The sequence below is a fragment of the Erinaceus europaeus genome, chromosome 23, assembly GCF_950295315.1.
Source record: "Erinaceus europaeus chromosome 23, mEriEur2.1, whole genome shotgun sequence".
Lineage (NCBI taxonomy): Eukaryota > Metazoa > Chordata > Mammalia > Eulipotyphla > Erinaceidae > Erinaceus > Erinaceus europaeus.
The window spans coordinates 850,462-958,783 of NC_080184.1; the positions used below are offsets into that span (position 1 = coordinate 850,462).

The 108,322-nt window shown below is 66.7% G+C and overlaps 15 protein-coding genes across 25 annotated transcripts; 7 read left to right on the forward strand and 8 right to left on the reverse strand.

Moving 5' to 3' along the window:
• The first annotated feature begins 317 nt into the window (after positions 1-317).
• IZUMO4 (IZUMO family member 4) lies at positions 318-2,248 on the forward strand. Its single transcript, XM_016188986.2, has 10 exons — positions 318-741; positions 966-1,046; positions 1,135-1,206; positions 1,288-1,314; positions 1,451-1,526; positions 1,602-1,649; positions 1,729-1,743; positions 1,821-1,838; positions 1,981-1,995; positions 2,091-2,248. The coding sequence occupies exons 1-10, from the start codon at positions 528-530 to the stop codon at positions 2,179-2,181; spliced, it is 657 nt and encodes a 218-aa protein (XP_016044472.1). The 5' UTR covers positions 318-527; the 3' UTR covers positions 2,182-2,248.
• A 138-nt stretch (positions 2,249-2,386) lies between these two features.
• Positions 2,387-11,119, reverse strand: AP3D1 (adaptor related protein complex 3 subunit delta 1). 3 transcript variants are annotated; one of them, XM_007524885.3, is made up of 31 exons: positions 10,930-11,117; positions 8,853-8,948; positions 8,686-8,766; positions 8,523-8,603; positions 8,169-8,406; positions 7,950-8,089; positions 7,787-7,860; positions 7,652-7,701; positions 7,513-7,562; positions 7,366-7,414; positions 7,124-7,269; positions 6,880-7,028; positions 6,555-6,785; positions 6,043-6,328; positions 5,800-5,945; positions 5,581-5,722; positions 5,408-5,479; positions 5,257-5,332; positions 4,973-5,169; positions 4,817-4,890; positions 4,581-4,737; positions 4,429-4,494; positions 4,247-4,342; positions 4,027-4,164; positions 3,704-3,751; positions 3,437-3,626; positions 3,249-3,337; positions 3,080-3,165; positions 2,877-2,998; positions 2,715-2,794; positions 2,387-2,571 (listed from the first exon to the last, which is right to left on the reverse strand). In XM_007524885.3, exons 1-31 carry the CDS (start codon positions 11,023-11,025, stop codon positions 2,476-2,478), a joined length of 3,642 nt encoding a protein of 1,213 aa, XP_007524947.2. In that variant the 5' UTR covers positions 11,026-11,117; the 3' UTR covers positions 2,387-2,475. The 3 variants fall into 3 exon arrangements, with proteins under 3 accessions (XP_007524947.2, XP_060037912.1, XP_060037911.1); XM_060181929.1 differs by lacking the exon at positions 4,817-4,890 and having other exon boundaries at positions 4,581-4,703; positions 10,930-11,119; XM_060181928.1 differs by lacking the exon at positions 8,853-8,948 and having other exon boundaries at positions 10,930-11,118.
• Positions 10,847-82,516, reverse strand: TIMM13 (translocase of inner mitochondrial membrane 13). 3 transcript variants are annotated; one of them, XM_060182069.1, is made up of 4 exons: positions 82,354-82,516; positions 82,207-82,275; positions 82,022-82,131; positions 10,847-10,861 (listed from the first exon to the last, which is right to left on the reverse strand). In XM_060182069.1, the coding sequence occupies exons 1-3, from the start codon at positions 82,474-82,476 to the stop codon at positions 82,033-82,035; spliced, it is 291 nt and encodes a 96-aa protein (XP_060038052.1). In that variant the 5' UTR covers positions 82,477-82,516; the 3' UTR covers positions 10,847-10,861; positions 82,022-82,032. The 3 variants fall into 3 exon arrangements, with proteins under 3 accessions (XP_060038052.1, XP_060038051.1, XP_007524869.1); XM_060182068.1 differs by lacking the exon at positions 10,847-10,861 and adding an exon at positions 41,097-41,111; XM_007524807.3 differs by lacking the exon at positions 10,847-10,861 and having other exon boundaries at positions 81,851-82,131; positions 82,354-82,515.
• DOT1L (DOT1 like histone lysine methyltransferase) lies at positions 26,374-36,575 on the forward strand. Of its 2 annotated transcripts, none has more exons than XM_060181919.1 (28): positions 26,374-26,579; positions 27,600-27,643; positions 27,774-27,848; positions 27,952-28,015; positions 28,282-28,510; positions 28,595-28,689; positions 28,776-28,838; positions 30,269-30,324; positions 30,410-30,489; positions 30,682-30,750; positions 30,815-30,921; positions 31,004-31,045; positions 31,208-31,318; positions 31,407-31,626; positions 31,711-31,824; positions 31,905-31,996; positions 32,074-32,175; positions 32,256-32,393; positions 32,577-32,702; positions 32,776-33,155; positions 33,233-33,344; positions 33,423-33,560; positions 33,667-33,754; positions 33,850-34,379; positions 34,452-34,663; positions 34,735-34,799; positions 34,883-35,512; positions 36,117-36,575. In XM_060181919.1, the coding sequence occupies exons 1-28, from the start codon at positions 26,499-26,501 to the stop codon at positions 36,122-36,124; spliced, it is 4,071 nt and encodes a 1,356-aa protein (XP_060037902.1). In that variant the 5' UTR covers positions 26,374-26,498; the 3' UTR covers positions 36,125-36,575. The 2 variants fall into 2 exon arrangements, with proteins under 2 accessions (XP_060037902.1, XP_060037901.1); XM_060181918.1 differs by lacking the exon at positions 36,117-36,575 and adding an exon at positions 35,998-36,023.
• PLEKHJ1 (pleckstrin homology domain containing J1) lies at positions 36,633-40,515 on the reverse strand. 2 transcript variants are annotated; one of them, XM_060182062.1, is made up of 6 exons: positions 40,320-40,515; positions 40,154-40,221; positions 37,225-37,315; positions 37,048-37,138; positions 36,878-36,941; positions 36,633-36,790 (listed from the first exon to the last, which is right to left on the reverse strand). In XM_060182062.1, exons 1-6 carry the CDS (start codon positions 40,411-40,413, stop codon positions 36,725-36,727), a joined length of 474 nt encoding a protein of 157 aa, XP_060038045.1. In that variant the 5' UTR covers positions 40,414-40,515; the 3' UTR covers positions 36,633-36,724. The 2 variants fall into 2 exon arrangements, with proteins under 2 accessions (XP_060038045.1, XP_060038046.1); XM_060182063.1 differs by having other exon boundaries at positions 37,225-37,291; positions 40,320-40,508.
• On the forward strand, positions 40,665-43,594 carry SF3A2 (splicing factor 3a subunit 2). The gene is made up of 9 exons (XM_060182009.1): positions 40,665-41,005; positions 41,377-41,580; positions 41,662-41,733; positions 42,044-42,090; positions 42,176-42,285; positions 42,380-42,429; positions 42,506-42,646; positions 42,725-42,793; positions 42,876-43,594. The coding sequence occupies exons 1-9, from the start codon at positions 40,781-40,783 to the stop codon at positions 43,530-43,532; spliced, it is 1,575 nt and encodes a 524-aa protein (XP_060037992.1). The 5' UTR covers positions 40,665-40,780; the 3' UTR covers positions 43,533-43,594.
• Positions 45,060-47,483, reverse strand: JSRP1 (junctional sarcoplasmic reticulum protein 1). The gene is made up of 7 exons (XM_060182231.1): positions 47,340-47,483; positions 47,070-47,220; positions 46,839-46,876; positions 46,653-46,746; positions 46,380-46,535; positions 45,788-45,843; positions 45,060-45,712 (listed from the first exon to the last, which is right to left on the reverse strand). The coding sequence occupies exons 1-7, from the start codon at positions 47,481-47,483 to the stop codon at positions 45,395-45,397; spliced, it is 957 nt and encodes a 318-aa protein (XP_060038214.1). The 3' UTR covers positions 45,060-45,394.
• OAZ1 (ornithine decarboxylase antizyme 1) lies at positions 50,992-52,437 on the forward strand. Its single transcript, NM_001292065.1, is given in 5 exon segments — positions 50,992-51,171; positions 51,504-51,646; positions 51,729-51,895; positions 52,118-52,203; positions 52,287-52,437. Coding segments are annotated over 5 exon segments (639 nt in total). The 5' UTR covers positions 50,992-51,052; the 3' UTR covers positions 52,412-52,437.
• Positions 52,813-60,076, reverse strand: LINGO3 (leucine rich repeat and Ig domain containing 3). Of its 2 annotated transcripts, XM_060181995.1 has the most exons (3): positions 59,940-60,073; positions 58,465-58,667; positions 52,813-54,748 (listed from the first exon to the last, which is right to left on the reverse strand). In XM_060181995.1, the coding sequence occupies exon 3, from the start codon at positions 54,720-54,722 to the stop codon at positions 52,947-52,949; it is 1,776 nt and encodes a 591-aa protein (XP_060037978.1). In that variant the 5' UTR covers positions 54,723-54,748; positions 58,465-58,667; positions 59,940-60,073; the 3' UTR covers positions 52,813-52,946. The 2 variants fall into 2 exon arrangements, with proteins under 2 accessions (XP_060037978.1, XP_060037977.1); XM_060181994.1 differs by lacking the exon at positions 58,465-58,667 and having other exon boundaries at positions 59,940-60,076.
• LSM7 (LSM7 homolog, U6 small nuclear RNA and mRNA degradation associated) lies at positions 63,338-65,580 on the reverse strand. Its single transcript, XM_060181520.1, has 4 exons — positions 65,386-65,580; positions 65,207-65,297; positions 63,733-63,804; positions 63,338-63,640 (listed from the first exon to the last, which is right to left on the reverse strand). The coding sequence occupies exons 1-4, from the start codon at positions 65,389-65,391 to the stop codon at positions 63,498-63,500; spliced, it is 312 nt and encodes a 103-aa protein (XP_060037503.1). The 5' UTR covers positions 65,392-65,580; the 3' UTR covers positions 63,338-63,497.
• On the forward strand, positions 66,649-75,339 carry LOC132535579 (transmembrane protease serine 9-like). Its single transcript, XM_060182065.1, has 4 exons — positions 66,649-66,722; positions 74,402-74,541; positions 74,641-74,768; positions 75,202-75,339. The coding sequence occupies exons 2-4, from the start codon at positions 74,412-74,414 to the stop codon at positions 75,337-75,339; spliced, it is 396 nt and encodes a 131-aa protein (XP_060038048.1). The 5' UTR covers positions 66,649-66,722; positions 74,402-74,411.
• Positions 75,413-81,765, forward strand: TMPRSS9 (transmembrane serine protease 9). Its single transcript, XM_060181952.1, has 13 exons — positions 75,413-75,867; positions 76,185-76,298; positions 76,662-76,833; positions 77,649-78,213; positions 78,324-78,588; positions 78,732-78,903; positions 79,238-79,509; positions 79,603-79,739; positions 80,162-80,480; positions 80,726-80,894; positions 81,002-81,252; positions 81,341-81,477; positions 81,567-81,765. The coding sequence occupies exons 4-13, from the start codon at positions 77,962-77,964 to the stop codon at positions 81,726-81,728; spliced, it is 2,136 nt and encodes a 711-aa protein (XP_060037935.1). The 5' UTR covers positions 75,413-75,867; positions 76,185-76,298; positions 76,662-76,833; positions 77,649-77,961; the 3' UTR covers positions 81,729-81,765.
• A 292-nt stretch (positions 82,517-82,808) lies between the features above and the next one.
• LMNB2 (lamin B2) lies at positions 82,809-89,920 on the reverse strand. 3 transcript variants are annotated; one of them, XR_009547348.1, is made up of 12 exons: positions 89,684-89,918; positions 87,916-88,052; positions 87,647-87,803; positions 87,346-87,471; positions 86,818-86,982; positions 86,314-86,439; positions 85,856-86,076; positions 84,531-84,894; positions 83,952-84,071; positions 83,768-83,863; positions 83,540-83,671; positions 82,809-82,890 (listed from the first exon to the last, which is right to left on the reverse strand). XR_009547348.1 is itself a non-coding variant. In XM_060181992.1 (11 exons), exons 1-11 carry the CDS (start codon positions 89,906-89,908, stop codon positions 83,630-83,632), a joined length of 1,779 nt encoding a protein of 592 aa, XP_060037975.1. In that variant the 5' UTR covers positions 89,909-89,917; the 3' UTR covers positions 82,809-83,629. The 3 variants fall into 3 exon arrangements, 2 of the variants coding, with proteins under 2 accessions (XP_060037975.1, XP_060037976.1); XM_060181992.1 differs by having other exon boundaries at positions 82,809-83,671; positions 89,684-89,917; XM_060181993.1 differs by lacking the exon at positions 83,952-84,071 and having other exon boundaries at positions 82,809-83,671; positions 89,684-89,920.
• Positions 89,921-93,217: 3,297 nt separating this feature from the next.
• Positions 93,218-96,105, forward strand: GADD45B (growth arrest and DNA damage inducible beta). Of its 2 annotated transcripts, none has more exons than XM_016188989.2 (4): positions 93,218-94,017; positions 94,116-94,217; positions 95,153-95,363; positions 95,633-96,105. In XM_016188989.2, the coding sequence occupies exons 1-4, from the start codon at positions 93,233-93,235 to the stop codon at positions 95,738-95,740; spliced, it is 1,206 nt and encodes a 401-aa protein (XP_016044475.2). In that variant the 5' UTR covers positions 93,218-93,232; the 3' UTR covers positions 95,741-96,105. The 2 variants fall into 2 exon arrangements, with proteins under 2 accessions (XP_016044475.2, XP_007524870.1); XM_007524808.3 differs by having other exon boundaries at positions 93,850-94,036.
• A 3,948-nt stretch (positions 96,106-100,053) lies between these two features.
• GNG7 (G protein subunit gamma 7) lies at positions 100,054-102,144 on the reverse strand. The gene is made up of 3 exons (XM_016188990.2): positions 102,003-102,144; positions 101,292-101,395; positions 100,054-101,146 (listed from the first exon to the last, which is right to left on the reverse strand). Exons 2-3 carry the CDS (start codon positions 101,370-101,372, stop codon positions 101,021-101,023), a joined length of 207 nt encoding a protein of 68 aa, XP_016044476.1. The 5' UTR covers positions 101,373-101,395; positions 102,003-102,144; the 3' UTR covers positions 100,054-101,020.
• Positions 102,145-108,322: the final 6,178 nt, after the last annotated feature.

Here is a 108,322-nt window from a genome sequence, read left to right on the forward strand (position 1 = left end):
GGCTGTGGGGTCTCTCCTCTCTCAGCACCAGGCACAGCACCCAGGGAGCCCAGGAGGGTGAGCAGGGCTGTGGGGTCTCTTGGCCCAGTAGCCACCTTTGCAAATGAAGCTCGTGGACCCCCGCGGGTGGGCGTCTGGATTCGAGTCCGGCTCGGGGGAGCCAGTGAGGAAGTGACAGGGCCCCGACTTGGCGGAGGACTAAAGGAACCCTAAAGGTACCGACCCCTCCAGAGAGGACTCCCTGCCAGGGACCCTCCACCCCGCGATGCCCCCAGGGTGCGCCCCCCCCCAAGGGCCAAGCCTCGGGCCCCGCCCCAGCATCACTTCCGGCTTAGGCCCCGCCCCGAGGCTCTGGGGGACGGCCACACGCTGCGGGGCGGTCGCCTGGCAACAGGCCCCGATGGACGCCATTGGATGGCTGGGCCCCCCGCGCGTCGTGGGCGGGGCCAACGGTGAGGCGGGTCGGTTATGGGCGCGGGGCGGCCGGGGCCGCCGTTGGTTGGCCGCTGCGCGCAGGGGGCGGGGCCATGTCCCCGCTGCTGTGGCTGGGGCTGTCGGCCGCGCTGGCCCGGGGCTGCCTGCATTGCCACGGCAACTTCTCGGACAAGTTCTCCTTCTACCGCCACCACGTCAACCTCAAGTCCTGGTGGGTGGGCGACATCCCGGTGTCGGGCTCGCTGCTCAGCGACTGGAGCCAGGACACCATGAGGGAGCTGCACCTCGCCATCCCCGCCGAGATCAGTGAGGGCGCCGCCGCCCCAAACCCCACTCGGTGCAGTGCCGGTCCGACCTGCTGCGCCCCTAGCCCAGCCCTGACCCCAGTTCGCACCCGGCGCCACTTGCTGGCCCACCCGTCCTCGCCCGGATAGGCGGGTCCCCAGCTCCCAGCCAAGCCCAGTTCTGAGCCAGCAGCCCCCGAGCTGGGACCCCAGACCCAACCACCGCCCACTGTCCTCTGCCCGCAGCCCGGGAGAAGCTGAACCAGGTGGCTGACAGCATCTACCAGAAGATGGACCAGCTGTACCAGGGGAAGATGTACTTCCCGGGTGGGTGGGTGGGCGGGCGGCCTGCGCGGGGGTGGGGGGCGGGGGCGGACACGCAGAGGCGCGGCCTGACCTTGCGGGCGCCCCGCAGGCTACTTCCCCAACGAGCTGCGCTCCATATTCCGGGAGCAGGTGCACCTCCTCCAGAACGCCATCATCCAAAGTGGGTGCCGGGGGGCGGCCGGGCGGGGCGGCGGGCGGGGGCGCCAGGGACCGGGGCTTAAGCGGCGCCTTGTTTGCACAGGCCGCATCGACTGCCAGCGGCACTGCGGTGAGTGAGCAGGGCGTGCGGGGCTGGGGGCCCAGGAGCTGGCGGACCCTCCGCTGCTGCAGGGCATGGGGCTGGGGGCCCTCCGCTGCTGGGGGAGCCCCGGTAGCCGGCTGGCCCTTTCTGCCTGCCCGCGCAGGGATCTTCCAGTATGAGACCATCTCCTGCAGCAACTGCACGGACTCGCACGTCGTCTGCTTCGGCTACAACTGCGAGTAGGCAGGGGAGGAGGCTGGGGAGGGTGGCGGTGCAGCCCCATGGCTCCTGACCCGCCCGCCCCTGCCCTGCAGATCCTCCTCACAGTGGGAGAAGGCTGTCCAGGGCCTCCTGCAGTACATGTGAGTTTGGTGGTATGGGGAGGGCCCCCAGGGCAGCTGGCCACCCCCTGACTGGCCATCTGTCCATCTGTCCTCCCAGAACCAAGTGGAACAAGTAAGTTTCCCTGGAGGGTTGGCCTGGCTGAGGGGCTGGGGGCTCACGCGGGGACTGACGGGGCCCCTGTCTTCCAGCGAGGACAGCAGCACCAGGTGAGCCCGGGCCCCTGGGTGGGGCGGGGAGGGCAGTGGCGGTGGGGCCCTGGGCCCCGTCCCTGGTGCAGCTACAGGGACTTGCCGGACAGTGCTCGGGGCACCGCCTGACGAGTAAACACGAGACCCCTCCCGCGGCCAGGACCACGCCAGCCTTGTGAGTTGCGGGGGTCGGGGTCGGGGTCCGGCAGGCAGGTGGCTGGCAGGTAACGGGAGCGGTGCTGAGGCCCGTGCCCCCCCCCCCCCCCGCAGCCTGGTCTCCCCGAGCTTCACCTGCCTGGAGCCCCCCCACCTGGCCAACCTGACCCTGGAGAACGCGTCCGAGTGCCTGATGCAGCACTGAGGGGCCGACCCGCACGGGGTCCCGCTGGCTCTGGGGCCACGTGCTAATAAAGTTTTCAGGTTTTGCACCCGGAGAGCCTCGTTCCGACGGGCGGGCTGGGCTGCGGGTGGGGGTGGCGGGGCCCAGCTCAAGAGGACGCCCCTCGGTGCGGTCCAGAGCAGTGAGACGCAGGAGCAGCTGACGACCCTTCCGGAACCGCCCGCAGCGGCCCAGGTCTCCTGTTTATTGGTCACAGAATGCGCTCACGAGTGGCGAGGGAACGTGGGGGCCCCAGGGGGGGGGCGGCGGCCGGGCTCAGCAGGCGGACAGGGTGGCCCTGAGCTCGTCCAGCAGGCTGCCCAGGAGGGTGGCGTCTGCACACTTGACGTCCACGGACACTGACTGCTCGGCCTGGGGGGAGGGGAGGGGAGGGGAGGGGAGGGGAGGGGGAGCATCAACCTCAGCCCTGGCCCGGTAGGTTCGCCCTGGAAGGTTCAGGGGAGGGGAGGGCTTGGCCTCAGCCCTGGGCCCAGGCAGGTGCTGGGGGGACTCACCTGTTTCACCAGGAGACACACGTGGTGGCCCTGTATCGAGCGACTGTACATGGAGGCGCATGAGCCCACACGCTCCACCACTGCGGGATGGCATGGTCGGGGTCAGCCAAGCCGGGGGTTGGGGGTCAGAGGTCAGAGGTCAGGGGTCAGGGCAGGCCTCACCGGAGAAGCGGTGGTGGAAGCAGATCTTGGCCAGCACGTTACGGAAGGTCATGGTGATGCCGTCCACCTTGACGCAGCTGCCCGTCAGGTCGCCCGACTCCAGCAGCTTGGCGAAGGCGTCGCTGGGGGCCGGGCAGTAGGGTTGGTAGGGCTGGCGTCGTGAGCAGGTGGGGGCGGGCAGGGGCGGGCGCCGGGGGGGCTACCTGTAGCAGGGTGTGGTGACCAGGTAGGAGCTGCAGGTGAAGGCCAGCTTGAAGTCCAGCTTCTCGTGGGTGGAGCCCTCATCGTTCTGCAAGGTGGGTGGGGCAGGAGGCTGGTGAGCCTGCGCTAGGACCCCCCAGCCCCGCCGGGTCCCCCTGCCCGGCCCCGCACCTTGGCGATGAAGGACAGCGTGCCCTTGAGCTTCTGGGCCGTCAGGACACTCTGAATGCTGAACACGAACTGGGCCTCGTTGGAGACGCCTGCATGTGTGTGTGTGGGGGGTCGTCAACACGGTGCCCGGCTCCCTGCCCCTTGCCCCACCCGGAGGGTGCGGATGGCCCGATTGAGGAGAGCCTCACCTGGGGGCAGCTGGAAGGGCACGGGCACGCCGTCATGGGCAGAGGCGCCGGGCGGCCGGGCGAGCCGCGCGTTGAGCGAGTCCAGCACGCCCAGCTCCAGGCTCTTGAGCACGTGGCTGCTCAGGTTCTCCAGCACCAGCGACACCGTCACCTGGCTGCCCCCCTGCAGGCTGCCGCGCACCTCATAGGTCTGGGGCGGCGGGGCGGGGAGGTCAAGGCCGGCAGAGACAACCCCACGCCCCACATGGGCCCCCCTGGGCGGCTCACCATCCGCACGAAGTCGTTCTCGGCCAGGAGAGCGTAGCTGGACATGGGCTGCGGGACGGCGCGGGAGGGGTCAGGGGCACCGGGCAACCGCAACCCCCCCAGCCTCTCTCGGGAGAATAAAACACCAGAGTAGAACTTCACGACTCCCCGCGTCTTTCTGTGGGACCCCGGGGCCTCGTGGCAGGAACCACGGCACCAGGGGAAGCTCCACGCAGGCTCCCTCCGCGGGGCCGGACTCTCGGGGGGGGGGGGGGGGGGGCGTGACCGGGATGCCCCAACCCCCACCCCACTGCACCCCCGGCCCCGGTAAGTGGAGGCCTCACCGGTAGCGGCTCCTCCTCGGCCTCCTCAAGTGCCCCGGTCCCCAGGGGCGGCCCGTCCTCCGCCCGCTTCTTCCTGCTCTTCTTGTCCCGACCGCTGCGCTCCTTCTCCTGCCGCTGTTTCTTGCGTTTGTGTGGCTTCTGCCAGGGTGCAGAGGAGAGGTGAGGTGCAGGCCCCTGGGGTAGTCCCCAGGCGAGACCCCGACCCCTGCCAGGCACCCACCTTATGGGCCTCCGGCTCCCGGTCCCCCTCGTCCGGGCAGGGCTCTGAGGGCTGCTGCGGGGCCGTGGGAACCTCGGTGTCCAGGCTGGGCGTGCCCTGTGCAGACAGGTGTCAGTCACGGGGCCATGGGACCGCCAGCCCCGCCCCACCCGGCCCCGCCCCGCCCCGGCCCAGGCTCTTACAAGAGCCGTGGACTCCGCAGGCTCCGCGGGCGGGGTGCTGCACAGCCACAAGTCCAGGGCCTGGGCCTGCGGGGCAGAGCGCGAGTTGTGGGGTGTGGGCTGCGGGTTGTGGGTTGCGGCTGGTGCAGCTGGGAGGGTGGCATCCTGCCTACCTTGCGGTCCCGATCCCGATCCCGGCCTCGGCCCTTCTCCTTCTTAGGCTTCTTGCTCTTCCTCTCCTTGGGGGCTGCCGCCTCCTTCTTGGGGGACTTGGGAGGCGCGACGGGGCGGTGTCTCTGCACGGGCAGTTTTTCACTGTCCGCCAGCGGCCTGCGGAGGGAGGGGCAGGACCTCGCACCCTGGACGCGACCCCGAGCCCAGCACCCGCCCGCCCGCCCACCCGCCGCACCTGTCCAGGTCGATGTCCAGCGCCCGGTAGGGGTCGTCAGGGTCCTTGTCGTCCTCGTCGCTGGGCAGCGCGTTCTGGGGGTCGGCTCGTCAACCCCGGGCCGCCCCGCCCCGCCCCACACCCTACCCGGCCCCAGCCCGCGCGCGCGCGGCCCACCTCGGGCATCTCCTCGGTGACGATGTCCACCCGCTGGGCGGGCGCGATGTCCTCATCGCTGTCGGGCAGGGAGCCGCCCCGCCGGCCTCCCCGGCCGGCCTTGTCCTTCTTCCGGTGCTTCCGGCCGCCCTTCTCCGCCCGCTGCCGGTGCCGCCGCTCCTCCTCCAGCTTCACATACTGTTCCGACGCCGGCAGCCCTGGGGCGAGTGGGCCGGGGTATCGGACGGGGCCGGGGAGTCTCGGCTCCAGGGCACCGGGTTGCTCGGCCCGCCAGCCCCGCTCACCTGGCACACGCAGGGGCACGGACAGGTCGATGCAGACCACGGGGATGTGATCCACCCCAGGCGCGTCCTGATACAGCTGCGGGGAGGGGTGGCGTGGGTGCGGGCGGGGGGCGTCTGCGGGGCGGGGTCTGCGGGCAGGGAACCCCCTCACCTTCTGCGGGGAAGGGCAGCTCTTGATGTAGAAGGGATTGTTGGCCTGCTCCTGCCTGCGGGCCTCCCGCCGCTGGGGATGGACAGAAGTGTGTGGGCGTTGGGGTGGGGGGGGGAGTAGGGGTGGGGGGGGTGGGCTTCTGGCGGGGTGAGGCTCAGGTGCGGGGCTCTCACGCGGGCCAGCTCCTCATCGTCGGCCTCCTGCGCCTTGGGCCGGGCATGGCGCGGCTCATCCTCCTGGAACATGGCCCGAGGTCGCTCATCCTCGGCCTCGCTGTCCGACGGCGGCTCGTTGATCCAGGCGTCCAGGTCCAGGCTGCGGGGGCGTGGGGTTACCACGGGTATGCGCAGAGGGGTCCCTGCCCCAGCTCCCCACCCGTCCACCGGGCTCACCCCTCGGGCACCGGGACCTTCTTCTGGGCCTTGGGCGCCACGGGGTTGAGCTCCCCGGCGAAGAGGGCGCTGAGCTCGGCCGCCACCGGCACGCCGCGGGCCTGCAGCTTCTGGGCCTGGCGCACCAGCTGAAGCACGCACGACGCCTGGGGCGGGGACAGCGCAGCGATCGGTCGATCGGTCGGGATCTTAGGGTCATGGGGTCATGTGGGGCCGGGGACCGGGTCCCGTGGCTGTGCTCACCCGCTCCTGGACCTCCAGGTCTGCGCTCTGCACGAACTGCGGCAGGCGCTCGAGCAGCAGCTGGGCGGCCTCCTGCGCGGCCCCTGGGGCGTCGGCAGCATCCGCATCCGCATCCGCATCCGGGGGGGCGTCCTGGGGGTCTGGGGCGGCCTGCTCCTGGCGCTGCAGCACGGCGGTGTACAGCTTGAGCGCGTTCTGCACATACACGGCCTGGATGTGGCCGGGCAGCGCGCTCACCCGCGGCCGCAGCATGGCTGCCAGGGTCTGCTGGGGCTCCTGCAGGTGCCTGGGGGGAGGAGGGCTGAGTCCTGGGGGCCGGCGGCCGGGCGCGGAGCTCTCCACCCGTGGCCATGTCCCCGGCCCGAGGTGCCCTGCCCCCCCCCAGTGGCGGGAAGAGGGGTGTTTCCCCGCCGGCGACTGTGGCCTGGCTGGCTGTTGGGGGACCCCAGGCCGAGGGGCACAGGGTGACCCCGGGGTGTGGAGGGCGGGGGTCCTGGGCACCCCTCACGCACTCGGAGAACTCCCCGCAGATCCAGGCGGCCGCGTAGAGCACTTCACAGATGCCGTTGCGCCGAGCGCCGCTGGCCAGCAGTGGGGCGCTGTCTAGCAGGGCGGCCATCTGGGCCACGGCGAAGGCACGGATGGCCTTGACTCGGATGGCAACGTCCAGCATCTGCGCAGCGATCAGGTGGCCGTGGCGCGTGCCCTCCAGGCGCGTGAGCTCCACCAGGATGCTGATGTACCTGTGGTGGGGCGGGTCAGAGTTCCTGGGGCAGGGGCAGGGCCGGGGCTCGGGGCGGGGACCAGCGGAGCTCGGAGCTCGGAGGGGCCGCGCACCACTGGAAGTTGGTGACGTGCTGGTAGTTGCCCTGGCTGCAGATGGCGATGATCTTGGTGAGCAGCTCGTCGCGGTAGGCGGTGCCCTCGGCCTTGTCCACGTGCTGCAGCAGCTGCTTCACGATCTCCATCAGGTTCTTCTTCGACACCTGGGAGCAGGGCGTGGGGCGCGGTTGGGCAGGAGGGCGGTCACCGAGCCCTCCCCGAGCCCGTGGAGCCCCGCAGCCCCGAAGCCCGCACACACCATGCCGTACAGCAGGTCGAGCGCACGCAGGCGGATGGACTCGTCCTTGTCATCCAGGCACTGCAGCACCAGGTCCTTGTGTGCCTGCACCGACTTGGGGTGTGTGCGCAGGATCTTGGACATGGCCAGCAGCCCCAGGTACTTCACTGCGGGTGGTGGGCGGCAGGCGCGGTCGGGGTGCTGGACCCCAGGCCTGCGGGAAGTGCCCCCCGCCCCGCCCCCACCCCCGCCCCGGTGCTCACGGTTCTGGTCCGAGTCCTCGATGAGGATGCGCAGCTTTTGCACGCAGAGCTGGGGGCAGGGGGTCAGGGGTCATGGGGGGTCACGGGACAAGGGTCGGGACGGGACGGGGACGGGGACGGGGACGGGGACGGGGCCCACCCGGGTACCTGGATGCTGGCGCTGTGGTTAGGCATGCCGGACGACAGCGAGATGAGCACTGCGGGACAGGGCCGTGAGGGGCTGCACCGGGGTGAGGGCACCCGGGGGCGGGGCGGGGCGGGAGACCCCTGGCCAGCTTTCACTCACCTGCGATCACAGTGTTGACGCACTCATACAGCAGAGACATGGCGGACGTGCTGGGGACAGGGACGGGGCAGCAGCGTGAGGATCCCGGAGCGCACCCCAAGGGACGGGAAGGGGGCGGGGTGGGGCGGGGCCTACCTGTGGATGAGGTTGGTGAGGGGCTCGATCAGCTTCTTGCCCAACCTGGGCTCCAGGGGAGTGAGAGCACCGAACTGGGGGGCAGGGGGCGGTCAGGTCAGGGTGGGCGGGGCCGGCGGGGAGGGTGGGCGGGGGCGGGGCCAGGGGCGGGGCGGGCACTCGCCAGCTTGATGATCTTGATGAGCACCCAGTTGTTGGTGGACGAGGTCATGAGCTTGAAGAAGAGGGGAGCCAGCGACAGGTAGTTCTTGGGGTTCCGGCGCGCCAGCTCGCAGATGACGTTGACGGCGGCTGACTGCACGCCTGCGGGCGGGGCGGGAGACCCTCCTTAGCTCCTCAGCCCCGCCCGGGCCCGCCCCCCCCAATCCCCCCGGGGACACACCGGGGTCAGGGTCCTCCAGCTTCTCCTTGAGGCGCGGGAAAGCGGGCCGCAGCGACTCAGGGTACTTGAGAAAGACCTTGTACATGATGAGCACGGCCTTCTTGCGGATGTACGGCTTCGTGTGCGACATCAGGGTCATGATGTCGTTGGCCAGGTCGCGGGCGAGGTCAGGGGTGACGAAGCAGGACAGGCCGGTCAGCGCCACGCCCGTGTCGTACTGGCTGGGGCTGCTCAGGTCCTGGGGGCGGGGGTCAGGGGTCAGGGGAGCTGCTCGGGTGGGGAGGGTAGGGGGTCAGGGGGCTCCTCAGGTGGGGGGGTCGGGGGTCAGGGGGGCTGCTCGGGTCGGGGTGTCACCTTGCGGATCTGGTTGGTGGTCAGCATGATGACGTCCGTGCCCTCGTGGAAGCACTGAGAGGCGGCCAGGTAGCCCACGCGCTGGGGGCACAGGGCGGGTCAGGGGGCGGGGCGGGGTCGGACCGGAGCAGGCGGCGGGGTTCGGGCAGGGCAGGGGGCGGACCTTGAAGGTGAACTTGGAGGCGCTCATGACCTCGATGATGTTGAAGGCAGCCCAGCTGATGTCGTAGCCCAGCATCTGCAGCTGTGGGCCGAAGGGAAGGACAGGGGGCGTCACCCACCCCTCCCCCCCAGAGACAGAGGGACAGGCAGGGCGGGGCAGGGACGCACGTAGGTGAGCTTGCACACGGCGTTGGCCTTGACGGCGAGGCTGTCCTGCCTGAGCTCCTGCTTGATCTCATCGATGCACTGCGAGATGTACTTGGCCTGGGGGGGGTCAGGGGGCTGAGCCGTGGGTGGCCCCGGAGCTGGGGGGGGCGCAGGGCCTTCCACGCGTAATCAGGGCTCTCGGGGGCTGTGTGTGCAGGGCCAGGAGGCATCGGAAGCTCTCTGAATGTTTCCTGAGCCGACAGCGAAAGGGGATCTGCCGCCCCACTGCGGGGGCCGGAATGGGGGCGCCACGATGACCCAGCCCAGCCGGGCGCCGTGTGCTCTGGGGCCGCGCTGCCCGCCAGGCCCCGGCCCTTCTCTGGTGGCGGAGAAACAAGGGAGAGGGACAGCGGGGCCCCAGAGCCGCCCCCGGGGCCGTGGGGCCTCCCAGGAGGTGCTGGGGCGCAGACCTGCTTTGCCTCGACTCCCTTTGAGACTCAGCACCAGCAATCCGGACGCCCGGGGCAGACACCGGCCCCACAGCCAGTCTGACCAGCCCCCCGCTGGTCTCTGCGCCCAGAGACAACGAGGTGGGAGAACGGAGGCACCTGTGCGCTGCCCTTCAGGCTGCCCTGCCAGCTGGGAGCCAGAGAAGCGGGAGTCGCCCACCCCCGCCCATACCCCGCCCATACCCCGCACCCGCTGGACTCAGAAGCCTCCCGGCCCCAGCCGCCGACGCGGTCTCGGTCTCGGGAGCCCAGACACGCCGGGGTCCACCCCAGGGCCGGGCCACGCAGGTGCTCTGCCCCCAGCACCCCGATGAAGGACCCCGGCAGGGTCGCGGCGGCCGCGGGTGACAGCACCCGCCCGAGTCCGGCCTCGGACCCGGGCCCTGCAGCCCACACCTGCAGCCCCATCCCAGATGTGCACCCCGCACCGCAGCCCCGCACCCCGAACCCAGCTCTGCAGCCCAGAACGCCCCGAGGCCCCGCACCCCAGCCCCACACCCCAGCTCTGCAGCCCAGACCCGCACCCCGGCCCCGCAACCCAGCCCCGCAGCCCAGACCCGCACCCCGGCCCCGCAACCCGGCCCCGCAGCCCAGACCCGCACCCAGGCCCCGCACCCCAGCCCTGCAGCCCAGACCCGCACCCCGGCCCCGCACCCCGGCCCTGCAGCCCAGACCCGCACCCCGGCCCCGCACCCCGGCCCTGCAGCCCAGACCCGCACCCCGGCCCTGCAGCCCAGACCCGCACCCAGGCCCCGCACCCCAGCCCTGCAGCCCAGACCCGCACCCCGGCCCCGCACCCCGGCCCTGCAGCCCAGACCCGCACCCCGGCCCCGCACCCCAGCCCTGCAGCCCAGACCCGCACCCCGGCCCCGCAGCCCAGACCCGCACCCCGGCCCCGCAACCCGGCCCCGCAGCCCAGACCCGCACCCAGGCCCCGCACCCCAGCCCTGCAGCCCAGACCCGCACCCCGGCCCCGCACCCCGGCCCTGCAGCCCAGACCCGCACCCCGGCCCCGCACCCCAGCCCTGCAGCCCAGACCCGCACCCCGGCCCCGCAGCCCAGACCCGCACCCCGGCCCTGCAGCCCTGACCCGCACCCAGGCCCCGCACCCCAGCCCTGCAGCCCAGACCCGCACCCCGGCCCCGCAACCCGGCCCTGCAGCCCAGACCCGCACCCCGGTCCCGCAATCCGGCCCTGCAGCCCAGACCCGCACCCCGGCCCCGCAACCCGGCCCTGCAGCCCAGACCCGCACCGCAGCCCCGCACCCCAGCTCTGCAGCCCCGACCCGCACCCCGGCCCCGCACCCCAGACCCGCAGCCCCGACACGCACCCCGGCCCCGCACCCCCTGCCCCACCGCGGGGTCACGGGCGACAGGCGGGGCCGCACACGCAGCTCACCGACCGACCGACGACCGAGCCCCAGCGGAGGCCGCAGAAGGAGGGGGCGCAGCCCGGGATCCCACATAGGTCGGGGTCACGCTGCCTCCCGAGGCGCCCTCGTGGGGGTCGGGGTCAGAGGTCAGGGGTCGCCCCGGGGGTGAACCGAGGCCTCCGGAGCAGGGGAGCGCGGGGTGGGGGGCCGGGCCCACCTCGTCCTCCTTGTGGTTGCGGATGCCGCGCACCAGGTCCTGCAGGTTCTTGTCGAACATGCGGTCGATGCTGCCCTTGACCATCTTGAGGGCCATGGCGCCGGGACCCCGGGACCGCCCCCCCCCTCCCGGCCGCGCCCCGCCGGTCACCGCGCTGCGGCCCAGCCCCGGCTCCGCTCGCGCCGCTGGCAAATGGCGGACAAGATGGCGGCCTGTCAGCTGACGCCGGCGCCGCCGCGGCCCCGGCCGGCCCCCGGAAGTCCCGCCCACCACAATCCCGCCCCGCGCTGCCGGTGGAGGCCGCGCCGTCCAATAAAAGCGCGGACCCGCCCCGGGCCGTAGAGGCTCCGGCCTCTCATTGGGCGGCAGGCCGCTGAGCTCCACCCATCCCGGGGGCCGGGTCAGTGCTCGCCCCCCGCGGGTGCCGGTGGGCGGGGTCGGGTCTGTGCACGCCCCCTGTGGGGGCGGTGGGCGGGGTCGAGGTGGGCGGGGGCCGGGTCAGTGCACGCCCCCCGCGGGTGCCGGTGGAAGGGGTCGGGTCTGTGCACGCCCCCTGTGGGGGCGGTGGGCGGGGTCGGGTGGGCGGGGCCTCGGTCTGTACACGCCCCCTGGGGGCGGTGGGCGGGGTCGGGTCTGTGCACGCCCCCTGTGGGGGCGGTGGGCGGGGTCGGGTGGGCGGGGCCTCGGTCTGTACACGCCCCCTGGGGGCGGTGGGCGGGGTCGGGTCTGTGCACGCCCCCTGTGGGGGCGGTGGGCGGGGTCGGGTGGGCGGGGCCTCGGTCTGTACACGCCCCCCGCGGGGGGCGGTGGGCGGGGTCGGGTCTGTGCACGCCCCCTGTGGGGGCGGTGGGCGGGGTCGGGTGGGCGGGGCCTCGGTCTGTACACGCCCCCTGGGGGCGGTGGGCGGGGTCGGGTCTGTGCACGCCCCCTGTGGGGGCGGTGGGCGGGGCCGGGTCAGTGCACGCCCCCCGCGGGTGCCGGTGGAAGGGGTCGGGTCTGTGCACGCCCCCTGTGGGGGCGGTGGGCGGGGTCGGGTGGGCGGGGCCTCGGTCTGTACACGCCCCCTGGGGGCGGTGGGCGGGGTCGGGTCTGTGCACGCCCCCTGTGGGGGCGGTGGGCGGGGTCGAGGTGGGCGGGGCCGGGTCAGTGCACGCCCCCCGCGGGTGCCGGTGGAAGGGGTCGGGTCTGTGCACGCCCCCTGTGGGGGCGGTGGGCGGGGTCGGGTGGGCGGGGCCTCGGTCTGTACACGCCCCCTGGGGGCGGTGGGCGGGGTCGATGTGGGCGGGGCCGGGTCAGTGCACGCCCCCTGCGGCTGCCGGTGGGCGGGGCTGGCGGGTGGGCGGGCGCTCGAGGGAGGGGCGGCTCCCGTGGGTTCTCCTCCGCCCGGTCGGCTCGGCTCCGCCCTGCGCACCTGCCGGCAGGTGAGGCCCGGGTGCAGCCTGTGCGCACGCGCGCCCTACAGACGGGCTTCCTGGCGCCGGGCATCTCGCGCGTGGCTCTCGTCTTCCTGTCTTCTCTCTAATGTTTCTGTTCTCTTTATTTATTGCGCAGAGACAGCCTGAACTCAAAATCGAAGCGGTGACAGAGAGACAGAGAGACGCCTGCAGTCCTGCTTCACCCTCGCAAACCTTGGCCCCTGCAGGTGGGGACCGGGGGCTCGAACCCTGGTCCTTGCGCATTGTAACATGTGCCATCAACCAGGTGCGCCACCACCTGGCCCCTGTCTTTTTCAAATTTCCCCAGAGTCCTGTTCAGCTTTGTCTAATGGTGGTGCTAGGGATGGAGCCCGGGACCAGGGAAACTCAGGCAGGCAGGAGAGTCTGTTTGCAGAACCTCTGTGATGTCTCCCCAACATTATTATTATTATTATTATTATTATTACTATTATTATTTTCCCCAGAGCATGCTCGGTTCTGGCTGATGATGGTGCTGTGGATGGAACCTGGAACCTCATAGTCTGAGGCAAGAGAGGCTTTTGTTTTTTTTTTTTGTTTATTTCTTGATAAGATAATTTTTTACTTATCTTTATTTATGTACTGGATAGAGACAGCCAGAAATTAAGAGGGGAGGAGGTGATAGGGAGAGAGACGAGAGAGACACCCACAGCCCTGCCTCACCGCTCAGGAAGCTTCTCCCCTGCAGGTGTGAACCAGGGGACTTGAACCCAGATCTTTGCGCACTGTAACATGTGCGCTCAACCAGGTGCGTCACCACCCAGTCCGGAGAGTTCTTTTTCAGATATTTTTATTATTTATTTTGGATAGAGACAGTGAGAAATTGAGAGGGGAGAGGGAAAAGAGAGAAGCAGAGAGACAGGAAAAACCCACAGCCCTGTTTCACTGCTTGTCAAGCTTTCCCCCTGCAGGTGGGCACCAGGGCCTGGAAGCCGGGTCCTTGCAGGTTGTACAGTGTGTACTTAACCAGGCACGCCACCGCCTGGCCCTTCCCTAGCCCTTATTATTATTGTTGTTGCTTTAAACTGGAAGACAGCTAGTGCCTGGCATGTGCTGGTGCCGGGGGATTGATTCTGACGCCTTTTTTTCCAAAGGTTATATTTATTTACTTATTTATGGGAGAGAGAAGAGGGGCAGAGAGAGAGAACCAGAGAAAAGAGTCTCAGACCTGAAGGTCCGAGGTTCCTTAGGCGCACACACTACAGTGTGCAGGCACCTGGGCTCCAGCGCCTGGCCCCCACCTGCAGGAGAAGCTTCACAGGTGGTAAAGCAGGGCTGCAGGGGTCTCTCTGTCTCCCTCCCGTGCTACCTCCCCTCCCCTCCCCTCCCCTCTCAATTTCTCTGTTCCTAGGCAATAATCAATAGATAAAAAGATTCTTAAAAATGAAAGAGAGATGGGGAGTCCCGCGGTAGCGCAGCGGGTTAAGTGCACGTGCCGCAAAGCGCAAGGACCGGCGTAAGGATCTCGGTTCAAGCCCCGGCTCCCCACCTGCAGGGGAGTCACTTCACAAGCGGTGAAGCGGGTCTGCAGGTGTCTGTCTTTCTCTCCCCCTCTGTCTTCCCCTCCTCTCTCCATTTCTCTCTGTCCTATCCAACAACAACAACAATAATAACTACAACAATAAAAAAATAGCAAAGGCAACAAAAGGGAATAAATAAAATAAATATTTTAAAAGAGAGAGAGAGAGACTGAGAGAGGGGTCAGAGCATCACACTGGTATAGGGGTAGCCGGGATCGAACCCAGGACCTGATACATCCTGCTCAGCCCCTGCCTGCTGCACCACTCCGCCGAGGACTCAGATTCTCAGTTTCTTTCTGACGCTCCAGCAGGGTTAGGTGGCCACCACCCGGCCCAATGTTCTGAACTGTCCTATGTGGGGGAGAGAAAGAGAGCAGCAGCCGAACCAGGACCCATGTGGTTCTGCTCACACGCGAGCTGAGGACAAGGCGGTCGCCCTGCCCGCTGGGCTCCCATTCAGGCCCCCCTCTTCATTTGTTTTTTCAATTTCTTATTGTTTTTTTTTTAATATTTATTGATTCCCTTTTGTTGCCCTTGTCTTATTGTTGTATTTATTGTTGTTGTTATTGATGTCGTCGTTGTTGGACAGGACAGAGAGAAATGGAGAGAGGAGGGGAAGACAGAGAGGGGGAGAGAAAGACAGACACCTGCAGACCAGCGCTTAACCCACTGCGTTACCGCCTGACTCCCCCTTTTTTTTTTTTTTCAATTTCACGATGTCTGCATGTTTGACATCCAGGGGGTGGGCAGTGGCCGCAGCGCCGGACCCTCAAGCAGAGCGTGTCAGTCCTGCTCTGGCCTCACATACGGCACTGAAGACCCGCTCGCTGTCTCCCTTCTCAGAAGGAAGGGGGGCGGTGGCACACATGGTTAAGTGCACATGGTGCAAAGCGCAAGAACCTGCACAAGGATCCGAGTTCGAGCCCCTGGCTCCCCAGCTGCATGGGGGAAGCAGAACAAGCTGTGAAGCGGGTCTGCAGGTGTCTGTCTGTCTCTCTCCCTCTCTGTCACCCCCTTCCCTCTTGATTCCTGGCTGTCCTTAAAATTAAAAATAAATAAATAAATAAGAAAGACATGAACGCAGAAGCAGTGGATTCGTAGTCCCGGCACTGAACCCCAGAGATAACCCTGGAGGCAAAAAATAAATTAAATTAAAATAAAAATCGAATAAGGAAGGAAAGAATGATTAAATGAATGAATGGATTTCTCTTAGGGCAGCGGCAGGTAGCATAATGGTTCTGCAAAGCAACGCTCCTGCCTGAGGCTCTGACGTGCAAAGTTCAATCCCCAGCACGACCGCCAGCCCGCAGACCTGCTCCTTTAGTCCCGGGGCTTTGCCCAGGCTTTTGGGGAGCAGAGGCTGGATCCCGTGCATGGTCCTTGTGCATGGTGACAGGTGCACACAAGCAGGCGCACCACCGCCTGGCGCCTTCTTTGTGTCTTTGTGTCTTTCTGCACTATTTAGGTTATGTGCTGGCTTTCTGACTCACCGCCCCCCACCCCAACACAGTCACGGGGTCGTGGGGGCCCTGGTGGGCTTGCCCCTGGAGCTCAGGAGGTGGGACTCTGGGCGGGGAAGGCAGAAGGGCGGCCTGTAGTTCCCGCAGGGGCCGGCAGGTGGCAGTGCCGACCCGGCTCTGGCTGCTGGTGGTGCTGGGGGCTCAGAGCCTCAGGCAGGAGAGTCTGTTTGAGGAATCATTATTATTACTGCTGTTGTTATTCTTATTATTTCTTTCTCCAGAGCACTGCTGAGCTCTGGTTGATGATGGTGCTGAGGATTGAACCCGGGGCCTCAGAGCCTCAGGCAGGAGAGTCTTTTTGAGGAATCATTATTATTATTGCTATTCTTGTTGTTGTTGTTGTTGTTATTATTATTATTATTTCCCCAGATCCCTGCTGAGCTCTGGCTAATGGTAGTGCTGGGGATTGAACCCGGGGCCTCAGAGCCTCAGGCAGGAGAGTCTGTTTGAGGAATCATTATTATTACTGCTGTTGTTATTCTTATTATTTCTTTCTCCAGAGCACTGCTGAGCTCTGGTTGATGATGGTGCTGAGGATTGAACCCGGGGCCTCAGAGCCTCAGGCAGGAGAGTCTTTTTGAGGAATCATTATTATTATTGCTATTCTTGTTGTTGTTGTTGTTGTTGTTATTATTATTATTATTTCCCCAGATCCCTGCTGAGCTCTGGCTAATGGTAGTGCTGGGGATTGAACCCGGGGCCTCAGAGCCTCAGGCAGGAGAGTCTGTTTGAGGAATCATTATTATTACTGCTGTTGTTATTCTTATTATTTCTTTCTCCAGAGCACTGCTGAGCTCTGGTTGATGATGGTGCTGAGGATTGAACCCGGGGCCTCAGAGCCTCAGGCAGGAGAGTCTTTTTGAGGAATCATTATTATTATTGCTATTCTTGTTGTTGTTGTTGTTATTATTATTATTATTATTTCCCCAGATCCCTGCTGAGCTCTGGCTAATGGTAGTGCTGGGGATTGAACCCGGGGCCTCAGAGCCTCAGGCAGGAGAGGCTGTTTGAGGAATCATTATTGTTGTTATTCTTGTTGTTGTTGTTGTTATTATTATTATTTCCCCAGATCCCTGCTGAGCTCTGGCTAATGGTAGTGCTGGGGCTTGAACCCGGGGCCTCAGAGCCTCAGGCAGGAGAGGCTGTTTGAGGAATCATTATTATTGTTGTTGTTGTTGTTGTTTTTCCCCCAGAGCCCTGCTGAGCTCTGGTTGATGATGGTGCTGGGGATTGAACCTGGGGCCTCAGAGCCTCAGGCAGGAGAGTTTGCAGAACCATGCTGCTGTCTCTCCAGACCTTATTATTTTTATTTACTTATTGTTTAATATTTTTGATTTTTTATTATTGAACAGAGAGAAATTCAGAAGGGAGGAGTTGGTAGAGAGGGAGAGACACAGAGAGACAGACACCTGCAGCCCCACTCCACCACTCAAAGCTTCCCCCTTCTTGAGCCCAACTCCCTGGCATGGTGGTATGTGTGCACGAGCAGGCGCGCCATTGCCCAGCCCCAGTAAGACAAATTAGAGCACACGAGGACCTGGGTTCGAGCCCCCGGTGCCCAGCTGCAGGGGGAAAGCTTCAGGAGTGGTGAAGCAGAGCTGCAGGGGTCTCTCTGTCTCTTCCCCCTCACCAAGCCTTTCAATTTCTCTCTGTCCTATCCTGTAAAATAGAAAAATCAAACATTAAAAAGGAGGCACACCTGGTTAAGTGCACATAGTCCGGGGGTCAGGCGGTAGCGCAGCGGGTTAAGCGCAGGTGGCGCGAAGCGCAGGGACCGGCGTAAGGATCCCGGTTCGAGCCCCCGGCTCCCCACCTGCAGGGGAGTCGCTTCACGGGCGGTGAAGCAGGTCTGCAGGTGTCTGTCTTTCTCTCCCCCTCTCTGTCTTCCCCTCCTCTCTCCATTTCTCTCTGTCCTAGCCAACAACAATAATGATTACAACAAGAAGACAACAAGGGAAACAAAAAGGAAAATAGATAATAAAAAAATTCTTTTTTTTAAATTCACATCGTCCTAAGTGCAAGGACCTGTGCTAGGATCCAGGTTTCAGCTCCCGGCTCCCCACCTACAGGGAGAAGCCTCAGGAGTGGTGAAGCAGGTCTGCAGGTGTCTGTCTTTCTCTCCCCCTCTCTGTCTTCCCCTCCTCTCTCCATTTCTCTCTGTCCTGTCCAACAGTGATGACATCAACAACAACAATAATAACCACTACAAGGCTATGACAACAAGGGTAACAAAAGGGGAAACAAATGGCCTCCAGGAGCAGTGGATTCGTGGTGCAGGCACTGAACCCAGCAATAACCCTGGAGGCGAATCATCATCATCACCACCATCACCACCACCATCATCATCATCAAATAAATAAAAGAAAAAAATGGCCACCAGAAGCAGTGGATTCATCACGCAGGTGCTGAGCCCTAGCAGCGATTCTGGTGATGATGATGATAACAGTAAGTCAGTACAACTAAAAAAGAAAAGAAACAGCTAGAGGAGGGAGCCGGGCGGTAGCGCAGCGGGTTAAGCGCACGTGGCGCAAAGCGCAGGGACCGGCATAACCACCTGCAGGGGAGTCGCTTCCCAGGAGGTGAAGCAGGTCTGCAGGTGTCTGTCTTTCTCTCCCCCTCTCTGTCTTCCCCTCCTCTCTCCATTTCTCTCTGTCCTATACAACGACATCAATAACAATAACTATAACAATAAAACAACAAGGGCAACAAAAAGATAAATAAAATTTTTTTTTTGAAAAAAAGAAACAGCTAGAGGAGACACACCCCGGCCCTGCCCCACTGCCAGGGAGGTTCCTTGAAGGCTGTGTGGTCGCCTCCTGTGGTGCCAGGCAGGAGTCCAGGGTCTCACGTGAGTCAGGGGGACAGAGAGGGCGGCGGCCGGCCTGGTCCCCTCAGACTCTGAGGCAGAAAGCACAGACTCCCCAGGGCATCTGCCAGGCCCCGGCGACCCCAGGACAGCACAGGGAGTCTGCCACCCCGTCACCACCCCCGGGGCCTGCGGGAGGGGGCCCGGGTGGGGTTGGCTGAGGCTCTGGCAGGGATGGTCCCCAGCCAGGACCCTGGGCCGCCCTGAGAGGCTGGTCTCCGTTTCCCCACATAGAGAGCAAGTCCACTGGGGTCTCTGCTGGGCTCATCCGGGGGGCAGGAGGGGCATCACACCTTCCGGGGGAGGCGCCTTTGGGCTCTGTCTTCCCCTCCCCTCTCACCTTTTTTTTTTTAATTTATTTATTGGATAGAGATAGAGACATTGAAAGGCGAGGAAGAGACACAGAGAGACCCCTGCAGCCCTGCTCCCCCGCTCAGGAAGCTTCCCCCATGCAGGTGGGGACCGCGGGCTTGAACCCGCGTCCTGTTCACTGTCCCGTGAGCTCCTGTGCTCAGGCCGGTGTGCCACGACTCGGTCCCCGTCTTGTATTCATTTATGGATTGATTTACTTTTTGCCTCCAGGTTCATCACTGGGCCTCAGTGCCTGCACCCCGAGTCCACTGCTCCTGGAGGCCATTGTTCCTCTTTTATTGGGCAGGACAGAGAGAAATTGAAAGAGAGGGAGAGAGGGAGAGACAGAGCGGCCGGGTGGTGGCACACCTGGTTGAGCGCGCATGTTACAGTGCGGAAGGACCTGGGTTCAAGTCCCCGCTTCCCACCTGCAGGGGGCAAAGCTTCCTGAGCGGTGAAGCAGGGCTGCAGAGGTCTCTCTGTCTCTCTCCCTCTCTAGCTTCCCCTTCCTTCTCAATTTCTCGCTGTGTCTAGTCAATACATAAATAAAGGTGATTAAAAAAGGGGGGAGTAATCGGGCGGTAGCGCAGCAATTATGTGAACATGGCACAAACCCCTGAACCCCACCTGCAGGGGAGTCGCTTCCCAGGCGGTGAAGCAGGTCTGCAGGTGTCTGTCTTTCTCTCCCTCTCTCTGTCCCCTCTCTCCATTTCTCTCAGTCCTATCCAACAACGAAGACATCAGTAACTACAACAATAAAAGAACAAGGGCAACAAAAAGGAATAAATACATTTTTTTTAAAAAAAAAAAAGGGTGGAGGGTAGATAGCATAATGGTTATGCAAACATTCTCTCATGCCTGAGGCTCCAGAGTCCTTGGTTCAATCCCCCGCACCACCATAAGCCAGAGCTAAACAGTGTTCTGGTAAAAAAAAAAAAAAAAAAAAAAAAAGGTGGTGTGGTCCAGGAGGTGGTGCAGTGGATAAAGGTGGGCATCGGACTCTCAAGCATGAGGTCCTGAGTTCAGTCCCCGGCAGCACATGCACCAGAGTGACATCTGGTTCTTTCTCTCTCTCTCTCCTATCTTTCTCATTAATAAATAAATAAAATCTTTAAAAAAAAAAAAAAAGTGGTCCGGGAGGTGGCACAGTGGATAAAGCACTGGACTCTCAAGCATGAGGTCCTGAGTTTGATCCCCAGCAGCACATGGACCAGAGTGATGTCTGGTTCTTTCTTTTTTTTTTTTTTTAACTTTATTTATTTTTTGTTAGATAGAGACAGAGAGAAATTGAGGGTAAGGGATAATAGAGATGGAGAGAGACAGAGAGACCCCTGCAGCCCTGCTTCACCACTCGTGAAGCTTTCCCCTGCAGGTGGGGACCAGGGGCTTGAACCCGGTTCCTTGTGCACTGTAGTGTATGCGCTTAACCAGGTGCGCCACCACTTGGCCCCGTCAGGTTCTTTCTTGTTCTGTTCCTATCTTTCTCATAAATATAAATAAGATCTTTAAAAAAAAAATAGGGAGAGAGGGAGTCAGGGAGTCGGGCAGTAGAGCAGCGGGTTAAGTGCACGTGGCACAAAGCATAACGACCGGCGTAAGGATCCCGGTTCGAGCCCCCGGCTCCCCACCTGCAGGGGAGTCGCTTCCCAGGTGGTGAAGCAGGTCTGCAGGTGTCTGTCTTTCTCTCCTCCTCTCTGTCTGCCCCTCCTCTCTCCATTTCTCTCTGTCCTATCCAACAACAGCCACAACAACAACAATAATAATAACCACAACAATGATGGAGCAACAAGGGCAACAAAAGGGGAACAAATGGTCTCCAGGAGCCGTGGATTCGCGATGCAGCACTGAGCCGGCGATAACCCTGGGGGCAAAAAACAAAAATAGGAGCGAGAGATACCTGCAGCCCTGCTTCATCACTTGTATAGATTCCCCCTTGCAGGTGGGGCCTGAGCCTGGACCCTGGCACAGTGATGTAAGCGCTGAACCAGGTGCACCACTGCCTGGCTGTCCCTCATCATTATTTTTAAAGGTATTTTATTTATTTATATATTTATTTACTTATGAGGAGAGACAGTAGCTCTGGTCCTTGTGCTGCTGGGGATTGAACTAAGGACTTCCCACTTGAATGTCCAGTATTTTATCCACTGCAGTACTTCTCGAAGTCTCAGCAGTAATTCGAAATTTTTTAGAATATATATTTTTTAATTTATTTATTCATTTGTTTTTTTTTTCATTGTTGTAGTGATTATTGTTGTTGTTATTGATGTCGTCATTGTTGGATAGGACAGAGAGAAATGGAGGGAGGAGGGGAAGACAGACACCTGCAGACCTGCTTCACCGCCTGCAGGTGGGGAGCCGGGGGCTCGAACCGGGATCCTTAAGCTTGTCCCTGCGCTTTGCGCCACGTGCGCTTAACCCGCTGTGCTACCGCCCGACCCCCCCCTTTTTTTTATTAGTATATTTGTGGTCTGGCCGATGGCTCCTTATATAAAGCACAGGACTCTCACGCATGAGGTCCTGTGTTCTATCTGTGACAGTACACGTACCAAAGTGATGTCTGGTTCTTTCTCTTTCCTCTTATATTTCTCATTAAAAAATAACTAAAAGCTTTAAAAAAATATTTCTGGGGTTGGGTGGTGATGCACCTGGTTGAGTGCACATGTTACAATGCACAGGGACCCGGGTTCGAGCCCCCAATCCCCACCTGCAGGGGGGAAGCTTTGGGAGGGGTGAAGCAGGGCTACAGGTGTCTGTCTGTCTCTCTCTCTCTCTTCTGTCTCCCCCTTCCCTCTCCCATTTCTGGCTGTCTCTAGCTGATATAAAGATAATTTTAGCCCCCGGCTCCCCACCTGCAGGGGGTCGCTTCACAGGTGGTGGTTATCTTCCTATGAATCTGAAGAGCTAGGGCTCACTGTCCCAATGGCTGTTACCAGCCAACCCAGCAGCAGAGCCCTGTTGAAAAGAATGTGAGTGTTGGGGACCAATAAAACTTTATTGACACAAAGCAAGTCGGGGGGGGGGGGGGGGGGGCGGGCGGGGGCGGATTCCCCACTTAGCTCCCCTGAGCCTTCCTGGGGAGGACGGACACTGGGTCTTCTAGCCAGAAGCAGCTGCAGGAATCCTCAAGTTTCCCCTGTGTTCCTGGCCAGCCATGGAAACTTTCGGATGGATACCTGAGACTTTATTTTTTTTGTCCTTGTCCCTCCTCTGGGGGTCTTCCCAGAGTTAGGCAGGACTGGCCACACTAATCCTGGTGCAAAGGCTGAATCTTCTCTCCAGAACTCAGGAGGGGACAAGGACAGGAGAGGTCAGACAGCTTCTAGACTTTGGGGCAGCGTCCCCACCCCCATCTGCCTGGTCAGGCCTCGTAACTAAGATCCTGGGGCTATCTCTGCCTTTATTTCCCCCTGAAAACAAAAGAAAAGACAAAAACAAGCATAGCAGGCTAAGCACAGGTGGCGCAAAATGCCAAGGACCGGCCCCAGGATCCCGGTTTGAGCCCTTGGCCCCGGCTCCCCACCTGCAGGGGAGTCTCTTCACAGGCAGTGAAGCAGGTCTGCAGGTGTCTGTCTTTCTCTCCCCCTTGTAAAAGGCAGTAGCCTTGAAGTTCCCTTTTTTTTAATATTTATTTTATTTATTCCCCTTTGTTGCCCTTATTGTTTTATTGGTGTAGTTATTATTGTTGTTGTCGTTGTTGGATAGGACAGAGAGACATGGAGAGAGGAGGGGAAGACAGAGAGGGGGAGAGAAAGACAGACACCTGCAGACCTGCTTCACCGCCTGTGAAGCGACTCCCCTGCGGGTGGGGAGCCGGGGTTCGGACCGGGATCCTTATGCCGGTCCTTGTGCTTTGCGCCACCTGCGCTTCACCCGCTGCGCTACAGCCCGACTCCCTGAAGTTCCCTTTTTATGCAGAAGTTTTTAAGTTCCTTTTAGTATAAGTTGCTTGTAGTGTGAGATGGAAAATTCCTTGCCCCTTCCCCCTTGAAGAACAGGACCTAATCAGTAAGCCACCGGTTGTTTACCAAGACCCTGCAAACAGGCAGAGCTTATCAGGGCCTTTGCACTAGGAAATTATTTTCTAGGAAGGGGCAGCTGATGGTGGGGGGATGTGGTGACCCTACCTGGCCAGATTCTGTTGGTTGTGTGATTTTGCAATGTTTGAAACTATCCCGCGCTTTGCTTTGAATGGATCGTGCTTTTGCTAAGTTTGAAATGATTGGGTTTTGCGTTCTCTATAGCCTGTAATTGGATCTAGGCTGATAAGGTGATGTGTGCCCCCTCCCTGAGTGTAGTCTGAATTCCTATAAATTGTGTGGTTTGATCCTTGTTCAGGGTCGAGCTGGTAGACTGCTGTCAGTCACCACTCGGCCTGGATTCGAATCCGTGAATAAACATCTTTTGCTTCCTCGCAGTGGATGGTGGTTTGATTTTTGCTCGCTAACACCCCTCTCTGTCTTCCCCTCCTCTCTCCATTTCTCTCTGTCCTATCCAACAACATGACATCAATAATAACTACAACAATAAAACGACACGGGCAATAAAAGGGAATAAATATAAATAAAAAAAAGGGCGGAGGGTAGATAGCATAATGGTTATGCAAAGAGACTCACGCCTGAGGCTCCAACGTCCCAGGTTCAATCCCCCCGCACCACCATAAGCCAGAGCTGAGCAGTCCTCCGGTTAAAAAAAAAAGAAGAAAATAGAGATCATGCCTGGGGCCGGGTGGTAGCACACCTGGTTTGATTGCACATGTTACAGTGCACAAGGACCGGGTTCGAACCCCTGGTCCCCACCTGCAGGGGGAAAGCTTTGTGAGTGTTGGAGCAGGGCTGCAGGGGTCTCTCTCTGTCTCTCTCCCTCTACCCTCTCAATCTCCCTGTCTCTATCCATTTGTAAATAAATAGCATTTAGGGGGCCGGGCAATAGCGCAGCAGGTTAAGCGCACATGGTGCAGGGACTGGCATAAGGATCCCAGTTCGAGCCTCCGCCTCCCCACCTGCAGGGGGGTCGCTTCCCAGGCGGTGAAGCAGGTCTGCAGGTATCTGTCTTTCTCTCCCCCTCTCTGTCTTCCCCTCCTCTCTCCATTTCTCTCTGTCCTATCCAACAACAACTACAGCAATAGTAACAATAATAATAACAACGATGAACAACAAGGGCAACAAAAAGAGACGAAATAGCCTCCATGAGCAGTGGATTCATAGTGCAGGTACTGAGCCCCAGTGAGGCAAAATAATAATCAAAATAATAATCATCAAAATATTTTTAGGGCAGGGGTAGATAGCATAATGGTTATGCAAAAAAAATTATGGTCAATTAAAAAATATATTTTAAAAATATCCATGATATAAAAAGGGGAAAGAATGAAAGGTTAGGCCAGGCGGCAGCTCGGTGCCTAAAGTTCTATCCCTAAAACACAAGCTGGAGGCCGGCCCTGGGTTCCACTCCCAGCACTGCACGTGCCAGGGCCATTCACTGCTCCTGGCCCTCGTTGTTACGCCCAGAGGTTCGAGTCCCGACCTCACGCAAAGGAGACCAGCATCCCAGCAATAGCAAGAGCCTTGGTTAGCAAGCTCAAGCTCGGGCCGCCGACACCCTTCCACGTAAGGGGAGAGTCTGCGGCCCCGATGATCGCTGCTCGTCCCACCCGTTTATAGTCAGCACAGGGTGGGCACAGGTGGAAATATTGACACACAACAAGGAATAGTTGGTTTCGGGTTAATGGCTGTTCTCAATATTCGGGGCTTTTCTCTAACCTTCACACTCATTAATTGAGCTGGTGGACAAGCCTGGGTGAGGGAGAGAGGGAGAGAGGTGGGGGGGGGAGAGAGGGAGAGGGATGGGGGAGAGATTGAGAAGGCTAGTTTCCTGGACACCTGCTCTGCTCAGGCCTTGGAATAGAGGTAACAGCTCCTGGAGCCAGGAGACGGCCAACTAGGATACCAGGAGCTCTGGGCTTTGGCTCTGTGGCTGGGGAGAGCCAGGGGACTAGGGGACTCGGGCGGGGGCCAGAAATCGGGGGGCCAGGAGGCCATTGGGACCAGGGGACTAGGGTCTCAGGGGACCAGGGAGTCAAGGGACCAGAGGTCCAGAAGTCAGGGGACCAGGGGACTAGGTGTTAGGATATTGGGGGACCAGGCGTCAGGGGACCAGGGGAACATGGTCTCTACGGCCCTGGGGGCTAGGGTTAGGGACCAGGGGCTTAGGGGAGTTGGGGGGGGTCGGTGAGGGGCTAGGTGCTAGGGGGCTATTGGGGCAGGGGGCTTGGGGACTACGGGGCCAGGAACTAGGGAACCAGTGAGCCAACGGGTCTGGGGGACTAGGATGTCGGTTGGCTAGGGGGCTAGTGAGCCAGGGTCTAGAGAGCCAGGGGACCCTGGGTTTGGGGGTCCAGGGAACCAGGTGTCAATGGGCTAGAGGGCTTGGGAGCAAAGGGCCCTGGGGACCAATTGGCTGGGTTTCAGGCGACTAGGACAGCACAGGGCCAGGTGCCACTGGGCAGGCGGTCAGGGTAACGCTCGTCGTCGTCCTCATGCTGCCTCCCACCGCACTTTGGAGCCCTGCAGGAGCTCAGCTGTTACCACAAATGCCGTCTCTCGCCTGGCCTCGCGGCTTCCCTCACCCAGGACCCTGCGGAGACCGAGCTGGGTGGGCTCCCTGGAAGGCCCCTAGAGGACACCCTTCCCCGCCAGGGTCATGTCCCGGGTGTCTGCAGACAGAACCGTCAGCTGGAGTACAAGCCACACAGGCAGCCTCGGCCCAGTGAGCACCACAGCAGACTCTCAAGATGGGGCCCCGCGTTCCAGGCCCGGTGTCCAGGTGCCAGGGGGAAGCTCCGTCCCTGCTTCTTTTTGCTGGGAGTGGAACCTGGGACCTCAGAGCCTTGGACAGGAGAGTCTGTTTGCAGAACCACTGTGTTACCGCCACTGCCCAGATCTTAAATCTTAAATGTAAATCATTACAAGACAAGCTAGAGGGAGTCGGGGCAGTAGCATGCTGGGTTAAGTGCACTTGGTGCAAAGAGCAAGGATCCCAGTTCGAGCCCCCTGTAAAGAGACTCCCCTGCAGGTGGGGAGCCGGGGGCATTTCTTCTTTTTTTTTTTTTTTTTTAATTTTTTAACCAGGGCACTGTTGAGCTCCGGCTTATGGTGGTGAGGGGGATTGAACCTGAGACTTTGGAGCCTCAGGCTTGAGAGTCTGTTTGCATAAGCAATATGCTGTCTACCATCTGCCTTGGGGGCATTTATTCTTTTATGCAATTCATTCATCCAATCCATCCGTTTCATCCATCACTCATCTATCCATCCGTCCATCCGTCCATCCATCCATCCATCCATCCATCCATCCATCCATCCATCCATCCATCCATCCATCCATCCATCCATCCATCCATCCATCCATCCATCCATCCATCCGCACACCCATGCATCCATTCATCCCACTCATTTATTCGACTCATTCTTCCGGGGCCGGGACTCGAACCCGCCGCCGGGCCCGCTCCCCCAGGTCTTCCCAGGTCTGCGCTTCCGGCTTCAGAGGGCAGCCGAGGACGCGCGCGCCCCTTGCGCATGCGGCCTTCGCACCACGTGCGCGCTGACGTCAGGCGGGCGAGTCCACCGCGAGGCCGGCGGGGGGGTCTCGCGCGGCGCGGGGGGGAGGGGCGGCGTGCGTGCCCGGCGTCCTCACGTCGGCGTCCCCCGCGCGCCTGCGCCGTGTGGTCGCGTCCGCCCCTCGCGCCGTGTGCTCCCTCCCGCCGGCGGAGATGGCGGCGGCGCTGGCGGCCGCGGGCCTGTGAGCACAAAGCCGCCGGGCCCGCGCCGCCCCCGCCCCCGCGCGTCTAGCATGCGGCGCCGGCGACATGGGCGACAAGCTGGAGCTGCGGCTCAAGTCGCCCGTGGGCGCCGAGCCCGCCGTCTACCCCTGGCCGCTGCCGGTCTACGTGAGTGCCCCGCGCGAGCGGGACCCCGCGACCCCTGACCCCGAGTCCCCGGACCCCTGACCTCCGGGACCCCTGACCCCGGGACCCTGAGTCCCCTGGACCCCCGGGACCTCTGACCTCCGGGACCCCTGACCCCGGGACCCTGCATACCCTGGACCCCCGGGACCTCTGACCCCGGGACCCTGAGTCCCCTGGACCCCCGGGACCTCTGACCCCGGGACCCTGAGTCCCCGGGACCCCCGGGACCCCTGAGTGAGTCCCCGGGACCCCCGGGACGGGACCCCTGAGCCCCCGGGACCCCGACCCCCGAGACTGCTGACCCTCGGGACCCCCGCGCCCCCGGCAGCCTCCCGGCACAGCTCCCGCCGCCCCGCCGCCCCGCCCCCGGACCCCAGTGGCAGGAGAGCCCGCTGGTGCCGGCCGGCTGCGGGCGGGGGTCTCGGGCGGGTGCCGCACGGATGAGCCTCACTCGCCCGCCGCCCGCCCCGTTACGGTCCGGGGCTCCCGCTCCGCGCCGACCGCCCAGCTGGGGGGGGTCGAACCCGGGGCCGCGGGCGGGTCCGCGGAGGGTCCAGATGGGGTCGCGCCGCCCCGCCCCGCCCCGCCCGCCCCTCCCCGGGCGCCGAGCGAGCGAGCGAGCGAGCGCTGAGTCACGGCGGCTGGGCTGAGTCAGCACCGGCCCGGCTGGGGGCGGCGGGCGGCGCCTTCCGGAGCCGCGCCCGTGGGGGGGCTCCCGGTCGGCCTTCTGTCTGTCTGTCTGTCTGTCTGTCGGTCTCCGCCCGGGCCGCACACGTGGGACCCGCCGCCCTGGGCCACCGCGCTGGGCCTCCCCCGGTGCCACGGTGCCTCCCAGGGGGAGCCCGGGCTTGGCCGCAGCGGCGCCCCAGGTCTCCTGCCCTTCCGAAAAGTGACAGGTGCCGCCGGGAGGGCGCTTAGCTTAGCGCCGGGACCCGGGTTCGAGCCCCGCCCCCGCGCAACAGTAGCTCCCCGCCGACCCACCTGTCCTTCTGTCCTTCGCAGGACAAGCACCACGACGCCGCCCAGGAGATCATCGAGACCATCCGGTAGGGCCGGGCCGGCCGGGGCGGGCGCCTGGGGGAGGCGGGATGAGCGGCGGGGCTGCGGGAGCGGGGCTCGAACCCTGGGCCTCGGTGGAGCGAGCGGGCAGTGAGGCCCGCCCTGCGCCCGGCCCAGGTGGGTGTGTGAGGAGATCCCCGACCTCAAGCTGGCCATGGAGAACTACGTGCTGATCGACTACGACACTAAGAGGTCCGGGCGGGTGGGGGTGGGGGTGCGGGTGGGGGGCCTCCCTGCCTCTCCGGGAGCAGTGGGGCTCAGCCTCCGCCATCCCTGCGCCGCCGGTCCCTCCCAGCTTTGAGAGCATGCAGAGGCTCTGTGACAAGTACAACCGCGCCATCGACAGCATCCACCAGCTGGTAGGCCCCGCCGGGGTCCCCGAACCCGCACCTCCAGTCTGGTCCCCCCGAACCCGCCTTGGGCTCCGAACTCACTCCATCCCGGGTCCCTTGACCTGTCCCCGGGCCCCCTGACCCCTGCCATGTGAGCTTGCTGGGCCCCCTGCCCCGGCCCTCGACCCCCACCCTGTGAGCCCTCCGGCCCCTGACCCCTGCCCTGTGACCCGACCCCCACCCTGTGAGCCCTGCGGCCCCCTGACGCGCCCGCCCGCCCGCCCCGCCCCCAGTGGAAGGGCACCACGCAGCCGCTGAAGCTGAACACGCGGCCGTCCACCGGGCTGCTGCGCCACGTGCTGCAGCAGGTCTACAATCACTCGGTCACCGACCCCGAGAAGCTCAACAACTATGAGCCCTTCTCGCCCGAGGTCTACGGCGAGACCAGCTTCGACCTGGTGGCCCAGATGATCGACGAGATCAAGATGACCGAGGACGACCTCTTCGTGGACCTGGGCAGCGGTGGGCGGGGGCGGGGGCAGCGGGAAGGGCGGGCGGGCGGGCGGGCGGGCAGGTGGCAGCCGGCTGAGGCCTGGCTCCCCGCAGGTGTGGGCCAGGTGGTGCTGCAGGTGGCTGCAGCCACGAGCTGCAGGCATCACTACGGCGTGGAGAAGGCCGACATCCCTGCCAAGTACGCGGAGGTGAGCGAGGCAGGCGGCCAGGGGTGGGGGACGGGGGCAGGGGACGGACGGCAGCCCTCCCCACTCTGACCATGAACTCCCCCCAGACCATGGACTCTGAGTTCAGGAAGTGGATGAAGTGGTACGGAAAGAGACACGCGGAGTACACGGTGAGGCCCAGCGGGAGGGCGGAGCCTGGGTGCTGTGCAGGGTGCTGAGAGAGGAGAGACCCCACGGCCCTGCCCACCCTCCATGGGCTCCCTGGGTGCTGTGCAGGGTGCTGAGAGAGGAGAGACCCCACAGCCCTGCCCACCCTCCATGGGCTCCCTGGGTGCTGTGCCTGGTGCTGAGAGAGGAGACACCCCACAGCCCTGTCCACCCTCCATGGGGCTCCCTGGGTGCTGTGCCTGGTGCTGAGGAGGAGAGACCCCACAGCCCTGCCCACCCTCCATGGGCTCCCTGGGTGCTGTGCCTGGTGCTGAGAGAGGAGACACCCCACAGCCCTGCCCACCCTCCATGGGCTCCCTGGGTGCTGTGCAGGGTGCTGAGAGAGGAGAGACCCCACAGCCCTGCCCACCCTCCATGGGCTCCCTGGGTGCTGTGCCTGGTGCTGAGAGAGGAGAGACCCCACGGCCCTGCCCACCCTCCATGGGGCTCCCTGGTGCTGTGCCTGGTGCTGAGAGAGGAGACACCCCACAGCCCTGCCCATCCTCCATGGGCTCCCTGGGTGCTGTGCAGGGTGCTGAGAGAGGAGAGACCCCACAGCCCTGCCCACCCTCCATGGGCTCCCTGGGTGCTGTGCAGGGTGCTGAGAGAGGAGAGACCCCACAGCCCTGCCCACCCTCCATGGGCTCCCTGGGTGCTGTGCCTGGTGCTGAGAGAGGAGACACCCCACAGCCCTGTCCACCCTCCATGGGGCTCCCTGGGTGCTGTGCCTGGTGCTGAGGAGGAGAGACCCCACAGCCCTGCCCACCCTCCATGGGCTCCCTGGGTGCTGTGCCTGGTGCTGAGAGAGGAGAGACCCCACAGCCCTGCCCACCCTCCATGGGCTCCCTGGGTGCTGTGCCTGGTGCTGAGAGAGGAGACACCCCACAGCCCTGCCCACCCTCCATGGGCTCCCTGGGTGCTGTGCAGGGTGCTGAGAGAGGAGAGACCCCACAGCCCTGCCCACCCTCCATGGGCTCCCTGGGTGCTGTGCCTGGTGCTGAGAGAGGAGAGACCCCACAGCCCTGTCCACCCTCCATGGGGCTCCCTGGGTGCTGTGCCTGGTGCTGAGAGAGGAGAGACGCCACAGCCCTGCCCACCCTCCATGGGGCTCCCTGGGTGCTGTGCCTGGTGCTGAGAGAGGAGAGACCCCACAGCCCTGTCTCCTACCTGACCTGTCTGTCCTGGGTCTCCATCTTGTCTCTCTTACCCTGGTGCTGTGTCCTTTGGAGCTGGCCCAGCTGTGGTCCCGGAGTTCCTAGTAGCTTCTGGCCGTCGGGGTGCCGGTCCTACCCGTGTGGATCATGGTGGCCGCTGGCACCCACAGCCAGTGCCACCCCGTCCCTGGGACCATGGGTGGGGGCTGCGCCTGACGGCCTGTCTGCTTCCCCGCCAGTTGGAAAGAGGGGACTTTCTCTCTGAGGAGTGGCGGGAACGCATCGCAAACACAAGGTGCGGGGCTGCGATACAGGGCTGGGGGGGGCGGGCGGAGGGGCGATGGTGTTGGGACCCCGAGCCGACGACGCCCCCCTCACAGCGTCATCTTCGTGAACAACTTTGCGTTCGGCCCTGAAGTGGACCACCAGCTGAAGGAACGCTTTGCGAACATGAAGGAAGGTGGGTGCCCATTCTCGCCCCCCGCCCTTGGTGACCCCTGCCCTCCTGCCCCCCCTTGGTGACCTCCTGCCCCCCCGCCCTTAGTGACCCCCTACTCTCCTGCCCCCCCTTGGTGATCCCCTACCCTCCTGTCCCCCCCCTTGGTGACTCTCTACCCTCTTGCTCCCCCCTTGGTGACACTCCCCCCTGCAGGCGGCAGGATCGTGTCCTCCAAGCCTTTTGCGCCCCTCAACTTCAGGATCAACAGCCGGAATCTGAGTGGTGAGTGCTCGGTGGGGGGGGGGGGTCCCCAGTCCCGGCCTCGGCTGACCTCTCGGCCCCCCAGACATCGGCACCATCATGCGTGTGGTGGAGCTGACCCCGCTGAAGGGCTCCGTGTCCTGGACGGGCAAGCCGGTGTCCTACTACCTGCACACCATCGACCGCACCATAGTGAGTGCTCCCCGCCCCCTCCCGCCCGGGTCCTACCGGGCAGCCGCTCACCACCCCTCTGCCTTTGCCTTTCCGCCGGCAGCTTGAAAACTATTTTTCGAGCCTGAAAAACCCCAAACTCAGGGTGAGTGCCTGTTCTCTGGGGCAGGGTGGGGCGGCCCTCCGTGCACTGGGGGGCGGGCTGGCCACCCCATCCTGGCAGAACCCCTCCCCAGGGCAGCTCAAACCCAGGGGGGAGGCCGGGCGGGGCCCTGGGGACCTGGGGGACACTGGTGGGCGCCCACAGGAGGAGCAGGAGGTGGCCCGGCGCCGGCAACAGCGGGAGAGCAAGAGCGCGACCCCCACGCCCACCAAGGGCCCTGAGGGCAAGCCCCCTGCGCCTCTGGACCCCCCCGTGGTGAGCGGGAGTGGCTGCCTGTGCTTCCGGGGCGGGCGGGCGGGCCGGGGGAGGGCACAGGGCACCTCACCAACCTCACCGCCCCCAGGACTCGGGTGCGGAGGAGGACAAGCCGGCAGCCGCGGGGAAGAAGCCGTCCCCGTCCAAGGCTAAGAAGAAACTCAATAAGAAGGGCCGCAAGCTGGTGGGCCGCAGGCGGGGCCGCCCCAAGAAGGCTGGCGCCTCCAACCCTGAGCGCAGGCCCCGCAGGCCCACCCCCGCGCCCCTGCCCGCGCCGCAGGCTCCCCCGGATGCGCCCGGCCCACAGGGTAAGCAGAGCCGCCCGCCACCCAGAGGGGCTGGGGTGGGCCGGGTGTCCTGTCGGGCGGCCTGCTGACCCCCTCTCCCCTCAGACGCCGCCGGCCCCCCCCAGAGCCCCTTCTACCCGCCTCCCCCGGCCCTGCCGAGGCCGCCGGCTGAACAGCTGCTGCGCGCGCCCACCCCGCCCGCCCTGCAGAAGCTGCTCGGTGAGCCGGTCAGCCGGGGTGCGGGGTGCGGGTGGGCAGTATGCGGGCACTGTGCGGGGTGCTGACGGACGTGCCTGCAGAGTCCTTCAAGGTGCAGTACCTGCAGTTCCTGGCCTACACCAAGACGCCGCAGTACAAGGCCAACCTGCAGCAGCTGCTGGACCAGGAGAAGGTGCGGGCGGGTGGGCGGGCGGGCGGCGGGCAGAGCAAGGGGGTGGTGCCCACCTCCCCTCACCCCCACTCCCCCAGGAGAAGAACGTCCGCTTGCTGGGGGCGGCGCAGCAGTTGGCCGGGCACTGCCAGGCCCAGAAGGACGACATCCGCCGGCTGTTCCAGCAGAAGCTGGATGAGGTGGGTGTGGGGGTGCGGGGCGGGGCTGGCGCAGGTAGTGTGGGGCCGCTCACGTGGGTCTGTCGGTTTCTGTGCCGCAGCTGGGCGTGAAGGCGCTGACCTACGGGGACCTGATCCAGGCGCAGAAAGAGATCTCGGCCCACAACATGCAGCTGCGCGAGCAGACGGAGCAGCTGGAGAGAGACACGCGGGCGCTGAGGGGCCACAGCCTGCGGCTGGTGAGGGCAGAGGGGCACAGCCTGTGGCTGGTGAGGGGGCCTGGGAGGGGTGCTCGTGTTCCTAGCTGACCGCAATGGAAACCCGCACTGCTTCCTGCCCCTCATGACCCGAGCGCCCTGGGCTGGGCGCACCCCCGGTGCCCAGCCTGGTGCCCAGCCCATCTCAGCCCCGCCCGCCCCCAGCTGCGAGCGCGCTGTGAGGAACTGCGCCTGGACTGGGCCACCCTGTCCCTGGAGCAGCTGCTGGAGGAGAAGCGGGCGCTGCGGAGCCAGATCTCGGAGAAGCAGAGACACTGCTTGGAGCTGCAGGTGGGCGGGCGGAGGCAGGGTGGGCCGGTGCGGGGCGGACATTGGGCGAAGGCTGACACGCCCAGTCCCCCAGATCAGCATCGTGGAGCTGGAGAAGAGCCAGCGTCGCCGGGAGCTCCTGCAGCTCAAGTCGGCGGGACCCCCCGAGGACGGGCTGGGGGCCTCCCGCGGGCCCGGGCCGGGCCGGGACCCCGAGGCGGAGCAGGACTGCCCCAAGCCGCTGCCCGCGCCCCAGGGCCTGAGCCCCGAGCCCCCCGCCCCGACCGCCCGTGTCCCCGTGCCCGCCAGGCAGACGCCCCCCGTGCCCACCGAGGGGGAAGCAGGGCCCTGCGCCCCTGCGCACGGCAGGCGGGGGGAGCGGCCGGACTACTCGCGCCTGTCCCCCGCCAAGCTGGCCCTGCGGCGACACCTCAGCCTGGATCCCCGGCCCGGCCCCGGGGACGCCCACCCGCGGTGAGGGGGCAGGCGGGGTGGTGGGTGCGAGCGGGTCTTCAGCTGGGGGGATGGGTCTGACGGGCCGCCCCTTCCAGCCCCGAGCTCGCCAGGGAGAACGGGCCGCCCGGCCCCGCGCTGCCCAACGGCCTGAGGCTGAGCCCGCAGGAGGCCCGGCCGGCCTCACCCCCGGAGAAGACCAGTGAGAAGGTGAGGCTGGGGCGGGGGGCTGGGATGCCCGGGATGTCGTGGGCCGGGACCCCACCACGCCACCGCCTGTGTCTGCAGGGCCCGCGAGAGCGCACGTTCTGCGGGGAGGCCATCACCAGCCTCCCGGTCCGCATCCCGTTGAGCACCGTGCAGCCCAGTAAGCTGCCCGTCAGCATCCCCCTGGCCAGCGTGGTGCTGCCCAGCCGCGCCGAGAAGGTGGGGAGGGGAGGGGAGTGGGCACGGGGCGGGGCCTGGAGGGAGGGGAGTGGGCGCGGGGCAGGACCTCTGGGGAGCCGCTGACCCTGACCCCGCCCCTGCACAGCGGAACACCCCCAGCCCCGGGCTGCAGACGCGAGACTCGGCGCTGGACAGGCCGTCGGGGGGCAGGAGCCTGGCGGGTGCCACTCCAGGTAAGGCCTGTCTTCTCCGACCGGAGCAGGGGCCGGGAGGGGACCCGCAGCCTCCCCTGACACAGCCTGCACCCCCCCACCCCCCGCCTCCGCAGGCTTATACACGGGCGTGGCCACCATTGGTGGGGTGCTTGCGGGCAGCCCGGCCTCCCTGGTGTCCGCGGAGCCGGCCGGCGCCGACGAGGGCCCGGGCGGACTGTTCTGTGCCCTGGGGTCCCGCAGTTCGACCCCGCAGCACCCTGCGCTCCCGGCCCGGCCGCACGCCCCCACCTCGCCCGCACCCGTGCCGCTGCCGTGTGCCAGCCCCAGGCCGGGGCTGGGCGCCACCGTCCCCGAGGCCGGCAGGGGGGATCCGCCCGCCGAGCTGCCCGGCTTCTCGGACGTGGAGGGCGAGGCCCGGCGCCGCGTGGTCCTCTCTCTGTGCGCCCGGCAGTCCCCGTCCAGCAAGCACAGCCCCCTGCCCGGCACCCGCGGGGAAGCCCCGGACGGCCGCAAGCGGGGGCGCAGGAAGCGGACAGGGACCCCCGCGCCGGGCACCGGCCTGTCCCCTAAGCGCCGGGCCCTCCCTGCCATGGCCGGGCTCTTCATGCAACCCACGGGGTCCCCGCTCAACCTCAACTCCATGGTGAGCTCCGAGGCGGGGGCTGGGGGCCGGGGCAGGGGCCCAAGGAGTCCCCGAGCTGACGGAGTCTCCCAGGTGAGCACCATCAACCAGCCCCTGGAGATCACGGCCATCTCGTCCCCCGACACGCCTCTGCGGGGCTCGCCCGGGCCTCCCGCCGACCTGGACCAGCCCCCCGTCCTCAAGAAGGAGCGGCCGCTGGGCCCCCCCAACGGGGCACAGTACTCCCCCCTCACTTCCGAGGACGAGGATGACCCCGGCTCCGACGAGGACACGGGCAGCGCCAGGTGGGCGTGCGGGGCTGCGCGTGGGAGCCGGCCCCCATGGGGTGACCCTGACCACCGCCCTCCGCCCCCAGGATCGAGCGCAAGATTGCCACCATCTCCCTGGAGAGCAAGTCCCCCCCAAAGAGCCTGGAGAACGGTGAGGCCCCGAAACTCCCCACCTCGCACCCTGCACGGACCCCCGCCCGCCGCACCCTCGGCCCTCACCCCCCCCTCCCCCAGGGCTGGGTCTGCTGGCCAGGAAGCCCCCGTCCTCGGTGGAGCCGGTCAACAGCAGCAAGTGGAAGTCCACCTTCTCGCCCATCTCTGACCCGGGCCTGGGCAAGGCGGCCGACAGTCCACTGCAGGCGGCTGGGCTCTTCTCCTTGCGGCCCGTAGACGAGCTGGGTGCCGCCCCCCCACGAAAGGCTTTTGCAGGGGCCCCAGGCGGCGGGGGGCTGAGCCCCGGTGGGGGCGCGGCCGGCTTCCCGTTCGCGGGCGGGCTGGCCGGCGAGCTGGGGCTACACGGCCTGGACGGCGCCCCTGGCCCGGCGGCCTTCCCTGTGGCCCGCGCCAAGGAGGCGGGCGGCGCCCCCAAGGCCGAGCCCAAGGCCGCGCACAATCTTTTCATCTCCTCAGCCGCGCCCCCCTCGGGGCTGCTGGGTGGCCCCGGGGCCTCGTCCGCGACCACCTCCCGCCCCTTCCTGGGCGCCTTCGCGCCCGGCCCCCAGCTGCTGGGCCCCATGGCACTGCCCGCCGGCCTGGGCCCCTCCGTGCTGCAGTCGCTGTTCAGCCCCATGCCTGCCGCCGCCCGGCTCTCCGGCTCCCACACCATGGGCGGCTTCTCCGGCGTGGCCGGCGGCACCGTGGGAGGTAGGTCTCTGGCCTTCTCGGTGGGGGATGAAGGGACAGGAGGGGTGGGCTGGGGTGGGGCACCGGCAGCCACACGTGGGGTCCACGGGCCAGACCTCCCCCCTCTCCGTCTGGGGTCCTGCACGTGGCATCCCGTCCCCGGCCGACAGTGGGTGTGGGGGTTGATCGGGGCCACCCCGGCCGAGCGCTGAGGACGGATGACCCTGAGCGCCTGGGCCTCGGAGCCTGTGCACCCTACCAGGCTGTGCCCCCATGGCACACCGCTCCAGGGTTGGGCTGGCACTTGGGCCCCCCAGTCCCCTGAAGCCCCTCTTGTTGCAGGTGCCCTTGCTCAGCCCTTCAGAGTGGGCCATGGCAGGGGGCAGGGGCCGTCCAGGTGTCTCACCGAGACGGGCGCCCCACGCCCTCCGACACCCACCTGTCCCTGCAGGGCCCCGGCCTCGAGGCTGACCCTGAGCCCCCGCCAAGGGCCTCGCGCCCTGCAGGGCCCACGTGAGCTGGTGCTTAGCCGCCAGGCATGGCCGGGTCGACAGCGGGGCAGGCTCCTGAGTCCACCTCTGCCTGCCCGCGCTGAAGTTGAGTCCAGCCTGCTCCCCACCCGCAGGTAACTAGGATCCTACCTCAGCCACTGCCCGCCCGCCCGCCCGCCCACCCACCCCGCAAGGCTGCGCCGAGGAGCCGAGGACCCAGGCCGGGCGCTACTGTGAAGCGAGGTCGATGCCGCCCGCCCTGCAGCCGCAGCTGGTGCTCCTGCTGGTGCTGATGCCCGCCCGCCCGCCCGCCCGCCCGTCCCGGGACAGGGCCCAGGGCCCAGGCTGAGGCTGGGAGGACACACGTGGTGCTGGAGGCGCCGCCCTCGGGCGCGGGCGGGTGGTCGCCGAGATCTCAGGTGCTGCCCTGGGGCGGAGCAGACAGATGGTGCTGGGCGAGCAGCCCCTCGGCTTCGGTGCTGGTGCTGCTGTGGACCGGACCAGACCGGACCGGACAGGGCACCTCTATGAATTGTGATTATTTATGGCTCGTGCCCGCGCCCGTGCCGTCTAATAAACCGTCTCCACCACCGCAGTGCTCAGGTTCGCGGGTTTGGGGGTTTGGGTTTGCGGCGGCAGCACAGGCAGACTTGCAGAGCTGTGGGGTCTATTAGGCCGCTGACAGGGGGCCACCCGCGCCGCCCACCCACAGGCACGGCCCGGGAAGGCGAGCAAGGGTCAGTCAGGCCTTGATGGCGCTCAGCTGAAAGCGGGCCTCCTCCGAGATCCCCAGCTGCTCCAGGGGGTCCTGTGGACGGTGGGGGACCCCGTTAGAGGACCCTGGCCGGGACTGGGGAGACCCGAGGGCTGAGACCCTGAGCCCGCACACACGCACCTTCCCCGTCATCTTGAGGATCTCGTCCCTGTAGAAGACCAGGCTCCGGCGCATGACCTCGTAGCTGGGGGGTGGGGGGGTGGGAGGTGCTCAGCACGGTACCCCCAGGCCCCTCCCGCCCCCCCCCCCCCCCCCCCGCCCTCGCCCGGCCTCCGCCTGCCCGGCCGCACCTGGCTCTCCGAAGCGCCCCGGTCCACTCCAGGCACTGGCGCTCGCTGTCACACTGGAACACGTACTTCCGGTCCATGTCCTCCACGAAGCCTGCGGGGGTAGGGGGGGCGTCTGTGGGCAAGGTTGGGGCGCACCGGGGACCCACGGCGGGGGTGGGGGTGGGGAACGACACTCACTGAGGGAGAAGCTGCAGGCCTCCTCCTGGGACACAACGCAGCGCTCCAGCAGCAGGGCGCCCACGGGCTGCGGAAGGACACAGGGCGCGGTCTGGCCAGTGGGCGGGGGAGACAGGCATGGGGCCGGGGTGGGGGAGAACAGCAGTATGGATCGGGGTTCAGGGGGAACCACAGCACGGAGTCGGGGTGCAGGGGGGCCACAGCGCGGAGTCGGGGTGCAGGGGGGACACAGCGCGGAGTCGGGGTGCAGGGGGGACACAGCGCGGGGTCGGGGTGCAGGGGGCCACAGCGCGGAGTCGGGGTGCAGGGGGGACACAGCGCGGGGTCGGGGTGGTGCAGGGGGCCACAGCGCGGGGTCGGGGTGGTGCAGGGGGGCCACAGCGCGGGGTCGGGGTGCAGGGGGCCACAGCGCGGGGTCGGGGTGCAGGGGGCCACAGCGCGGGGTCGGGGTGCAGGGGGCCACAGCGCGGGGTCGGGGTGCAGGGGGGACACAGCACAGAGTCGGGGTGCAGGGGGCCACAGCGCGGGGTCGGGGTGCAGGGGGCCACAGCGCGGGGTCGGGGTGCAGGGGGGCCACAGCACGGAGTCGGGGTGCAGGGGGCCACAGCGCGGAGTCGGGGTGCAGGGGGGACACAGCGCGGGGTCGGGGTGGTGCAGGGGGCCACAGCGCGGGGTCGGGGTGCAGGGGGGCCACAGCACGGAGTCGGGGTGCAGGGGGCCACAGCGCGGGGTCGGGGTGCAGGGGGGACACAGCACAGAGTCGGGGTGCAGGGGGCCACAGCGCGGGGTCGGGGTGCAGGGGGCCACAGCGCGGGGTCGGGGTGCAGGGGGCCACAGCGCGGGGTCGGGGTGCAGGGGGGCCACAGCGCGGAGTCGGGGTGCAGGGGGCCACAGCGCGGGGTCGGGGTGGTGCAGGGGGGCCACAGCGCGGAGTCGGGGTGCAGGGGGCCACAGCGCGGGGTCGGGGTGCAGGGGGGCCACAGCGCGGAGTCGGGGTGCAGGGGGGCCACAGCGCGGGGTCGGGGTGCAGGGGGCCACAGCGCGGGGTCGGGGTGCAGGGGCCACAGCAGGGGGTCGGGGTGCAGGGGGGCCACAGCGCGGAGTCGGGGTGCAGGGGGCCACAGCGGGGGGTCGGGGTGGTGCAGGGGGGCCACAGCGCGGGGTCGGGGTGGTGCAGGGGGGCCACAGCGCGGGGTCGGGGTGCAGGGGGCCACAGCACAGAGTCGGGGTGCAGGGGGCCACAGCGCGGGGTCGGGGTGCAGGGGGCCACAGCGCGGGGTCGGGGTGCAGGGGGGACACAGCACGGAGTCGGGGTGCAGGGGGCCACAGCGCGGAGTAGGGGTGCAGGGGGGACACAGCGCGGGGTCGGGGTGGTGCAGGGGGCCACAGCGCGGGGTCGGGGTGCAGGGGGGCCACAGCACGGAGTCGGGGTGCAGGGGGCCACAGCGCGGGGTCGGGGTGCAGGGGGGACACAGCACAGAGTCGGGGTGCAGGGGGCCACAGCGCGGGGTCGGGGTGCAGGGGGCCACAGCGCGGGGTCGGGGTGCAGGGGGCCACAGCGCGGGGTCGGGGTGCAGGGGGGACACAGCACAGAGTCGGGGTGCAGGGGGCCACAGCGCGGGGTCGGGGTGCAGGGGGCCACAGCGCGGGGTCGGGGTGCAGGGGGGACACAGCACAGAGTCGGGGTGCAGGGGGGACACAGCACAGAGTCGGGGTGCAGGGGGCCACAGCGCGGGGTCGGGGTGCAGGGGCCACAGCAGGGGGTCGGGGTGCAGGGGGGCCACAGCGCGGAGTCGGGGTGCAGGGGGCCACAGCGGGGGGTCGGGGTGGTGCAGGGGGGCCACAGCGCGGGGTCGGGGTGCAGGGGGCCACAGCGCGGGGTCGGGGTGCAGGGGGGCCACAGCGCGGAGTCGGGGTGCAGGGGGCCACAGCGCGGGGTCGGGGTGGTGCAGGGGGGCCACAGCGCGGAGTCGGGGTGCAGGGGGCCACAGCGCGGGGTCGGGGTGGTGCAGGGGGGCCACAGCGCGGGGTCGGGGTGCAGGGGGCCACAGCGCGGGGTCGGGGTGCAGGGGGCCACAGCGCGGGGTCGGGGTGCAGGGGGGACACAGCACAGAGTCGGGGTGCAGGGGGCCACAGCGCGGGGTCGGGGTGCAGGGGGCCACAGCGCGGGGTCGGGGTGCAGGGGGGACACAGCACAGAGTCGGGGTGCAGGGGGGACACAGCACAGAGTCGGGGTGCAGGGGGCCACAGCGTGGGGTCGGGGTGGTGCAGGGGGGCCACAGCGCGGAGTCGGGGTGCAGGGGGCCACAGCGCGGGGTCGGGGTGCAGGGGGGCCACAGCGCGGGGTCGGGGTGCAGGGGGGCCACAGCGCGGGGTCGGGGTGCAGGGGCCACAGCAGGGGGTCGGGGTGCAGGGGGCCACAGCGCGGGGTCGGGGTGCAGGGGGCCACAGCATGGGGTCGGGGTGCAGGGGGCCACAGCGCGGGGTCGGGGTGCAGGGGGGACACAGCACAGAGTCGGGGTGCAGGGGGCCACAGCGCGGGGTCGGGGTGCAGGGGGCCACAGCGCGGGGTCGGGGTGGTGCAGGGGGGCCACAGCGCGGAGTCGGGGTGCAGGGGGGACACAGCACAGAGTCGGGGTGCAGGGGGCCACAGCGCGGGGTCGGGGTGCAGGGGGGACACAGCACAGAGTCGGGGTGCAGGGGGCCACAGCGCGGGGTCGGGGTGCAGGGGGCCACAGCGCGGGGTCGGGGTGGTGCAGGGGGGCCACAGCGCGGAGTCGGGGTGCAGGGGGGCCACAGCGCGGGGTCGGGGTGCAGGGGGGACACAGCACAGAGTCGGGGTGCAGGGGGCCACAGCGCGGGGTCGGGGTGCAGGGGGGCCACAGCGCGGGGTCGCGTGCTCGTGCAGAGTCGCCAGGCGCGCGCCCACCTCGGCCTCGTCCGTCCGGAAGTAGAAGAGGAAGTTGGCCACCAGCTTCAGCAGCCGCCGCTTGAGCACTGCGGGCAGAGCGCGCGCTCTTGGGGGCCGCCCGCCCCGCCCCGCCCCGCCCCCTCCCCCTCCCCCTCCCCGGCGGCCTCCCGCCCCGCCCGCTCACCGCTGCCCTTCTTGGGGCCGCGCATGCCCAGCTCTGCCGCCAGCTCGGCCGGCTGCCGGGACAGCGCCCGCAGCTCCTTCTCGTTGTAGCGCATGGCGCCCACCCGGCCGCCCACCCGCTCGCTCGACCGCGCGCGCGGCCGCCGCCGCCGCCGCCGCCGCCGCCGTGCCCTCCCGGCCGCCGCCGTGCCCTCCCGGCCGCCGTCGCCCCGCCGCGCCGCCAAGGTCGCGGGCTTCCGGGGCCACTGCGCCTGCGCGCCCCCCGGCCCCGCGCCGCGACGTCACGTGCCCGCTCGGGGTCCCGGCGGCTCCGGGGTCAGAGGGGGGCCTGGGTCGTCGTCGTGGCGACGCGAGCACTACCGGGGGCGGGTGGGCGCGGTCGACTGCCCCGCCTCGGCCCTCTCTTGGGGGAGCCCCCAGTGACGCCACGCAGCGAGCCCGCCGCCGCCCGCCCTGCGCGAGATGTGTCCCGCGGGGAAGCGAGGGCTCGCGAGGAGCTCGGCGCGCACGCGCACTTCGGCATCCTCGGCCCCTCCGGTCCGCGGGGCTTCGGTCGCCTCGCGCATGCGCACACGGCGGTCCCGCCCACGGGCGGCCGGAAGTGCCTCGCGGGTTTCCGCTTGCGCGTGCGCAGAGCCCCGTGGCGGCGACGGCAGGCGCGGTGTAGGCGACGCGGCGTCGGTGCAGGTGCGGGGACGAGGCGGGCCGGAGGGTGCGCGGGGGGCCGCTCCCGTTGCCGCTCCCCCGCCGTACGGGGTCTCTCGGGGGCGGGGCCGCCGTGGGGTCAGAGGTCGCGGGACGGCCGGAACCGTTAGGGCGGCGGGTTCGCGCCCCCGGGCCCGCTCGCGTGCGGGCGGCTGTGCCGGAGCACGTTCGGGAGGCGGGGCGGAGCGGCGGCGAGAGGAGGGAGGGCGAGGGACGCAGCGTGGGAAGGAGCCCCGGGTGCCGCACCCGCAGGCGGAAGCTTCCCGCGCGGGGCTGGGGGGCTCGGGGCCCCGGGGTGGAAGCCCGGGACGGGCGGCGGAGACCCCGGCCCACTCTGGGACCCCCGCCCGCAGGCGCAGACCGCGGTGACCCCCGGCGACCCCCGGCGACCCCCGACCCGTCTTCGCGGCGACCCCCCCCCCGGCCCCGCCATGGATTTCCAGCACCGGCCGGGCGGCAAGACGGGCAGCGGCGGCGTGGCCTCGGCCTCCGAGAGCAACCGGGACCGGCGGGAGCGGCTCCGCCAGCTGGCCCTGGAGACCATCGACATCAACAAGGTGCGGGGCGGGGCGGGGCGGCGCGCGGGGCGGGCGGGAGTGCGGGCGGGCGGCGCGGGGCCTGACGCCGGTGCCCCGCAGGACCCCTACTTCATGAAGAACCACCTGGGCTCCTACGAGTGCAAGCTGTGCCTCACGCTGCACAACAACGAGGTGCGGCCGCGTGCCGGCTGTCTGTCCCCCCTGTCTGTCTGTCTGTCCCCCGCCTGCTGTCTGTCCCCCCAGTGTTGTCTGTCTGTCTCCCCGTGTGCTGTCTGACCCCCGTGGTGTGCTGTCTGCCCCCCATGTGCTGTCTTTCTGTCCCCCCATGTCCTATCTGTCCCCCCGTGTGCTGTCTGTCTCCCCGTCTGCTGTCTGTCTGTCCCCCACGTGCTATCTGTTCCCCACGTGCTGTCTGTCTGTCTCCCCGTGTCTGTCAGTCCCCTGTGTGTGTTGCCACCCCACTGACGTGCCGGCCCCGCAGGGCAGCTACCTGGCCCACACGCAGGGCAAGAAGCACCAGACCAACCTGTGAGTGTCCCCGGGCGGGCGGGCGGGCGGGTGCGGGTGGGGCCCGGTGGCCGTGGGCTGCCCTGAGCGCGTCCCCCGCCCGCAGAGCCCGCAGAGCCGCCAAGGAGGCCAAGGAGGCGCCTGCCCAGCCCGCGCCCGAGAAGGTGAAGGTGGAGGTGAAGAAGTTCGTCAAGATCGGCCGTCCGGGCTACAAGGGTGCGGCTCCAGGCTGGGCGGGCGGGGAGGGGAGGGGAGGGGCCCGGCCTGAGCCACCCTGACCCCCGTGTCGTGTCCCCCGTGTCCCGTGCAGTGACCAAGCAGAGGGACGCCGACACGGGCCAGCAGAGCCTGCTCTTCCAGGTGAGCGGCGGGCGGGAGGGGCATCTGGGGGCGCTACCACACTCCCCCCACCACCCTCCCCTCCCCTCGCCCCCAGATCGACTACCCAGAGGTGGCTGAGGGCATCACCCCGCGGCACCGCTTCATGTCGGCCTACGAGCAGCGCATCGAGCCCCCCGACCGGCGCTGGCAGTACCTGCTGATGGCGGCCGAGCCCTACGAGACCATCGCCTTCAAGGTGGGGCCTGGGGCCGGGGCTCTGGGGGGGGGGGGGGCGGGGGGGGGGGCGGCGGTCCTCAAAGTGGATCCTGTGCAGGTGCCCAGCAGGGAGATCGACAAGGCGGACGGCAAATTCTGGACCCACTGGAACCGCGAGACCAAGCAGGTAGGGCCGCCGCCCCGCCCGTGTCGTCCCCCCACCCTCCGTCCCTCGTCGTGTCCCCCACCCACTCACGCTGGCCCCCCAGTTCTTTCTCCAGTTCCACTTCAAGATGGAGAAGCCACCGGCACCCCCGAGTCTGCCCGCCGGGCCCCCGGGCGTGAAGCGGCCCCCCCCTCCGCTGATGAACGGCCTGCCCCCCAGGCCCCCCCTGCCCGAGGCGCTGCCCCCACCCCCGCCCGGCGGGCTGCCCCTGCCCCCCATGCCGCCCGCCGGGCCCGCCCCCTCGGGCCCCCCGGGCCCACCCCAGCTGCCGCCCCCCGCCCCCGGGGTTCACCCACCCGCCCCTGGGGTGCACCCCCCAACTCCCGTGGTCCACCCCCCTGCTGCCGGGGTGCACCCGCCCGCTCCCGGGGTCCATCCCGCAGCGCCGGGTGTCCACCCTCCACCGGCCGCCGGGGTCCATCCTCAGGCCCCCGGGGTCCACCCCCCCGCTGCTGGGGTGCACCCGCCCGCACCCGGGGTCCACCCCGCCGCCCCGGGGGTCCACCCCCCAGCCCCAGGGGTGCACCCCCCAGCCCCGGGGATGCATCCCCCTCCCCCCGGGGTCCACCCGGCCGCCCCGGGCATCCACCCGCAGCCTCCAGGGGTGCACCCGCCCGCCCCTGGGGTGCACCCGATGCTGAGGCCCCCCATGCCTTCCGAGGGCCCCGGGGGGCTCCCTCCTCCTCCACCTGCCAACTGAAGGCCCATCCCCCCATCCTGCTCCCCTGTAGCTCCAGAACCACAATAAAGTCTCGGCTGGTCGGACCCGACGTCGTGTGCGTCTGGGGGCGGGGTGGGGGCGGCCTTGGGCATCTCCTGACCCAGGACAGAGGCCGGCTCTCTGCTCCTCTCCGCACCTGCGGGGGAGCCAAGGCCGCCGCCCAGTGGGAACAGAGCCCCATTCAGGGCTGGGAGACTCAAGGCCACGGGACCCCCAACCTTATAAGCCGCCTCGCCTGCGGTCCTTCTGGCCACCTGGGCCCTGCCGACCCCATGCTGCTCCTGGCCCTGCTGCTGGGGGCCCTGCCGGGGGGCTCTGCCTCTCTGCACCCTGAGCCCCCACATCTGCCACTGCTGGCCGGCCTGGGGGAGCCTGCAGGGGAGCCCCCAACCAGGTGCGTGTGGACTGGGGGTCGCTGGGGCAGGGGAGGGGCGCAGGGGTCACATGGGCCGGGGCTCCAGGTGGCAGCAGTTCTCAGGCCGGCCTGCCCCCCCCTCCCTTAGAGCGTCGGGACAGGTGCGGGCATGGGAGCCCCCACCAGGTGGGTCTGGGACTTGGGCCTCGCGGAGCCTGCGGGCAAGGGACCCCTGACCTCCGCAGCAGGGGAGACACCCTGGGCGCTCGCTCCTCGCTGACCCCCACCCCACCCCCACCCCGCAGCCTGGGGGACCCCGTCCTGGACGCACTCGCTCGCCTGGTGCGCGCCCTGCGGCCCCCCGAGGCCTCCCCGCCCGGCCCTGCACTGGACCCCGCCTTCCTGGCCGCCCTCCCAGGGGCCCCCCTCGACCTTTCGGACCCCTTGGTGCTGGAGCAGCTGCTGGACTCTGACGAGGACCCGCTGCTGATGCTGCAGCCGCCGCACCGCGGGGCCTCAGAGGACTCAAACCCCGTGCACCCTGCGCGCCCCGCACCCCGCACCGCCCGCCTGGGCCTCCGGGCGGCCTCCGAGCTGCGGGCCATGTCCTCCCAGCTGCGCCGCCTGCCCGGGCTGCCTGCCGCTGCCTACTCGCTGCTGGGCCGCCTGCGGGGCCCCGGGGGTGCGGGGAACCCCCAGCGGTCGCTGCTGCTGATCACGGGGCTGCGGGGGCTGCGCGCGGAGCTGGGGGCTCGGGGCCGCGGGGGGCGTGGAGGCCGCGGGGTCTCGGGGGGCGCCCGGGCGGCGTGCGCGCTGCGGGAGCTGCGGGTGGACTTCCGTGCCGAGCACTCCGTGCTGGTCCCCACTGCCCTGCGCGCCAACGACTGTGGCGGTGTCTGTGCCTGGCCCCTGAGCGACCGCAACCCGCACTACGCCAGCCACGCCGCGCTGCTGCTCGGGCTGCAGGCCGGGGGGCGCGGGGGGCCGGGGCCACGGGAGCCCTGCTGCGTGCCCACCGCCTACGCCCCCAAGCTTCTCATCACGCTCGTGGGGCACCGTCTTCGCGCGCGGCGAGTCCCCAACCTGGTGGCCACCCAGTGTGGCTGCCGCTGACCGCACTCCCGATCCCTGATCCCCATAAAGGCCTCTGCGTTCATGCAAGCAGTTTATTGAGCTGGGTCTGCACCCAGGGTCTCCAGGGGCCCCCGACCCGGGAGACGCCCACGGGGTCCAGGTGGACCCAGAGAGCCTGCTGACAAACGCTGCAAGGGGACCCCAATCCTGAGGGAGCCCCCCACACACAGCCTGGGGTCCCCTCCCCTGGGAGACTCACTCCGGGGGTCCCGCCCTCACCCCGTGAGGACACCCCTCGTTCTGAGTCGCCCCCACTCTATGGGGAGAGCCCTGCGTAGATCACGGGGCGGCCCCTCCCAGAAGACCCCCCCCCCACAGGATCCGTGGGAGACCCCCACCCCAGGGCCCAGGCTCAGTCCCGGCCCCGACGCCCTTTGGGGTCCCGCACCGCCGGCCTCTCGGGGCGTCGTGGGGAGGCCGGGGCCCGCCGCTTCCCAGACGCAGGGTCCCCAGAGTCCTGCACCCTTGGGCGCCGGGGCTCTGGCCTCTCCCTCCGTGGCCTCCTTCTCTCCTCCTCCCCGTGCCTCTCCACCTTCCTCGGCCTGTCCTGCGGCCCCCGCACTTCTAAGGGTGAACCTGCCAGCTCCCCTGAGGCCTCCACCATCTTCTCGGGCCGCTGCTGGGCCTCCGCCGGGGCCGCCAGGAGCAGGGAAGACGGCAGGGTCTGCACCTGCACCCACATGGGAGGTCGGTGAGGGGGTCCCCGCTGTCCCAGCCCCCCCTCTGCTGGCAGGAAAGTGCTTACCAGGGGCTGTGGCTCAGGGTCATGCGCAGAGGGGGCAGCCTCCCCCAACATGGCGTCTGCGGGTGCAGGGGTAGGACTCAGCCCGGGCAGGCAGGTTAGCACCCCTTTTCCCAGAACCTCCCGACAGCCCCCTTTCCCTGGTGACGAGGCAGGGGCGATGCAGGGCGCCCTGAGCTGGGGGTCAGGGTCGTCTAGGACTTGGGGTACACAAGGAGCCCAGCACAGCGCACATACTCGCAGGCACAAGGACCCGGGTTCGAGCCCCCGGTCCCCTCCTGCAGGGGGGTAGCTTCCCGAGTGGTGAAGCAGGCCTGGGGATGTCTCTCTCTCCCTCTCTCTCTCTCTCCCCCTGCTGTCTCTGTCTCTGTCCAGTAAAATGGAAAGAATCAGTAGCCGCTGGGAGCGGTGGGCTCCTGATTCCGGCAGAAGCCGGCAATGGCCCTGCTGGTGTAACAACAACAACAGGAGAAGTCAGGCTGTATGTCGCCACAGGGACCTGGAGGCAGCGCTGCCAGCCGGTGCACTCAGGAATTCTTCCCAGGGAAGGACTGGGGGCGGGGACGGGGACGGGAAGGGCGGGGGCAGGCCTCACCCCGACACAGCTGCCCGGCCGAGCCCAGCAGCGCCACCAGGGTGGCCAGGACCAGGCACTGGGTGAGGGTCAGGGCCGTCCAGGGCAGCTCGTCCTCGGGGGGCGTCTGGGGGGGCGCGGCCTGCGCCTTCCTGCGGGCCGGGCTCCGGGGGGCTGCTGCGGGGGACAGGGAGGCTGTGCAGGGAGCCCGTTGGCAGCTCCCCGGAAAGTTCCAGCAGTCAAGGGCAGCGCCTGGATTTGCGAGGCCCCTGCCCCCCCAGGCCCCCAGCGCACCTGCACCCCCAGACCTCGTCCTCTCCCTGCCGGGCGCGGAGACTCTCTCTCTCTCCGTCTTCCCTCCACCAGCGTCCACCTGCTCGCAGGGGCCCTAGGGTGGGGTGATGGGGGGAGTCCCGAGCTGTCCATCGTGCCCGGGAACCCCCTCCCCCGCGGGTGCTGGGTGTCCAGGGCCATACTCACATAGGACTGCCCGCTGACCTCCGCCATCCTGGGCACGGCTGTGGGCGGGGAAGACCGGTCAATGCGGGGACCCCTCCAGGCCGATGCCCTGAAACTGGGGTTCGGCACACCCGCGTGGGTGTGCAGGGGAGCCCCTAAGCCAGGCAGGGGAGATGGGGACTGGACTCCCTGCCGTGGTCCCCCCTCCACCCCACGGTCAGCCTGGGCCGGGGTCCCTGTCCTCGTCCTCACCTCCCAGGCCTCCTTCCGGCTGCTCCCAGCTGCTGGTGGCCATGGAGATGTCGCAGGAGTCCGGTCCTGGGGTGCGGGCCCCCAGGGTGCCAGGGTCACTCTCCCCTCCCTCCAGCTGGGCCCCCCTCCCGTGTGGGCTGGGGGTGCTGGTCTACTGAGACAGGGCTGACCCCGGCCCACAGCCCAGGGTGCTGCACCCGCTGACGACTGCCGCTGTTTTTGTCTGGGTGCCCACCCAGGAGGGTGCCCCAGACCACCTGCCCCACCCACCCTGTGCCCCCTGGCACCCTGCCCTGCCCTCAGACCCCCGCAGAACTTGGGGTCCTCCCAGCCGGGGCAGAGCGGGAGACCCTGGACACAGGCCATAGGGCAGGCTGCCCGCTCAGCTCCCCGGGGCTGGATCAGGGTCCCCATGACCCCTGGCACCAGCCAGCCCCACCCTGGGGCGCAGAAGGGGGCCCATCCCAGGGTGTGCAGCCCCCCGCTGACAGGGAGGGGCCCCCCAGGAGGGGGCGAGAAGCCCAGCAGCAGGTCCGGTCAGGGCACCCCCACCACTGGCCCTGCCCTGACCCGGGGCCCCCCAGACCCACTCACCCCGCAGCCACCGTCCTGGCCTGGTGGAGATGGGCAGACAGTGGAGAGAGACAGTGACAGCTGGGCAGGGTGGAGGAGGGGTGGGGGAGGGCTGGCATTGGCCAGGGGAAACGCCACCCCCTGGAGCCACCTTACGTCTGTGACTGGGCCCTGGAGGGGGAAGGCTACCCCGCAAGAGCCCCACAGAACGCCACCCACCCCCACCCAAAAAACTTCTTAGGGAAGGGCGCAGCGCTGCCCATGCTGCCTGTGGCCTAAGGCATCAGAGGCAACCCAGGAAGACTTCCTGGAGGAGGAGGAGGAGGAGGAGCAGGGCATCCAAGTTCTGCTGGTGGATCCTACTGCGTGGAGCCAAGCTGGGCGTCCTTATCACCATGGGCCTTGGGGAGCAGGGGTGCTCCTCTTAGCCTGTCGTCTGGCTCAGCCACACTTTTACTTAGTCAGCAAACCCACCTCATGCCTGCTCAGCTGTGTGAGGAACTGGTCTGTCACTTGTTGGGCTACGATCCCCAAGCTCTGTCTTCTGCTTTATTTATTTTAAAGATCTTATTTATTTATGAATGGGAGAGAGAGAAAGAACCAGACACCACTCTGGTCCATGTGCTGCCGGGGACTGAACTCAGGACCTCACGCTGGAGAGACCAGTGATTTCTCCACTGTGCCACCTCCCGGACCACTCTTTCGATTTATGTTTACTGTTGTTGTTGTTATTTGAAAGGACAGAGAGAGACTTAGGAGGGGAGAGAGGAAGAGAGACAGAGACCCCTGCGGCCCTGGTCACCACTCCTGAAGCTTCCCCTGCCGTTGGGCAGCCAGCAGCAGACCTTCCACCTGCTCTCCTTAAGGAATTTCGGTCCAAATTCCCAGTGGGGGAGAACTCTTAGGGGCAGATGACGGGGTTCTGAACCCCATTCCACCTGGACCCAGAGCACATGGCACCAGGAATCTCGTTTTTTTTAATATATATATATATATATATTTATATATATATATATTTTTTTTTTTTTTACCAGAGCACTGCTCAGCTCTGGCTTATGGTGGTGCGGGAGATTGAACCTGATGGAGCCTCAGGTTTGAGAGTCTGTTTGCATAACCATTATGCTATCTACCCCCACCCAGGAATCTCGTTTTTCTTTCTTTTTTTTTTTTTTTAAGAATTTATTTATTCACGAGAAAGATAACAGGAGAGAAAGAACCAGACATCACTCTGGTCCATGTGCTGCCAGGGATTGAACTCGGGACCTCATGCCTCAGAGTCCAATGCTTTGTCCACTGCGCCACCTCCCGGACCACTGTTTATTTTCCCCAGAGCCCTGCTCAGCTCTGGCTGATAGTGGTGCAGGCGGTTGAACCTGGGACGTCGGAGCCTCCGGCAGGAGAGTCTGTTTGCAGGACCATGATGCTGTCTCCCCCTGCCGCGGATATTTGGTTATTATTTATTTATCCGTATTTATTGGGTAGAGACAGGAACTGAGAGGGGAAGCTGACAGACACCTGCAGCCCTGATCCACCACTGCCAAGCTTCCCCCCCCCCCCGCAGATGGGGACCCGGGGCTTGAAGCCAGAACAATGGTGCCGGCCTTGGCTTCTCTCTTCTCTCTCCCTTGCTGCCTGTCCTTTCTCTCCAGATTTCTTGGTGTCCCATCAAGTAAAACAAACATAGAGGGGCCAAGTGGTAGCACAGCTGCTTAAGTTTGGATGTCATGAGTAAATAATAGCGTCAGGGAGAGATGGAGTGAGTGTGTGTGCGCCTTAGTGCCAACAGCGCCAGGATGATTCCTGGGCGGGTCCTGTCTCCCGGGGCCCCTTCTCGGCGGCCAGCTGGAGCAGAGCAGCAGAAGGGATGGCCTTTGGACCCTGTGCCCGCCTGGGGCAGAAAAGAGGGAAGTGACACTGGGGCCACCGTCACCCAGTCGGCAGGGAGGGGACCAGCCACTAACGGCTGTGGGCCGTGAATGATAAGGGCTGCCACCCACAGCAGCTCTGACTGGCTTGACACCTCCTTTTTATTTTTATTTTTTAGTTCCCCAGAGCCTCCAGCAGGAGAGACCATTTGCAGAACCATGATGATGATGATGATGATGATGATGATGATTGTTATTGGCCTCTAGGGTTATTGCTGGGGCTCAGTGCCGGCACTATGAATCCACTACTGCTCGAGGCTATTCTTCCCATTTTGTTGCCCTTGTTGTGATTATTGTGGGACAGGACAGAGAGAAATGGAGAGAGGAGGGGAAGAGAAAGACACCTGCAGACCTGCTTCACCGCCTGGGAAGTGGCTCCCCACCTGCAGGGGGGGAGCCCGGGGTTTGAACCGGGATCCTTACGCGGGTCCTTGTGCTTCATGCCATGTGCGCTGCACTATCGCCTCGCCCTCAGCACTATTATTATTGTCGTCACCATTATTTCCCCAGAGCCCTGCTGAGCTCTGGCTGCTGGTGGTGCTGGGGCTGGAACCTGGGACCTCAGGGCCTTGGGCAGGAGCGTCTTCTGCAGAGTTATTATTATTATTATTGTTTCCCAGAGCCCTGCTGAGCCCTGGGGGCTGGGGCTGGAACCTCGGGCAGGAGCGTCTGTGTGCAGAGCCATCCTGCTGCCTCCCCAGCCCGCTTTACTCCCGAGACAGAAGCCCCGGCGCTGAGGCTCCCTGGGGCCAGGGTGGCAGCCGGTGGGGCCCAGAGCAGCCGCCGGCCTCCGCGGACTCTTCTGCTACCCTGCCCGCCGCCCTGCCCCGCCGCACTACCAGCCCGCCGCCTCCCCCTCCCTCGGGGCTGAGCGGGGCTGTGCGGGGCTGTGCTGTGCAGGGGGGGGGCTGTGCGGGGCAGAGTGGGGCTGTGCGGGGCTGGGCTGTGCAGGGCAGAGCCGGGCTGTGCGGGGGGCTGTGCAGGGCAGAGCCGGGCTGTGCGGGGGGCTGTGCAGGGCAGAGCGGGGCTGTGCGGGGGGCTGTGCGGGGCAGAGCGGGGCTGTGCGGGGCTGGGCTGTGCGGGGCAGAGTGGGGCTGTGCGGCGCTGTGCGGGGCAGAGCGGCGCCGAGCGGGGCAAATAACCCGGGGCAGGCCCGGGGGGCGGAGTCCAACCCGCGGACTCCGACCCCGACGGGCGCCCCGCCCCCCCCCCCCCCCGGGTTCGGCCCCTCCAGGGCGAGGGGCGGAGCTCGGCGCTCCCCGTCCAATCGTCGGCGCGGTCTCCGGCGGCCCCGCCAATGGCGAGGTGCGAGGGGCGGCCGCGCGGGGGACTTCCCGGCGGTCCCCGCGAGTCCCGTCGTGCGTGCGGCGTGAGGGGCGGGGCCGGGCGCGGCGCCTATAAAGGCGGGCGGCGGCCGCGGCGCCATTTTGAGGACAGGCGGCGACGCGGGGCGCGGAGGTCCGCGGTGTGGGACCCGGCGGCCGGATGGTGAAGTCGTCCCTGCAGCGCATCCTCAACAGCCACTGCTTCGCCCGCGAGAAGGAAGGACACCGCGCCGGGGCCCCCGCCAGCCGCGCCATGCCGCTCCTCGGACGCAGCGAGAGGTGGGGCCCCGCCGCCGCGGCTCCCGGAAGCCGGCCGGGCGCCCCTTTGTCCGGGGACCCCACGGCCCCCACCCTGGGGTGCGGCAGCCGGGGCTGCGGGGGGAGGGCCGCCTTCTGGAGTCGCAGCCGGAGCCCCGAGCTGCTCCGGTCCCTGGGCAGCCGAGTCCCCGGATGAGGGTGTCGCGAGCTCCCCCGCACATTAGCGTGGGGGGGGGGCGCGTCCCCGGAGGAGTGTCCCGAGGCCCCGCACCCTGGTCGCTCCCGTCCCCGCGGGGGGCTGAGGGTTCCCGGTGCCGCGCCCGCGCTGACCACCCCCGCCCCGCCGCCCGCAGCTCGCGACCGGCGCCCCCCCGCAGCAGTCACCCGGGCCCCGGGCCTCGGTGGTGCTCCTGATGGCCCTCACCCACCGCCGAAGATCCCAGGTGGGCGAGGGGACGGCCAGCGGGATCGCGGGCAAGCGCGGCTGCTCCACGCGGTGAGTCGGGGGGCGCTGAGCGGCGGGGTGCCCGGGGCGGGGGGATGCGGGGTCCCCGCGGCGCTGACCCCTCCCCCTGCAGGACGAGCGGCTGCGCGTGACCGAGGACGCGGCGGGCGGACCCGCGCGGGAGTTGGAGCTGCGGACCCGGCTGGGCGGCCGCGCCCTGGGCTGGAGAGGGGTGCTGCGGGGACCCCAGCTCTACCTGGAGTTGCCGGCCGGCGCGCTGCCCGAGGGCAGCAGGGACAGGTGAGGCGGCCCGCCCCCTCCCCGGCCGGTCACGCCCCCTCCCCGGCCGGTCACGCCCCCTTCTCGGCCGCCCCGCCCCTCCGGGCCGGTCACGCCCCCTTCTCGGCCGCCCCGCCCCTCCGGGCTGGCCACGCCCCCTTCTCGGCCGCCCCGCCCCACTCGCTCCAGCCCGACCCAGTCCCCGTGGCCCCGCCCCCACTCACCCGCCGGCCCCGCCCCCAGCCTGGCGGTCGTGCTGGAGTTCGCGGAGGAGCAGCTGCGCGCCGACCACGTCTTCGTCTGCTTCCACAAGGGCCGCGAGGACCGAGGTGGGCGGCCGGGCTGTCGCGTGGGCGTGGGGACTCCGGGCCGCCCCGCCCCGCCCCGCTGACGGCCGCCCTCCTCTCCGCAGCCGCCCTGCTCCGCACCTTCGGCTTCCTGGGCTTCGAGCTGGTGCCGCCCGGACACCCCCTGGTGCCCGCGAGGGCCGACGCCTGCTTCCTGGCCTACGCCATGGAGCGCGGGGCCCCCGCCTAGCCGCCCGCCCCCAATAAAGCCTTGCACCCCCCGCCTCGCTCCTCGCCTCCGCACGGGGGGGGGGGGTGGGGGGGTGGGGGCGGGGACTCGCGGGCCGGGCGGCTCTGGGGTAAAGGGCCCCGCACCCGAGGCTACGGCAGCGGGTCTGTCCCGCGTGGGGCGGGTGGGGCCGGGGCCTCGCGCCGAGTGCGCTCCCCTGGGGCCGCAGGTGACTCCGTGGAGTGGAGTCCTGCTGTGCCCGCCAAGGGGAAGGGGCGGGGCCTGAGCAACCCCTCAAGTCGCGGGGTCGGAGCCCGGCCTTCCCACCGCACACCAGTGCGCGGGGCAGCTGCGGGGGCCGGCGGGGCCGGGACAGAGCCCCCGACCCAGCACAAGCACCACCCTGGTCCTGGTCCTCTCGGCCTTTATTGGGGGGGTCTCGGGGGGCGGCTGCGGGAAAGGCGCTTGGACACGGCCACTGCCAGCCGGGCGCCCGTGCGGAAGCCGCTGACCCCAGGGGCAAACGGGATCAGGTCCCGGGCGGGGCAGGGCGGCCTCAGATCATCTTCATGTTGAACCTGCGGGCGCCGGCCGGGCCCTGGGCTGCCAGCGCGCCGTCGGCCTTGCGGAACGAGTACTCGACGGCGAAGCTGGTCTTGTGCTGCCCGCGGCCGCGGCTCCACAGGAACAGCAGCAGGAAGCAGAAGAGCACCACGCCCAGGAAGGTGATGCAGCCCATGGCGGTGGACACCAGGATAGTGGTCAGGTCCGGGCCCGGGGCGTGCAGGGCGGCCGTCCCGGAGGAGGAGGCGTTGCCATCGCGGGCGCCGGGCGCGGGCCGCACGCTCAGAGTGGCGAAGTAGGTGTCGTTGCCGCCCGCGTTGCTGGCCACGCACGTGTAGGTGCCGCTGTCTGCGGGCCGCGCGGCCGCCAGCTCCAACGTGCCCCCGGGCAGCAGGCGGGCGCGGGGCTCGGGGCCGGGCAGCGGGTGGCGGCCGGGGCCCAGCCAGGACACGGCGGGCTCGGGCTGGCCCTCGGCGCGGCAGCTGAGCCGCACGGCCTGGCCCTCGGTCACCTCTGCCCGCCGCAGGCGCCGCTCCAGGATGCGGGGCGGCCGGCACACGAAGAGCTCGAACAGCAGCGCGTCGGGCAGGCGGCCGAGGGGGTCGGCCCCGCGGGCCTCGGCTGGGGAGGCGCAGGCCGGCGGGCGGCCGTCAAAGTTGAGCGTCTTGCGGCGCTGCGCCACCCACAGCAGGCGGCAGTCGCAGGCCAGCGGGTTCCCGTCCAGCCGCAGCGTCTCCAGCGAGTGGACCGACGGGAAGGCCGCCTCCTCCAGGGTGGCCAACCGGTTGTCGGACAGGTTGAGCAGCCGCAGCTGGCGCAGCCCCAGGAAGGCCAGCGGCTCCACGGCCGCCAGCAGCGCGCCCGCCAGGTGGAGCTCCCGCAGGCGCCGCAGGGCCCGGAAGGCGGCGCCGGGCAGGGCGCGCAGCGGGTTGTGGCTGAGGTCCAGGCCGGCCAGGTGGGCCTGCTGGCCCAGCGCGGCGGCGGGCACGGCGCTCAGGTTGCTGTGGGTGACGGCCAGCCAGCTGAGGTTGAGGCCCCGCAGGCTGCCGGCGCCCAGGGCCCCGAGCCGCGGCCAGTGCGCGATGTGCAGGCTGCGCAGCCCGGCCAGGCCGCGGAAGGGGGCGCCGTCCAGGGCCTCGACGGGCAGGTGCCGCAGCCGCAGCTCGGCCAGCGCGGGCAGCGGGCCCAGGCCGTCGGCGGGCAGCGCCGTGAGGTTGCCGCGCTCCAGCGTCAGGGCCCGCAGCGCCGGCAGCCCCGCGAAGGCCCCGGGCGCCAGGAACACCAGCTGGTTGTGGCCCAGCTCCAGGCGCCGCAGCGCCCGCAGCTCTGCGAAGGCGCCGTCCAGCAGGGCCACCAGCTCGTTGTGGCTCAGGTCCAGCAGCGCCAGGCTGGGCAGGCGGCCGAACACGCCGGGGGACAGCAGGCGCAGCCGGTTGCGGTCCAGCCGCAGCTCCCGCAGGCGGCCCAGCCCCGCGAAGGCCCCGGGCTCCACGTGCGCCAGGGCGTTGGCGCTCAGGTCCAGCTCCTCCAGCGCCGCCAGCCCGCCCAGCTCGCCGGGGCCCAGGCAGCGGATGCGGTTGTGGCTCAGGCCCAGGCTGCGCGTGGCGGGCGGGATGCCCTCGGGCACGGCCAGCAGGCGGCGGCGGGCGCAGGACACGGCCTGGGTCCGGGGGGCGCACTCGCAGCGGGCCGGGCACGCCCCCGACGCCGCCCCGGGCGGAGGCCGCAGCAGCAGGGACAGCAGGAGCAGCAGCGGCGCGGGGGCCATGGCCGGGTTCGAGCCCCCGTCCCCACCTGCAGGGGGAAAGCCAGAAGGGCGGTGGAGCCGGGCGGCGGCGGCGTCTCTCCCTCCATTTCCTTTCTTTTCTTTTTTTAATATTTATTTATTCTCTTTCGTTGCCCTTGTTTTATTCTTGGAGTCACTGACGTCATTGTCCTATCCCACAATGACATCAATAACAACGATAGTAACTACAATAAAAATGGTTCTGCAGTGGTCCAGGAGGTGGCGCAGTGGCTGAGGCACTAGACTCTCAAGCATGAGGTCCTGAGTTCAATCCCTGGTAGCACATGGACCAGAGTGACGTCTGGTTCTTTCTCTCCCCTACCTTTCTCATAAATAAATAAAATCTTTTTTTAAAAAAAAATGGTTCTGCACACAGACTCTCCTGCCTGAGGCTCTGGGGTCCCGGGTTCCAGCCCCAGCACCACCAGCAGCCAGGTCTCAGCAGGGAAATAATAAAAATAATAGTAATAATAATGATAATGGTTCTGCACACAGACTCTCCTGCCTGAGGCTCTGGGGTCCCGGGTTCCAGCACCACCAGCAGCCAGGGCTCAGCAGGGAAATAATAATAAAAATAATAGTAATAATAGTGGTCCGGGAGGTAGCGCAGTGATAAAGCTTTGGACTCTTAAGCATGAGGTCCTGAGTTCCATCCCTGGCAGCACATGTGCCAGAGTGATGTCTGGTTCTTTCTCTCTCCTCCTATCTTCCTCCTTAATAAAAAAATAAAACCTTAAAAAAATAATAACGGTTCTGCAAATAGACTCTCCTGCCCGAGGCTCTGCGGTCCTGGGTTCCAGCCCCAGCACCACCAGCAGCCAGGGCTCAGCAGGGCTCTGGGGAAATAATAATAATAATGGTTCTGCAAACACACTCTCCTGCCTGAGGCTCTGAGGTCTCAGGTTCCAGCCCCAGCACCACCAGCAGCCTGGGCTCAGCAGGGCTCTGGGGAAAAGCAGGAGGAGGAGGACGAGGGAGAGGGAAGAACGAAAGCAAAGGTGCCAGGGGCCGGGTGGTGGTGCACCTGGTCGAGCGCACATGCTACAGTGGGCAAGGACCCAGGTTCAAGACCCCGGTCCCCACCTGCAGGCAGAAAGCTTCAGAAGTGGTGAAGCAGGGCTGCAGGTGTCTCTGTCTCTCTCCCTCTCTATCACCCCCTTCCCGCTCAATTTCTGACTGTCTCTATCCAACAAATAAAGATTAAAAAAAAATTTAAAAGAGGGAGTCGGGCGGTAGCACAGCAGGTTAAGCACAGGTGGCACAAAGCGCAAGGACCGGCATAAGGATCCCAGTTCGAGCCCCCGGCTCCCCACCTGCAGGGGAGTCGCTTCACAGGCGGTGAAGCAGGTCTGCAGGTGTCTGTCTTTCTCTCCCCCTCTCTCTGTCTTCCCCTCCTCTCTCCATTTCTCTCTGTCCTGTCCAGCAACAACAACAATAATAACTACAACGACAATGAAAAAACAAGGGCAACAAAGGGAAAATAAATATAATTTTTTTTAAGTTGAAAAGATTAGACCCCCATATATTAAAATCAATTGAACACACATGGAGATACTGTCTCCAAGTTAGCTAAAAAAAAGAAAGAAAAGGTGCCCAGACACCCTGCAGGGAGCCCAGGGCCGGAACAGGCTGGTTCCCAGAGCCAGGTGGGGGCCCCGCTACAAGCTCAGGCCTCTGTCTCTCCCCCTTCTCTCTCCCTTTCTGTCTCTGTCCCTCTGTTCCCCTGCTCTGTCTCCTATACCTCTCTCTCTCCCTTTCACCATCCCTCTCTCTCCATCTCTCCCCCTCTTGCTGTCTCCCTCTCTCCTTATCTCTTTCTCCAGCTCCCCTCCAAGATGCAGACCTCGCTTTCTCAACTGTCAGGCACACGGCTGCATGTCCACCGTCCTACTACTGGTGACTATTTCTTCTTTCTTTTTTCTTTATGTATTTATTTTTCTTTTTATAATTGTTTAATATTTATTTTTCCCCTTTGTTGCCCTTTTTTATTATTGTTGTTATTGATGTTGTTGTTGGATAGGACAGAGAGAAAGGGAGAGAGGAGGGGAAGACAGAGAGGGGGAGAGAGAGACAGACACTTGCAGACCTGCTTCACCACCTGTGAAGCGACTCCCCTGCAGGTGGGGAGCCGGGGGCTCGAACCGGGATCCTTCTGCCTGTCCCTGCGCTTTGCGCCACCTGCACTTAGCCCGCTGCGCTACCGCCCGACCTGTTTTTTCTTTTTAAACCAGAGCCCTGCTGAGCTCTGGCTGATGGTGGTGCTGTGGCCTGAACCTGGGGCCTCAGAGCCGCTGGCGGGAGTGTCTGTGTGCAGAACCCAGAGCCACGTCCCGGGCCGGCCGCCTCAATAAATCACACGACCAGACCAGAGGGTGACCTTGACCCATGGCGAGTCTCCCCGAGCTCTTCACCTCCTGGTCCTTCTCTCTCTGGCCGGCCCCCTCCGGGCAGCTCTGCAGAGGTGAGGGTGGCCCCCTGTGCCTGAGGGATGGACGGCAGATGGTGCGGCCCCTGGGGCATCCCCCCCCCCCGCCCACAACCCGTCCACTCTGCTGGGTTCAGATGCTTTTGTAGGGCAGGAAAGTGGGGCACCGCCCCAGGCCTCCCGCTCCTCCATCCTCTCCCTCCCTCTCTCTCCCTAAACCGCTGTCTGGCTCTGCGTCCCTGTGATCCAGCCCCTCAGGGCAGGTCTACAATCTTTTCTCCTTTTAATTTCTTAATTGGTTGGTTAATTATCTTTTTATTGGATAGACAGCCAGAAATCAAGGGGCAGGGGGAGGTAGGGAGAGACAGGCAGAGAGACCCTGCAGCCCTGCCTCACCACTTGGGAGGCTTCCCCCCTGCAGGTGAGGGCCAGGGGCTCAAACCCGAGTCTCTGTGCCCGCCGGACCTTGTACTGAACCGGGTGCCCTTGCCGGCCCCCTGCCCTCAGCCCCGGGTGCTGCCTCATCTGTGGGTGTGGGGAGGAGGCTGGGGGGCTTCAGGGCTCCCCCCAACGTGGGCAGCTGTGGCTGTGCCAGCCCTGAGGACCCCAGGTTTGAGCCCCGGCCCCCAACTGCAGGGGGAGCTGCACCAGTGAGGCGGCAGGGCTGCAGGCGTCTCTCTGTCTCCCCTTCTCTCTCAATTTCTCTGTCTCTACCCCGTAAATAAAAACAATACCAAAAACATTAAAATAAAAATAAGGTTCAATCCCCCACACCGCCATAAGCCAGAGCTGAGCAGTGCTCTGGGGTTTCTCTCTGTCTCTCTCTTTCTCCCTCTGCATCTCTCTCAAAAATAAAATAAATAAAATAGAGAAACAAGGAGCCAGAGGCCACCGTGACCCCTCCATGGATGGCAGAGGGGCTGCGGGGTCTCTCCTCTCTCTCTCTGTCTGTCTGTCTGTCTGTCTCTCAGTAGCAGGTGAGAATCCCGAAGGGGCTGGCTCCCAGGTACAGCGCACACACACCAACGCACACCAGGACCTGGGTTTCAGCCCCCAGGGCCACCTGCCTCACGTGCTCGGCCTGGCTCCACCCAGCACAGCACTGGGTGAAACGGAAAAGATTTTAGTAGAGAAGAGGGGAGAGAAATAGGGGAGAGACGGAGGGGGGTTGGAAAGAAGGGGAGAGACAGAGGGAGAGGAGAGGGGGGAGGTGGGGAGAGGCAGAGGGAGGAGAAGACAGAGGGAGAGGGGGAGAGACAGAGGCAGAGAGAGAGAGAGGAGAGTGAAGCAGAGCCTCACTTTGGCACCTGTGACCCGGGGCTCGAACCCAGGGCCTCAGGCCTGCGAGTCCAGTGCTCTGCCCAGCCTGCACTGTGGCGTGCGCTTGGAGTGGTGAGCAGTCACGTCAAACCTAATCAAACGATAAAATCAAACGGCCAGGCACAGGCATGGATCCATGTAGGGTGACAGCTGGAGTCAGAGGGACAGGCTAGGGGGCCTGCCTGGAGGAGGCAGTGGAGGGGGGGGCAGTTAGCCCAGGCGGGGCTGGAATCGGAGGCGGTCCTGCCGCCCGCCCGCGGGGTGTAGGGCACCACCTGTGTTCCCAGCGAGACGCCCAGGCGCAGCCGGGCCCCCACCCCGGGACAGCTGAAGCGAGGCGCTGGGACCCTGGGCCGATCTGGACACCCGCACCGCCAGCCCGCCCGGGACCTCCCGTCCCAGATTCCGGCCCCGCGACCCAGATCTGCGCCGGCCCCCGAATCTCCGGCGGAGGACCCCCGACCCATTTCCCTGGCGCCCCAAGGCCCAGGTTTCATGCATCCGTCCGTCTGTCCGTCCGTCCGTCCACGCCTAGTCTGTCCTGTCCTGTCCTCTTTTCCGGAATGTTCCGGTCCAGCCAGGCTGCAGGAGGGACCCAGCCCTGCGCCCAGTCCTCTCCCCCGGCCCAGCACCTGTCCGCCCCCACCCAGGGAGTGCAGTGGTCAGAGTGCTGGACTCCCAGGCCTGAGGCCGGGTTCGAGTTCTCGCTCTGCTTCAATCGCGTTCTCTCTCCTCCACAAAATAAGTAAATCTCTCAAGAACGCAGATATGTGGGGGCTGGGGAGACAACACGTGTGTGTGTGTGTGGGGGGGGTCCTACCTGAGGCTCTGAGGCCCCGGGTTCAAGCCCCTGCAGCTGAGCGGGGCTCTCGGGAAAATTAATCAATTAAAAAATAAAGATAGAGTTTAGCAAAATAAATAAATAAATAAATAGAGTCCATCCAGGGACACCGCTCCCAGGATGGAGACCTGGATTTGGGCTGGGGAAGTGGGGTGCATCTGCAGACGCTCTCTCCCCTCGACCCGTGGCGGGGCCCTGGGCTCCGCGTTTCAGCTCTCTGAACCCTCACACCGCAATCTTAAGACCGCCAGCACCCAAGGCACCAAGCGCCCCTTCCCGCCTCCACACCCCCTCCGGGACGCCCTCCAGGCTTTCTCCAGGCCTCCCAGCTCACTGCGCACGAGGGTCAGAACGCGGGTTCCCGGCGCTGCAGTCGGGGACTCCATCCGGCGCCCCGTGTCCCCCCAACTTGTTGCACGGGCGGCTACGCGGGGATCCCCCCGCACCGCGAGGCCTGTCCACGCGCCCCTGCCCCGGTTGCCCACTCCGGCGGCAGGAAACGCGGGGACGACCCCCGGCCCGGCCATGCGGGGTCGGTCTCCCTCCCCGGCTCCGCTCGGGCGCCCGCGCCGCACCCAGGACCCACACCCAGGCTGCGGAGGGCCACACTCACCGGCGGCGCGGCCGCGGACACGGCGGGGTGCGGGGACCCCGATCTCAGCGCCGCCGTGCGCGCCGCCGCCGCCTCCGGGCACGCGTGGGGAGGGCGGGGCGCTGTGCGCGCGCCCGCGACTGCAGGTGCAGGGGGCGGGGCCTGGCGGCAGAGAGGGCGGGGCCTGCGCCCTAAAGGCTTGCGGTGGGCGTGGCGAGGGGCGGGGTTGGGAGGAGATCGGGGCGGGGCCAAGGCCATGGGGGCTTCTCGGGGAGCGAGCCCGAGAACACGGCCTGGGCAGAGGTGTTATGTGAACCCCCAGAGCAAGGCCACAGGGCAGGGGACCCCAATATAGGGGCACCTGTACCTGTGGGGGCTGGCTCCATTCAGGGACCCCAGATCTGTGACCCTGGGCAGAGGACCCGTGTGGTGCTGGGGACTGAACATGGGGGCTCAGCCCTGCCCACCCTCCATGGGCTCCCTGGGTGCTGTGCCTGGTGCTGAGAGAGGAGAGACCCCACAGCCCTGCCCACCCTCCATGGGCTCCTTGGGTGCTGTGCCTGGTGCTGAGAGAGGAGAGACCCCACAGCCCTGCCCACCCTCCATGGGCTCCCTGGGTGCTGTCCATGGTGCTGAGAGAGGAGAAACCCCACAGCCCTGCCCACCCTTCATGGGGCTCCCTGGGTGCTGTGCATGGTGCTGAGAGAGGAGAGACCCCACAGCCCTGCCCACCCTCCATGGGCTCCCTGGGTGCTGTGCCTGGTGCTGAGAGAGGAGAGACCCCACAGCCCTGCCCACCCTCCATGGACTCCCTGGGTGCTGTGCCTGGTGCTGAGAGAGGAGAGACCCCACAGCCCTGCCCACCCTCCATGGGCTCCCTGGGTGCTGTGCCTGGTGCTGAGAGAGGAGAGACCCCACAGCCCTGCCCACCCTCCATGGGCTCCTTGGGTGCTGTCCATGGTGCTGAGAGAGGAGAGACCCCACAGCCCTGCCCACCCTCCATGGGGCTCCCTGGGTGCTGTCCATGGTGCTAAGAGAGAACCCCACAGCCTGCCCACCCTCCATGGGCTCCCTGGGTGCTGTGCAGGGTGCTGAGAGAGGAGAGACCCCACAGCCCTGCCCACCCTCCATGGGCTCCCTGGGTGCTGTGCATGGTGCTGAGAGAGGAGAGACCCCACAGCCCTGCCCACCCTCCATGGGGCTCCCTGGGTGCTGTGCCTGGTGCTGAGAGAGGAGAGACCCCACAGCCCTGCCCACCCTCCATGGGCTCCCTGGGTGCTGTGCCTGGTGCTGAGAGAGGAGAGACCCCACAGCCCTGCCCACCCTCCATGGGGCTCCCTGGGTGCTGTGCCTGGTGCTGAGAGAGGAGAGACCCCACAGCCCTGCCCACCCTCCATGGGCTCCCTGGGTGCTGTGCCTGGTGCTGAGAGAGGAGAGACCCCACAGCCCTGCCCACCCTCCATGGGCTCCCTGGGTGCTGTGCAGGGTGCTGAGAGAGGAGAGACCCCACAGCCCTGCCCACCCTCCATGGGCTCCCTGGGTGCTGTGCCTGGTGCTGAGAGAGGAGAGACCCCACAGCCCTGCCCACCCTCCATGGGCTCCCTGGGTGCTGTGCCTGGTGCTGAGAGAGGAGACACCCCACAGCCCTGCCCACCCTCCATGGGGCTCCCTGGGTGCTGTGCCTGGTGCTGAGAGAGGAGAGACCCCACAGCCCTGCCCACCCTCCATGGGGCTCCCTGGGTGCTGGGGCTGGGCCTTGAACCCGGTGGGCAGCACTGGCCCAACAGCTGCTCCCTGCACTCGGCAGTCTCTGAGCTGAGTAGGCGTTGTGCTGCACACCGTGTTCTCTGCTGGCTCAGGCGGTGTGTCCCTGAGTCCCCCTGTTTCAGGGGGTGGGGGGCTCACAGCCTTGTGGGGCCCAGGCCGCCCCTTCAGCCTGAAGCCCCGTCCTCCTGCTGTGCTGGGGGCTGTGAGGGGCCGAAGGCTTGGGGTGCTCATCTTGGGGAGCCCAGCCTGGGATGGTGCGTGGGAAGGGTGCAGCTGGGGCACCCGGTTGCCAAGGTGAGGACCACCTACCTGGCTGTTGCCATGGAGACGGCCCACCTTAGGAGCTGGAGGCTCAGCCAGGAGTAGTGCCCTTCCCCCCTGCAGGGCCGGCTGAGGGGCTGTGGCTGTGGGCCTTTCCTTCTACACAGAGGCGCCCCCGGCTGAGTGAGGCTGGGGCACAGGCACAAAACCCCAGTGTCCCCCTCCCCGTGACCCTTGGCAGGGCCCTCCTGTGTGGGGCTGTGGTTCGAGCCCCCACCTGCCGCAGGAGCTTCCCAGCAGTGAGTCCATTTGGATTTTTAGGAATATTTGACTTTTTCGGGGCCTGGAAGGGTAGACAGCATCCTGCTTCTGCAGACTCTCCTGCCTGAGTCCGGGGTTCAAGCCTTACACCACCAATAGCCAGAGCTCAGCAGGGCTCTTGGGAAATAATAATGGTCTGTAAACAGACTCTCCCGCCTGAGGCTGAGGCCCCAGGTTTGAGCCCAGTACCACCAGCAGCCAGAGCTGAGCAGGCTCTGCTCCCCCCACCACCCCGGTGCTTCTATGCGGTGCTGGGGCTCAAGCCGGGAGCCCCGACCGACCCCATTCCTTCCAGATGCTGGGTGTTGGGAGGCGCAGAGAAAGCTCCAGAAGGGGGGCTGGTGACCTAGTGCTGTCTCCCAGGAGGAATATTCCAGCGCCTGGGGGGGGTGTTTAATCTCGAGGACGTGGGGTAGGGGGTCCCCCTTAGCCCTGGGGGGGGCGCAGTGTTTCCGGCAGCCAGGGAGGCTGCTCTCGGTGTAGCTCCATTTTAACTGGCAGGTGCTTGTCTGCGTTTACGTCGTTGGACACGGAAGCCAGCAGCGAAGGAGACAGGAACCCCCGGGGCCCAGCTCCACCCTCGTGAAGCTTCTCCCCTGTGAGTGGAGACCAGGGGCTTGAACCCGTGATGGACGCGTGCACTTAGCCAAGGTGACCACCCCTGACCCTGACAGACTCTCCCGCTTGAGACTCTGAGGCCCCAGGCTGGATCATGTCACCGCCGTCGGCCGGGGCTCAGCAGGGCTCTGGGGCTGGGCATCGGGCCCAGGGGACACGGCCCCACCAAGCCAAGTGCACCCCAGCGGACCCGCTCAGAGCCCAGGGGCAGCTGGGGGAAACCCATGGCCTCCATTTCGGGGGGCTCTGTCCTGAGGCCTGAAGGCAGAGCCCCCGTGGGCAGCCCGAGGCTGGGCGCTGACTGTCCCTGGGGGGGGGGGGGGAGGCTCAGTTGCCGCTTCGGGGCCGAGCACGGGGTCTCCAGCCAGGAGTCCTACACCGTGGCCGGCTAGGACAGACTGTACAGCGCCCCCAAGAGCCGGGAGCCCACGGCAGCACCCTGACAGCACAGCTGGGCTTTGTAGTTTTATTAAGAAAAACTGCAGATGTTTGGTCCTGTGTCCCCAGAGGTCCTGCTGCCGGGTGAGGGGCTGGGGGTCCCCAGAGGTCCTGCTGCCGGGTGAGGGGCTGGGGGTCCCCAGAGGTCCTGCTGCCGGTGAGGGGCTGGGGGTCCTAGACGTCCTGCTGCTGGATGAAGGGGTTGGGGATGGCCTCCATGCCGTCCTGGGGGCAGATGAGCACGACGGACGTCCCCCTGCAGACCACCAGCCCCAGCTGCCGCGTGTCCTCAGACAGCTTGTACTGGTCGTCGGGGTCTGTGGGGAGGGAGGGCGGGTCAGCGGCCCCCCGCCCCCCGCCCTCCCCGGCCCGGCCCGGCCCGGCCGCGCCCCTTCGCCCCGGCCCCGACCTCGCATGTACTCCATGGTCCCGTCCAGCACCAGGTTCAGCAGAGGGTCAAAGCCTTTCAGGATGCCACTGGCTGGGGGAAGGGGGGGTGTCAGGTGGGGCCCCAGGGCCTGGGGGCGCCCGTCCCGTCCCTTCCCTTCCCTTCCAGCAGGGTCCCAAGAACTCCTGGATCGTGCGCACACGCCCCTGGCGGGGCCCTGGGTTCGAGCCACTGCAGCACATGGGACGGGAGCTGGTGGACAGCACTGGGTCCGGGGCGGCTCCCGGGGTGCAGGTAAAGAGGAGGGGTCCGCAGGCGGCTCACCACACGTGAGGCCCCGGGTTCGAGCCCCACGCACGGCAGAGCAGGACCGTGGTTTCTCCCCCTTCCTCTCTGCAGACAGAATAGATGCTGCGTGGCCAGGGCCCAGAACACAGACCGCCCTCCCTGTCAATGTACGGGCACCGGGAAAGCCCGGGCACCACATGGGAGGCGCCAAGGCGTCTGGAGAAGCTCGGGGCGGCGCCGCTCCTCCCAGTCCAGCCAGGCAGGTGCCCGTGTGGACGCAGGCTCCGGCTCTGCAGAAGCGAGCAGGGCAGGTGTGGCCGTGGCCGTGGCCGTGGCCGTGAGGCTCTGCGCCGGCACCACGCCCGCCAGCACCCAGCGGGCTCCGGCCTCCTCCGCGCTGCCACAGCCAACAGCTTTCAGGCCGGACGGAGCTCGGGTGATGGATGCTGGACACTGAGCCGCCGCCTTCCCCTCCCTCACCTGCTCGCTCGTTCTAGACAACTCCGAAAACCCCCACTCACCGGGGGCGGGCGGTGGCGCCCCGGGTTGGGTGCACATGCGACAGGGCCCGAGGACCCAGGTTCGAGCCCCCGGCCCCCACCTGCAGGGGCGAAGCTTCTCGTGGTGAAGCAGGGCTGCGGGTGTCTGTCTGTCTCCCTCTACCACCCCCTTTCCTCTCGCGCAGCGCAGGGACCGGCGTGAGGATCCCGGTTCGAGCCCCCGGCTCCCCGCCTGCAGGGGAGTCGCTTCCCAGGCGGGTGAAGCAGGTCTGCAGGTGTCTGTCTGTCTCTCCCCCTGTCTGTCTTCCCCTCCTCTCTCCATTTCTCTCTGTCCTGTCCAACAACGACGACATCAATAACAGCAACAATAACCACAAGGCCACAACAGGGGCAAACGGAAGCGAAAATAAATAAATATCAAGAAAATGAAAAGAAAGACATGGAGGAGGCAGGAAGGGGGTGACCGGAGAAGCCCCCGGCCCCGAGTCTCCCCGCAGAATCACTATGATTATTGTTGTTGCTGCTGTTGTTTCTTGCTTTACACGACAGCTTTGTTTCTGCAGAACCACTTGCTTCCGTGGCCCTGGCTGCTCTGCTGTCGCCGTCGCGGGCCCCCGCGCCCAGGACGCTCTCCCGCCTCGGCTTCCCCCTGCCGCCGCCGTCCGGTGTCGAGGACGGACCGCGCGAGCACCGGGCGCGGGGCTGACCTTCGCGGCCGCCCTGGAACTTGACCCGGATGGTCTTGTCGATGTACTTGGACAGGTCCAAGATGCTCTCCTTCTTCTTCTTCTCCTTGTCCTGCGGGGACAGCGGCGCGTCAGCCCGGGCCGCCCCCCGGCCGCCCCCGCCTTGCCGCCCCGGGCCCTCGTCCCTGCCGGCCGCTCACCGCCATGTTGCCGCGCCGTCCTGCGCAGGCGCAGCCCGCGCCCTTTGACCCTCTCGCGGGTCTCGCGCCTGCGCACTGGCACCCGCGCCTGCGCAGAGCGGCGCCCCGGGCGTTGCCGGGAGACGCGGGCCGGCGGCGCGAGCGGCCCACGTGGTGAGCCCCCACGGTGAGCGCCGGTGAGGGCCGCGGGCCCGGGCAGACTCCCGCCCGTCCTGCCTGCCTGCGGTCCCCCCGCCGCGCACCCCTCAGAACCCGCCCGGGGGTCCCGCCAACCTCGGGGCGCGGCCCCTCCCGCTTCCGGTCGGGCTCCCCGGGCCGCTCGGTGTCACCCGCTCACTTCCGGTCCGAGTTCCCGGGCCGCTCGGTGTCACCCGCTCACTTCCGGTCGGGCTCCCGGGCCGCTCGGTGTCACCCGCTCACTTCCGGTCCGAGTTCCCGGGCCGCTCGGTGTCACCCGCTCACTTCCGGTCGGGCTCCCGGGCCGCTCGGTGTCACCCGCTCACTTCCGGTCCGAGTTCCCGGGCCGCTCGGTGTCACCCGCTCACTTCCGGTCGGGCTCCCGGGCCGCTCGGTGTCACCCGCTCACTTCCGGCCGGGTCTTCGTGGGGGCTCGCGGCCGCCTCCGCGCCCCTTCCCGGGGTCTCCCGCTCCGGCTCGCCGGTCGGCAGGCGAGAAGTTTGCGGGACGAGCGGTGTCAGCCGCCGACGATCGGGGCCCGGCGCCGCGAGCGCCACACGGGGTCGTCCCGCGCTGACAACCCGGGGGGGCTGCCGGGAGGGAGGCGGTGCCGCGCGCGGCGCCCCGGCCTGTCTCTCTGTCCTGTCTTGTCCTGTCGCCCGTCCTGTCCCTCTGTCCTGTCCCTGTGTTCTGTCTCTCTGTCCTGTCCCCTGTCCTGTCCCTCTGTCTTGTCCCTGTGTTCTGTCTCTCTGTCCTGTCCCGCATCCTGTCCCTCTGTTCTGTCCCTCTGTCCTGTCTTGTCCCCCGTCATGTCCCTCTGTCCTGTCCCCCTTCCTGTCCCCCTATCCTGTCCCCCGTCCTGTCCTGTCCTCCGTCCTGTCCCTGTGTTCTGTCCCTCTGTCCTGTCTTATCCCCCGTCCTGTCCTGTCCCTCTGTCCTGTCTTGTCCCCTGTCCTGTCCTGTCCCCGTCCCGTCCCCCTGACATGCGCTGGTGGCAGCCACGGCCTGGCAGTACTGGCAGAGGGTCTGCTTGCCGGCCACCAGTGTGGGCGCCCCTCCTGACCGGCCAGCCGGCCCCTGTGTCCCCCGTGTCCCCTGCCATCCCCATCAGTGTCCCCGCATGCCGCTGGCAAGTACGGCTTCCGGGCCAGACGCTGCTGGTGAGCGGCCCTCGTGTGCCCCCAGGCGGCATCTGGTCTCGGTCGCCGGAGACGGGCATCCCCGTGGTCCTGCTCAGCCAGACGGACAGAGGGACGTCGGGACGCGTTCAGGTGGTGGCCCTGCCCCGACCCGGACCCCGACCCCGACCCGGGGTGCCGGGTGCGGGGTGTTATGCACGGGGTGCCGGGTGCGGGGTGCCGGGTGCGGGGTCAGGGTTCCCGCTGCCCAGGCTGACCGTCCCGCGCCCGCAGCGTGCGCTAGGCCATCCTGCGTGTTCCGCGCCGCCTCTCCGGCTGCCTGGCGCCTGCGGTCACCCCCCCCCCTGCTCTGCGGTGAGGGACGTGGGTGCGGGTTCCAGGCGTGCCCCCCCCCCCCCCCGTGTCCTTCCTGCCCCCGCGGCCCTGCGCCACCATCCACATGGGGTCAGTGCCTTGAGGGCGTCTTCAGGGACAAGGACGGGTGAGTGACCCCTGTGGGTCCCCTGTCCTGCTCCTTCCTGCCCCGGCCGCCCTCTCCTGTCCTGTCTGTCCCTGTCTGTCCTCCTGTCCTCCTGTCTTCATCTGTCTCCTCCTGTCCTCATCTGTCCCCTTCTATTCTCCTGTCCCCATCTGTCCCCTCCTGTCCCCATCTGTCCCCTCCCGTCCCCGTCTGTCCTCCTGTCCCCTCCTGTTCCTCCTGTCCCTGTCTGTCCCCCCTGTCCCTGTCTGTCCTCCTGTCCCTCCTGTCCCTGTCTGTCCCCCCTGTCCCTGTCTGTCCTCTTGTCCCCTCCTGTTCCTCCTGTTCCCATCTGTTCTCCTGACCCCCTGTCCCCGTCTGTCCTCCTGTCCCCGTCTGTCCCCTCCTGTCCCTGTCTGTCCTCCTGTCCCCTCCTGTTCCTCCTGTTCCCGTCTGTCCTCCTGTCCCCCCTGTCCCCGTCTGTCCCCGTCTGTCCTGTCCCCTCCTGTTCCTCCTGTCCCCATCTGTCCTCCTGTCCCCTCCTCTTCCTCCTGTTCCCGTCTGTCCTCCTGTCCCCCCTGTCCCCGTCTGTCCTCCTGTCCCCTCCTGTCCCCGTCTGTCCCTTCTGTCCCTGTCTGCCCTCCTGTCCCCGTCTGTCCCCTCCTGTCCCTGTCCTCCTGTACCCTCCTGTCCTCCTGTCCCCGTCTGTCCTCTTGCCCCCATCTGTCCCTTCCTGTCCCCATCTGTCCCCCCTCCTGTCCCTTTCTGCCTCCTGTCCCCACCTGTCCCTTCTTGTCTTCATCCGCCCCCTCCTGTCCCCACCTTCCCTGTCTGTCCCGTCTGTCCCCCCCTGTCCTCGTCTGTCCCCTCCTGTCCCCACCTTCCCGTTTGTCCTCCCTGCCCTCTTCTGTCCCTTCCTATCTCCTGCCCCAGCCCCTGCCACCTGGCTGTCCCCGCGGGTGCTGGCTGGGGGGAGGGTGCCTGCGGTGCCACCTGGGGGGGGCCTGAGGGTGAGTCTGTCCGTCCGGGTGGGCGTGGCCTTCTGCCTCTGCATGATCAGGACCCTCCGGCTGCCCTCCGGCAAGGTCGGCGCTCGCCCCTGGGACAGACAGACGGGGGGGGGGGCGGGGGGGGTCTGTGTGTCGCTGCCGCTGTGAGGCTCCTTGTGCCCGTCCTCACCGAGGTGGGCGCCGCCCACAGACCGCGCCCCGCAACCCCGCACACGGGCCACGTCCCTCAGAGTGGGAGCCACGTTGTGGAGGAGGTGCCCTGGGGAGAAGGGAGGCGGTAGGGTCCGGCCTGCTCCCTGCTCGGCGTCGGGGTAAGGGTGCGGGGCGCGGGGGTCCCGGTCCTGCTGGTGGCTTATTGCCGCGGGTGCGACACCCAGACGCGGGGCTCCCTGGCTCCCTGAAGGTGGGCGACTGGGCGGGGGGGGCAGGCTGACCTGTGGCTCTCGGCCCCCAACCCCCTCAGGAGCCCCCGGGATGGAGAGCTGCCCCCCGAGGCCCCTGCTTCCCGCCCCGAGCCCCCCCAGCCCAGCCCAGCCACCCCGGGCGCCTCATCGCCTCTCCCAGGGCGGAGGCAGGGACCTGGGGCGCCCGTGGGTTGGCACCTGCTCTAACCCCCCGCCCCCCCCCCCCCCGTCTGACTCAGAGACTCAGAGACGCGCGGGGCAGACCACCCCGAGTGTCCCCGGGGCGGGGCCCTTAAACTTGCTTTGGCCCGGGCGGCCATGCTCTCTGCACACGCCCCCCACCCGGCAGGGCTGTGCCCCTGGGAGACCCGGCTCTGGGGCGGAAGGAGCCCCCCCGCCATCTCGTCAGCCCTGGCAGCCCCCCTTCAGCTGGATTCCTGGAGGAGGGGGCCCGGGTGGGGCCGGGGGGCAAGAGGGGAGTCTCCTAATGCCCTGTCATCTCTGGGATGGTGCCAGGGCTCAAACCCGGGCCAGCTGTCTGCTGGCGAACTGGTGGCGGGGTCTGGCCCCCTCCCAGCCCCTGCTGGCACCTGTTCCCAGGTGGACCGACAAAGGCGGTTAGGTTAGGTTCCCGCTCGGGGATTGGCCCCCAGCCTGGGGAGGTGGGGACAGATACGGAGGTGGGACAGTCGCTGGGGACGGGGTGACAGACCACAGGACGCGCCTGTTCCCTCTCGGTGGCCTGGCCGTGCAGACAGGAGGTAGGGCCTGGGGTTGGGGGGTCGCACTCGGGGACGGGGGCGCTCTGTGGGGAGCCCACAGCTGGGACCCTGAGTCCAAACCCCAGTGCCACCTGGGAGCACCGGACAGCAGCAGGGGAAGCTCTGTGGATGGTGCAGTGGGGCTGGGAGTTTCTCCTCTCTGTCTCAAAGTAGAGCTGGGGGATGGGGGGGTGTAGAGGGTGGGGCCCCAGACACAGCCCTGAAGCCTCGGGTTCGAGCCCCGGCATCAAAGGGCCAGCAGGAGGCCGACTGTCCTCTTCTGAAATCCAGCCGGAACTTCCGTCTCCATCTCTGTCTCCACAATCATCTCCCCAGGGTCCTGCTCAGCTCCAGCTGGTTTGCCGGGGCTCGAACCCCGGGCCTCCCAGGAGAGAAGGCAGACCCTCCCTGGCCTGGGTGTCTAATTTTTAGAGACCGGGACAGGCAGACACCCCCAACTCCACTCCACTGGCCAGGGAGCTGCCCCCGCGCCCCGACCAGCAGCCAGGCTGGAGGTGGGGGGCCTTCGGGACCCCTCGTCTCTGCATCCGGGCCCCCTGTCGGCACTCGGCGGTCTCTTCAGTGACAGGTGGTCTGCACCAGAGCTTCCTCCAGCATGACGGGGGCCGGGCTCCGGACTCCAGGGCCCGCACCACCTGTCTCTCAGTGATCTCTCTAGATGCGAGCTGGGAGTCTCTCCCTCCCACATCCCTGCTCCTGTGGGGGTCCCAGGGACGCCCCCGGCTGCCGGCTGGGTCTCCACGTCCTGCTCCTCCACGGGGGGGGGGGGGGGGGGCGGGCCAAGGCCTCAGCTGGGATCCTTCGGCCTCCGGTGCGGGTGGGCGTCGGGGTTCAAGCCCTTCTCTGCCCCTCTCCCTTCAACCCAGGCTGCCCCCTCCCCGTCTGAGACCCTGCCCCACTGTTTCTGCGGAGACGCCCAGTGGGGACACCTGGACCCGAGACCCTCGCTGCCCCCGGGGGTGGGGCTTCCTGAGCCAGGGGTCGCGCCCGCGGCAGGGCAGGGATGCAGACCCCTCCCGAAACAGTCTGCCCCGCTCCTGCTCCAGCCCTGTCCCAACAGCTCAGTGGTGAAGCCCCTGACGGACAGACAGCTGGCCCGAGACTGCAGGCCACAGCCCCGGCGCCCCGTCCCTGTGACCCCTGGCCTGTGACACCTGGCCTGCAGCACCCCAGACCCCCAGCCCGCCACTTCAGACTGATCCCCTGACCCTCGGCCTCCAGGCCCTGGGACCCTGGCCCCCCGGACCTTATGGCCCCCTCTTCCCCTGACCCCTGTTCCTATGACACCCAGCCAGCCCCCTGACCCCCTGCTCCCTCAGGCCCCCACCCTCTCCCTCCCCGTGTCTGAGATGAATGGGGCCTCTGTGTCTGCTCCTGGGCCTGCCTGGCCGGCAGGTGACAACAGGACCCTCAGGACACCAGAGCCAAGGCGGGCGGGCAGGGGGTGCTCAGCCCACAGCCCCCAGTCACTGTCCCCCAGCTTGGGGGGAGCTCGGCCCCCAGCCCCAGTCACTGTCCCTGCTGGGGGCTACTGGAAGGCAGTGGCAGCCGCCCACCACAAGGACTTTTGTCTGTGGAGGGGGGTTGGCCAAGGGGCTCGACCAGTCAGTCAAGCTTAACCCGCTGTGCCACCGCCCGACTCCTGAGTCCAATATTTGATTCATGGAGCCATCTCCCAGACCACAAAGAAATACGTCTTTCTGGGAGTCAGGCAGTGGCGCAGCGGCATCAGGATCCCGGTTCGAGCCCTCGGCTCCCCACCTGCAGGGGAGTCGCTTCCCAGGCGGTGAAGCAGGTCTGCAGGTGTCTGTCTTTCTCTCCCCCTCTCTGTCTTCCCCTCCTCTCTCCATTTCTCTCTGTCCTATCCAACAACGACGACAATAATAACTACAATAATAAAACAACAAGGGCAACAAAAGGGAAAAAATGGCCTCCAGGAGCAGTGGATTTGTAGTGCAGGCACCAAGCCCTCCTCTGTCCATTTCTCTCTCTCCTATCCAACAACAATGACAACAATAGTAATAACTACAACAAAAGGAAAAGATGGCTTCCAGGAGCAGTGGGTTCACGGTGCAGGCACCAAGCGCCAGCAATAACCCTGGAGACAGAAAGAAAAAAGAAATTCTTTATTAGAGACAGCCAGAAATCCAGAGTGATGGCCGATGGACTGGGAGACGCCCGCAGCCCTGCCCACCCTCCCGGAGCTCCCCCTGCAGGTGGGGATGGGGGCTTGCACCCGGGTCCCTGTAACTGTAAGGTGTGCGCTCAGCCAGGTGGCCACCACCCGGCCCCATCCCTTTTTTCATGAGGGGCTCAAGCACATTCGAAATAACATTAAAGAGGCTGGGGGTAGGCGGGGGTGACAGCATCATGGTTATGCAAAGAAGCTCCCATCCCTGAGGCTCTAAAGTCCCAGGTTCAGTCCCCCGCACCCGCAGTTCGCTGGTGTTTCTCACTGTGTCTTTCTCTGCATCTCAAAAAAATAAGTAAATGAATAAAATACTTAAAAAAAAAAAGGCTGATGGTGACCACCTGGTTGAGTGCACATGTTATAGTGTGCAAAGACCTGGGTTCGAGCCCCCATCCCCACCTGCAGGAGGGAAGCTCTAGGGATGCTGGGGCAGGAGACAGGTGGGGGGCAGGGTTGCAGCTGTCTCTGTCTCCCGCTTCACCTTCCCCTCCATTCCTTTGACTCTATCCAATAAACATAAAACAATGAAAAGACACATTTGTTCTAAATGTAACAAAATACTCAGAAATGTGAAAGCCACACCTGCCTGTCTGTAACATGGGGAGGGTTCTGCATGACTACTCCCCACGGCCCCAGCCGGACCCGGGTTCCAGTCCTGCCTCCTCTGGCAGGAGTTCAGAGCTGGGGTGCCTGTCGGTCTGTCTCTCTCAGCTTCTTTATCTTCCTCTACCTGAAAAACTCACCCTGGAGAGGAGAATCCCCGGCAGTGTCAGACTCTTCTGCCTGAGACTGTGAGATCCCAGGTTCAAGTCCCAGCACCACCATCAGCAGGACTCTGGGCTGTTTTTCTCTCAAATGAAATAAAATATTTTAAAGGAATTTATTTATTCATGAGAAAGAGAAAAAAGCATACATCAATCTGGTACATGTGCTGCTGGGAATTGAACTCAGGACCTCATAATTATAATCAATAATTATCCACTGCGCCACCTCCTGGAACACGTAACTAGAATATTTAAAATAAAGTCATGTATATATGTATTTTCACCCCAATCCTGGATGCTGAGAGAGGAGAGACCCCACAGCCCTGCCCACCCTCCATGGGGCTCCCTGGGTGCTGTGCCTGGTGCTGAGAGAGGAGAGACCCCACAGCCCTGCCCACCCTCCATGGGCTCCCTGGGTGCTGTGCAGGGTGCTGAGAGAGGAGAGACCCCACAGCCCTGCCCACCCTCCATGGGCTCCCTGGGTGCTGTGCAGGGTGCTGAGAGAGGAGAGACCCCACAGCCCTGCCCACCCTCCATGGGCTCCCTGGGTGCTGTGCAGGGTGCTGAGAGAGGAGACACCCACAGCCCTGCCCACCCTCCATGGGGCTCCCTGGGTGCTGTGCAGGGTGCTGAGAGAGGAGAGACCCCACAGCCCTGCCCACCCTCCATGGGCTCCCTGGGTGCTGTGCCTGGTGCTGAGAGAGGAGAGACCCCACAGCCCTGCCCACCCTCCATGGGGCTCCCTGGGTGCTGTGCCTGGTGCTGAGAGAGGAGAGACCCACAGCCCTGCCCACCCTCCATGGGCTCCCTGGGTGCTGTGCCTGGTGCTGAGAGAGGAGAGACCCCACAGCCCTGCCCACCCTCCATGGGCTCCCTGGGTGCTGTGCCTGGTGCTGAGAGAGGAGAGACCCCACAGCCCTGCCCACCCTCCATGGGCTCCCTGGGTGCTGTCCATGGTGCTGAGAGAGGAGAGACCCACAGCCCTGCCCACCCTCCATGGGCTCCCTGGGTGCTGTGCAGGGTGCTGAGAGAGGAGAGACCCCACAGCCCTGCCCACCCTCCATGGGCTCCCTGGGTGCTGTGCAGGGTGCTGAGAGAGGAGACACCCCACAGTCCTGCCCACCCTCCATGGGGCTCCCTGGGTGCTGTGCAGGGTGCTGAGAGAGGAGAGACCCCACAGCCCTGCCCACCCTCCATGGGCTCCCTGGGTGCTGTGCAGGGTGCTGAGAGAGGAGAGACCCCACAGCGCTGCCCACCCTCCATGGGCTCCCTGGGTGCTGTGCCTGGTGCTGAGAGAGGAGAGACCCCACAGCCCTGCCCACCCTCCATGGGCTCCCTGGGTGCTGTGCAGGGTGCTGAGAGAGGAGAGACCCCACAGCCCTGCCCACCCTCCATGGGCTCCCTGGGTGCTGTGCCTCGTGCTGAGAGAGGAGACACCCCACAGCCCTGCCCACCCTCCATGGGGCTCCCTGGGTGCTGTGCAGGGTGCTGAGAGAGGAGAGACCCCACAGCCCTGCCCACCCTCCATGGGCTCCCTGGGTGCTGTGCAGGGTGCTGAGAGAGGAGACACCCCACAGTCCTGCCCACCCTCCATGGGGCTCCCTGGGTGCTGTGCCTGGTGCTGAGAGAGGAGAGACCCCACAGCCCTGCCCACCCTCCATGGGCTCCCTGGGTGCTGTGCAGGGTGCTGAGAGAGGAGACACCCCACAGCCCTGCCCACCCTCCATGGGCTCCCTGGGTGCTGTGCAGGGTGCTGAGAGAGGAGAGACCCCACAGCCCTGCCCACCCTCCATGGGCTCCCTGGGTGCTGTGCCTCGTGCTGAGAGAGGAGACACCCCACAGCCCTGCCCACCCTCCATGGGCTCCCTGGGTGCTGTGCAGGGTGCTGAGAGAGGAGAGACCCCACAGCCCTGCCCACCCTCCATGGGCTCCCTGGGTGCTGTGCCTCGTGCTGAGAGAGGAGAGACCCCACAGCCCTGCCCTCCCTCCATGGGCTCCCTGGGTGCTGTGCATGGTGCTCTGTGGGTGGCCTGGAAAAGCCCTTAGGTCTGGTTTTTCCCCACTGACCCTTTTCTGTCTGCTCTGTCCCCAGGGAGCCCACCATGAGGGGCTCAGAGTTGGGCCCCAGCCCCCCCAAGCCCACCCCTGCCAGGCCCACCGTGTGGCGACCCCCAGCCTTGCCCACCCTCCTGGCCGCAGGCCTGGCCCTGATCACCCTGGGGGTCCTGGTGGGTGAGTGTGACCCCCTGGAAGCGTGGTGGGGACTGTTTAGTGGGGGGACCTTGGGCAGCGGGCCTGCTGCAGAGCTCTCACGGCCCGATTCTTTCCCAGCCACCCTCTCCATGAGGGGGGCGTCTGTGGAGCACGAGGCTTGGGTCCAGGGGGTTCCCTATGCCCCCTGCCTGCAGCAGGAGACCTCCGAGTACTACCGCACGCTCACTCCTGCCCTGGAGGCCCTTGTGAGTGGGGCCCTTGGGTGGAGGGACCTGCCCCCAAGGCCTGCACCCTGCCCGCTGAGCTGTTCCCAGCTGGAGGTCTGCTGTTTCCTGCAGGGACAGAGAGCTTCCCCTGGAGCTATGTGACCTTCCATGCAGTGCCAGGGCTGCGTGCAGGGCAGGCGCCCTGTACAATGAGCTGAGTGTCCAGCTCTTGGTCACTAGATGGTCAGGTGCATTTATTTGCGATGAACAGAGAGAGGGGCGAGAAGGGCCCAGCCTTGGAGTAAGCTAGCACCAGGGTCCATCCAGGGACCTCACGCCAAAAGTGCATTGCTCTGACCCTGTGCTCCTGTGGTCACTCGGTCCTGTGTGGCCCCTGGCCTCTGAAGAGACCCTCAGTCCCCCTGGGAGGGCAGTGTCCTGTCTCCCGGCCCCATGTCCCCACTCCCCCCAGTTCACCGGAAGCTTCCGGAAGACAGAGCTGGAGGCCTCCTGCCTGGGCTGTGAGGTGCTGGACTACAGGTGTGGGGGCCTCGGGGGCCCAGAAGGTTCCAGGGGTTCTGGGGGGCCTCAGGGGTCCCGGGAGTCTTGAGAGGTGTTGGGAGCAGACATCCCAGAGGTCTTGGGGGTCCCTGTGGCCCTGGGTGTCCATTGGTGGGGGGTCTGAGGGGTCCTGAAGTGCAGGGGTTTCACTGGTCCTGGGGGCTCTCGGGGTTTGGGGTTCTGGTGGTCGGTGGGTCCTGGGGGTCTCTGGTCTGGTGGTCATGGTCCTGGGTGCGAGGCTCCCCGGAGGTCCCTGGCGGGCCCCCTCCAGCCCCGTCCCCTCAGGCCGGCCAACGCCAGTGTTGGAGTCCGTTTTCGGCTGCTCTTCACGGGGGCTCCGCGCCCTGCGCTGGAGCTGCAGCTGCTGCTGGAGGGACTGGGGGTGCGGCTGCAGGGCGGGGACGTCCCCCTGCCCCCCTACGGCGCCATCACGGGGGTGCAGCTGGCAGGCAAGCTGGGGGCACCCGACGGGAGGGGCGGCCCCAAGTGCGAGCCTCCGGTGAGGCACATCTCAGTCTCCGTCTCGTCACCGCAGGCCGGCAGGGGGCGTCCTGGCCTCGGCCTGGCGGGAAGGCAGGTGAGTGTGGGCCCTCTCCCTGGGCGTCCTTGGGTGCCCTGCAAGGGCTGATGGGGTGCTGGGGATTGTACCCGCCTCCAGTGCCTCAGGCGGGAGAGTCTGCTTTTCTTTGAGACAGATAGACACCCGCCCGGTTCAACTATCCAGAGAGCCTCCCCTGGCGCCCTCTGGTGCTCCCATGTGGAGCCAGGGTCTCACATGCATCGAGGCAGGTTCGGGGCCTGCTAGGCCGCCCTGCGGCCCCAAATCCTACTCAGACATGTCTCGGGTCGGGGGATGTGGGCTCTGGGTGAGTTTTCCCCCCCGCCCCGGCCCAGGCCGCTGCCCTGGGGGCACCTTTCCCTGCCTGGACGGCCAGTGTCTGAGCAAGACCAACCCCGAGTGTGATGGCCAGCCCGACTGTGCGGACGCCTCTGACGAGGCCCACTGCGGTCAGTGCCCGCCTGCAGCTGCTCGGGGCCGGGCCTGGCCGGGCTGGGGCGGCAGGACTGGGCGAGGGCGGGCCTGGCGCTGGGGACCCCACACTCCCCACCTTCTGCTGAGACTCAGGGAGGCAGAGGCAAGGGGGACACAGAGACGGGCACAGGGAGAAACAGAAAAAGTCAGGGCACACAAGGACCAGGGTTCGAGCCCCCGGTCCCTACCTGCAGGGGGGAAGCTTCCCTGGCGGAGGAGCAGGGCTGTGGGCTGTCTCTGCAGTAAATAAATGAACAGTCATCAGAGCGGTCCCGGGGTGCGGAGACCCAGCCTGGCCGAGCGGGTGGCAGCCAGCCGTCCGTCCGGTCCCCCTGCAGAATGCGGGCAGCGGCGGGGCTGGCGCACAGTAGGCAGGATCGTGGGCGGCGTGGAGGCAGCGCCGGGCGAGTTCCCGTGGCAAGTGAGCCTGCGAGAGCGCCAGGAGCATTTCTGCGGGGCGGCCGTGCTGGGCCCCCGCTGGCTGGTGTCCGCTGCCCACTGCTTCAACGAGTGAGACTGGGCCCGCCCCTGCCCCACCCACCACCCACCCTGGTCCAGTCCCAGGCATCCTCAGAGCCCTCCACCTCCCCTGGACGGATGCCTCCCTCCCTCCCTGTCACTTGGTGTTTCCACACCGGCTCCACCACGGAGGGGGGCTCCCTGGGCTGGTTCATGCCACTCACTCCTAATCTTAGTTTCTTGCTTATTGAAGAGAGACAGAAATTGAGAGGAAGGCGGAGAGAGAGACACCCCTGCAGCCCGGCTCCACCACTCGTGAAGCTTCCCCCCTGCAGGTGGGGACTGGGGGCTTGGACCCAGGTCCTTGTGCGCTCAACCAGGTGCCACCGCCTGCCCTGAGTGTATCGTCGCCATCATTTTCCCCAGGGCCCTGCCGAGCTCTGGCTGCCAGTGGGGCTGGGACTTGAACCCAGGATCTTGGAGCCTCAGGCAGGAGAGTCTGATTGCGGAACCACTGTGCTGTCCCCCCCCACACACTTAACTTTTTATTTGTGTATATTTAACAGATTGATTTGTTGGACAGGACAGAGAGAAATCAAGAGGGGAGAGGGGAGGTAGAGAGACCCCTGCAGCCCTGCTCCACCATTCGGGAAGCCTCCCCCCTGCAGGTGGAGACCTGGGACTCGCACCCGGGTCCTGGAGCCTGGTGACGAGCGTCCTCAGCCGGGTCCCCGCCCCTTCCCCCCCCCCCCCCGCTATCTACAGGGAGGGCAGCACTGGGCCCCTGGAACCCTCCGGGTCAGTCACCTCCGGCTCCCGGAGAGACCCAGCCGCTCCCCTCCCCTGCCCCGCCCGCCCACCCGCAGGCTGCAGGCGCCCTCGGACTGGGAGGCCTACGCGGGCGGCACGCGGCTGGGGGGGGAGCCGGGCGCCCAGCTGGCCCCCGTGGCCCGCGTCCTGAGGCACCCGCGCTACGACCCGGACTCGGCCGACTTCGACCTGGCCCTGCTGGAACTGGCTGCGCCCCTGGCCCTGGGCCCCCGCGTCCAGCCCGTGTGCCTGCCCGCCGCCCCGCACCGCTTCCCGCCCGGGGCCGCCTGCCTCGTCTCCGGCTGGGGCTACCTCCGGGAAGGCCTCCGTAAGCTGCGGGCGGGCGCAGACGGGACAGACAGAAGGGAGATGGGAGACAGAGAAGCATGGCTAGGGGGACACAGCCTCCTGCCGGGGGAAGGGGGCGAGGCAGAAGGGCTGAGCTGGGCTACCAGGCCGTGTCCCCCGTCCGTCCGCCCCGCAGTGGTGAAGCCCGAGCGCCTGCAGAAGGCCACGGTGCAGCTGCTGGACCAGGCCCTGTGCTCGCGCCTGTATGGCAGCGCTCTGACTGACAGGATGCTGTGTGCCGGCTACCTGGACGGGAAGGTGGACTCCTGCCAGGTGGGCCGCGGGCAGGCAGCCACCCCTTGCTCGTCCGAGATCTGCCTGCAGGGGCGGAGCTGGATGGTGGCCTGCACCCGGTTGGGCTCCAGGCGCCCCTCTGCCCCCAGGGCGACTCGGGGGGACCCCTGGTGTGCGAGGAGTCCTCGGGACGGTTCTTCCTGGCCGGCATCGTGAGCTGGGGCATCGGTTGTGCGGAGGCCCGGCGCCCGGGCGTCTACACCCGCGTCACCAGCCTGAGGGACTGGATCCTGGAGACCATGGCGCCCGCGCCCAGCACCACCCAGCTCCCGGCCCCGCACACGCCCGCCGGGCCGAGCCCACTGGCCCCCGTCGAGCCCGAGCCCCCCGCGGCCACGGCCCCCAGGCCACAAGGTATGGGGTCAGCGGGGGTCCCCTCGCAGGCTCGGACCCCAGCACCACCTGGGGAGACCCCAGCACCTGGGAGAGCTCTGGTGTGCCGACTGTCTCTGCCTCCAGCACCCGGCTCAGGGCCCTCTCCTCTCTGTCCCCCCCAGAGTGTGGGGCCCGGCCAGCCTTGCAGAAGCCCCCTCACATCGTGGGCGGGTCCGGGGCGGCCCCTGGGGACGTGCCCTGGCAGGCCAGCCTGAAGGAGGGTGCCCGCCACTTCTGTGGGGCCACTGTGGTGGGGGACCGCTGGCTGCTGTCAGCTGCCCACTGCTTCAACCAGTAAGCGAGGGGTGGGGGGGTGGGGAGGGCAGAAAAAGGGGCAGAGGGCATAGTGGGGGCTGGGGGAGAGCCTGAGCTCTGCATCCACCAACGCCGTGTCAATAAAGTTTTATCGACAATGTGAGCAGGGAGCCATGTGCGAGGGCCCTGGGGAGGGGCTCCCGGGCCTCTGACCTGCCGGGTGTCGGTCAAGTTCTATTGACAAGAGTGGGGTGTGTGGGCAGAGAACCTAACGGCTGACCTTGGGGGGCAGGCCGGGGGTCCCCGAGCTTCAGGACCTGGCCGGCCGAGGGGGCCCCTTCTAGGCCCCTAAGCGCCCCCCGTGTGGCGGCAGCACCCGGTTGGAGCTGGTGCAGGCACAGCTGGGCACGGCCTCCCTGGCGGGCATCGGGGGGCGCCCCGTGAAGCTGGGGCTGCGGCGGGCGCAGCTGCACCCCCGGTACGACCCAGCCACGCTGGACTTCGATGTGGCGCTGCTGGAGCTGGCGCGGCCGCTGGCCTTCGGGCCCTTCCTGCAGCCTGTGTGCCTCCCGCTGGCCATCCAGCACTTCCCCGTGGGCCGCCGGTGCCTGGTCTCCGGGTGGGGCGACACGCAGGAGGGCAACGGTGAGCGAACAGGGCCCGGCCGACAAGGTTTGCTGGGCGCCCAGCGGGCTCTCGAGGCCTCACTGACCCCGGGCCGCCGGGGCCGCCCTGCAGCCTCCAAGCCCGACCTGCTGCAGCGGGCGTCCGTGGGCATCCTGGACCAGAAGGCCTGCAGCGCCCTGTACAACTTCTCGCTGACGGACCGCATGCTGTGCGCGGGCTTCCTGGAGGACAAGGTGGACTCCTGCCAGGTGCGCCGGGACCGCCCTCCACCCCGGCTCCCAGCGCCCTCCCAGCGCGGGTCTGGTGGCGGTGCCTGGGTTGGAAGATGTTGCGATTATTGAACTGATTTGGCAGAAGGGAGAGAAACTGAGAGAGGGTGGGGGAGACAGAGAGACCCCTACCTGCAACCCTGCTGCCCCCGGCCCGCCAGCTGAGCTGTTCCCAGCTGGAGGTCTGCTGTTTCCTGCAGGGACAGAGCTTCCCCTGGAGCCATGGGCCCTCCCATGCAGTGCCAGGGCCCTGCAGGTGGGGGCGGGCCGGGGACTCACGCAGGGTCTGGGTCTCCCTCTCCTCAACTTCTGGCTCTCTCTATCCAGCAACATAGGAAGAAAAAGTAAAAACTGGGAGAAGCTGGTGGGTTTTGACCCCAGCCTGTGTCGCCCGCCCACAGGGAGACTCGGGGGGCCCCCTGGCCTGCGAGGAGAGCCCGGGCGTGTTCTACCTGGCCGGCGTGGTCAGCTGGGGGGTCGGCTGCGCCCAGCCCCGCCGGCCCGGCGTCTACACCCGGGTCACGCGGCTCAAGGCCTGGATCCTGGGTGCCATGGCCGCCCCCGCCGCATCCCCCCCACCGGGGCGACCCCCTGCCACCACCCGGGGGCCCGGGACCACGTCCGCCGGCCCCCCGGCCGCACCCAGCACCCCCGCCTTGAGGACGCCCTCCCAGGAGCCAGGTGCCCGCCCCCAGACCACATCGGGGCCTCCGCCGCCAGGTATGGGGGCGCCTGCTCCAGCTGGGTCGGCACCCCAACTTCCGGGCCTGGATGAAGGGTGGAGGGCAGAACTGCGGGGTTGTCCCTTGAAAGGTGGGCTGGGCAGGGGACGGGGCTAGGAGCAGATTCCCAGCACCCTGGCACCCCAGGGTGGGGCCCCCACGTCCCCCAGGCTGTGGTCGGCCCCCGTGTACCATCCCGTCCCATCGCCCAGGCTGCGCCCCACGTCCCCGTCCGTCCCCCAGGCTGTGGCCAGGCCCCAGGCAGCTGGAGCCGGATCGTGGGGGGCAGCGCAGCGCCCCCCGGGCAGTGGCCGTGGCAGGTGGGCCTGTGGCTTCGGGGCCGGGAGCACCGCTGTGGGGGCGCCCTGCTAGGGGGGCCCTGGGTCCTGACGGCCGCCCACTGCTTCGATGCGTGAGTGTCGCCCACCGTCCCGGAGCCCCGGGAGGGGGTGTCCCCAGCGGGCCGAGGGGGTGGGCGTCCGGGCACTCTGCCCGCGGGGTGACGTGCGGCGCCCGCAGCGTGGGGGACCCCCGGCAGTGGGGGGCGCTGCTGGGCACCCCGTTCCTGGCGGGCGCGGAGCGGCGGCTGCGGCGCGTGTCCCTGGTGCGGAGGCACCCGCTGTACAACGCGCTCAGCCTGGACTATGACGTGGCGCTGCTGAAGCTGGGCGGCCCCCCGGCGCCCGCGCACCCCGTGTGCCTGCCGCCCGCCGAGCCCCCCGCCGGCGCCCGCTGCGTCATCACCGGCTGGGGCGCCCTGCAGGAGGGGGGTACGCGGCCGGCCGGGCGGGCGGGCGGGCGGGCGCGCGCGGGGGAGGGGGCCGTCGGGGATCGCGGCCCCACGCTCCCGCCCCCCAGGCCCGCCGGCGCGGAGGCTGCAGCAGGCGGAGGTGCGGGTGCTGGGCGACCGGGCCTGTCGGCGCGCCTACCCGGGGCAGATCAGCGGCCGCATGTTGTGCGCGGGCGCCGCGCGGGGCGGCGTGGACAGCTGCTCGGTGAGGCCCGGCGGCCCGGGACCCCGCCCCCGCCCCGCCCCCGCCCGGCGCCCCCCGCGGCCCCGCCCCCAGCGCCCCTCTCCCTGCAGGGCGACGCCGGGGGACCCCTGGCCTGCAGGGAGCCGTCGGGGCGCTGGGTGCTGACCGGGGTGACCAGCTGGGGCTTCGGCTGCGGGCGGCCCCTCTTCCCGGGCGTGTACACGCGGGTGGCGGCCGTGCGCGGCTGGATCCGCCAGAACACGCGGGACTGAGCGCGGGCGGTGGGGCAATAAACAGCCTGGTCCCGGCCGGCGGGGTGTTTGCGTCCCCGGGCGCCGCCCCCTCGATGCGCGAGTCCCCGGGCGCCCCGGCCCCCACGACATGGCGAGCAGGCTCGCGGCTGCTGCGACGTTTATTGCGCGCGGCCCCCAGGACCCTCGGCGGCTGCTGGTCCCCATCCGCGGCGGGGCCGACGCCGGGTCGCGGGTCTCCGGGCGGCGGCGGAGCCGCGGGGGGGTCCCCCGCGCAGAGAGCTCCCCGCCCCAGGGCTGGGGGTGCGGGGTCAGAGGTCGAAGGTCACATGTTGGCGCGCTCTCGCTGCAGCCGCGAGTTGTAGGCGCGCGACACGGTGTTCCAGGCGTCCATGTAGCGGTCCATGCACATGGCGATGCACTTCTGGGGGGCGGGTCGAAGGTCAGGGGTCAGCCCGCCAGTCCCCCCCCCACCGGCGCCCCCACCTCCGCGTCTCACCTGCTCCGAGTTGTCCAGCGAGCCCCCCGGCTTCCCGATGCACTTCCGGAAGCACTTGTCCGTCATCCTCTGGGGGGACACAGGGTCCTGAGCCCCCAGCCCCCCCAAGTCCCCGGGCCCCCCAAGCCGCCCTCGGCGCCCCCGGACCTGCAGCAACTCCTGCGCGTTGGCCACGGCGATCTGCACTTTCACCTGCTCCATGATGACCCCGGGGTCCAGCTTGCCGCCGGCCCCCGCGCCACCGAAGTCCGAGCCGAAGCCGCTCTCCATGGCCCGGCCGCGCAGCGGACGAGGGAACTGACTGCGGGGCCGCGTGCGCGCGGAGGGGCCCGGGCGACGACCCGTAGTGGCGGCGGAAGTCGCGCCGCCGCGAGGCCTCTTGGGAAATGAAGTCCGCGCGGAACGACTACGGCCCCCGGCGGGCCGTGCGCGGGAAGGCTTCTGCGCACGCGCACTCCCGTCGGCCCGGGTCCCGCTGTCCTTCCTGCGGCACGTGCGCCTGCGCGGAGAGCCGAGTCGCGGCCCACGTGACCCGCCTGCCCACGTGACGGCGAACAGGGCGGTGGGCTCAGCGTACCGGCCCCGGCGTGGAAACGGAGGCGGTTTTAAATCAAAACAAAGTTTATTGGCGTGTCAAATGTTGTACAAAATGGTTTCCAGTCGTAACATGTAGCTTACAAACCGCTGGAGGGAAAAACAGAAACGACACACACTTTAGGGCACGCAACTTCCCGGGGCGCCCGAATCCCGGGATCCCAGGCCCGCGCGGGAGGGAGGAGGCTCGCTGACCCCCACCAGGGCCCGGCCGGCTCGGCTCTGGGGTCCCCTCCCTCTGCTCACAGCCCGGCAGAGTCCAGGCCACCAGCTGGGGGGCCCGGGGCCCGGCCTTCTGCTGTGGGCCCTGCACCCCGGGCAGCTCAGGGTCGAGCTGCGCTTCCTGAAGTTACTGGGGAGACTGACTAGTGTAAAAAAAATAAATATCCAGTACAAAAATAATTTCTGGGGCGGGGCCACGGCCAGCCCAGCACAGGGACAGACACCGCGGATGAGAGGCCGGGAGTGGACAGACAGACGGGGTGCCCTGAGACGGTCCCCAGGCCCAGGGCTGCTGATCCGGGTGAGGCCGGGACTCGGGGGCTACCACGGAGGCAGGAGAAGGCAGGCAGAGTGTCCCGGAAACCGGAGGGGCAGCAGAGCCGCGGGCCGCCCGCCCGCCCGCCCGCCCCCCCGCCCCCGGGCTGCCCGCCTGGCTCTGTCCATCTCCGCCCTGAGCTGGAGGAGGCAAGGACCCCAGGGGACGCCACCCCCAAGTAACGAGCAAGAGACCCCCCACCTCCTGGCAGTCGGCTGAAAATGTTCTAGAAAAGGGTCAAGAAATGGACGGGAAACCAACAGTAGGAAACTGGGCGGGTGGCGAGTCCGGTCACATCACGCGGCAGCCTCGGGAGGTGGTCCTGGGGTCCCCCTGGGAGGGCGGGAGATGGCGGTTGGGGGGGCCGGCGCGGGGTGCTGAGCGCCCCCATCTACTGAGTGCCCCCCACTAGCTTTGCGAGGCCCCCACCTGCTGGTGGAACAGGTCCTCCTCGCCCAGCTCCGCTCCGTCCTCGCCGGCCTCCTCCCCGTTCTCGGCCTCCAAGGGCTTCACAGCAGCCACCTCCTGGGGATGTGTGTCAGGGTGGGCGGGTTAGGCACCGCGACCCAGACTCCCCCACCCTGAGCCCCCCCCCAACCCCCCCGGCACCCACCTCCCCGTCGGGGCCAAACAGAACGGTGTGGGCGCCGCCGGCCGGACCCCAGCTGCTCTGTCCTCGCCATACCAGGCTGCCCGGGGGGCTGTGCTCCGCCCCGGCCCCCGCCGCCCACACCTGGGGCAGAGGAGGCTCAGGGGTCCGGGTTCCCCCATCCAGGGGTCCCCCCACCCCCAGGGATCCCCCCACTCCAGACCCCCGGCCCCCTGGGTCCCCCCATACTCCAGACCCCCACCCCGGGGTCCCCCCATACTCCAGACCTCCACCCCGGGGTCCTCACATACTCCAGACCCCCACCCCGAGGTCCCCCCCCATACTCCAGACCCCCACCCCAAGGTCCCCCCCATACTCCAGACCCCCACCCCGGGGTCCTCACATACTCCAGACCCCCACCCCAGGGTCCCCCCATACTCCAGACCCCCACCCCAAGGTCCCCCCAATACTCCATACCCCCACCCCGGGGTCCCCACATACTCCAGACCCCCACACCAGACTCCCCCAGTCCAAGGTCCCCGAACCCCGAGTGCCCCAGATACCTCCACCGCTTAGGCCCCCACCCCGGGGACCCCCACCTACCGTGACAGCCTGGCCTGTGCGCAGCACAAACTTGGGCGAGAAGCGGTAGCCCCGCTCGGGGCCCTCGGACCCAGGGCCGCGCCGTGCCAGCCGCCAGCCGCCCAGCGCCTGGTCCCGGGGCCCCGCGTTCAGCAGCCGCACGAAGCGGCCCTGGGCGTCCACCTCCACGATGGACACGCCGCCGCCGGCTGCGCCCAAGCCACTCGAACCCGAGGCCAAGCCTGAACCCGGGCCCAGGGGCGACTCCTCGGGAGGCTGCGGCTGAGATGGACGCTTCCGCTTCCCGCGGCCCGGACGCCCTAGGGAGGCCACACTGCTGCCGCTGCTGCTTGTCCTCGGTGACGGGCTGGGGGTCAGCTGCAGCCTGGGGAGGGACGGGGTCAGCTGCAGCCTGGGGGGGGGCCGGGGTCAGCTGTAGCCTGGGGAGGGACGGGGTCAGCTGCAGCCTGGGGGGGACGGGGTCAGCTGCAGCCTGGGGGGGGACGGGGTCAGCTGCAGCCTGGGGGGGGACGGGGTCAGCTGCAGCCTGGGGGGGGACGGGGTCAGCTGCAGCCTGGGGGGGGACGGGGTCAGCTGCAGCCTGGGGGGGACGGGGTCAGCTGCAGCCTGGGGGGGGACGGGGGTCAGCTGCAGCCTGGGGGGGGACGGGGTCAGCTGCAGCCTGGGGGGGGACGGGGTCAGCTGCAGCCTGGGGGGGGACGGGGTCAGCTGCAGCCTGGGGGGGGACGGGGTCAGCTGCAGCCTGGGGGGGGACGGGGTCAGCTGCAGCCTGGGGGGGGACGGGGTCAGCTGCAGCCTGGGGGGGGACGGGGGTCAGCTGCAGCCTGGGGGGGGACGGGGTCAGCTGCAGCCTGGGGGGGGACGGGGTCAGCTGCAGCCTGGGGGGGGACGGGGTCAGCTGCAGCCTGGGGGGGGACGGGGTCAGCTGCAGCCTGGGGGGGGACGGGGTCAGCTGCAGCCTGGGGGCTTCTCAGGGCATAGGACCGCAGACCCTGCCCTCCTAATCCCTCTCCTCCATCCACACCCCAATTCCCAGCCCACACTCCTCCCCTCCTGAGGACCCCCACCCCAAGCCCCTAACCCTCCTACGACCCGAGCGCATCACGCCCCCAAGCTCACACAGCTTCTGCGCCTCCCAACCTGTATCCACCCCCATTTCACCCTTGGCCCCGCCCCCACCCCTGTACCTGTGTCCCCGCCCCATGCCCCGCCCCCCTGCATGAGTCCTGCTTGTTCCTACACCTGTATCCCCACCCCTTTGCGCCGTCCCCCTTGCCCCGCCCCCGCGCGCGTGACCCCGCCCCCGCGCGCGTGACCCCGCCCACCTCTGCTCCTCGCCCTCCAGCAGGTGGCGGTAGGCGCGGATCTCCAGGTCAAGCGCCAGCTTCTCCCCAAGCAGCTCCTGCCGCTCTGCCAGCGCCGCATCCACTGCCGCCCGCAGCTCCGCCGCCTCCTGCGCCCTCGCCGCCTGCCCCGCCCGCGCCGCCTCCCGCTCAGCCGCCAGCTGCGCCTCCAGCTCCCGGGCGCGCTCCTCTGCCTTGCTGGCCTGGGACAGACGGACACCGGACAGACATGGGGCAGGGGGAGCCTGTCCTGCAGGCCGGGACAGATGGACACCAGACAGACATGGGGCAGGGGGAGCCCGTCCTGCAGGCCGGGACAGACAGACACCGGACAGACATGGGGCAGGGGGAGCCCGTCCTGCAGGCCGGGACACACGGACACAGGACAGACATGGGGCAGGGGGAGCCCGCCCTGGGGAATGGAGAAGGGGAGGCCCCACCTGTCTCTGCAGTCCCGCCAGCTGGCTCCCCAGCGCCTCCAGCCGAGACCAGGCCTCCTGCAGCTGCTCCCGCGCCGCCCCCGCCGCCTGGGCCTCCTGCTCCTCACTCAGCCGGGCCGCCTCCAGCTGGGGACGGCTGGTCAGGGGGGTCTGTCCCCCGTGGCCTCCGACCGTCCCCACCTTGGCCTCCCAGGCCTGTGCCAGCCCGCCCGTCCCCTATCTGTCTGTCCGTCCCACCTTGGCCTCCCAGGCCCGCGCCTGCCCGTCCGTCCCATCTGTCCGCCTATCCCCCCGTCTGTCCGCCCATCCCCCGTCTGTCCACTCGTCCCCCACCTTGGCCTCCCAGGCCCGCGCCAGCCCGCCCGTCCCCCATCTGTCTGTCCGTCCCACCTTGGCCTCCCAGGCCCGTGCCAGCCCGCCCGTCCCCTATCTGTCTGTCCGTCCCACCTTGGCCTCCCAGGCCCGCGCCTGCCTGCCCGTCCCCCATCTGTCTGTCCGTCCCACCTTGGCCTCCCAGGCCCGCGCCAGCTCCTGCCGGCACAGCTGCACTTGCTGCTCCTGGTGGCCCCTCAGCTCCTGCAGCGCCCGCGCCAGCTTGGCCTCCTGCTCCCTGGGCTCCCCAGCCGCCTCCGCCGGCCTCTCCCGCAGGCGCCGCGTCTCCCGCACTTCCTGGGTGGGGGGGGGGGGTGAGCTCAGCACCTGAGATCCTGGGTTCGAGCCCCGCTCGGGAAGCTCCCCGGGCTCCCTGTCTCTGCCCGCCCCCCAGAGGCGACCATGAAGCTGAGGCCGAGGGCCGGGCCCCCTTCCCTCCCCTCCCCGCAGAGCAGAGCCCCGACCGGGGCTCACGGGGTCGCCTGGGGGTCTGCGCTCCACGGCTCCCCGCTCCCCCAGGGGCCACCCCCCAGGCCCAGGCCGCAGCCGGACGCCACTCCTCAGCAGCATGTCGGGTGTGGTAGTGGGTGCGGCGCGGGCGCCGGGCGCCGGGCTCCGGGCTCAGGTTCCGGTTCCGGGGCTCTGTGAGGCGGGCGGCACCTCCTGGAAGACGCTCGTCTGGAAGCCCAGCTCCTCCCGCAGGCTCAGGCAGCGGTTCTCCAGGTCCACGCGCGCCAGCGTCTCCTGCTCCAGCTGCCGGCGGGCCACCGCCAGCCCGTCCTCCGCCTGGGACACGCGGGCCGGGTGAGGCGAGAGGACAGACAGGCGGACGGACATGGACAGACGGGAGGCGTGGGGGCCGGGGCGGGGCGGGGCGGGAAGGAGAGCTCACCCTGGGACGAGGACGGCGATGGGGTCAGGGTCAGGGGACAGTGATGGGGTTGGGGTCGGGGCGGCCCACCTTGCTCAGCTGTCCCCGCAGCCCGGCCAGTTCGCCCTCCAGCCGCTGCCGGTCCCCCAGGGCCTCTGCCAGCTGGGCCTCAGCCCGCTGCACCCGCGCCTCCAGCTCCCGGCCCCGCGCCGCGGCCACGGCCAGCTCTGACTCCCGCTTCTGGGCGCTGCGAGGCAGGGGGCTGGCACGCTCACCCGCACCCGCACCCGCACGGCCCGCGGCCCTGTCCGTCCGTCCCGCCCCAGCTCTCCCTGGCTCTCCTGAGGCCCGCACCCCACCTCTTGGCGCCCTCCTCGCTCTCCGCCCGCAGCCTGCCCAGCTCGATCTGCAGGCGGGCGCGTTCCCGGGCCGTCTCGTCCAGCAGCCGCCGCGCGTCCCCCAGCTCCGCCTCGTACAGGGTTTTGATGCCGGTTACCTGGGGGGACGCGCGGGGCCCTGAGCCACACCCCAGCCGGCAGGGACACAGGCCTCCCTCCGCTCCAGCGTCCCTTGCTCTCATCAGAGACAAAACAAAACATAAAAGGCTGGCGGCGGGCGGTGCAGCGAAGGCCCCGAGTTCGAGCCTCCTTCGCTTCCCGAGTGGGGGAGCGGGGCTGCAGAGGTCTCTTCAGCTCTCTGTTTCCATCTAATAAACAAAGATAAATACGTGAAAGCTCTGATAAAAACACACCCGTGGGAGCTGGGCGGCGGCGCAGCGGGTTAAGCGCAGGTGGCGCAAAGCGCAGGGACCGGCCTAAGGATCCCGGTTCGAGCCCCCGGCTCCCCACCTGCAGGGGAGTCGCTTCCCAGGCGGTGAAGCAGGTCTGCAGGTGTCTGTCTGTCTCTCCCCCTCTCTGTCTTCTCCTCCTCTCTCCATTTCTCTCTGTCCTATCCAACAACAACGACATCAATAACAGCAACAATAAGACATCGATGGCAACAAAAGGGAAAATAAATACTAAAAAAAACACAGCGGTGGCCACCAGGGAGGGGAAGCAGGGCAGGGATCCCCCAGAGGAAATAAAAACCGTCTTGGGGCCTGAGGCTGTGCCTCTCACTCTGAGGGGACCCGGGTTCGAGCCCCCGCCTGTAGAGCCCCAGTTTGGGGGAGTCACGGGTTGTGGCGGTGCTGTGGGGTCTCCCCGGAGAAGACAGCAGAAGCACAAAGACCCCACCCTGTGCCCGGGGAATCCACCCCGGTGGCTGCTGGCCAGGGGTGCCAGCCCAGAGGTGCCCCACGCGGACACAGCACCCACGGGTGCTCCGGGCCACACCCACCCCGTCCAGGCTCCTTGGGGGCTCGGCACAACCAGGGGCCCCAGACACCAACTGCTCGCCAGCTGGGACCCCACAAAGGGGTCTCTGCAGACAGAGAGCGCGTCACCCAAGGGGCACCCAGGACGCCCCAAGACCCCCGGGATCCCCTAGAGCACCCCAAGACCCCCAGGACACCCGAAGACACCCCAAGACTCCCCAGGACACCCGAAGACCCCCCCAGGACACCCCAAGACCCCCGGGACACCCCAAAACCCGCGGGATCCCCTAGGACACCCCAAGACACCCAGGACACCCCAAGACACCTAGGGCACCCCAAGACCCCCCAGGACACCCCAAATGCACAGTGCGGGCCCTCAAACTCCTGAGGGTCCCCTGGCCACACCAGTGGGGCACCCCCACCCTAAGTGGGGGTCGGCACCCCAAACTGTCGGGGACCCCCTTCACACTGAGCCCCCAAAGGCCCTGAGGTCCCCAAGATCCACCAGCACCTCCAGGCCCCCGCTGGGGCGAGGGTCCTGCGCCTGCACCCCCCACCCAGGGGCGCCCCGAGAGCCCCGGGGACCCCAAGGCCGGAGGACACCCCGGGGCACCAGACTTAGGGGACCCCCGGGTGACGTCACGGGGCCGCGGCGGGGGCACCCCGGGCAGCGACGCCCCCAAACCCCGGGCGCCCATGGGACCTCCCAGGAGCCGAGCCCCGCCCCGCCCCGCCCCGCCCCCGGTGATCCCTGGCCCCGCCCCCGCGCCCCTGGCCCCGCCCCTGAGATCCCGCGCCCCCTGGCCCCGCACCTCTCGCGTGGTCACCTCCTCGCGCTCCGAGATCTTGAGCTGCAGCCGGTCGTTCTCCAGCTCGAGCGCGCGCACGCGGTCGATGTACACGGCCAGCCGGTCGTTGAGCGCGCGCAGCTCCTCCTTCTCCTGCAGCCGCGACAGGCGCGCGGGCGACAGCGGGGCGGCGGGCGGCGCGGCCATGGCGGCGGGCGGGCGGGCGCGGCGGCGGGCGGCGCGGCTCATTCAGGAGCCAAGATGGTGCCGCCCCGGCGCGGTGCACGCCGGGAGCTGTAGTCCAGTCGTCCTCGTCGATGCAGCGCGGGGCACGCCGGGAGTCGTAGTTCAGCCGCCCTCGGCGATGCCACGCTGGGCACGCCGGGAGCCGAGGCCGCCCGCGCGTGGCCTGCCGGGAAATGTAGTCCCGCTCCGCTGCGCCCTGCTTGGGCATCTGAGACCTGCAGTTGCCACACCCGGAGCTCGGGCCTGTTTCCCCGCTGGCACCGCCACCCCTAGTTCTCGTCAAAAAAAAGGAAATAAAATAAAACGGGGCCGAGTGGTGGCACCCCTGGTTGAGCGAACAAGTCACCAAGCACAAGGGCTGGGGTTCGAGCCCTCTGTCCCCACCTGCAGCGGGGAAGGTTCCCGAGGGGGGTAGCAGGGCTGCAGGTGTCTGTCTGTCTGTCTCCCTCTCAACTGCTCAGTCCTACCAAATAATCAGTACATATATTTAAAAAAGTAACTGGCTGGAGACACAGCACAGGGGTCCTGCACACAGACTCTCCTGCCTGAGGCTCCAAGGCCCTGGGTTCAAGGCCCACCGTCAGCCAGAGCTGAGCAGGGCTCTGGGGAAATTATTATTAATAATAATAATAATGATTATTATTAATATTATTCTGCAAAAGACTACACTGCCTGAGGCTCCGAGGCCTCGGGTTCAAGCCCCGGCACTACCATCAGCCACAGCTGAGCAGGGTTCTGGTCTTTCTCTCATTATAGTAAATTGAGACAAAAATGTCCATTTTTAAAAAGAATTTATTTACTTATTTATTCATGAGAAATATAGGAGGAGAGAGAGAAAGAACCAGCCGGCACTCTGGTCCATGTGCTTCTGGGGATCGAACTCGGGACCTCATGGTTGAGAATCCAATGCTTTAACCACTACACCCTCTCCCGGACCACAAAAGAATGTCCATTTATTTTGTTAGAAAGATCTCTGTCCATTTTTTTAAAATATTTTATTTAATAATGAGAAAGATAGGAGAAGAGAGAAAGAACCAGACATCATTCTGGCACATGTGCTGCTGGGGATCGAACTCAGGACCTCATGCTTGAAAGTCCAAAGCCTTATCAACTGCACCACCTCCCAGACCACTATGTCCATTTTTAATTTACTTAACACGGCAGAGAAAAAATGAGAAAGATACTGAGAGACACTGGCAGCCCTGCCTCACGTCTCCTGAAGCAGGAGGAGGGGTGTGTACTCGGTGGGAAGGGGAAGCCGGAGCACCTGGGAGATGCCCTGGAAATGGAGCAAGCTCGCAGGGAAGCTGTTGTTCTCTGGCTCTGGCTCTGGCTCTGGCTCTCTCTGATGACCCGGCCGGCTGAGTCAGTTCAGGGAGGGGTGCTCGCCGGCTGAGTGGGGGGAGTCACAGCCCCCCTGCAGACTCCGGGCCTGAGCTTGGTGCCCCAGAAGGGAAGTTGTGTCGTTCTTGGCGCTGCAGCTGACCCCTCGGCCGGCCATGTTTCCTTCAGTTTCATTCACATGTTTGCCGGGGGACTGCTCTGCTCAGAGACACCACAGCCTCGGAGCCTCCATAAAGGGTCCAAAGACGTGTGACATGGCAGTGCACAAGGACACAGGTTCCAGTCCCCGCTCCCCACTGGCAGGAGAAAAGATTTGCAAGAGGTGAAGCAGGGCTGCAGATGTCCCTCTGTCTCTCTTCTTTCCCCTCTCAATTCCTGGCTGTTTCTGTCCAATGAATAAGATGACAAAAAACTTTTTTGTTAAATATTTATTTATTCCCTTGTTTTATTAATACAGTTATTGTTATTGATGTCGTTGTTGGATAGGACAGAGGGAAATGGACAGAGGAGGGGAAGACAGAGAGGGGGAGAGAAAGACACCTGCAGACCTGCTTCACCGCCTGTGAAGCGACTCCCCTGCAGGTGGGAGCCGGGGACTCGAACCAGGATACTGACGCAGGTCCTTGAGCTTTGCACCACGTGCACTTAACCCACTGTGCTACCGCAGAACTCCCAGATAAAAAACTTAAAAAAAAAAAAATTTTATGTTAAGCGCAGGTGGCACTAAGCATAAGGACCCGCATAAGGTCTGCAGGTGTCTGTCTTTCTCTCCCCTCTCTCTGTCTTCCCCCTCCCCTCTCCATTTCTCTCTGTCCTATCCAACAACAATGACAATAATAACTACAACAATAAAACAAGGACAACAAAAGGGAATAAATAAATAAAAATAAATATTTAAAAAATATTTTATTTATTTTATTTTTGAGAGAGATGCAGATAGAGAGAGACACAGAGAGAAACACCAGAGCATTGCTCAGCTCTGGCTTATGGTGGTGTGGGGGATTGAACCCGGGGCTTTGAAGCCTCAGACATGAGAGCCTGTTTGCATAACCATTATGCTGTCTCCCCCACGGTAAACAACTTTTTAAGAAAGAAAGAAAATATGTCACTGTGTGTGTCCTTCTCTCTCTAACTACAACACCAATATAGAAGCGCTCTCTTTACTCAGTAAGTTAATATATATATGTATATATGTATATATTGGCTATTGTCTGACTTGTGTTTCAACCTCAGAGAAGGAGACAGAAGGAATATTACTCAACCCCGAAGAAGCAGGCCATTCTGACCCCTGCACGGAGGGAGGGGCCCTGAAGGAGACAGGAAAGGAGGTTGAGCCCCCCCCACACACACACAGTGACAGGGAGTGGGGGGCCAGGCGGGAGGGGGGCTGGGAGGGAGGAGGAGGCTTTGGGGGGACCCTGGGCCCCTGCTTCCTGTCTGAGCCTTGATGAGCCTTAGATCACAATTTTACAATCTTTTTTTTCCCCAGAGCCCTGTCAAGCTCTGGCTGACAGTAGTGCTGGGGCCCCAACCCTGAACCACAGAACCTCGGGCAGGCAGAACCATCATGCTGTCTCCCCAGCCGTTACTGTTATTATTAGCATCATCCCCAGAGCCCTGCTCAGCTCTGGCTGGTGGTGGACCTGGGGCTTGAACCCGGGACCACAGAGCCTCAGGCTTTAGGGGAGACTCCGTGTCGCCCTGGGCGGGGCCCCTGTCACCCCTCGCGGCCAGCAGGTGGGGCCACTCCCCGCTTCTGCGCCGGGGCTGCACCCGGTGGGCGGCGCGGAGGCGGCGGTGCGCCAGCGGTCGGGTCGGGGCCGGGGACTGGCTGGGGGACCCCGCGCTGAGTCACCCCAGGGGCGGCGGGGGAGGCGAGCACGAGGGCCGGCCCGGGGCTGCTGGGGCCTTTCCGGGGCACTCCACAGGGACGCGGGGCCCCGCCTCAGTTTCCCCTTTCCTTTTCTTTTTCTGTTTTGCAAAATGCAGCCGCAGGGGAGGCAGCCCCCGGGGAAGCGGGCCGGCGGCGGGACCCCAAGGCAGCACCCAGGCCGCCCGGAGCAGGCCCGCAGCGACCGGGCGCCCCCGGACCGCGCCCCACACGCCACCACCCTGGGGACACCCAGCCCGGCTCGCCCCCCCAGTGCCGGGGGACCCCCACCCCCGGGCCCCTCCCTGTGCAACCCGAGGCTCGGCCCCGCCGGGGTGCAGACGCCGTGTGGGGGGCCCTCCAGGGGCCTGGGGGGCCCCGGGCTCTTCCCCCCAAGAAAATGCACCCCCCACGCCCCGAAAGTCCCGGCCGCCTGGCGCGCTGGAAATCCCGCGCGCGCCCCAAGACGCGGCCAGGGTGCCGGGAAACTTCTGCTTTGTCTACTTGTCGTGTTTTCCTGTCGGGGTGCGGCCCCCCCTTTTCCGAAACCCTTGTGCCCGGCAGCTCCCCCACGTGGGGCGCAGGGCCGTTGCGCTCCGCCCCCTTTGGCCTCCAGCCAATCACCGCGCGCGCCTTTCGGTAGCGGCCAATCGGACGCGCGCGCAGCTCTTGGCGGCCACGCCCTCTCCTATCCCGGCTATAAAGAGCGGTTCCCGGCGACGCGAGGCTCAGAATTTCGCGGTCGGCCCCCCGCGCGCACTTCCGGCTTCAGCGCTTCGCTCGCCTTGTGCGTGTGTCCGCCGCCGCTCCGGGGTTTCCCGCGCTCGCGAAGGCGGACCGGGCCGCCGGGTTCGGCCAGCCGGTGTCCGGGCCATGACGCTGGAGGAGCTGCCGGCGGGTGACAGCGCGGCCCACAAGTCGGTCGCCCGGCTTGGGGGCGGGGACGGGGGTGCACCGAGCGCCCGGGGCTGAACCCCACTTTGTGCTCCTCCCCAGGATGCAGACGGTGCGCGCGGCCGTGGAGGAGCTGCTGGTGGCCGCGCAGCACCAGGACCGCCTGACCGTGGGGGTGCACGAGGCGGCCACGCTCATGAACGTGTGAGTCACGGCCGCTGCACCCAGATAACCGCGGCACCCCGCTTCCTCGCTGCACCCCAAATCCCCGCTGCACGCCACCATTGCACAGGGTGGGGGATCGGGACACCACCGGGCGCTCCAGAGCCCAGTGGGGTCAGGGAGGATGCGGAGCCGGTGGGGGGCCCGGCACCTACACGTGACGTTCAAGCGCCAGCCCCACAGCACCGCCCCCAGCACCAGCCCCCCAGCACCGCCCCCATCACCAGCCCCCCAGCACCAGCCCCCCAGCACCGCCCCCAGCACCAGCCCCCAGCACCAGCCCCCCCAGCACCAGCCCCCAGCACCAGCTCCCCCAGCACCAGCCCCCAGCACCAGCCCCCAGCACCAGCCCCCAGCACCAGCCCCCAGCACCAGCCCCCCAGCACCAGCCCCCCAGCACCGCCCCCAGCACCAGCCCCCAGCACCAGCCCCCAGCACCAGCCCCCCCAGCACCAGCCCCCAGCACCAGCCCCCCAGCACCGCCCCCAGCACCGCCCCCCAGCACCCGCCCCCAGCACCCGCCCCCAGCACCAGCCCCAGCACCCGCCCCCCCAGCACCGCCCCCAGCACCAGCCCCCCAGCACCCGCCCCCAGCACCGCCCCCAGCACCAGCCCCCAGCACCAGCCCCCAGCACCAGCCCCCCCAGCACCAGCCCCCAGCACCAGCCCCCCCAGCACCAGCCCCCCAGCACCGCCCCCAGCCCCCCCAGCCCCCCCCAGCACCCGCCCCCAGCACCAGCCCCCAGCACCAGCTCCCCCAGCACCGCCCCCAGCCCCCCCAGCCCCCCCCAGCACCCGCCCCCCAGCCCCCCCCTCAGCACCGCCCCCAGCTCTGCTTTTGCTTTGAGTCTGGGAGCCCCGTGCTGCGGGCACAGCCCTGCTGACTGACCCCCGTGGCCTCTGCCGCCGCCCCCCAGGGACCCCGACTGTGTGCTGCTGTGCCTGCTGGCCCAGGACGAGGAGCAGGCGGGCGACGCGGGGCTACAGCTGCTCTTCACGCTGCTCCAGGCCTTCTGCTGCGGCTACGACATCCAGGTGCTGCGCGTCAGCGGCATGGGGCGCCTGGCACAGCTGCTCGGGGAGCCCCCAGGCCCAGAGGCCCGCGACCTGCACTGCCTGCTCGTCACGGTGAGACAGACAGACGCCCTCCGCCTGCGTCACACTTGACCCCTGACCTCTGATCTCCCAGGACCCGGATCATCTCTGAGCCCTGACTCTCAGGGTCATTCCTGACCCCCCCCCAAGCTTGGGACCCAAGTCACCCCTGACCCCTGACCCACCCTCAGGACCTTTGACCCCCCCAAGCCTGGCACCGGGGTCACCCCAGTCCCCCGACCTCCTGGCTTCCCCAGAGCCCCCACTAGGACCCCACAGAACCCCCTCTCTCCGACCCGCAGACCCCGCCCGCAGATGCCGGGGAGACCCAGGGGCTGGTGCAGGTGTCCAGCTTCTGCCAGGAGCTGCGAGACCGGGGCGTCCCCTCCGTCTCCCTGCTGGAGCGCTGAGCCCCCAGGACCACGGCCGCGGGCCCCAGGAGCCCCAGGAGCCACGACCAAGCGGGCGGCGCGGCGGAGCGCCCAGCACGCCCACGGGAGGGGCCGCCCCAGCCCGGCAGCCCGGCAGGAAGGCGGACGTGGAGACGGTCCATCCTCCCCCCAAGACCTGGGGCCTCGGGTCAGGTTCACCCCACCTGCTGGCCAGCGCCCAGCGCCCAGGCTGGGAAGGGGTCCCGGCCTGCAGAGCAGAGCGTGTCCCCCGGGACCCAGGGCCTCGAGCGCGAGATGGGGGCTGCTGCGGCCTCGGAGCCGGAGCTGGGGGAGGTCAGAGGGCCTGGCGGGGCACCCGGCCTGCAATAAAGCCGCTCAGAGTCTGTCTGTCTGTCTGTCCGCCTCTGCCCGCCGTCCCCGGTAGGCAGCTGTTTGTACAACAGTCCAGCGTTTCCCGACCAAATAAATAAAACCCCTCTGGGGAGCCCTCCATGCCCTACCGCCCCCTTCACACGAAGAGAAAAGGGTCCTCCTCTCTCTCTCTCCCTACCACTCCCTCCCTCCCTCCCTCTCCCCCCCCAAGTGAAAGAGACCAAAGGAAATTCAAGGCAAAGCCCCAGGGTGCTGGCTCAGGCTCAGCTGGGCTGGGCACCCACAAACCAAAACTGGACTCCCACCCATTCCCGGGGCCCCACCTGCCTGCCTGGCCGAGGCCCGAGTCTGCGGGGGTCGCGCCTGTGGGGGGGGTGGCGAGAGCCCCGAGGAGGGGTCTCCCAAGGGGGGTGGCGGTGGGCTTGAGGTAGGAGGATGGGACTGGGCGGGGAGACACCCAGGGCTGCAGGGGTGAGGTCCCTGAGGGGTTCCCCACTGCAAGCTGACAGGCCCCTGGGGCACCCTGTCCTTCCAGCCCCCCTCCAAGCTGCCCCACCCCTGCTCCCAAGCCTCGGCTCCCATGAGTCCACGGGGCGGGCGGCTCCCACGGGTGGGGGCCTTGGCTCCAAGGTCACAGGCAGAGGGAGGGAGTGGGGTCTGGTGCCACTGGGTGGCGTCCGTCCCTGAAACTGGGCTCCCAGGGGCCATCACCCAAGGGCAGGGACCACGCCACGGGGCTCTGACAGCGGGCCTGGCACGGGGTAGTGGGCACACCTGCCACCCTCAGCAGCCACCCTGTCTCCCTCCTCCGTCCCCCAGAGCTGGCGGGGTCCTCACCTGCCTCGGGAGCCCCCCACTCCCCAAAGCCCTGGAGGCCCCAGAACACCTCCCCCACTGGCCTCTCCTGCCCGGCCGGCCTGTCTGCGGGAGGTCCCAGGAGTCCCCCCTCCAGAAACCCTGGGGGAAACGGTGTGGGGGGCCTGGGCGAGCCCTGGGGGGGACAAGGTTCCCATGGCCACAGGGCGGACCCCTGAAGAGAGACAGACAGATGGACACAGAGCAGACTGACAGGGCCCCTTCCTGCTGCAGACCTCACCCCCAAGGCAGCAAGCGAGCGTGAACGGGTTAGCATGTGTAAGCATGTAAATGAGTGGACACCTTAGCATGTTAGTGTGTGTGAATATGTGTTAGTATGTGGACGTGTTAGCATGTTAGCGTGTGTGGACATGTTAGTGTGAACACAAGTGTGTAAATGTGTGAACATATGAGCATGTGTTGGTGTGCGAACATGTTAATGTGTGTTGGTATGTGGGCATGCTAGTGTGTGAACATGTCAGCATTGTGTGTGGACATGTTAGCATGTGTAGGCGTATGGACACACTAGCGTGTGGACATGTTAGCTGCGTAGGCATATGGACATGTTAGTGTGTGTGAGCATGTGGACAAGTTAGCGTGTGAGCTCATGGACATGTTAGCATGTGTAGGTGTATGGACACGTTAGCATGTGTGAGCGTGTGGACGTGTTAGCGTGTGTGGACAAGTTAGCATGCGTAGGCGTATGGACATGTTAGCGTGTGTGAGCGTGTGGATGTGTTACGCGTGTGTCCAGCTTGAGTCCAGGGGCGTGTCCCCACCCAGGCCCACCTCTTGCACCCTTCAGGCATGAGGACCCGGGTCTGAGCCCCTGGCATCTGCCCAGGACTGTCTCCTTCCCTCTGTCTCTCTTTGTCTCAACCTCTAACCAGAAAGAAGAGAAACTGGGGGCCGGGTGGTGGTGCCCCTGGCTCAGCGCACATTACAGGATGCGTGGACCCGGGTTCAAGCTCCCAGTCCTCACTTGCAGGGGAAGCTCCAGGAGCGGTGAAGCCAGGCTGCAGGCGTCTGTCGCTCCCTGTCTGTCTCTCCCTCTGAATTCCTCGGTCTCTACCCAGTAAATAAAGGTACACACACACACACACACACACACACACACACACACACACAATGACCAACAAGAGCAAAGGAATCATCCAGGCACAGAGCCCAGGCCTAACTCTGGCAGCAGAATAATAACAACAAGGGTGGGGTAGACAGCATAACGGCTATGCAAAGAGACTCTCCGGCCTGAGGCTCCCAAGTCCCAGGTTCAATGCCCCACACCACTATCTGCCAGAGCTGAGCAGGGCTCTGGTTAAAAATAATAACAACAGCAATAGCAACAACAGTAGAATCTCTGCAGTATCAAGCAAGTGGGGAAGGAGGCAGCGCAGGACACAGCCTCGCTCTCCTGCGACCGCCTGGAAGGGGAAGGCGGCTCGGCCCCGGAGAGAAGCTTCGTCTGCACCCCAAGGCCCAGGCCCCAAGGCCTCCCTGGGGGTCGAGTTCCAGACACACAGGAACCCCTTCACCCTGCAGTCTGAGCACCGTCAGAAAACAAAACAGGTGGCGCAGAGCGCAGGGACCGTTAAGGATCCCGGTTCGAGCCCCCGGCTCCCCACCTGCAGGGGAGTCGCTTCCCAGGCGGTGAAGCAGGTCTGCAGGTGTCTGTCTTTCTCTCCCCCTCTCTGTCTTCTCCACCTTTCTCCATTTCTCTCTGTCCTATCCAACAATGACAACAACAATAATAACTACAACAATAAAACAACAAGGGCACAAAGGGAATAACTAAATATTAACAAAAAAAGAAAACAAAAGCACGGATGGCGCACTCTGACCTTCATCATGGCTTCTTGGATTTACTTAATTAGTGAGAGAGAGAGAGAGAGAGAGAGATACCAGAGCCCTGCTCAGCCCTGGCTGCTGGTGGTGCTGGGGATGGAACCCGGGGCCTCCGAGCCTGGGGCAGGAGAGTCTGTTTGCAAAACCATTATAATTATAATTATAATTATTAATTTCCCCAGAGCCCTGCTCAGCCCTGGCTGCTGGTGGTGCTGAGGTTTGAACCCGGGGCCTCAGAGCCTGGGGCAGGAGAGTCCGTTTGCAGAACCATTATTGTTATTATTGCTATTATTCTTCTTCTTCCCAGAGCCCTGCTCAGCCTGGCTGTGCTGGAACTGGGGCTCGAACCCGGGGCGGGACAGGGTCTGCAGAGCCCAGCTGGTCCCAGGTCTATTTAGGGCTCAGGCTGGAGGCCTTCTCGGAGGCGGCGCCCAGGGGTGGAGGGGGCTCTGCACCCAGGGCTGCCTGGAAGCCAGGGGCTGGGTGCCCGGACCCGGGTTGGGTAGGGTCATCTGGGGGTGGCCCAGGGCCCCATGACCGACCATGGGGAGGGGCTGCGGCAGAGCCCCTGAAGGCGCACCCAGGGGTGAGGGGAGACGAGCCCCTGGGGGAGAAAGCAAGGCGCCCCGTCCCGGGGGTGAGACCCCTTGGGAGGCGCCAGGTCACTTTTTAGCGGGTTTGAGGTTTCCTCTGCTCGGGCCTGATGGATCGCAGCCTCCAGGCAGGCCTTCAGGATTGCAACTGGAGACACCACCCCCTCCTAACTGGCCTTGGCTGGGCTGGGGGGGGTATCCAGTCTTACCGGGGTGCCACCCCTTTTTTGGGGAGACACCCATGTTTGCAGAGGGACGGGAGGGGAGGGGAGGGGGAGTCCTGAGGGCCTCCCACTTCCCGGGTGACCTCGCCCTACTCTGGGGGCTGGGTGACCCAGAGGCCCGACCAGCTCCCCTGCAGGGGCTCCGCAAATGATGATGATGATAATAATAATTGATGTTGATATTGATAATGATAATAATAATGAGGGAAGCAGAGAAAAGAAAGAGCAAAGAGCTCACTCAAGCTGAGCCAGGAGGTCCAGATGTCAGTCACTCCAGGCAGAAGAAAGGAGTGTGTGAGCTCATGTGGGGGGGGGCGGGGATCCAGGCCCGGCCTCTGCACCTTGACCTCTGACCTCCATCACATGGCTTGCCTGAGGCCCCGGGGTCGAGCCCTGGTACCACCTGGGAGGACCGTGGGCCAACAGAGGAAGCTCAGTGCAGGGGTGCGTTCTCTGGCCAGTTCGTTTTGATTTCTTATTTTATTTCATTTCACTTGTCTTTTCAGCCTCCAGGGTGACCCCATGGTCCCCAGGAAAAAGCTTTTTTCTTGTTTCATGGCAGGAGAGACAGAGACAGGGAGACACTCCCCCACCCCCACTGGTCAGGCGCTGTTGTGTGGAGGCTGGGGGGGGCTCAAACCCGGGACTTCCACCCCCAACCCCACCCCAGCCCGTGACGCCTGGTTTCAGGGCGCTGCCTCTGGGGGTCGGTCGGGGTGGGGTCCCCCGGGCGTGGCAGGAGGGGCCCAGGATTATGGCCTGGGTCCTCACAGAGGGTGGCACCCACCTTCTCAGCAGGCCGGGCCCCTGTGGGTGGGTCAGGGGTCGCCGGCTCCCACAAGCCCCTGGTGCTCCCGGTCCGGCCGGGGAGAGGGGTGCTGGAGGGCGCTCCGATGGCAGGAGCTGTCTGTGGGCCTGGCGTCTTGGGGAGCACGGGGTCAGGTGTAGGGGTCGGGGGTCAGCCTGGCCCCCAAAGGTCACGGGGTTGGGGGTCACCGCACACCAGGGGGCCAAAGCCGGCGGAGCCCCCTAGCTCTGGGAGTTGGAGTCACACCTGGGGTCCCCAAGGGAGAGCACCCGGGGTGCTCGGCACCCACTGGGGGAGGCGGCGGGCGTCGGGGGGAGGCGAAGTGTCCTGGAGCTTCTTGCAAAGACAGAGACAGAGACAGAGAGGAGACGGAGAGAGAGACAGAGGCAGAAGGAGAGACAGGAGATTCAGAGGGGAGCGATAGAAGAGAAGGAGATGAGAGACAGAGAGATGGGGAGATGGGGAGCAGAGACACAGCGCGGAGAAGCTGGAGGACAGAGGAAGTGAGGCGAAGGGGAGAGACAAGAGACAGAAGTTGAGAGACAGAGAAGACAGGAGACGAGGGGACGGAGACAGAGACGGGGGACAGAGCCGGAGGCGGCAGTCACAGGATGGCGCAGGGCTTCTTGTCCTTGAAGGGGTTCTCGGAGGCCGGGACCCCCACCAGCAGGGGATCGGCGCGCGCCTGGCGCTCACAATAGCCCATCAGGTCCGACGCCGCCTTCGACACCTGCGGGCGGACGGACAGATGGACATGGATGGGCGGGGCGGCCCCAGGCTCCCGCTCAGCCCCCATGCCGGTGTCTCTCCGTCTGTCTCTCCCGTCTCTGTGGGGTCCTCCGTCGGGGCGGGGGGTGCGGGCCGGGCCCCCTCACCTTGACGCGCTCCAGCCCGGCCTCCAGACGCAGCTGCTCCACCAGCTTCCGGGCCTGAGCGACGTTGTTGGTGGCCGACATCTTGGGCCATCAGCTCGGGGGGCCTGGGGGAACGTGGGGTCAGGGGTCACGGAGGGTCGGGGGCAGCCGGGGGTCGGCTGGGGGCCGCCTCCCCTCCAGACGCCTCCCGCACCCTCACGGGACAATCACAGAGGTGCCAGGATGCAACCTCAGTCTGAGCCCTGGCGCCACATGGGAGACCCTCCAGCACTGGGGGAAGCTCTCTCTCTCTCTCTGTTTCCGTCTATGTCTCTCTCTGTCTCTCTGGGTCAAAACCACCCCCCACCCCAATGAGCCGAGAGGGGGGAGAGACTAGGCTCTAAGAATAATAATAAATAAAAACAACCAAGCAGGAGCAACTCACACCCAATACAGCCCCCGCTCTCCCGGGCACCATGCAGAAGGACCCGGTTCCGGGGCTCCCAGCGCCACATGGGGGCCCCACGCAGCACCAGGGGGAGCTCCTCCAACTTTGTCTCTCCTCATCTCTGAGCCTCTCTCTCTCTGTCTCTGTCTCTGAAAATGAAGGAAGGGGGGGCTCTGGAAGAGTCAGTCCAGCCCAGAGGGCTTCCCGGAGGCAGCAGTCGGCTCCCACCAGGCCGCTGGGACCCACCGTCTTTACTTTCCCGCACAGATGGATGGACGCCCTACCTGTCTGGACGGGAGACCTCCTCCTCCTCCCGGCTCCGCGGCCTGGATCTTGGTCGTCCTCCTGCTTCTCCGAGAACCGCGAGTCCTGCTGACAGAGGGGGGTTGGGCAGCCGCACCAGGGAGACGGACCCTCCTGCCCGCGGCCTCCCGTCCCGGGTTCAAGCCCTGGCACCACCGGCAGAAATGATGATAATGACAATAATAACCGTAATGACGACAAGGACAGTAATAACAGTGGCTAATCTTTCCATTTACTTATTGGAGGGCAGCAGAGCCTCCCTCTGGCCCCTGGAAGCCCAGAGCTCGAACCCGGGGCCTCAGGAATGAGATCCCACCCTCAGCCCACTTCCCCACCCAGGGAGCTTCCCCTGAGGGAGAGGGGGGGCGGGGCTCGAACCCAGGTCCAGGCACCTGGTGAACCGTGCGCTCTGCTGGCTGTGCCGCACCACCCCCCCACCACCCCCCCCCCCCGCATTTATTTTTAAGAACCTTCCCCCAGTGCCGGGCTGCTCTCCCATGTGGCACCCGGACTCGCACCCAGGGCCTGGAGCTTGGCAGGCGGCCGGCCCCCTGGAAAGGACAGTGCCCCCGCCCCTGTCTGCCGCAAAAGTCAGGGGCTGGAGGACCACAAGGGAAGCTCGACGAGGCCCCTCGAGGGACAAGGAGCGCTGGGCAGGCCGGCCCCCCCACACCCATGCCAGCAAGTGGGACCCCCCCACGCCCCCCAACACCACTTCCCGCCAAGAGGCCGAGGGGGGTGCACAGAACGGGCTGAGCCCCAGTGCCACACGGGAACACCCGCAGCACCAAGGGAAGCTCCTCGCTCTGAGTCCAAGGAGGTCACGGCCCGAGCGGGGCCCCAAGGCGCACACTCAGGCTCCCGTGTCCAGAGTTGGGGTCCCCCAGGCCCCAGGACACTGTCCCCATCCGGACATTCTCCCGTCTCTCTCCTTTACCTCTGTCTCTCTCTTCCGCTCTCACTAAAAAAGCAAGTTCTTAACAGGGACTCAGGGCTGCACCCGGCAAAGCGCACATGTCATGTGACCGGGCGCGAGGCCCCGGGTTCGAGCCCCCGGCACAGGTGGGCAGGGAGGGCGTCTCTGCTGTCTCTGGGGAGTGACAGATAAATGAGAGACAGAGCAGCCGCGGGGGGCTAAGGGTCCCGGCACAGATGGATGGGCCTGGACAGGAAGCTCCCAGCCCTGGCGCCACATGCTTGGGCCCACGGCGCTGGGGGCAGCTCCCAGGGTGCTGCAGGGTCTCTGTCTGTGTCTCTGACAGGGCCAGGTGCAGGGGACGCCAGAGTCGGGCCACACGAGAGTGTCGTGGGCTCTGCCGCCACCTGGTGGGCACAGGCAGCATCATGCCCCTGGGGCCCTGCCCATCTCCTTCGGCAGGGAAAGGTGTGCACCCTACCTGCTGGGTCTCCCCCCCCCACCCAGCACCTGGAGCCGAGAAAAATGAATTCAGACAAAATAGCAGCCGGGGAGGGGATCTCAGTGGTTAGAGCACTGGACTCTCGGGCCTGAGGCCCTGGGTTCAAGCCCCGGCCTCGCAGCCAGAGGACCCCTCTGCTTGCATCTCTCTCCCCTAATGGCAACCTCGCCCTTTTCAAGCGTAAAACAAAGCCAGAAAGCAGGAGCCTGCAGCCCCCACCCCACGGGGGCCCTAGTCCAGCATGACCCGTGGCCTGGGGCAAAGCCAGTGGGATAGTACGCAGCCCCAAAATGCAGATACCCGGGGTGACAGGATGGCCGGCCGGGGACTCGTGGACTGAGCCCAGGAGCCCCCTCGGACCCGGGTCCCATTTGCCGTCAGGACCCCAGGGACATGTGTCATCCGCCCGCCCGCAGGTGGCGACGGCCCAGTGACTCAGCTGGGCGCCGTCACAGCCTGTCCCCACGTGGCCTCCACGCCGGCTGGCCACGGGCGGCTGGGACTTTGTGTCTCTCTGTCACCCTCCCAGTCCCTGCCTCTCCTCTGTCTGTCTGTCTGTCTGTCTGTCTGACGGTGTCCGCCTTCTCTGTTTCTCCATCGCTGTCTCAGTCTTGTCTCTTTTGTCTCTGCCTGCTCTCTCTGTCTCTCTCACCCTCCTGGTCTCTCTCTCTGTCTCTCCCTTTCTTCCTTGTGGTCTCTGTCCACTTTTTCTACCCTTCTCTGTCTCCCTGTCCACCCCTCTCTCCCTCTCTCCGTCCATTTTTTTCTCTTTATTATTGGCTAGAGACAGAGAGAAAGTGAGAGGGAGAGAGACAGAGAGACGCCTGCAGCCCCGCACCACCACTTGTGAAGCTTCCCCCCTGTGGGTGGGGACGGGGGCTTGAACCCGAGGCCTTGCATGCTGTAGTGTGTGCGCTCAGCCAGCCCGCCACCGCCTGGCCCTTATCTGTCCATTAATGCTCCCCCATTATTATTCTTACGACCATCACCGTCACTATTATTATCGTTTCCCCAGAGCCCTGCTGAGTCCCGGCTGATGGTGGTGTTGGGCTCGAACCCGGGTCCTGGTGCCTGGGAACCGGTCACCCGCACCCGACCCTTCGAGGAGGCCCCACCTGCTCCACCTCCTGCCGAGCTTCCGCTGGTGCCTGTGTCCACGGCGCTGCCCTGTGCCGCCTGGCCTCGAACCCGGGGCCCCGCCCACCCAGCGGCCCGGCATCCCGGGACCCAGAGCCCCCCCCCCCACAGGTGTGGCCCTGTGTGACACCCACCCCCACCAGGGCTCCATGTGACAGACCCGCGGGCGCGTCAACCTGCCGTCACCCATCGCCATGGCGACCGGCTAAATCTGTCCCTGTGGGTGGCAGCGGGGGAGGGGCTGGCGGGGAGACTCCTCGTGCCCGCAGGGTGGGGGGCTCCTGGGGGACCCCTGACCTTGGGGGCTTCGGCCGTGACCCTGGGGGGGGTCAGCCCCTGCGTCTTCCCAGAGAGGTGCCCAGGGAGGGCTGGAACCCGGGTGCCACATGGGAGACCCTGGGGCACCAGGGGAAGCTCTCTGCCTGGGCCGCCTTCTCTCTCTGAAAGCCGGGAAAGAAAGGCAGAGCAGACCAAGCAGGGTGGTGGAGGGAGGGAGTGAGAAGGGGCCTCGCAGTCACTCATCCACAGAGCTTCCCCTGGCGCCGCCCTGGGTCCTGCCCTGCGGTGCCAGGGCTCAAACCCGCAGCCCCAGCCATGCCAGGAATGGCGTCTGCAGAGGGGAGAGCTGCGGGTGGCTCCCTCTGGGATGGGAGGTGAAGGCCGACTCTGACCCACTCGGACCCGGGGCCGCGGTGTGGGGGGGCAGTTCCTGGTCATTCCTGCAAAGGCCGGAGGGCCCCCATGTCGCCTCCAGCTCAGCAGAGAGGCCCTGGCACCACGTGGGAACGCCCTGGCCACAGCGCCAGGGGAAGCTCCCAGATGGAGGCAGTCCAGGGGCTGGGTCCCTGGCCCCAGCAGGCTGGAAGGGCCGGAAAGAAGTCACATGATTGTCCCCAGATCCTCCAGGGAGACAGATGGACTGGGACGGGAAGTGTCAGACACGTTCCTGAGACAGAGACAGGGAGAGACGGAGAGACGGAGGGAGACGCTCACTGACCCCCCCCACCCCGTCTACGCCCAGTGGTCCCTCCTGGGGCCGGGGGCTCGAACCCGGGGCCTCTGGGCCGGGCAAGCTGTGACGGCCCACACAGCAGGGAGGGGAGGGGCCGGCTTTGTTCCCGCCTCCGCCGCCTCCCGTGGGGCTCGAATCTCCAGGGCTGCCAAGCCGCCCCTGACGCTGGGGGAGCTCCCATGTGGCGCCGGTGACCTGAAGCCCACGGGGTGGACAGTGGAGTCTGCCCGGGCACTGCGTGGGAGCAGCATGGAGCACCGGGGGCAGCTCCTTGGGTGGTGGGGCAGGGCCGTGGGGTCTTGGGCTCTGTCTCTCTAGGAAGCAAAGCATCGACCGTGGGCCCGAGGAGGCCAGTCAGAGGCCACGCCAGGGTGACACAGACAAGAATGAGAATTAACGGCAGCCCTCCTCACCCCTCGCACAGGCGGGGTGCCCCCCAGCCAACCCCCTCCCCCCGCAGGGCCCATCGCCTGCACAGGAGCCCAGGGGTGAAAGTAGGGCAGGGGCCGGCGGGGGAGGATGGGGGAAATATCATACAGCTGTGAAAAGGAGCCGCTTGAACCCCTGTCCCACAAGGAGACCCCTGCAAACACGCCGCCCAGGGAGAGACCCAGGCCCGGGCCTGCTGCTCAGGGAGGGAGGCGTCTCCTCTAATCGAAAAACGAAACGCCAGGTGCCAGGAGACGGCCGTGGGCACACCAGGACCCGGGTTCAAGGCCTGGCGCCCGGGGTGAGCGCCTCCCTAAGAGGAGCCGGGCTGCGCTGTCGGTCTGTCTCTACGTCCCTGCCAGCGGCTGAGCCTGAAGTTAGTGGGGCCTGGGGTGGCAGGGACAAGACCCCACCCCGGGGGCCTGCAGGGGCCTCCCGTCTGTCTGTCTGTCTGTCTCCCTCCTGTCATTTTCTTTCTCCCTCCCTGGGGAAGTCGGGGTGCACCGCCCGCCCAGCCCCAGTCCCTCCCGGGGAGCAACTGGCCCCCAGGATGCTCTGCGGAGCCCTGACCCCTAACCCGGCCCCCAAGAAGACCCCCCCAAAACCAGCTCCCTAGATGACCCCTAACCTCCAACCCAACCCCCAAGATGACCCCTGACCCACAACACAGCCCCTAACTGACCCCCCAAACCCAGCCCCCCAAGATGACCTTTGACCCCTATGGCCCCCCCAGCTGACCCCCCCAGTAAACCAACCTCCCCCAAGATGCCCCCTGACCTCCAGCTCCACCACCTCCCCCCCCACGCGCTCAGCGTGACCTCTGACCCCCGGCAGCAGCCCTCTGACCCCAGTCCACCCTCCCAGCCGCTCACCTGCGCCCGCGGCTCCAGCTCCGCGCAACCGAACGCGACCGAGCAGCCACTCAGCCCGGGAGGCGGGGCCTGGGCGCACGGCGACCAATCACAAGCCGCGGAGCAGGGAGGCGGGGCCGGGATCTGGGTAGGCAGCGCCAGGGGCGGGGCCCGGAGTTGAGTGACGGGCGCGCCGACCACCCGCCAGCCGATACGGCGCCTAGGGGGCGGGGATATGCTAATTAGGCGCTTTTTCAAAGAGATCGCGACGGGGAGCAGGAGCCCGATGTCTCGCTAGTTCGAATCCTCGGTGGGGTGCGGGCTGGAGTCCGGAATTGTGGCTCCAAGGGGGCCACTCTGGGGAAAATCGTCCCTCCTGACAAGGGGCTGGGCCCGGAGGGACAGTCGTCACTGCTCCCTCTGCAGGAAGCTGGGACTGGGGGGACTCTACCCCCATTTCAAGAGAAGGAAACTCACTCTGGGGCGGCGAGTAGGGGGAGACAGCAGGATGGTTCTGCAAAGACACTCTCCTGCCTGGGCCTCTGAGGCCCCGGGTTCAGTCCCCAGCACTACCATCAGCCAGAACTCAGCAGGGCTCTGGAGAAAATAGTAATAGTAACAGTAATAACAGTAACAGCAACAGTATTCAAAATAACAATAATAGTGGTCCAGGAGGTGGTGCAGTGGTTAAAGCACAGGACTCTCAAGCATGAGGTCTTGAGTTCAATCCCTGGTAGCACATGTGCCAGAGTGATGTCTGATTCTTTGTCTCTCCTCTATCTTTCTCATGAATAAATTAAAAAAAAAAAAATTGAAAAACCACAAGGGTAACAAAAGGGAATAAATAAAAAAATAACAATAATAATGGTTCTGCAAAGACACTCTCCCACCTGAGGCTCCAGGTTCAATCCCCAGCACCACCAGTATCAGCCAGATGCTGATCATCAATCCCCAGCATCAGCCAGAGCTCAGCAGGGCTCTGGGGAAATAAAAAAAGAAACCGTTTTGGGGGGCCAGTTCGGGGCCCTGGGCTGGAGGGTGGGGGGCGAAGCTTCATCGAGTGGAGAAGCAGGGCTGCAGGTGTCTGTCTCTCTCCCTCCCTCTGTATCTCCCCTTCCCTCTTGATTTCTGTCTGTTATCTAATAAATAAATAAATAAAATGCAGCATGGGGGACTAGGGAGGGGTCTGGTGCACAGCAAACAGTCGCTGATGCCAAGTGAAAGTTCTCAGTTTTCTGCACTCGCCCTCTGTCGTCAGGCCCCGGGACCTGGGAGCCCCCGACCCCCAGACTCCTCCACATTGCTGCCAGACACCAAATTTTATTTTATTTTACCTTTTTTTATTTGTCAGGACAGAGAAAGATTGAGAGAGGGAAGACAGAGACCCCTGCAGCTCTGCTTCACCACTCATGAAGCTTCCCCCCTGCAGGTGGGGACTGGGGCTCGAACCCCAG

Excerpts from the sequence above, each read along its gene's own strand:
- AP3D1 (XM_007524885.3), bottom strand. The coding sequence starts at position 11,025 with ATGGCCCTCAAGATGGTCAAGGGCAGCATCGACCGCATGTTCGACAAG. Across the intron at positions 8,090-8,168 it reads GCTGGAGGACCCTGACCCCG|GCGTGCAGTCAGCCGCCGTC; the intron begins GTGTGTCCCCGG and ends CCCCGCCCGCAG. Across the intron at positions 4,495-4,580 it reads ATCGGGATCGGGACCGCAAG|GCCCAGGCCCTGGACTTGTG; the intron begins GTAGGCAGGATG and ends TCTGCCCCGCAG.
- TIMM13 (XM_060182069.1), bottom strand. The coding sequence starts at position 82,476 with ATGGAGAGCGGCTTCGGCTCGGACTTCGGTGGCGCGGGGGCCGGCGGC. Across the intron at positions 82,276-82,353 it reads ACGCGCAGGAGTTGCTGCAG|AGGATGACGGACAAGTGCTT; the intron begins GTCCGGGGGCGC and ends GTGTCCCCCCAG. Across the intron at positions 82,132-82,206 it reads CGCTGGACAACTCGGAGCAG|AAGTGCATCGCCATGTGCAT; the intron begins GTGAGACGCGGA and ends CCCGCCCCCCAG.
- PLEKHJ1 (XM_060182062.1), bottom strand. The coding sequence starts at position 40,413 with ATGCGCTACAACGAGAAGGAGCTGCGGGCGCTGTCCCGGCAGCCGGCC. Across the intron at positions 40,222-40,319 it reads CGGCCCCAAGAAGGGCAGCG|TGCTCAAGCGGCGGCTGCTG; the intron begins GTGAGCGGGCGG and ends CTCTGCCCGCAG. Across the intron at positions 37,139-37,224 it reads GGCCTGCAGCTTCTCCCTCA|GCTTCGTGGAGGACATGGAC; the intron begins GTGAGTGTCGTT and ends CTACCCCCGCAG.
- GNG7 (XM_016188990.2), bottom strand. The coding sequence starts at position 101,372 with ATGTCGGCCACCAACAACGTCGCTCAGGCCCGGAAGCTGGTGGAGCAG. Across the intron at positions 101,147-101,291 it reads CCGGGCTGGAGCGCGTCAAG|GTGTCGAAGGCGGCGTCGGA; the intron begins GTGAGGGGGCCC and ends GTCCGCCCGCAG.
- LSM7 (XM_060181520.1), bottom strand. Across the intron at positions 63,805-65,206 it reads GTTCCAGGGCGGCCGCGAAG|CCAGTGGCATCCTGAAAGGC; the intron begins GTCAGCCCCGCG and ends CCCTTCCCCCAG. Across the intron at positions 63,641-63,732 it reads GACCATGGAGTACATGCGAG|ACCCCGACGACCAGTACAAG; the intron begins GTCGGGGCCGGG and ends CCCTCCCCACAG.
- LOC132535579 (XM_060182065.1), top strand. The coding sequence starts at position 74,412 with ATGAGGGGCTCAGAGTTGGGCCCCAGCCCCCCCAAGCCCACCCCTGCC. Across the intron at positions 74,542-74,640 it reads CACCCTGGGGGTCCTGGTGG|CCACCCTCTCCATGAGGGGG; the intron begins GTGAGTGTGACC and ends ATTCTTTCCCAG. Across the intron at positions 74,769-75,201 it reads CTCCTGCCCTGGAGGCCCTT|TTCACCGGAAGCTTCCGGAA; the intron begins GTGAGTGGGGCC and ends CACTCCCCCCAG.
- SF3A2 (XM_060182009.1), top strand. The coding sequence starts at position 40,781 with ATGTGTCCCGCGGGGAAGCGAGGGCTCGCGAGGAGCTCGGCGCGCACG. Across the intron at positions 41,734-42,043 it reads TCACGCTGCACAACAACGAG|GGCAGCTACCTGGCCCACAC; the intron begins GTGCGGCCGCGT and ends CCGGCCCCGCAG. Across the intron at positions 42,286-42,379 it reads CGGCCGTCCGGGCTACAAGG|TGACCAAGCAGAGGGACGCC; the intron begins GTGCGGCTCCAG and ends TGTCCCGTGCAG.
- IZUMO4 (XM_016188986.2), top strand. The coding sequence starts at position 528 with ATGTCCCCGCTGCTGTGGCTGGGGCTGTCGGCCGCGCTGGCCCGGGGC. Across the intron at positions 742-965 it reads CGCCATCCCCGCCGAGATCA|CCCGGGAGAAGCTGAACCAG; the intron begins GTGAGGGCGCCG and ends CTCTGCCCGCAG. Across the intron at positions 1,207-1,287 it reads CCAGAACGCCATCATCCAAA|GCCGCATCGACTGCCAGCGG; the intron begins GTGGGTGCCGGG and ends TTGTTTGCACAG.
- GADD45B (XM_016188989.2), top strand. The coding sequence starts at position 93,233 with ATGCAGCCGCAGGGGAGGCAGCCCCCGGGGAAGCGGGCCGGCGGCGGG. Across the intron at positions 94,018-94,115 it reads GCTGGAGGAGCTGCCGGCGG|GATGCAGACGGTGCGCGCGG; the intron begins GTGACAGCGCGG and ends GCTCCTCCCCAG. Across the intron at positions 95,364-95,632 it reads TGCACTGCCTGCTCGTCACG|ACCCCGCCCGCAGATGCCGG; the intron begins GTGAGACAGACA and ends TCCGACCCGCAG.
- DOT1L (XM_060181918.1), top strand. The coding sequence starts at position 26,499 with ATGGGCGACAAGCTGGAGCTGCGGCTCAAGTCGCCCGTGGGCGCCGAG. Across the intron at positions 33,561-33,666 it reads TGCCCAGCCGCGCCGAGAAG|CGGAACACCCCCAGCCCCGG; the intron begins GTGGGGAGGGGA and ends GCCCCTGCACAG. Across the intron at positions 33,755-33,849 it reads CCTGGCGGGTGCCACTCCAG|GCTTATACACGGGCGTGGCC; the intron begins GTAAGGCCTGTC and ends CCGCCTCCGCAG.
- TMPRSS9 (XM_060181952.1), top strand. The coding sequence starts at position 77,962 with ATGGGAGACAGAGAAGCATGGCTAGGGGGACACAGCCTCCTGCCGGGG. Across the intron at positions 78,904-79,237 it reads GCTGCCCACTGCTTCAACCA|CACCCGGTTGGAGCTGGTGC; the intron begins GTAAGCGAGGGG and ends GTGTGGCGGCAG. Across the intron at positions 79,740-80,161 it reads ACAAGGTGGACTCCTGCCAG|GGAGACTCGGGGGGCCCCCT; the intron begins GTGCGCCGGGAC and ends GCCCGCCCACAG.
- JSRP1 (XM_060182231.1), bottom strand. The coding sequence starts at position 47,483 with ATGGGGACCCTGATCCAGCCCCGGGGAGCTGAGCGGGCAGCCTGCCCT. Across the intron at positions 46,877-47,069 it reads GCCGGAAGGAGGCCTGGGAG|CCGTGCCCAGGATGGCGGAG; the intron begins GTGAGGACGAGG and ends CCCCGCCCACAG. Across the intron at positions 46,747-46,838 it reads AGGTCAGCGGGCAGTCCTAT|GGCCCCTGCGAGCAGGTGGA; the intron begins GTGAGTATGGCC and ends ACCCCACCCTAG.
- LMNB2 (XM_060181992.1), bottom strand. The coding sequence starts at position 89,908 with ATGAGCCGCGCCGCCCGCCGCCGCGCCCGCCCGCCCGCCGCCATGGCC. Across the intron at positions 88,053-89,683 it reads AGGAGGTGACCACGCGAGAG|GTAACCGGCATCAAAACCCT; the intron begins GTGCGGGGCCAG and ends GCGTCCCCCCAG. Across the intron at positions 86,983-87,345 it reads AGACGAGCGTCTTCCAGGAG|GAAGTGCGGGAGACGCGGCG; the intron begins GTGCCGCCCGCC and ends CCCCCCACCCAG.
- LINGO3 (XM_060181994.1), bottom strand. The coding sequence starts at position 54,722 with ATGGCCCCCGCGCCGCTGCTGCTCCTGCTGTCCCTGCTGCTGCGGCCT.